Genomic DNA, 121,896 nt, shown 5'->3' with positions numbered 1-121,896 from the left:
ACAGCACTAATCATCATTCCATTTTACACTCCCCTCACAGAATAATGTCTCTGAATTTGCATTTTCCTGTTCTTCAGCCATTTATATTTGCCAAACATATTTCTATTACACTGTCCAGTGTAATTGAGAAAAAGAATGCATCTTTTTTTTAGCTCAATACACAGCAACTCACTGAGGGAGTCAGAGTAATATCAAAGCATGTATACCCTAACCCAAAGTGGCACCATGAGTAGTTCCATTCCATACCAGAGGGCGGTGTTGCAGTCATAGGAAAGTGCAGTGATCTGCTAGTAAACAGGGGAAACATGTTTGTATAACGCAAAACTCGTGTTGGCTTATACGCAGTTTCATCCCCGACATGTGTACGTTTAGCGTCACGAAGTAACGCAACTGAACACGATGGTCCGTGAATATACATGATGCTCAGTTGTAGATAGATAGATACTTTATTGATCCTGTGAGGGAAATTGCAGTGCAACAGCAGCTTTACACAGACAACACAGCCACAGTGTAACGAATGATACAATAATAATAATAGTACAATATATACAATACAATCAGTACAGTGATGGGTGCACTAAAAGAGTTACTCACAGTCCGGACACACAAAGAACAAACTAGAACAGTACGCAGAAAAATCATAGCACACATATGAATATAAATATAGATATAGATCTAAATATAAATGTATTGCACGGGTCCCTGGCATATATTGCACACACAAAAAAACGGTTGTAAACAGGAAAGAAAAGAAAGAGAACAGATGTAGCAGTAGATGTGTAGATGCGTTCAGTCCAGAAACAGGTCACTGTCAGTGTTGCCTCTGCTGTTGTACAGTCTTATGGCAGAAGGCAAGAATGACCTCCTGTAGCATCTTACTACATACATTGAAGGACCTGAGCCTCCTCAAGAAGTAAAGTCGGCTCTGTCCGTTCTTATAGATGGCCTAGATGTTCTTAGACCATTCCAGTCTATCGTTGATGTGCACTCCCAGGTACTTGTATGAGTCCACCATCTCCACCCAACTCCTATGGATGTAGACAGGAGTAGGTTTGACCTTTTTCCTCCTGAAATCTACCACCAGTTCCTTTGTCTTTGTTACAAAAAGCCAGCAGCCATATCACGCTGCAACTCACAACTGGCAACCCACTGAAGCTAAGCAGGTGTGAGCCTGGTCAGTACCTGCATGGGAGACCTCCTGGGAAAAACTAAGGTTGCTGCTGGAAGAGGTGTTAGTGGGGCCAGCAGGTGGCGCTCACCCTGTGGTCCATATGGGTCCTAATGCCCCAGTATAGGGATGGGGACACTATACTGTAAACAGGCGCTGTCCTTCGGATGAGACGTAAAACCGAGGTCCTGACTCTCTGTGGTCATTAAAAATCCCAGGGCGCTTCTCGAAAAGAGAAGGGGTGTAACCCCGGTGTCCTGGCCAAATTTCCAATTTCCAATCTGGTCCTGTGGCCTTACCCTGGTGCACCCTCTTCAGCTCCTTCTTCACCTGGTCAGCTGTGATGGTCAGCCTGGCCCGGGGGATGATGCTCATAGCGCTTTCAGTGCTGCAGGTGTTAATGGCAGAGGTGTTGGAGAGTGGCAGCTGTGGGGGATGGGTGAGTGAGTAGCTGTTGGGGGTTGTAGCTGTAGGCGGCCATGTTTGTGGGGGGATGGAGGAGGTGTTGGGCAGTCGCAGCTGTGAAGGGTTAGGGAGCGTGTGGCTGTGGGGGGATGGGTGTTGAGCCACAGAGGACCCAGAATCAAACCTGTTAAAGAACTGGTTCAACTCGTTGGCCATCTCCAGGTTCCCCTCTGTTGCACCCCCAGCCTGTTTGTCCCACGTGCTTTGTTTTGGAAGTGCTAATTGGGAGGTGCTCCTCAATTTTTGTGCTATTTTCACTAAATCTTCTGCATTGCTGTAAATATGGGTGGAGAGGGTGACAAGAATGTGTCTAAGAAGCATGCTTGTGATAAAATTTCAGGTGGTGAACTAAATTTACTGTAGTATTACTCTCTTTATTATAAATTTAACATTAATTGTAAATGTGCTAAGATTTTTATTAGGATAATTATTAAATTTGGTAAAGCTATGGTTAGGCATTTGGTTAGGTTTTGAGTGGCCTGTCCCTAACCTTATTTTTCCCTATAATCCCCGTTATTTTATTGCATGATTTTGGATAACATGAGGTTTTTCAGGAACAAACCTATTGCGTTACAGCAGAAACACCTGTATAATAAAAAAATCACAATTCAGTCCACAATCTTAATTCTGATGAAAGGAGCTTTATGGAAAATGACTCATGAATGGCAAGATTGTCCTACTGGCAAGACTCAAGCCACGCCTATCCCAGAAGCAAAGTGTCACGAACAGTTCTTTCCGGGCCCTATGCAGATGACACGATCTGGTTGGTGAGGACACAGTAGTGAGAAAATCATGCAGGAGAAGGGTATGGAGACAGGGGGGCGTGTCCAAGGTGAGCAGGTGTCCGGGGCGAACAATCAAAGACGAAATCCAAACGGGTAATTCCAAGACAGAAGGTAGAGTCCAAGGCCAGGGGATCCATCCAGAGAATAAAACCATGAACCGGGTCGGAACCGGCAGGGCGGGGAATCAGGAACAGAAAGTTAAAACCATAATGGAGCCAGACGTGGCAGGACCCCAGTTTCTCACGAAACGGGATTCAATGAGGAACTTTGGGTGATGTCTGCCTCCGGCTTTTAAGGAGGAACAGAAATCAGAAACAGGTGCAGGTAATGGGGCAGAGCGCCCTTAAGAGGAGAAGTAGCGAGTCACTTACATTGTGCAAAGGTTGCACAATGTAAGTGAGAACACATGAGCACTCTTTTCTTGAACAGTACACCTGTTCTGCGAGTCCCATGGTACCTGGTGAAAGGAACGATTAAAAAAAAAACTAATCAGACCCAGTCAGCACATCTTTGAGACATGGGAAGAGACCGGAGCACCAGGAAAAATGCTGCAGGAAAAACAGCCAAACTGCCATGCCAAAGTTTTAGTGATTTTAAGTGGTTTAAGTTCCAAATCAAATCAAAGTTTATTTATCAAATGCACAACAATACAGCGTGCAGCAGTAGTTGCTGGCAATGAAATGTCTTTTCTGCAAGCTCACAAAAATCACAAGAATCACAGAAATCACAAAAATCACAAAAACACAAAAATCACAAAATTGAGGTTATGAAAATAAGGTTACATAATAATAGATTTAATAGAAACGGAATAAAATCTTACTCAATATGAGTAGAGCTGCTATGTGTCCATGGTGTATGCAATATACAGTATACAGTACAAGTAGTGCAGTATGCTGAATACAATGAAACCTGTGTGTCCATGTAGCCATTACAGGTGATTTGCTGAAGGAGCTGCAGGTTGGCTATTTAGCAGTCTTATTGCCTGGAGGTAGAAGATGTTCCGTAGTCTTTTGGACTTGGACTGAATGCTTTTGTACCCTTTACCGGACGGTAGGAGGGAAAACAGTTTGTGACTGGGACGACTGGGGTCCTTGAGAATGGGCCTGGCCTTCTTCAGACATCTAGCTGAGTAGATCTCCTGGATGTTTGGTAGCTCACAGCCGGTAATGAGCTGCGCTGACTTCACCACCCTCTGCAGTACTTTGCGATCCCGGGCGGAGCAGTTCCCGTACCAGGCAGTCAGGATGCTCTCAATAGTGCACCTGTAGAAGTTGGCCTGGATATGTGATGGCATGCCAAACCTCTTTAGCCTCTTTTCCAGTTAACACATTTAAAACGTGGAAAAATTCAAAATTCTGTTGGGACACATTTTTAACAAAGATAAACTGGAGAAACAAAGAAAAAACATTTTACCACTCCTAACATTGGTCACCAAATGAATCCCCTAACTGATTTGAAATTATTTTGTCATTGTTCTTGCAGTGGTTTTGTATTTACTGTACACTTTCTGGAGTATCTTATGTGTCTGTCTAAACACAGTAAGGACCTACAGACTTCATGTTGCTTCTGAAAAGCGTTTTACTACATTATTTCTGAAGTACAATCAATGAAATGGATTTTTCTCCTGGCATACTGCAGATATTACATATAGACGCACAATGAAAACACATATAATACACATATAATGGTCAATAAGATTGTTCAATGTACATAATGTTATTTCATCAGTGACTACAGGGTAACAACATACTGAACTGTAATGTGATTTCATAAATACATTCATGTATCTGTGAGCCAGTAGTTTTCTGGTACTGAAAGCCATTGTTTCAAATGAGGAGGAGCCAGGAACCCTTTGATAAGGGAAGTAACTTTTAAGCTTTAAGAAAAAAAAAGCAGTTTTGTCAATCTGCGTACCACCACAGGTAAATACAGAAGTGCAGATTTTCCACTAAGACACTGCTAGACCGCATAGTCCTGCAATTATAATGGGATTACTTTAAGAAAACAATGTCAAGATCTTGGTCAGCTTTTTTCTCCTAAACTGATTCCAGGAGAAAATCTGTGGGTCAGACTCACAAATACCATAAACAAGAGACAAATGCAGCCAGCCAAACATCCCCAACTAGCTACCAATGCCCAGGATGTTTTGTAGAACATCCCATAGCAGTCTGTCCAGAGGCTGATCATGTCCATGCATCATATCCTGCCAGGATCTATTAATGTTCAGGCTGGTCATAACTAGTAATCAATTTACATTTTCATTTCAACAGTGTGTCACATTTCATAAAGAAAACACATGATTCTACGATCTCTGTCTTTACTTAAATTATCTGTAATCTTCATGTTTGAAATTTCTTTACATTAAAAGAAACTTTTTAAATTTGTAAATACTTTTGGTATCAGTTTTATTAATTCATCATTCGTGACTTATCATGATACACTCGAGTGATTTTTACTGTGGCATTAAATAAAAGCACTAAAGTGTTAAATTGCCTTGATAGAATTGATTGGGCACAGATGATGAGAAGATTTCATCTGCCGAATTTCAAGTCTGGAGAAAATCAAGAAAAACACAGAAAGGAGCTAATGTAATATCAGGAGAATAACAGTTTTGTGTCTTTGATGTGTTATTGCAACACCTGGTATCTCTTCTGATTCCTTGCAAATTCTGCATGAAGAATATCAACTCATGCTTCAAATTTACATTTTGGGGTCCTCAATGCAGACTAAGCATAAGGAGGAATCATTTGAATACACAGTCAAATCACTCAATCAATAAATTAGTTCACATTAAAGGGGTAATGGTCTATTGGAAAAAGTATGATATGTAAAAGTGAAGGGGTGATGTGTAACTATATGGTCTTAGTGTAATTGTGGAGGAAGTAAATTTACAGGGTTCTAGAATAGCTGTGTCGATTCTTGTATGAGTGATGTAAATTAAATATTGGTATAAACAGTATCTGTTATGTAGTGTTTAGTTGTACTGTTTGTGTGTTTTGTAAGTCTCTTTATGTGTAAAACATGCATGCTTTGATGCAAGACAGGTTTCTGAGTAAACAGACCAATTAATGCTGGGATCCAAGTGTGGAGAGACGAGGAGAGACTGATGGAGACCTGACTGCACAGCGCTACAGTGGTCAGGTGCTGATAGCTCACCTCCTGACTTCTTATCTCATCCTATAACGACATTCCAGCAAGGCGCTACAAATCCTCCTGCAATTTGTGTACAGTACCTGTCTTTCTTGGGTTACAATGTCAGAGTTATGCCATGGATACCTTACTCCCAACACTAAAGCAGGGATGAGGGATGAGCTGGAATGGCATGTGGCATCTAGCTCTCTGAGTCCACCGAACAGACACACGCGTGTCCAGGATACATGAGAGGAAAGGGACAAGGTCTCTAAAGCCGAGCTCTTCAAGGAAGTGTATTCACATCTTTGTTGTATTCTTGTTAAGAGTGCTCTTGTCCTTCTTTTTGGGGTGCTGGTGGCTGCAGGAACTCAGCTTTGCTCTGCTACATAGCAGAACACATCCAGTCCCAGGCATGCTCTGCTATTTAAAGGTACATGCTTAAAACGTTCATTTAATCCTACCAACTCTGAAAACCTGTATTTAAACTCATATGAGAATTTCATTGGACTGACAGATCATGACAGGGAATGATAGACGTGGAAGCTTTCATAGAAGGTTCCTAATTACAAGGGAAACAGAATATAGGTGGATCTTTTTTAAACAAGGTTGCTACCCTGTGAATGAACAGGGCATTTATTTTTGACTTAGAGAATCCTGATGGTGATAAAAATCTACTATAAAATTCACCTATGGAACAGTACCTTCTAGACGGCCCCCATGGGCTCTTGAGCTGTCTGGAATAGAAGAAAAAGTCAGCATTATAATTTTCTGCACCGGGAAAACACTGTTACAGTCAATACTACCCCCTAGTGTTTCCACAAGGTTACAGTTGGTCATTAGAAAAGTATTCATCTCACAATAATAATAGTAATACTTATAATTAAAATCCAGTGATTTTAAGATGTAGCTTTCTTTCAGCTACAGTCTCCAAATGAAAGACATTTTATGCTATTCATTTATTAAACATATATTATATTGTATGAAGTCTTTCCACAGATGCAAATGTTCATAAAGAGCTACATCTTTCTTCAGTCATTCCACAGAATATAGCAGCCACCAGTATCCATCATATCCACAGCGTGAAACCCTTCTCTTTTCAAAACCACACCTCTCTGATTCTCAGTCTTGTCAAACCCATAGACAACAGTAGCTCTTTTGTGCCTCTGCAATATTCCAGGCTCTTAAATGTAAGCCTTATTAGAGGGCATGTGGAGGTTGCTTAGTTTATTGACTGTCACAGATATCCAGTCAGAAGCCACCAAAATTAGAAGAGCCTCATGATGGATGTAAGATTGACCCAATAGAAGGCTGGCAGGTGGGCAGTGAGGCTCGCTAGGGAACGCTCACCACACACCAGCTATAGTATCAGTGGGGAGGAGAGCAGAGTAATGTAGCCAATTCATAGATGGGGATTATTAGGAGGCCATGATTGGTAATGGCCAATGGAAAATTTGGCCAGGACGCCAGGGTTACACCCCTACTCTTTTCGAGAGATGCACTGGGATTTTTAATGACCACAGAGAGTCAGGACCTCGGTTTTATGTCTCATCTGAAGGACAACGCCTTTTTACAGTATACTGTAGTGTCCCCATCACTATACTGGGGCATTAGGACCCACATGGACTGCAAGGTGAGCGCCCCCTGCTGGCCCCACTAACACCTCTTCCAGCAGTAACCTTAGTTTTTCCCAGGAGGTCTCCCATCCAGGTACTGACCAGGCTCACACCTGCTGAGCTTCAGTGGGTTGCCAGTTGTGAGTTGCAGGGTGATATGGCTGCTGGCTATCTGTCTCCACGTCTCTTGTTAGGATATAAGTAGCACATAAAGCCTCCCCCTAGGAAGATCAGTGCAGAGGAGCCCAAGCAGATGAATGTGGTCATGCCTAGTTCTACTAGGGAATTATAGAAGTCCCAGATAACACTATTAGCCCATTCAGCAGGCCAGTACAAAGCAGGGCAGGCCAGTAATATTAAACAAAACCCTTGCTGCCATGGAGACCCATGCTAGAGTTGAAGACCCCTCCCACCAGACTGGCTAGCAGTGCCACAGTAGCCAGTAGGAAGCCAATAACCATGAGTTCCTGAGGAGCCTGTACTTCCTGAGTCAACAGGGAGTCATAGGTTTTGCAATGCATCCCCCAGTGCTCTGGCCACACAGCTCATCCACAGCCCCTCTCTCATGAGCTGCTCCACCAATAAAGGCCCAGGGGCTGGGCACAGGGCACTAGCAGCTCTGCCCACCACATCTCGAATCACACCCACAAAATAAGTAGTCATGCAAATCACAAGACAGCACCAGAGTCCAGTCCTGAGCTTAAATTTAGGAACCAGGTAGCAAACTAGTTAATGGCACCCTGTAGGGGGAAAAAATCCACAATGAATAACTTCTATCAACAAAGGTTCCTGCACCACACTGCCAAACTATGTTATAGGAGAAAAATAGACTTAATCGGAGGAACTACACAATATCCAAAACCAAAAAGCACAGTAAATTCCATGTCGAATCAAATCAAATCTTGACAAACATCAAACAACTGAAATGCCATGCTGCAATCAAATAAGCTATTGTCCACTGTCAAAACCCCACTTGCATTTCATAGCTTGATGCTGGAAACATAAGACTTCTTCTATTTGTATAGAATATTTTAGGAACTGTGAAAAACATCCATGGTTAAGAATGTCCAAACCCATTCCTCTATGACTCGACACACCGAATTTCTTTCAAACTGGGAAAAATGGAAGTTTGACTAGAGTTCTTCATTAGTACTTCCTTGGTTGAGTTAAAGAAAATGTTTTCCTCCAAGAACTATAATGTTCAAATTCATATTAAAAATGCTTTAATTGCATGAGCGTGTGATGTCTAAGAAGATGCAATTTAAACAACATTTACAAACACAGTACAAACATATCATTGGGCATTTAATAATAATACAATTTATTTTATATAGCACCTTAAAAAGTTGTTGCTCAAAGAACAGGCTTCTGTATACAGGAGATAACACAGTTAGAGCAAATATAAACAAGGGTTTAGAATACAGTAAAAGCTGTAAAGGGGTAGACACAAGCATCAGTCAAGCAAAAGTCTTACTTCAGAAGAAGGTTTTGAGTCTGAATTTGAAAATGCTCGGGGAAGGTGACTCTCTGACATCCTTGGGGATAGAATTTCAGAGCTCTGGGATACAGCAGAAGAAGGCCTTGTCACCCAAATGTATATTAATGAGCTTGTGGGACAAACAGGAGACCTGAATGAGACGACTGAAGATTTCAAAGTTGGGAGTAGGAAGATAATGTCAGATATGTCCTGTGGTTCCAAACCATGTAGAGACTTTTAGGTCAACATGAGAATTTTGAAGTCAGCACGAATCTGATAGGAAGCCATTATAAGGACAGAAGGGATCACTTGTACATGACCAGGTCAGGATTCGGGCTGCTGAATTCTGGACAAATTTGAAGTTTGTTCAGTGTGGACTTAGATACACCAGCAGCAATCAATTCCAAAGAAAACAAATCTATTGACCCGCTTTTCAGCTACAGTTAGAGACAACCGTGGATATAGACAAGATATTTCTGAAATGGAAGATTGATGTTTTTACCGTATTTTGCACATGTTGGTCAAGCGTCACTGTCATTATCTGTCATTGATTTTACATAGTTGACAGAAGTATGAATTCAGTCTTGTCACAGTTTAAATGAAGGAAATGCTCAGTCATCCAGCTTTTTAGGTTGGAGATGCAATTAGAAAGTGTAGAGACAGCCACTTCAGTGTTGGGTATAATATGGATATAGATTTGAATATCATCAGTAAAGAAATGATCATTCAGACCATGTGATCTTAACAGCTGACCAAGTAGGAACATGTAAATGCTGAAGAATAGGTGGCTGAGTATTGAGCCCTGAGGAACATCAGTGTTTACAAACCCAACTTCAGAACTGAAACCCTCGAGAGAAACAAAGTGGCGGCAAACGGCAAGGCAAGAGTTGAACCATTAAAGAGCAGTGTCAGAAACTCCCAACATAGTCTCAAGACGGGATAGTAAGATGTCATGGCTAACAGTGTCAAAATCAGCAATAAAGCCAAGGAGAATAAGGACAGATATAGAACCGGAATTGGAAGCCATAAGAAGATTGTTAGCGAATTTAACCAGAGCAGTTTCTGTGCTGTGTGATTGTGTGAAACCAGACTGGAAGGTTTTGCAGGGCATATTTGCAATAAGTTGGTTGTTTATTGGAATTGAAACAGCATGTTCTAGATTTTTAGGAAGAAAATGTAGGGTGGATATAGAGCAAAAATTGCTTTGGGTTGTCTGGGACCGTATTTGTTTTTATTTTTAGCACAGGGGTAACAGCAGCTATTTTGAAAGCCATCAGTACCATACCAGTGCTCAGTGACTTGTTTAGGATGTTGAGGACAACAGGACAGAGGGCAGAACAAATTAACTGAAATGAAACAGTAAGGAATGGGGATCTAATAAACAGGCTGTGGCCTTCGTATGTGATCCCAATTTACTAAGACGTTCACGTTGAGAGAAACTAAAAGGAAGGGAACCAGCAATCTAGGCAAGCAGGAAGGAGGTGTAGGAAAAACGTGTGTGGAGGAGAGAATGTGAAGTTGGATGATATCTTAAGAAAGTGTTGCAAGGTTGAGAAGAAGCAGGTAATATGATAGAGTGGTTTGGCTTAAGCTGTCTATTGATGGAGGAGAACAGGTCACTGGGATTGCTATGGTTGCTCTCGATTTCAGAGAAGCAGCTGGAACTAGCAGACTGTGCTTCCTTGTACTCAGTCAAGCTCTCCTTCCAAGACTGAAGACATACATTCCAATCCCGTACATTCTATTTACTGAGAGGCTACCTTCACTGAGTGCAGTTGTTCAGTATACCATGGGGCAGAGGGAGTAAAGAAGATTGTTAAGAGGCGCTAAGGTGTGAAGAGGAGTTAAAAAAGAGCTATTAAACACTTGTACCTTGTCTTCCAGAGTGTCAGAGCTAGAAAAGCAAGACAATGAGGACAGAGCAAAATCAGCAAACCTAGTTTGGTTGGCGGATGAAAACTTGAGCTTGAGAGTAGAGAGTGTGAGACAATTCTATATCGAAGAGAACAGCTACTGGAGGTGATCATAAAGGCCTAGTTCAAGATAAGCCAAATGGAAAAGAGTCATTTGCAATGACTAAGTCCAAGGTGCAACTGAAACACAAAACATTGTTGTGAGACAGACTCACAATGCGAATGCAATGCAATGTTTCAATGTCTTAATGTTTCACATATATGATTAAGGTGTTACGAAATATTTGCTTAATTAAGATAACATAATTTTACACCACTAGAGGGCGCCAGTTTGTATGCCATTAGAGGGCGCCCAAAGATCACAATTCACTCTCAATAACTAACACAAAAATGCGTTATTTTGGAATTTATCACGTGACATTGAACAACTTAAAATAACAGAAAAAATGACCACTGTCAAAGATATTTTAAAATAACAGAACAAAAGCTAAAGGCGTGCTGTTTAGTTTAGTTGAGTGCACAGGACAAGCTGTTAAACCTCATCAGCTAAAATCTGTCGCCACTGGGCTGGACACAACCAACACAATACGTAAGACAAAAGACATAGACATAGATATATAAACATATCAAAACATATTGTATGATAAATAGATATTACAAAAGGTAAAGTGTACATTAAAAAGGAAAAATCTAAATAAATAATGACAGATTATAAATCTGTCTGTCGTGTTAGTCATTAAGATATCAGAAAATGATGATTGCATAATTGATTTGTTTTAGCCATGAATTAAATGGATTTTTAAATGTTATAAAATTAGACGAATAGTTCTTTTCCATCAGATAATCCTACATCAAACTAACACAAAACGCAAATACTAAAACTGTCATTCGTTTATCTTTATTCTGAATGTTTATACAAAGAAGGTAGGAGAAATTATTCCTCAGCCAAACAAGGAAAACAGCTGAAACACGGAATTTCATGTGCAGGAAATTGCAGTTTTTGAATAAAAAAGAGTTTGTCTGGATATGTATATTAATCAATAATTAGTTTCCTTCAATTAATGGAAACTATTTTATTACCGTATTTAAAGTATTTCAATGTGAAAACAAGCATGGCCTGACTTACAACACATAAAACTAACTCTTCTGAAAGACAAATATCTACAGGACTCGAAGGAGTCCTTGGCTTCAAGGGTCACACATTCACGCCTATTTACACCGTGTTTTTTAAGACAACTATAGATTTTAATGTTCGGTAGTTCGACTTTGCTGCTTTGACTACTTTCATTGGGAAGATTGATCCAATTAACTCTATAGTTTAAATTCTCAGCAGTTAAAAGGTATATAATTTCAAAGAAAAAAATCATAAAATAAAAAACAGAATTTCATAAGGTGGTAAAAACGTAAGGACACTGACAAACCAAAGAAGGTCTCGGAGTATTTGGGAGTTAATAGTACGTCATCTAGACGTTTTCTGAATAAACCAGGTTAAACCGACTTTTAAATGGGAAGATTCTGCAATACATAATCTTATTCAAATACAAGAACGGTAAATTGGATGATCAAGAGCATAGCATCTACTTCTGAATTGCAGACGTCAGCACTCAAGGTCAGTTTTAAAAGGTACAAAAATATTGGCTCCACGTGCTTATTGACAGGTGGAGTTCTCATTTCCCACTGCATTATGGTACTTGTAGTCCAACATAACCAACAGGCACATTAGCGTTGAGTTAACCAGAGATGTACCAATTAGTGTAATATCATGAACAAAAATGTTAGCAGTAGCCATGTCCATGAACTAAGCATTAGAAATCCTAAACTGCATTAAAGTTATTGCTACAATAATAAGCTAACGCCTTTTTTTGTGTACAGTATGTGGTGGGGTCTACTCCAATTAGTTCAAGAAATGTATGCAAGATGATGAAAACTCTTCGATGAAATATCAACTGACATTGTAATAAAACTAAAAAGTGATGTTGTCAATCGATTAATATGATTTTCAAGATATGCATTTAGCTTTTTTACGTGTGTCTTACGCTGAAAGATGAATGCTATTAGGTAGCAGAAGAATGCCTCGCATTTACACACGTCAAAACAGTCCTTGGCCCAAAGTACATTTGGAGCATGGAAATCAACGTCATAGCAGATAACGTTTCTTTCGTTTCAGGAAAACGAATCTGTTTTTTTTTTACTGAGCACGCACACTAAATACAAGAGAATACAGTGTACATGCTTATCAACAGATGAAATGCAATTAATCTCCCCCATCTGACTCTTCCAAAACACGAACAAATCAAGGTGGTGCGCTCTTAAAAAGGGGAATTGGGTTTTAGTGTGATTGATTATGACCTTTGTCCAATCAGAGGACCCGTACTCGAAGAAGGGGCGTGTGGGGGTTACAAGCTGATTGACTGTCACAAGTAACCAATCAGAACTCAACACAAGTGGAAGAGACTCGTGATGGATGTGAGTGAGACCCAATAGAGAGCCGGCAGGTGGGCGGAGCAGGAAGCGAGCTTCGCTAGGGCTCTGTGGTTGTTGTACGCGCAGGGTAAGACGAGCAGCATGGCGGAAGAGGAGAGCGATTTGGATTCAGAGAGACTCAAAGAAGAGCTGGAGAGTTTGTTGGACAATGGCGGGAAGGGCGGGAACGGTCTCCAGAGCAAGCTGTACTGTACCAGGTTTTGTCAGGTAAGTCGAGTCTCTGCGGTTAGCGCCTGGTGGGACTGTAGAGTAATTTACCAAAAGCGTTCCCCTCCCCCAGTATGATCACTCCTGTTAATGTTTACTTTTTTATTATTCCATTTGTAGTGAAGATATGTGTTTTTCATCTTTCATAAACGCTCGTTCGCCCACACGCAAAGCGAAGCAAATCTTCCCTGGTCTTTTGCAGCACTTCAATGAGTGACATTTTGTAAAACAACAGCCCCCTACACATACACACCAACACACAAGATACCCCCGACACAATAACAGTGCTACTTCCACTGTAGAAAAGCATTTTATGGGGTGTGAGCCCTCATTTAAAAACCCCAGACTTGCCATGCCCGTCTCTGGTCTATTTTCCTTGCGTCAGGATGATGGTCGGTCGTTGCCAAATGTGTGTTAGAATTTGCTGTTGCATTTTTGTAAGGTGTTACCGTGAGGACATATTTAATCTGGATGCGGTGGGGATGCCCAGGCAAAACCACCTTACTGTGCATTTGAGGGCGATTTTTAGGATACAACGTCCGCTGCAGCAGACGGCAGACCTGTAGATGATATACTTCCTATATTTGTAGGAAGGCGGCACAGGCTGAAACTTTTTTTTTTTGCGCGTCGGAGGGGGTCGTTAGTTTTCCTCCTGTTTGTATCCGAGAGGTGTAACAACGCCCAGGGACGTGCAGCCAGTGAGGGTTAGTCTTATCAAGATTTAGACGAACTCAGCAGGTGTGCGGGGGGGTCCGGCGATGGGGTTGACGTTTTATGTAAACTGGAATGTGTGATCTCTGGCTGACAGAGTGCAATAGTAAAACCTGTCGTGGGCTGACATCTTGGCAGCCGTTGAAGTCCCTTTTTTTCTTGAACGGCTTGTTAGCAGGTCTTTGAAAAGGTGGTCCTGTGCCCGCTCGGTTTTTGAAATCCCTTTGTAATGCGATTTGGATTATTGCCTGTACAGCCCGTACGATGACATTGTCTTGATTCGTTAATTCCAGGGGAATTCGAATTGGTTAGAGGGCTACGTTTTCGTGAACTGGGAAAGGATCTGGCTTTCAGTGTCATGACCACCTGTTTAATGTGGATTTGTTTGTTTTTTTTCTGGACTGGTCTAGGCGTGTTCATGGAAAAGTCTTGCATTATATGAAACTCGCAACTGGAAAAAAAATACAATTAACACTGAAGAGAAGTTGCTTTGTCCTAGGATGACTGATAAAAAAAAAAACATTGATGTGAACATTGATTCACTGTACTGTTTAAAGTACATCAGGTAGTGTTCATATATCGCGATCTTACCACTGATAGTTATTCGTTCAATTTTGAAAGTGCAGGTTGGTTTGGTTGTGGTCTTCTGTCACGCATCTGTCGCTTATGTTAAATCTTTGATCTGTACAGATGACTTTTATCGATGCAACGTGCTTTAGTGGTAGTTGGATGCTAGTTTTCTTAAAGGTAACTGTTGCGATTGGTAGTTTAATACCTTGATGTTTCAATTATATCCAAATGATGAAAAGCAGTAGTGGCTGTTTATCGACAGCTTTCGTATAGATACCCAAGTGTATGTAAAGAGTAATGAAAGTAGTGGTTCCGTTCTCCGAAATGAATTATAATTATGCCTGTGAAGGCAGTCCGGCATAAGTATGTCATTGCATTTAGAACAGCCCTCTCAGGTTTTTATCCTGTATCCAAGGCTGCAGTAGGCACAGTATGAGTTCTAGATATATTGCTGTGAAGTTAGCATGCAATGGATGTGTCACTCCCACCTCGCTGTCCATTTTTACTGATTTTATTACGATCAAGATAAATTCACAGAAGATCGCTGTCAAAAATACGTTTCGCAGATACTTGTACAGGGGTGTGACTGCAGGAGGCTGTTTGGTTTTGGTGCATCAGTTACATTGATAAAGAGCAGTTATGAGGAGGAATAGAAAGTATAGAGGTACAGAAGTATTGCACAAGCGTTCAAGTGAAATAATGGTTTGCCTTTGCACAACAAGTTTCATCCCAAAGGATCCTAAAGCACCATATAGAAACTAAAGGGACCACAACAGTGGGATAAATGAGAAACTGCTTCACTAGTTCAGTTAAAGGGGCATTGTAGTAATCCCCCTACTCATAACCCCTTGGTTTAATGTAGTGTTCCTCAACCTTTTCCATCTCTCACGGCACACTTGCATGAATGTGGATTTAGTGGCCTATTCATCCCACATGCAGACTATTAGAAACAAACCATATATCAGTATTTAATCCAAGCTTGCTTCAGGTGGTAGTGGTAAAAGACCTCAGATCTTCTCCATTTGTGTTTATGTCCATCAAACTTGAAAAACTGAACTTGCACTACACTTGATTCCCATATGAACTGTCTTCAGTTTAGTATGTATGCTGAATGAGCAACACTACACTTTTCGTTGTTTGCGTCTCTTATATTTTACTTTTCCAAAATTCTATGCCACATTCCCGTTAGTCTAAAGGCACGCCACTAGGCCACAGTGCTCTGGTTTAAGGTCTCACCTGAAGGATGTGGATATGTCTCAGTTTGATACCTGTAGTTGTTTTTCTTCTATTCTTCTGTCCTTCATGTGAAGAAAGCAGCTTACTTCCAGTAATGCTCCTTTCAAAATTAACTTCAGCTACAAGTGTCACAATGGAAAGCCATCAAAGGCCGTTATGCCAGGCTTATCAACACCTCTGATGTATCCACTGCTGTTCTGTAAACAACATGGCTCAGTGCAGCATTCTTTGGAGTAACTGGAAGAACCATTCATGTTTCTTCCTAATCACCGTATGCAGCATGACAGGTGACAAGACTAGAGAAATGATTAAAGGTGGTGTCTTGCAAACAGGCTTTGCAACTCAGCTGCACACACTCAAATGCCATGAGCAATACCTTCCTCACAGGTTTTTTGTCTGACATTGCAAATAATGCTACACTGTTATACTGATCATGTAACACAACGGAATTTAACGACCAAGCTAAATGAAAATGCTGAAGGTGCTTTTCTTCATTTTCCAGTAACCAGTTGGTAATTCCATGTGTGAGCCGTACTGTCTTTGTCTTTTTGAAGGTGGTTGAAGAACACACTGGACGATGCCAGGTGCCGCTGCCTCAGTTGCAGGTGCTCCGAACGGCACTGTGCTGCTTCACCCAAGGCATTGCCACCTTCCCTGCTGACTGTGAGCACGTTCAGTATACCTTGAGCAGCCTTGCCTTGTGAGTACATATGGATGCACAGTTAACGCAACAGCAGTCAACCCCAGATGCTTGAAAGCCGTAATACTATTGTATTATACTACTATTGTTTGGTCTTAGTAGCTTGATGTCGGGAGAGTATTTTTATTTTATTCAAGTAATAGGGCTCAACATAGTAACTTCAACTGTTGGCTAAAAAACCTAATGGCTGACCGAGACTGAAACTATAATCCCTTGGTTTAGTGTTCGCTGAAGTTTACTTTACCACCAGTGTTAGCAAGGAAAGAAATGACAACAGCTTGTTTTTTTTTTAGTAATCGCTTACTGGGTCACAGACTTTGTCAGGTTTCTTGAAATATCCCAGTATGCACGGGATATGCTGCAAACCGATCTTGCATGCAAGTGGAAGATTTCGTAATTCTCCCAGAAGACAGAAACTCTTCCTTTGCATCTTCTTTATAATAATATAATAATCATAATAATTGCTTACACTTATATAGCGCTTTTACGGACACTCACTCAAAGCACTTTACAGGTAATGGGGACTCCCCTCCACCACCACCAATATGCAACATCCACCTGGATGATTATGGATCCACCCACTGTGTTCTAAATATTTCTGATGTTGAAAAGTTTTATGAGGATGTTTAAGAAGTGTATTCATTAGTTTAGCTAATCTGTTTCTTTTGGCACATGGACATGTTTGTCGTCAACTAATTTTTTTGTCATCACAGGAGCTTTTTTGAACTACTGCTATTTTTTGGTAAGGATGAATTCCTGGAGGATCCATTGAAAGACATTCTTGACTCATTTCAGGTGAGCCAGAATCACTGCACACATTGTCACCCATAGCTGGCTTTCTTTGATCAAATCATTCAAAATAGTTCAAGAAATTGAAGATGAGGAAAATTTGTTACAGTTCAGGAAAAGTGTTACAGTTCAGACTATAATAAACTTTTGGCAATATCAGCATTTCGAAGCATCTGTTTTTAAAAATAGATGCCTAATTTATAGTGCTAGTTTATTATGAGCATAGGCCTCTTGTGTCTTGTATTCCGGTTATTGATTCTGTACTTCTTGTCATAAAGGAATGCCACTCATGCCTATTGGGCCATGGAAATATGTACCTCATGCTGGTGAAACAGATTGTTAAAGAAGGTGGCCCATGGGAGAATCCAGTTTTGCAGGCTATCCTGAAGGAGATGCCGCAACATCAGGAAGAAGGTACTGGGCATGACTGAGTGTTGAACAGTTGAATTAAGTGTTTTACTTGGATTGACATTAGGTTTGGGGTCAATTCCAGATTCTCCTTTCAATCCCATTCTGATTAATTTGTTTTTTAACATTTGCAGCATTGGAATTGTTTGGACACGTAGCACTGGAAAAACTGATCTTGGCCTCCCCCCCAGCCCTAATAGACATTGTTTAAGATGTATCAATCAAGTTAACAGTTTGTTTTATTTAAAACTGGGGCTGGCATGGGGCTGAGCTCTGGGGCCATGGGTTAAATTCTGAATCACTCAGTGCTCAATACAGTGCTATCTGTGTGAAGTTTATATGTTCTCTCATGTTATCATGGAGTTTCTCTGGGTGCTCCAGTTTCCTCCCACATTCCAAATACATACTGATAGGTTAGTTTGCGTCTGGGAAAACTGACCTGATGTGAGTGCATGTGTCTCTATTGTGCCTTGTGATGGCAGGGTATTTCCTGCCTTGCATCAGTTCTTGCTGGGATGGGGTCTGGTTCATCCACAAACATGAAGTGGTTAGAAAATGGATGGATGGAATTATTTCAAATTCTCTTTGTGTATTTTGTAAAACCATAGAAAAAATTCTAGATTACTCTGCAAGTGAAATGGTGTCCGCCATGTTACAGTACTCGTGGATTATATATTTTCATCACATCTTTTCAGTGTGTTCTCAATGTTCACAATTCCACAATGCCTGCTGAATATGGAGCAAGAAGTTAGGGCACTGCTTCATCCTCTAACAAGCCATTTCTGTTTAACAGGTACTGTATGAAAAGAGGAATCTTGTTGGGAAGCAGTCCTATCGGTTTAACCTAAGAAGTGTTTTTTTTGTTTGTTTGTTAACAGTGGACAGATACTTAAGCTCAGAAGTTCCAGCTTTCTTTGAGTTCCGGGTTCGTTACTTACTAGCCTGTGAACGTATCCAGGAGGCTGTGGCACTGTCCAAGTGCTGTATACAGCATTCAGAAGTGGGAAGACATCTGTATTTCCATCAGGCTTATTTAACCTGCCTTTTAAAAGCATCTTTATATGATCATCTTCAAAAGGAGGTAAGGAGACGTATAGATTTAGTCTTAATTTTAAGAGAAACATGAAAGTTTGCTCTGGCCTAGTTGAGAATAAGGGTATTTACCCTAGTGTTCAGGTTAAATTCCTTTCAGGGCCTTCAGGATCTGGCCTCAATACACTTTCTTGACTATTTCAACAGGTAATGAAGGTTCTCACTAATCTGCAGTGTAGCAGAGATGCTGATGTCAGGGTACCCTCTTATGTGGAAGGAGCTTTGACATCCTTTAGGGAAAAAAAAACCTAATTGAAGGAATACAATAATTGTCCTGTAGTACCTGTAACATTGGTCTTGGGTTTAAGATGGAATACATTTAACCTGATTTTATTAAATTAACAAACGTGACCATTATGTGTATATATTAATGTGTCCCAGTTGAATTCCACCCATGTGTGGATTTCACACCTTTCCTCTTTTCCTATATTCTCTTTCAAGTTATTACTACTGGCTTTTCTGTGGTGTGCTGGCGTGTCGTGTTAAGCCTCTAATCTTGTGGCAACTGCTCTTCAGTTCACATATATTGGAGCTGCAAGTGTTTTCATTGTGAAGTCCCGAGTCCATTTTCATAAGAGATACAGCACTTAAGTAGCTGTTGTGACCTGGTTTTTCCAATTCCCTGGCTCGCACTGCAGACCCAGAGGTGGCTGTCAGGGATCACTGTCATGTGATGTGCTCACTCCACCTTGGCTTTAGCAGTGAACTTGCTGTCCCTCAACAGATGGCAATGATTGATGGGAAGGATGCTGTGGAGATCATCTGCAACACTGAGAATGAGGAAAAGGATGACTTGCTGTTGGTGCTGTGCAAAGCATTTCTAACCCAGCAGCTGCAGAATGGTGATATGTATTACATCTGGTAAGTTTCTGTTTGCTGTCTTCAGTAATGTAGAGCTTGAGTTGAAAGTCAAAGGTGGAATGATTTTATGTTGTAGTTTGAGAATACCATAATGTTTTCTCTTTAATAAAATTTGCTTGTTGTCTCTCCATTTATCGGTAGAAGAATGTTGCTGTTTGTATATTGTATATTCTCACCTTTTTATTTATTGCCTAGGGATCTTATCTTCATATGGAGCAAACTTCAGCTGCGGGCTAACCCTTCCAAACAGGACTTCTTAGAAGAATGCCATCAACTGATGTCAACTGCGACAAATGTTAAAATGATTTTTCCCTTCATGAAGATAATTAAGGCTGAAGTGAGTGTTTTTTCCTATTTAAAGGCTTAATAATACTAACAATAATAATTGCTTACACTTATATAGCGCTTTTCTGGACACTCCACTCGAAGTGCTTTACAGGTAATGGGGACTCCCCTCCACCACCACCAATGTGCAGCATCCACCTGGATGATGCGACAGCAGCCACAGTGTGCCAGAACGCTCACCACACATCAGTTATCAGTGGGGAGGAGAGCAGATTAATGTAGCCAGTTCATAGATGGGGATTATTAGGAGGCCATGATTGGTAAAGGCCAATGGGAAATTTGGCCAGGACGCCGGGGTTACACCCCTACACTTTTCGAGAAACGCCCTGGGATTTTTAATGACCACAGAGAGTCAGGACCTCTGTTTCACGTCTCATCCGAAGGACGGCGCCTGTTTACAGTATAGTGTCCCCGTCACTATACTGGGACATTAGGACCCACGTGGACCGAAGGGTGAGCGCTCCCTGCTGGCCCCACTAACACCTCTTCCAGAAGCAACCTTAGTTTTTCCCAGGAGGTCTCCCATCCAGGTTCACACCTGGCTCACACCTGCTTAGCTTCATCTTCCCCAAGGGAGGGGGGTATAGGTTCTCTGGTACTGGTGTTCAGCAGGTGACCAAGATAAGACCTTCATAAAGAGGAGAAAAGTAAAATAGAACACAGGCTACACTGCATGGGGATTGTTTGTTTTTTGTGCTCTGTAGAGCTGTAAAACATTAACAGCATTAAGCAGAACCAAGGATGCCTGTCCTGAATGTAGTCTAAGGGTTTAATAGCACCTGGAGGGACAATCGGTGCAACTGTTTTTTCTTTTAATAATTTGATACTGCAGGTTGTTTCTCTGCCTCCTGCTTATGGACTCTCCAGAGTGAGGCCCATGAGTGCCTCTCAGGAGCTTTAGTGCTAATTTGGCGATGCTATCTTCTTTGGTCTCCAACGGGTTATTGAGCAAAGGATCTCTTATGCCCGTTTTTTGAAAGAAATCAATATCGGCTTTGGCAGCATGGGTGGTTATAGACCTGCCTCCACTTTTAAATAAAAGTATCATGTGTTCTTGGTTTAAGTGCCTTATCCACATTTTCTTCACTTGTGTTGTGATTCAGAAACAAACAACAAGTTGTTCCACTTGATTCTGGAGTATCCAATGAGTTGACCATGTCAGAGCCCCTGAGGATTTTGATTACTAGGTCACCTGATCCCTTGAGGCTTTTGTGTTGAAGACTAAAAATATTCAGTTCTTTTAGAGATGTCCTGTCAGAGCAGGACATTCCTTTAAGCACAGGGATATATATCTGCCAGTTCTTCTCTGGACCAATTCCAGGGCAGCAATTCATTTTTTTGTAAGGTGCCAACAAAAATGAAAATTTACGTTTGTTTTCATTGAAGACCCTGGCTAATTAATGATTAGCCTACTCCAGTATCTCTAGCCCTGCAGTTTTAACTAACAAGTGCAAACCATGTCCTGAAAATACCAGGGTGCTATTTACCTATTGATGTTCTTCTGGATTTGAGATTAAAAACAAAATGGTATTAACATACTGCCATCGTTGATATGCTTTGGTTTGTCTTCTTTCCAGCTGGGAGACGAAGGCTTGCAGTTTTGCGTCGAGCTATGTGCATGTGCTCTTCAGATGGATCTCCGTCATGACCCAGTCACCAAGTCCCTTGTGTACAAGATGATTGCTTATCTTCTTCCAAATGACTTGGAGGTTTGCAGAGCCTGTGCCCTTCTTGTTTTCTTCATGGAGCGCACAGTGGACTCTTACAAGATTGTTTATCTTCTTTACACCTACCCTGACCAGGAGTATCACATGGATTCCAGCGTGATTAAAAACCACATACGTTTCGAATTGCTCCAGATCTTGAAGAGGGGATTGTTTTTTGATCCAGAGTTTTGGAACTTGATCACGCTAAAGACGAACTGCCTGTCTTTGATGAGTGAGAAAGTGATGAAAGCAGCCTTGAATGAGACTGTGGAGGATGATAAATGGATTCAAAATGATAGTATTAAAGAGACATATAAAATGCATTCAGAAATTCCAGACAAGCACACTAGCCGATTGATGAACTACTCTGATAAAGACCGGCGTAAGCCTGCTCCTAAACGTTGCATCAGGCAGTCGGAGGCAGCCTCAGAGAGCGCCATCAGGAGGCGAGGAAGAAAACCTGGAAAACGTGTTAAAGTTATAGATACGTCGGCATTAAGGCGATCCCTAAGACAGCTCGATATGATTCAGGAAAACTCCATGAAACAGCTCTCCAAAAGACAACAAAGACACCTCGGCCGACAGGCAGAAAAAAAAACCCTGAAACGTCGCGGTAGAAAACCCAGTTGGTTTCTACCGGAGACCAACAGACAGGCAGAGAACAGTGCTCCGAGGCATGTTGGGCGGCCTAGGAAGAAACCTCCACAATCCCCTCTGGAAGTTGCGCTTCCGAAACTCGCCGCATCCGAGACGGGGCAAGGTGAGTCGCAGCAGGTCTCCCAGGAGCAGCCAGCAGCTGATGAGGTGACCCCTCTTTCACCATTACCCGAGACCGTGCCCATAGAGGAAACCCCTCAGTCTCCAGAAAGGGCTTCACCGATGCAAGTTTCCTACCAATCCCTAGACTCCCTAGGAACACCCCTTCTGGATACAATGCTGGAAGTGTCCTTCCCCGATAACGAGGCGATGGAAATACCTGTTGAAAAACTAGAGGTGGTTGAACAGCCGCAAGAACTAATTGAGCAAACAGATGTGGCTCCAGAAGACTCGATCAACCACCTGGACACCTGTGCAGAAGAGCCCTCTGGAGGTCTGAGTGAGAGGGAACCAGAACCTCCTGTCAAGCAAGAAGACAACACGACAGTGGAGGAACCTGTTCTGCCACAAGAACCCATAGCTGAAGCTTGTGAATTCCAGCAGTCCAGTAACATAGAAGTAGATGATGCCACCTTGCAACAGCAGGATAACGGGACTGATGGCCAGATGGACATTAAGGATGAGGAGGAGAATACAATTCAGTCCCCTGTCAAAGCGCCAGAAGAGAATGCGGAACTGCCCACTGTAATGCAGGACAACATACCTGAGTGCACTGTGCTGGAGCAAGGGCTTCCAGATGTACTTCCAGAAGGTCCTGTGGTAGCTCGGGATAAGTCCCCTCAAGGTCTTGTCATAGAACTGGATACTGTGCTTGAGGCTCATGTGGCAGAGCTGGTCTGTACACCTGAGGCTTTAGTTGCAGAACCAGAGGTTTTAACTCACGGTCTAGATTCATTTGTTGAAGAAACCAATAGAGCTCCCGTAGAGGCTAGCGAACCAGATGACACTGTGAAACAGGCTGCTTCCCCTCCAAAACTTGAGCAAGAGCAGCATACTGTGTCACCACCAGGAAATGATCCTGATTTCAAAAACTCTCCAAAAACAGTTTTGGGTAATACTTTGAGCAGAAATGAAAACTGTGTGCCCAGGCATCGTTGTATGTTGTGCAACAAAGACTTCATGGGTGGACATATAAAACGCCATGCATTGGTTCATCTACAAAAAGGAAACCTGCGTTGTGTGTTGTGTGGTAAAACATACAAGCAAAGGAATTTCATGCTTAATCACCTGAAGGAACACCTTCAGAAAATGAAAAGCAAAAAGCGTCTGCCAGATACCCAAAGCAATGAAAATTGCACTCCAGTTGAAAATGGAACTTCTGAAACTTGCGAGCGTGACGTCATATCTTTACCCCCAGATCTTAAACATTCAGCAGCGGAAGTAGAAAATCATGTAGAAAACCATAACAGAATTAATGTAAATCTAGAACATGTAAGTAGTGAGTCACAAGGTTTGCTGAAGAGTGACAAAAATGAAATTGCATGTGCTGCAAAAGATCAGTCAATGGTGCAGAGAGCTAACGGATCTATTTCAAAGCAAAAGTCAGAGTGCCAGAAAGAACAATTCAGATGCCCTGCAGAGGGGTGTGCGAGGTCTTTTGTTAGACAGTGGGTTCTCGTTAAGCATGTAAAGAAAGCTCACCCGAATGATATGAAAGTCCAGGAGTGTACATTTCTCTGGACAAAGGGAAAGTGCCAGTATTGCCAAAGAAAATTTCTGTGTCTGCAGCATTACTCGGACCACCTCAAGAGGCATGACGGTGCTCACAGGTATTTTTGTCAGCACTACAGCTGCAACGAAAGATTCAAAACGCAAGCAGAACTTGGGCAGCACCTAAAAACCCACTCGCAGTTTCAGGCACAGTGTAGTTTTCCAGAATGCTTTGAACTTTTTTCTGATCTCTCCCTGCTGCATGAGCATGAATGTTGGCATTACTCCCTAATGACAAACCTAGATGGTACTCCTTCAGCAGCAGCTTCCGGGCACAACTCCACGGAGGCCAGTGGCATCCTGGTAAAAAGAAAAAGAAAAAAAGACGCACAAGAGGCTCCCATCCAAGATCTGAAAGTCCGAAAAGAATCCGCACAGCCAAAGACCTACATACCTAGTGGAGGAGGCAAATCCATCTTAAATTCAGTGGAAGTCAAGGTTGCCACACCAGAGGCCAAATCCTTGGAGCAGCCAGAAGATGGTGCGAGGGAGGATTCCGCGGGCGGCAGGGTTTCCGATGGACAGCTGTTAAATGGGCATGCCGACGGAGATAAACCGGCTTCTGCTCAGCTGCCGGAAGGAGCAGCTCAGGCACTGGATCTGCAGGACCACGCGCCGGAGGCGGGGAAGAAAGACACCGGTCCAACGGAAATTAAATTGGAGGGGGTTGCCGGAAAGGATCCGGAAAAGGCCCCCCCGCCCCAGGACGTTTCCACGGCAGCCCTTAAAAAGCCCCGACGGTACGACGATGAAGTTTACTCCTACGGGGGCACTTCCAAAAAGCCGTTCATCCGGCCTCCCCCTTCGGCGTACCTCGCTGAGCAGTACATCAGCATGCCCAAGCGCAGGAAATCGCCCACCAAGGCAGAGTCTCCCAGCTCCGCGCCGCAGTCGGAGCAGGCTGGCGGTGTTCAGAGACACAGGTGCACTAAGTGTTTTGCACTCTTTGACAAAGCAGAAGAACTGCAGAGCCATCTCGCCCAGAAGAAGTGTCAGGCTTTCTTTGGCTTTGATTCAGATGAAGAAAGTAAGTGGTGGTATCTTTTTTTTTTCCTTGTTGTTAAAGCATTGGATTCTGTTCTTCTTTTCAGCACATTACATTCATGTTGTCATACCCGAATACCTTTTAAGGTGAAAATGCAAATGATAAAGTCATCGATTCTCCTTTGCTAAACAAAATGCAAGAGTGAAATTATATCAGATTGAGGTGTAACACGTTTTCTCTCGGTGCACTACCTGTTACTTCTCAAAAAAGCAGGGGACCTTAAAGCTGAATAAAATTCGGACATACCTGGCTTGGTTTAGAAGTATTTTGTTCATTTTCAAGTACATTCAAAACCTGCAGTGTGTGGTTAGCATTTTGATTTCCTGACCTGGCCAGCGATGCAACGTTAAGTGGCATTTGTCTATAGTGACCTGTTTGAAAAAGCAGCAGGAGGACTAAAAAATAAATGTAACATGTACGCTTTTTTCCAACACATAGGATTTCCAGTTGTGAATAGCTAGTTGTCTCTATGACTTAGCTGACAACTACAACCTCCGTACCTCCACAAGGAGAAGGAAGGTCAAGCACAGAGTCTAGTTTCATGTATTTGCTTGAGAATGGAGACACTGCAATAGGGTTCTCACCCCTCTGTGAAAGGCCTTCCGCTAACACGTGAATATAAAATATTCGAGGGGAGAGCTGTCGGCATGCAAGTTACAAAAGAGCAAGTCGAGTTTAATACCATGCCGACTAAGGTTTCAGGCAAGAAAAGCATGTGAAGGTTTTCTACCGATTTTTCTTTTGGTGTCAGTTGTTTTGGTGAAGGTGCTTAATGCTGAAAATGTCTAGGATATCTGTTGTGGGGTTATACGATAACTTCTACACTTCCCTTTAAAACTTTAAGGTGGCAGATCCAGTTGCCTTCAGCGATGGATCCCTTGTAGCAGCTTATTTCAGAAATGTAGGAGCACTTGATCTTCTTCCCATCATGCATTAACACCATGGTGGTCTTAAGAGGAATGGGATGAGCAGACTTGAGCTGGCCAGCTTCAGTCCTCCAGCTTCAGCACTGCTTCTTCTCATGCGTGCAGGTTGCGTAGATGCTCGGGAATATTGGATGCGTCCAGGGAAGTGTTCCCAGCAAGCAAACTGCAAGGATATACTGAGAATGAAAAGTTACTCCGGTAGAAAGCAGAATATTCCGAAAAGGTGCACTAAAAAGAAAGCAATCTAACTTCCTTTAACTGCAGAGAACCTGGATAGTGCAGCACTGTCTTCTATTTCCTGTTTTGAGCCACACATAGTTAACCTAGAAATAGTATTAGCTAAGGTTGTGCTGAGGTCTCAGCTGCATAAATATTAGTTCTTGCATTAAGACAGCAATGCTGAATAAGAAAATGTAGCCATGCTAAAGTAGAAAGTATTATTGTCATGGAAATTATAATGGTTCAAGCTGTTTGCACATTAAAAATAATCTCAACTTGTTTTTTTTTAAAGAAATGATTTCAAAGAATTACAAAGTACTTCCATTTACCTTCCATTTCCATTTAAAAAGTTGCAGTCTCCCCTCGCCCATGTCAGCCTTGATCTCTTTGGTTAAAAGACCTCCTGGTTATTGAATATATGCCTGCACCAATGAACGCATCCAGTCACATGAGGAAAAAGACACTGCAGTCTAGGTAGTAAATGAAACATCTGGGAAACTTTTACCTACTTCTAGGTTTGGAAGATGAGCTGATCTCACCAATTCTGATTTGTTGTTCTCTAGAAGCTAAGCATGTTTTGTTTTTAATTTAGCATGATGAAAATGGAAAGATTTCAGTGATCTTGGTCTGTAGTTCTACGTAAATTGAAACTTAAAAACTTTATTTTGTACATGTGTTTCATTAGAATCTTAATGAATGCCAAATGAAGGCAGTAAGACACTAAGAACTGTTGATAAGACCAGGAATGTATTTTAGTATCTGTATAGCGAGTCAGTATTATAGAAGCCTGTTAGCGCCACGGAGGAAAAGTGTTTTCATGTTTAAACGAGATAACGCTGTGTTATGATGAGATACTGCTAGCACAACACCAGCAACAGGACTCTCTTCATAAATGTATATTTCTGTAGGCTATGGCAGCAATTTGCGTGCTGTCCTGGAATTGTTCTTGTTTTGCATTCCTGTATGTCTGTACAAACCGACACACACATAGTGTTTCTTCTCTCTTCTAATGACAGTTTCCTTCCATTTGCTACGTAATTCTGAATTCAAACGTATTTGACAAGCATGGGCTGAAAGCCTTTGGGTTTTTGTGCTTAAATGGTCAATGATTGGTCAACAGTAACAGTAAACCAACACATATACAGTAAGTCTAACTGTTAAAGTCATTGTAAATATTCTACTCAGTTTTAAGTAGGCAACAGCCTACAGTATCTTCATATTACTGCAGTTTCACGCAAAGTATACAATACTTTTGCAAAGTTGCATTCTGCTTTTCACAAAAATAGTGAAAATGACATGCGTTTAACCCAGGAATGCTCCGTCATAGGGGATTTTACTGCATGTACACTGAAGACTTTACATATGCTCCTTTAGACTAATTTGCACAACGAGGAGTATGCTGATATTTCCAGTGGTTAATGTCCGCACACAGTTGCATGGGACAATATTGCATACATATTGAAATCAAACAAGTAATAGGTTTATTCCATGCTGAAAAAAAGAAGAAAGAGAACACAACGTTTCGGCCGTGGAGCCTTCTTCAGGTGTGAGAGAGACAGGGCAGTAGGCAAAGGTAAAGTAGCGGGAGAACAAAGGTTGGGAGGGAGGAGGAGTGAGAGGCGGGAGCAGGGGACAGAAAGAGAGGCCAATCAAGAGGTGTGAAGTCAGAATGGGTGCAGAGAGGTGTGAAATGAAACTTCCAATGAATGGAGAAAATTTAAAAGAACAGTAATCTGTCGTTAAGGGAAGGGAGAATGTGTGATCCTAACTGCAGAATAATTTTAGTTTCGGTGGTCTTTCTGATGTATGAGTTCGGAAAACCGTCTTTGAGAACACAGACGGAGAGATTAGTGTGGTCGTGGCCGTCAGAGGTGAAATGAGAAACAATGGGCTTGGAGAGATCTTTAATCTTCACAGCCCTGACGTGTTCTCTGAAGCGGTCTCCGAGTCTCCTTCCTGTTTCTCCAATGTAGATGGCTGGGCATTTACTGCAAGAGATACAGTAAATAAGGTTGCTGGAGGTACAAGATGCTGGAAGGAGACTCGGAGACCGCTTCAGAGAACACGTCAGGGCTGTGAAGATTAAAGATCTCTCCAAGCCCATTGTTTCTCATTTCACCTCTGACGGCCACGACCACACTAATCTCTCCGTCTGTGTTCTCAAAGACGGTTTTCCGAACTCATACATCAGAAAGACCACCGAAACTAAAATTATTCTGCAGTTAGGATCACACATTCTCCCTTCCCTTAACGACAGATTACTGTTCTTTTAAATTTTCTCCATTCATTGGAAGTTTCATTTCACACCTCTCTGCACCCATTCTGACTTCACACCTCTTGATTGGCCTCTCTTTCTGTCCCCTGCTCCCGCCTCTCACTCCTCCTCCCTCCCAACCTTTGTTCTCCCGCTACTTTACCTTTGTCTACTGCCCTGTCTCTCTCACACCTGAAGAAGGCTCCACGGCCGAAACGTTGTGTTCTCTTTCTTCTTCTTTTTTTCAGCATGGAATAAACCTATTACTTGTTCCTTTGCAGCCTACGCATGCTGACGCAGCTACCCACCTGAACTACATATTGAAATCTATCAATATATTAGGTAGTATTGTTTAACACATCGTTTAAATGCAATGCTATCTAATTTAATGCAATAACTTTTTTTTTTCGTGGTGCTAATATGCTTCTATGCAGTAGGTACGAAAGAATGTTTTCCCTATTGGTTATAGTTTGACATAATTAATAGCGGCCCCTAGAGGTATAAAGGAGGCACTTCTTCTCAAATCTTTCACCGCTCTGCCCCTGAGCCAAACAGAATGCCTGCCTTATTGTTTGTTTAGAGCGCCAAACCAGTTTCTACACTTTTTTTAATGTAATCTTACAGCTAAGGTAGTAAACTTTATTTGGGCTGTTTTCTTTCTCATGGGAAGTCTGTGGTGCCAAGGGCTGGATTTTGACGTTGTTGAATTAGGAAACGGTGACTGCTGTCCAAAATTTGACTTTATTCTAAAGATGAACGTTTGTTTTTTTGTTGAGCTAGGCATACTACCTCTTCAGTTATTCTTGCTTTTTGTTTGTAGTTGAGTGAGATTCTTCAAGAAAGTAAAGAGCCTTATAGAAGGAAGAGAAAGTATCAGGTGTTGAACCAAGATCATTTAGAAGTGAATAAGTAAAAAAAGTAATTATTTTTAGTTGCTAAGCACTTGACTTGCTACATAAGTTGTATAAATCTTAAGTAAGCTTATATGATGACTGTTATATTCTCTAATAAATCTGTAAATTTGGCCTTCTTTTGCAGCTGTAAGTGCTCAGCTGTTTTGGGGTTTAGGTTCTATACTGGATTCAGAGGACAAATTGCAGCTGTTTTGTTTGTACTTCCTGTTTAAAAGCTCACATATATGCGCTTGAAGAAAGGTTCACATCTTAACTTGCTGTTCAACTGTCGCTGAAACATTCAGAATGGCCTTCTGCCTTGTTGAGCTCTGTGGGATGCACTGTAATGCTTAAACATACAGACACGGGATGATAGGCCTTTCCAGCCAGAGGGATCATGTGGAAATTCGATTTGAACTTTTCAGCTGATCAAAGTACAGGTGCTCAGGGTCAAAACTTTGAATGTGTTATGTATTGCAGGTAGACAAATAGTGATTTTTGTGTGCCATAATTGACTTTATTGCTCACTGTTTCACATAGAATGAACATAATGTGATCCACACAAATGTCTCCTTGCTGTCAGATTTCTGTTCTGCAGCATCTCAATGAGTTTCCTCTTACTATCACAACCCAGACATGCAGACCTAGATTCAATGTGGCATCACAACACTTTCTTTCAACAGCAGCAAGGTGAACAAAAAATGGACCAACACAAAGTTCAGCTAAGGAATGGTCTTTTTCTAATAAAATGCAACTAATTAAAAAATGCATTGACATATTTGGTCCTTTAAGAATGGTGCTATTTGTTACGTGTTTTACTTTGATTCCCTGCACTGTGCTTGTACATTTCTGCAGCTGATGTTCCCCTGTTTCTTGCCCTGCACGTGTGACTCCTGAAATTAGACAGAGGAAGGGCAGAACAGACTACTGTTCGATCGTTTGTTGCCATTTTAGGCTCAGTAGGTTGAGAGCACAGTATAGTGTCCCAGAACAGTTATTAAAGCTTTTCAGCAGGTAAAGGGATAGTCCAATTTCACATAGTTTTCCATTGCCATTTTAGGGTTATAAAAGTGCTGTAAGAAATGCATCTTACCTTGAAGGGATTGGTTAAGGAGCTTTAATACAGAGGTAGATTTTGCAGCTGGCCACTGGGTTTTGACTGTTCTAACAAGCCCCCCCAGGAGCTTCATCATGGAAATGAAATCCCACATTAGTGATTGTGGGAATTAATAGACAGGGGAGCTGTATAACTTGAGGCCTTGATTGTGGGAATAGTCTGGAATAGTTAACTGTAAAACCAGGAACACACCTCTCCAGTCCTGGCTTATGTTGTGAGCTAATAATTACCCAGTTCAGCTCATTGTTTAACAAGCTAAAGCCTTTACTTGCTCTCTAGGAGCTAGAGATTTAAAAGGACCCCAAAAGAACTTTCTGGGCTCTGGCCCTTAAGGACTAGTGTTGGATGTAGGTTGGCTATGTTTTTTTTGCTGCTCTGTTAACCCAATTCCATCTGACTTATTGTAAACCTAATCTTTTCATTCCGATAATTGTGATGCTCAAGTGCTACTTTGGCATTATAACCACCGTTTATGAAACTCACAAACGTAACACATCCTCTTTAGATTGGAAGGCAAATATCTCATGCTCCAAATAGCTCAAAAACCAGGGACTACAAATGCAAATTAGCTTTTTCTCTAACTCTGGTTCACCTAAAGAGTTGTACACTGTCCCTTTTCAATAAACTACGCTAATGTAAAGAATCTATCAACCTGTAACAATTATGTCTATAGAACACTGTGTCTTCTGATGATACCAAGTTAGCTCTTGAGTTGCTTTGCAATTGTATTAGTGATCCGATGTTTAAATAACAGATTCTCATGCCTTTCTGTCCTCTCTCTCTCTCCTCAGGTGCCTGATAAAATAAGTATGAAAAGACTGTTTCCATGTGAAGCCAGGACTGAAGATGCTCCTGTGTTTGTCAAGTCAATGTTTGACTGTTTTAACTGGCCTTGAGCACAGGGCTACCTCAGAGCACTTTTGAAACTGAACGCCACAGCAACGAGAGCAAGAGGAGTTCAAAAGACTTGTGTTCAGAAATCTTATCTGATAAACACACTGGGGAAGGGGAGGGATTGAAAATGCGGGGAAAAAAATAAAAACACAACCTCTAAGAGGTACCCAAGTTCTCTGTATACAGAGCTGTGTAACAAGATGCCCAAAAGACGATTGGAAAAAGAGCTTGTTGCGGTAGTGGAAGAGCGGGGGTCAAATTCAGTCTGTGAGACTGGAACGGAAGCCTTTAGTTGACCACATTCTGCGATGATTCAACTCTAGCAAATTCTGGACCCTTTCCCAAACTCCAAAGTGCCTGGAACTATTCGGTCGGCTTCTTTCTGCTGTTGGTGCATGGAGATTGGGGATGCAGTAGGAATGATGATCGCCTGGCACCTGATCTGAATGTTCGGAGCTTGCTAGGGATGAAGTGGAGAAAGACGTACTCGTTTTCTTAAATTATTTTATCAGCAACAGCCGAATCAACTGCCCCAGTATTTATTGCACACTAGTAGTTTATTCACCTCATAATTCGCATTGCTGCTGCAGAATACAGGAATCACTAACACAATAGGTATTTGTTTCATCCAGCCCACTAATGTTTTTTTTTTTTTTCCCCCTGTGTACTCTCCATTCTAGCTGCACTGTGTATATTAATGAATTGTATTCAGTATTGTAAGGGTTTCAGTCTTTGTGGTGAGAAGCTGCACAGGTAGAGATGGCCGGCACATTGGGTTTGCCATCCTTTAACACCAAGGATAGATAAATCCTTGTCCAGGTGTCAGGAGAGGGGGAACAAGCACCAAGCACCTAAAGATAACAACCAAATTGATTTGCCTTTTCTGAACGGGCTGTTTCCAAGCTGCAGTTGCGGGTAAAACCAGTCCTACAGCACCACAGGTTTGCTAGATTTCATTCTGCTGCAAGTATCAGCTGAACCTGTGAACTAATTGGAACCAGTTAAGCACAGTCTCCAGGTGTGAATCAAATGGTCCTGTAAACACCCTGGAAGAGCAAGACTTTGGCCCTGCAAGACTATGGCTACCAGCCACTGTTCCTCTGGAACTGCATTGATGTTGATCACATGTCACAGTGCTCTTCCCCGTAAGCACCAGTGTACTGCTAACAGTGCCTTGTGTGGTCCTCGCCTTTCGAGACATCCAGTGGTTTGTTTCTGACCCAAAGCTATGATACAGATAGTGCAGTCTTCACCTGCTGTTCTGGTAGCAACGCCCTGCAGCAGGCCCCAGAATTGAGTCAAGATTAAAAGATGTGAGCCACCACTGCTATCAAGACACACACAGATTATAATAGGATTACATGGGGTTTAAATTCTTCAGCTTCTTTTATCAGAAGGTGATTTTTTTTGTCTTTACTTTTTTTTTTGGTTCTAAATGAGTGTCTTTGAGATTATAGTATAGTGTCCTCAATGTGGCACATGTAAATTGTAACTGTTTCCCTTGGAACAGTAGAAGTCTTTTTATAAGTTATATAAGGTTTTAACAAGGATATGTCAATTTTGGGGGGGGATGTTTTGAAATCTGCTTTCTGCTAAATTAAAAAAAACACTAATTAGAAACGAGGAGATTTGTGTTTTTATACAAAAGTGCTGGACACCAGTATATTCAATGATTTGTAGGAAATTGGAACCTCTATGTAGAAATGCAGAAATAATCTTGTAGGAACACTAAAGCTGAAAACCGACGCAGTAGACTAAACACGTTGCCTCCATCTGACAAGTGTACTGACAAGGACCCAGAAGGATTGCCAACAAAAAATGCAGCAGCACAAAACATAAGCTTGTCTTGGATTTGCAGCCATCGAGGTGCTCCTATTCATTGAATGTTTTACTTTCCTCTGAGAGGAGGAAAGCACACTTATTAATTACTGTTAATCAAGGACAGGGGGTCAAAACTGGAAATTGAAGCTATATTCTTTCTGAGAGCAGTATAGGAAGCTTTTCTTTACACAAAGAGGTGTGGGTGTCTGGCCTTATCCGAGCACAACTGGGAGAAATATTGGAATTAGCCACTGAACCACCTAACCAGCCTGAGGGGTGAATGGCTGTTATATTGTTTGCAGCTTGTCTTTTGTTCTGTAATCCAAAATTCATCTTAAGTTTAATTTCTCTTGTTTTACCGGGAGAATACAGCTTTCCTGATTGTATAAGGACAAAAAAAACAATGAGTGTCCTATTTTAACTGAAGAGGTTACACAAGGTAATTGGTATAAGCTTCAAAGACTTCCTTTCTAAACTTGTTTTGGTTTCAGTGTTATCCAAGATAACCTATTTCATACTTTTGTTCAATTGGTCTCAGATCAGGATTTGTTGTAGATGACTGAGAAGTTAAATGGTTATTTTCATAAAACAGTTACCATACACTTTTGTCCTATAGTACTAAAGTCTGGGGCAAAAGAAATGAAATAAGAGCTTTCCAGATTCTCTATGGTATGTCATGGGATGGCCCAACAGACCACTTTATTCAGCCCATTTATTAGGTTATGCAGGGAATTATAATTCAAATTCATGTTGGCTGCATACTGAAAATATTAACCTCTTAATAAGGATTCCGTGCCTTTAATCTAATTCTTCTATTGAATTGTTTGAGAGAAATGCCCAATTAAGATTTAGTACTCCGGAAAAGAAATATGAGTTAAATGTTTGATTACATTTAGGAGCCTGTCAAACAAGGAAGATGAACTGAATGGATTTTTTGTAATCTTTCTTTTCTTAGATTGATAAACCGTTCAAGATTGCTCATCAATTTACATTTCAGGATTTGTAGTGGAATCTAACAATTTCTGGTCGGAACTTGTTGAAACAGTAAAAAGTTATTTAAAAAAAATTGGAACGTGGAGCCTGTTCAATAAACAAATCTGTCACTGGGTTATTTTGCCACCCAATTTGGCACTTATGTTTGCCAGTTTGGATTGGCGCTACATGCAGTGTACTGGACACGCCCACTCACGCGCGGGGAAGTGTCTCTGGACACACCCACTCACACACAGGGAAGTGCCTCTGGACACGCCCCTGTTTGGAGTGCTTTGACATGCTGCACACCTTTCAGGAAAGTGCTTACTCCATCGGCAAACCCCTCCTGACAGTTGTTGCTGTGTTAACAATTTAAGGAAACCCTGCAGGCTGCTGGGAAATCTCCAATCACAGTTCACTAATGGCCCGGGTTGGTAAATCATTTAATGAATTATGGGTGACTTAAGCTTCAGAGAAAGCACGTCACATGTTAGAACCTGAAAATCACGGAAATAATTATTTTGCAACAACCGAAACTTCAGTTTCTTAAAGAGGAAGTGTAATGCTATTTTTATATTTTTCGGGGTGAGAGAATCAGCATTGAGTGCATTCCAAGCCTCAATAAAAGTAAGATGTACACAGGGACTTGTAAGACCTCCAAATTACATCACAAAATTTGCTGACAAATACTCCTTGTTAACTCTGCATGCAGATCACATTTTTTCTGTGAAATGTCTGCTGCACAACATGTACTTATTTGTTCATACATCGCATTACATTAGTCATTACAGTGACTAGTGAACAGGAAGGGTCTCATCATGTTCAAGTTTGCAACAACATGGCGACTGTTTTCACAAAGTTCACAATTTTGTGCTTAATTCAAAATTGATTGTTTTTTTTCTATAACGTAAATTAATTGATTTTGTTACTGAGATTTAATAACTGGTCTATGAAATTGGTACTGCAGTACCCCTTTAAGAAACCGCTAAGCTTTTTTGGGGAAAAAAAGAAATCCAAAATCGAGCTGTAAAGGTGATAGCCTGTTTGGGATTTCCAGTCATCTCGCCTGTGTCTACAATTCATTAATTTTACTTAGTAGGGTGTAGTTTGTTGATTTGAAAGGTGATGTTTCCATATATTTGGAAGAACTGTGTTGCCTGTTAACAGGTAAAAGGATTGGAGAATGCCAATGTGATTTTCTTTTTTAAAAGTATTGATTCTTGTGAACAGTCAGCTCCGTGAGGCAAAGTTTCAAACTTATTTTGTGAGGACAAAAAGCCAGATTTAACCTCTATGATATTAGTGAACCTCTCAACACTATCCAAACCCCCTTTCCCCCTGAGAGTGAGGAGATATCTTCTGATGGCAGATGATTCTACTGCTGGCATGAAGAGTTCAAGGGAGTCTCCATTGATAACACCAAGAAATGGTATGAATCCTTATGTGGGCTATTATGTAAAATTCTCACTCTGTGGTTTTTTGTGGAGTAACATCCTGCAGGTGGGCATATATATATATTATTGTCATGATAGACCTCTGCTGTATTTTAGGAAGGAATGCCTTGAATATTGGAAAATGTAAGTTTTCAAGACCTTTATTTTTATAGATCAAATGGATTTTCTGATTGACTCTAAAATGACTTTAAATTGCGTGGCACAAAAAATAATCTTACTTGTTTATTGATGTTTTGTCATTGCCAGTAAAAAATCTCAGATATCTAAGGGTCCTCTTAAGGTTTGTGTTGTTGGTTGGGTAGTGTTTGCAAGCTTATGATTTTGTTTCCCGTTCTGATTAAATTATAAACTTTTCTGCTGTTATTTTTTTCTGAATATAGATTTTTTACAGGAGAATGAAAGTATGGGCTTCCTTTTTGAATGTTTTAGAATAAGACTACACTTTTTTTTCTAACAGATTACTAAATTGGGACTGAGCCATTGAACTGCAATAAAATTATGAAAGAGGACATAAACGCCCATGGTAATTTTGTGCAGTTGAGTCTCCAAATAAGAAAAATTGACAGTTTTGTACTATCTGGATTTGTTTAATAAACTGTCTTTTTTTTGTTGCTGAAACAGGGTGTGTTAATGTACTGTATTTAAACATACTTCTTATATGAAAATACTGCAGTATATCTAGTATTTAACAAATATTTAAATGACAACACTTTATATAGGCTCTCAAGAGTCAGACTGGTAATTTGTTCTTCTTTAGAGACATTAAGGATATTGGTCATGTAGCTTCTTTATCTAAAAAAACAACAACAAAAAACTTTAAGCCTAAAACGAATGGGTTTTGAGTGTCCTTTGACCTGACAAGGCTTCTGAATTGATAGTTGAAGTGAAGTGCTCATTCCTAGAGAGTTCCTTTTCTTCTGTTAAAATAAAACTTTGATTTATGCACATGCTCTTTTGTAAGAAATCCCTTTGAGATTTGTTTTTATCCATTCCTGAACAAGAACAGCCTTAAACTTTTCATCTGCTGGTGTCAGCCATGTCAGAAGTTTAATCCATGCTTCTAGTCATTGGGGTAAAGGCAGACCAGAGGAAAGGATTGGATTTTCTGATGCTGCAGGTAAGTTTGAATCCCAAAGCATGAGAAGAATCACGCGATAATATGCAAAATCTGTAACCAATTCCAGCACAGAGGCCAACAACTCCGGCCACAGGGCTGCTGTTCAGTAGTTGTTATGGGTCTCTTTAAATCCCCTGTTCCTTAAGAACAAGGAAAAGCTTAGACTTTTCCAGTTTAGCCAATAATCAGTTCAATCGGGTGGTAAAAAAAACTAGATATCTGGCTGTTCAAGACTGGAGTTGTGCCCTCCTGCATTAGAGGCTGGGTTTCTGTTAGTCTATGTAAAATTGTGGGCAAGGGTTAATACCTGCTTTGCATTATAATGATTGAGCTATATAGCTCATTGCTGATCAACAAAGTTTTTGCTCAGGTGAAAAAACCATAAACCTTCTGGCCTTTTAGGAATGTGCCGCCCCTTTTCATCTCTGATCTTGGCTGTCCACAGTAAAAAGCTCCCTGGTGCTGCCTGTGTAGGCGAACTCCTCCATTATGTCAATGGGTATCATCTGAATCGTCTTTCAAAGTGAAAAGAACAACATGGCTTCTTTTTGTGTACTTTGCCCCCTTCATCTGCATACAGAAAATGCACCTGATCTGCACTGGCACAATGGTTTGCCACTTCCCCTGTACCAATGTGTAACCCACATTAGAGTTCCTCTTCGTTAATTAAGCCAAGTTAATTAACCAAGCTTCGAAAAGTTATGGGTAGAAGAGCAAAGGAATTGTCTTCCTGGGTTTTGAAATCACCGGATCTGTGCAGGTTTCAACCGCTACTCGATCATGCAAGAGAAAAAAAACATTAGTGGATTATACAACAATGATCAAGGCACATGTTCTGTATGGAAGTACCAGACAAGAGCAGAACGTGACCTGAACTGGATGTTGCTCTGTCCAACAGGTGGCATGTCTTTGTCGCCCATAACATCTTCTATTTAATGTCTCTGGATTGAGAATGGTGTGCCAGTGTTTTGGACAATTATTGTTACTGTGAAGGGGTTATTCCTGAGATTGTGGGGTTACTTTACAGTATTAAATAGGACCACTCAGCAGCATAGTTCTGAAATTACTTTTTTTTCTTCCCCTGACATTTTGTCAAAGGCAGTTCATCCATTTTTTCCCCTTTGGATATCTAAATGTCAATGATTTAACTTCTTGCTTGTACAGGTACCCTACTGTGCAAAAGTCTTAGATATTTAGTGCTGGTCTTTTTTCATCCAATGGGATTCATTGGAATTCTATAGCTTCCCATACTGAAGTATAAATGGGTTTCATTGCAATTCTATGGCTGTCCTACTGAAGTATAGTTGTTTAGCTTCCAGCAGATACAGGCTGTGGTGGATTGCACCTGTTGCTGGTGACAAATGGGTTTGCCACCAGAGGCCGCCACTATGTTCTGAGAAACGTGGAGATAATTGTGTAATTTAATTATTTATGAATTGTAATAGCTTGCTGTAGGTTCATGTGGCTTTGTATAAAGGCTATGCGTGTCCATCATTATCTTCTGATAGAGCGTGGGTGTGCTGTGGTTTGAGTCGACTTGCATGGTTGTGTTGTAGGCTCGGGAACCAGCAAATTTAGTTACCTAGCTTGTAGACAGGGTACTATTACAGGTTAAGCAAGAGCTTGGTTGGGCTAAGTTTTGTTTTTAGTTCTATTCATTTGACTACATGCATTTTCCACCTATAGTAACAGCCAGAAGAAACACCTTGTATTCTTGGGTTTCTCCCTGTGGTGAAGTGATTAATGTGCAAAGGTCTCCCAACTGCCCATCCTAATGCAATGACATTCTGCAAAGCAGAGAGAGGGTCAAATGATCATCAATTATGAGTTGATTGACATGATAGATTTGCTATGACACTTTATATTGACTGGCCAGAATAAGCTGTATTAATAAATCAATCAATGTTCTTATAATGGTAGAAGATAGTATTGGAGTCTTTGAGGAATCGTTGATGCTCAGAACATTTATACACTGTGTGTATATATATTTAAGACGTTTTTTCTCTTATGCTGATCTTATAATAGGAATGTTAAGTGTGGCATGCGAGTTTAGCACTGATGAATTAGAATTAGAATGGGATTTGAATGAAAATAAAAAAACAACTGGGAAGATGGTTATCCGGTGATTATTAAAGTCATACCAGCATATTAAGAGCTGATCTGCAGCAGTAAGGCACTGAGTGATTCAGTGGAGAACAGGGTGTTTGTTAATTGACCTGTTACTAGGTCTAGAGGATGGTTTTTAACCATTCCTGGCTCCCATGGAAGATAGTCAGTGGTTGTTTGCAGTTCAGCTACTTTACCATTATGAGATTTGACAATGTCTACATGTGCATGTTGAAATTCTGTCACTTTTAATTTGATTCCCACCAAAATCATTTTGGCCCCTGCTAATGATCTGCTAATATGATTTTTGACACCTGGAGTGTGATGAAGGAATACTGTTTATGCACACAGTCATCAGAACAGGATGCCAGCTCACACCACTTCTTTAAAACAGTTGAATTGATTTGCAATTTTAAAAGGACATGCATTTGACACCAGCAGTGTAACACTGCATGTACACTCACAATAACAAGACTATACTTCTGTTGAAAACAGCATTTATTTTAGATAACCACTGCATACATTTTTGCATTTGTATACAACCATAAATGTATTGCTTAAGAGTTAAGAGATGTGCAACAGGGGAATTCCATGCAGAGCATGTTTATAGTAATCATTTTAATTTACACAGTTTGCATCACAGCAGGTTTCTTCCTGATAATATACTTCAATAGAAAGTAAACATTACAGTAAAGTAGGAATTACTTGCCTCATCTGTGCAAGACTTTTGCATTGCATCTTAATTGGCCATTAACTGAGTTTGCAGTATTTGTGCACAAAATGTGTTATTAAACTGTAGTTTATGGTACAGTGTAATCTCAAATATTAGCATCGGTAGCAGTATTTGTTTTTAGATTTTTAACACAAAAAGGAGATGTCTGGGAATATGGATTTGGTATTAGGCACCTGGATAATTAAAAAAATGGTTTGGTTTAGTAGATACAGGAGGCAAAAATACTCATTAAGGGTAAGTACACAGTTAGAAACAAAATAGATAAAATCAAAAAATTCCCCATACACTTTTAGCAGCACCGAGCAAACGAAGGGGGGTTGTTGATGTTAATTGAGGTATTCACTGTCATGCAGGGTTGTTAAAAAGGCACTATCTGGAAACAGGCTGATTAACGTCCTAAAAGGGTTTGGATTAGAGCCCTCATTTCATATCACATGCAACAAGTACAGACGATGCTAATGAACTAAACACATGCAACGGGCAAGTACAATGTCTCTTGCACTAAAAGACAGATTCCTTCCTTACCTGTCACTGAGTATTGCTTCTATCGAGGCCACAAGACAAGCTGTGTCTGTAGCTGGGTACAGAAGTCAAACCCTTCTGCCATATGGCACATATTTCTCCTACCCCTGTCCTTAGAATTGATCAAACCAGACTAAAAAAAAGTAGCCAAAAGGTTTCAAATAGGTTACCTTCAGACTTGAGGACAGTAAGGACTGTTCTCACTTTAGTGTAATCCAAATACGACCACATCAAAGCCTTGACTTTTAAATTTGTCTTAGCAGGGGATAAATGTTAACCTTACCCAGTGGGCAGGGGTTCAGGCTGAATGTTAAAGGGGTGACAATCGTAGGACTAGGTGTGCTCTCACTCTCCCAATGCAAACTAGCAGAGCAAATAAACCTCTTTAGTCGTTTGTTTGTGATATTTTTGATCGGCATTGTGTACTCTGAACGGTGAGCCTTAACACAGTTACCCAGCTGACCTGTTCAACCCCAGCACAACCAACTTCCCTTGTGAGAGTGACGTATGAGCTCACCCTCCACAGGCTGCTGTCCGCTGAAGAGAGCTCATGCCTTAACAGGCTCCAGAGCAGCTTGAGAGCTACATCACAAACATTTGTATCAATCAAAAATTTTATGATCAACCACAACTGATTGTATTAATTGATAAAGCTCCAAATATGTTTGTTTATACAATGTATACCCTTGGCAAAAGACAAAATCAGTCATATCAATATTTTGCTTCACAAGGAAGAGAAACTGCTGGGCACCTATATTTACCTCTGCGTGCTTTACATTAGATTGTATTTACCTTTATTAAACACTAACAAGAAATTATATCTATCAAATATCCTGCATAGCTCCATGTATTGGAAGGTTTGTTTTGTTAATGTGCAATTTCTTTCAAAAGATTTCAAAAGATGTAGGAGTTCATTTCTACAGTGACTTGAGGAGTCTTTGGAGACTTGTTTCTTACATACCTTCAGTCTTTGGTTACCTTTCTTACTCATCTGACACGATTACGGGTGACACTGTAATCAGATTTCAAACAAATGTAAGAGCAGCATTCCAAATTGTGAAGAAATGCTGGATCACATAGCTTCCTATGTCATTTCAGCTTTCTCAGCCAAGATCTTGAAGTTGAAGATGTTCTCTAAAGATTGGTGCATAATATGTATAAGGTGTCACAGGGTATAAAGGTTCAGATCACATCCATTCACATCTCAAAACAGGATCAAATTAAGGAAATGTGTTTTTTGCATTAATCACAATGAATGGGAACATGCTGGGTTTGGACTTACAGAACGATCAATACATGACAATGATGATGGAGTTAAAAGTTATTTAAAAACTAAATTTTTAAAACTTATTATTTGCAGCTGCCAAGCTCAGTGTTAATATCCTGTAGCATGCCCTTGTATCTTTGAAAATCTCATGAACAATAAACCTAGCACTCTTTTGAAACTCCTCTCTTTCTTGACACAGGAAATACGTGTTTATGCTCCCTGCCTCCAAGGTTTGACCTATTTCATCTTCTTCATCTGAACCCTTTCTCAACTAGGTTGTGCTCAGTGTTGTAGCAGAACTATTCCAGACAAAGGGAGTTAATTAAATAAATGTTACAAATGAGAAGAGGCCCATCTGGTATTTGATAGTTAATTGATCCAAACATCTCAACTACAGTAGCTGGTTTCTTGAAATACACCATCATCAATCAACTCCCACAACCCTTTGGGTAAACAAGTGCCCCCTTGTTCTTGGTTGTCAACGCGTTGTAAGCTTTAAATTTTAAATCTGAATTTAAATTTCCTAACAGAAACATCAGTTTTACTCAACCAATCACCCTAACAGCTTGTTTTTGGGAGGTAGTAAACCAGAGCATTTGGAAAAATAGGGCAATATCAATATTTACAGTATGTTTTTAAAAGCTTTTAATTTCTAAAGCAATTTGGTTTTCTCAAAAGGACTTTATAGATGTACAGAAATATATGTATTTACTGCAATCATGTTGAGAAAACCTGGATGAATTTGTATTTGATCAAAGACTATCCTAACTTATTTATACGCATTGCCCAAGATCCATAGGGCAGTATGTGTGTTCAACAGTAACGCATTCTGTTTTACTGCAACAAAAGACCTTTGAACCTTATACCTTGATCTGCAGGACTTAAATGTACAACGTAATAGTCACCTGACAACAGTTTAGTTTTCTTATATGCTTCAAATCATGAGATATTAGTATTCCTAAATCATGACTGGATTTTTCAACACCTTAATGAGAATGAGAATGTTGTCTCAATCCTAATTTTCCAATGCAGTGCAGAAATAGAAAAAACACATCTCTGTTTTTCCTTCACTCTGAATCATCATTCCACTGAAGGAGAAATGGTGGAAGAAAAAAAAATACAATTTACCTTCAAAAACAAGACAAACAGATCCTGACAGCAGGTGTTCTATCTTATTACTGTGCAGGTGAGAAGAGTCTCTATGGCTTGCTTGGACAGTAGCTGGTAATCAAAGTTAGGGGAGAGCTTTCTCTTCTCTGCCCATTTCTGTGCTTTTCTGGGAGGCCCGGGCCCAGCTAGCTCCTTTCTAATAGCGTTTTTGTGCATGCTTACTCCTGCTGTTCACAGCCAGCATGCACTGCTGAAGAGAGACACTTCAGCCCATGCCATTGGTGGACCAGTTGTAGGGCATGTAGATGACTTTATAGCAAGGTGCTTTCAGAAGAGCCTCCAGGCTGGACTTCTTGGGAGAGTCACCCATGTGGTTTAAAACCCATTTCAGTAGCTGTTGACAGAATACAGAGCGAGATACAAGGTCACAGGGATTCATATCTTCGGAGGTTTGATAATCACCTTTTATCCACAATATGCAAATCTATTCAAAACTGGTGAACGGAATATTAAAACCATTCCCAAAACAAAAGCCACCAATCCCTGCTAGTGTGAAGAGACGTTTGGTAAAACTCCAACTAGTATTTACAACTTTCGTGCTTTTTATTTAATATTATTCATATTTTTCTGATTGTTTAACCAAGCAATTGAATTGATTTAAACAATTCTGTAGGACATAAAACAAATACACTAACAGGGCAGATAAAAAGAAGCAACATGGTGGAAAGCAAACATTTTGTGCTCATCTCTTGGAAGGTGTTTAGAAATGATTTTTTTTTTATCCAGTTATTTTACATTTTCAACAAATGTTGGTCATTTTTCTCTTATAATCCTACACATGGAAGCTGGTTTGGTTCCAGCTGGTTCCTGACCCAGAGCCTATCCCAGCAAGCAAAGAGCGCAAGACAGGATACACCCTGGACTAGATGCCAGTCCATCACAGGGCACACCAGGGCAACTTTCCAGAAGCCAATTAACCTACCAGTACTGTATATCTTTGAATTGCAGGAGGAAACCGGAGCACCCAGAGGAAACCCATGTGTACAGCAAATTAACAGCATTCCAGAAATTGAACCCAGGACCCAGCACTGCAAGGCAGTAATGCTAACCATTGCACCAGTGTGGTGCTATCCTTTTAAATAATCCCATTAAAAAAACTGCCACACTGAAGTAAAGTAGTATTGTATCATAAAGGTGTGGGAGTACCTTCTCATCAGTATCTCCAAAGTCCACCTTGTACCACTTGAAAATCTGGCTGAGATGTACCTCTCCCCTCAGAGGGTCAACTTTACAGCCCTCGTCATTCTCCAGAAAGGCCTCTGCTGCCGTTCGGAGCTGGCTGGCGATATCCTGCAGGCATGTCAGAAACATCCAGGATTACTTTTTAATTTGCTCAAAGCGAGCCCCCGCTGATGTGAAAAAGTCAATCAACTGCAGAAAAAAACTACAGTACAAGAAATACTGTCTATTACTGACATCTCATGGATGAAAGGAAGAAATAACTAAAACACCTAGGATCTCAGTGAAGTTATTACTGTATATATTAATACTGTTACAGCTTTAGGTGACTTAAAAGTGTCTCTTAGATTTTAGATAGTTTGTGACACTGGGAAGAGTAAATACTTCTAACTTCAAAGGAGAGATGTTTTTTTTGCTGAGGTCTGGGGTTTCCCTTGAGCCAAAACAATGGTAAAGTTACCTTAGTATACTGTACCTAGGGAAGTTGTGGACTAATGATTGGCAAGGAGCACCATGGAAAGAGATGATAAAAGATGACATGAGGAGCAGGGAGAAGAGAGCGGAGGCAAGAGGAATTGGGACTTGAAGCTTTTGCCAGGCGAGAGACCCTACTTCATGATCTTACTGGAGCTCAGTATTTGAACCTTATTGGAGAGATCGTGCTGTTCTGTGTTTTTAGGGAACTTGGGTTTCCTGGGTAAAAGATACCTCAGTTAGAAACGTCTTTCCTGATTAGAGTGCATCCTAATGGATAAGGATATACAGTAGGCTCCCATTTATTTTGTGGGATCCAGGGTGCAGAGAGAGAGATTTAACTACAGGTTGCTTTGTATTTAGTTAGAAGGCAGCTCATCTCTTGTGTGGCCCCCATAAGCATATTAAGAGTTTAGTGCTTAGTAGCATTCTGGGGTTTTCTGGGTGACCAGAATGTAAGGCCTCTGAAACACCTTGTCTGTAAATAGTGTATTTAATGTAACTTCATGTGTTGTATGTAATGTAGTTTGTTGTAATAAATATTTGTTTTAATCAAGTGTGCCTGGACTATTACTCCTCTCAACAAAGCTGTGCCAGAGAATAAAGAATTCACATGCCTTTAGTTATACCAGCCACTTGGGTATATAGTTAGTAATCACATACAAGTTGGGGATTATGAATTATTTCACTGATTGACTAAACCACTCAGTCAATTCCTGATTTTCACCCATTGCATAACCCCCCATTTGTAACAATACATTCCAAGAATATCTGTTGCTGGATGTCAAATAGCAATTTACCAGTGCTTCCCACTTTTATAATCACCAGAGCCTAGACAACCCAAAAAGGACATATTTTTTTACATGAAGGGTTTAGATGTAGACAAAACCACATGATTAGAATTAAAAAACAAAACAATTTTAAGTTTTATTTCTATTGGGAATTCAGCCGCACACATAAATGAGTGATGAAAAGGGTTTCCCGACAGTCACTGCGACTCGGATACCTTGGCTGTGTAGGTCTTAATGGGGGGGCAGCCCTTCGCTCCGCAGTTCAAGGCAAAGTGGACGAGAGGCTCTGGGTCAGGGAGAGCGACCTGGGGAATCATCAGAAACACGTGTCAGGACTCCTCGCCCCTCGGAAAGACACAGGGTAGCTGAATTCCCCATCCAGGTGCTCCTGTAGCTGTGCACGCGGACCAGGACACACGGGTTCATAATGTGCACAAGATGGTGCTGATTTAAGCAAATCAAAAGGGACAAAGCCAGTCAGATCAGATGCAAGTATTCAAAATCCTGAAAGGCACTGCTAAAATCAACCCCGTGTATTTCTTCTGCGTGACACATGAATAAAAACACAAGAGCAAACTATGTGGAAGTGTATTTAGAACTGAGAACAGGAGGCACTTTTTTACCCTAATGAGTTGTGGGAGTGTGGAACAAGCTGAGAAACCCATGTCCAGTTTTCTTTCAAGAAACAGCTTGATGAGATCCCTGAAACAATTACCTCCTAACTACAAAAATGGGCTAGATGGGAGTAAATGTACCCTTACATATTTTCTTAAATAAACGTTAACTTTTTGCCAAACTTAGCATTGAGAGGTGAGGAATGTCGTGCGACTGTGCCAGTAAATCAGTGGTAGAAACTGACCTGGAGCCGTGGGTCGCTCAGGGAGAAGGGCTTCATTAACTGGGCCACACCCTTCCTGTTTCCCCTCAGCACCCCGTTCTCAATGTCCTGCAGGGTGAATACTGCCCCGCCAATCAGGTAACTCACGTAGTTAAAAAACTGCAGGGCAAAACACAGACAAGGGACAGCTCGTGGATCTGGTAACGCAAGCTTTATCCACATTGGTCACTGTTACGTTGATTCCATTATTTAAATAATGAGACTGCAGAAAAATATTGTGATGCCACAGAGAAACACAAGCAGCTTGTTTCACTCCGTGACCAAGCGCTTTGACACAGATGGACTGAATGGCCTCCTCTCCTTTGTAACCTTCCTTATGTTCTTCTGACATCAGCTGCAAAAAAATGAATCTTTCATTTACACCAAAGAACAACCAATGAGAAGTCACAAACTGTTCGGGAATGTCAGCATTACAGGCCTGTGTGAAGAATTCAAGGCTAAATTCACACATCCATGTTTTGGATGTGAATCATGGCTGAATTATTAACTGTTAAAGACCCTGTGCGGCTCTTCCCTACCCTGTACCGCTGCCACATGTTCTGGGGGGAGCCCATGCGGATGTGACCGTGGATGACCAGGGCATTGTAGACGTTGATGAAGAAGGCCAGCTTCTCTTCACGGCTCAGAGACTGCAGCTCCACACGCTGGAGCTGGATGGTCAGCTCACAGTACTTCTCAAAGATCGGACTCCTAGACATGGCCTTGTAATCTACAAACTACAAGCAGATAAGAAAAAAAAACACATCAGCCGATTCCTACACCCTCTTCCGATGGCAATGTGGCATTTTATAGACCAACTCATTAATACGGATGTGTTTCTTCCCACTGGCCTTTCATTATTTCAATCTCATGAACCAAGAAGGTTCATGACAGGATAAAACTCTATGATTAATAACTCCTAACTGCCAAGCTTGCCAGAGGAGCTCAACGTTTCATGTTTGTAAGTTTTTTGATGTTCTTATGGTAGAGGAAAAATGGAAGGCCATTCTGTTTGGCCTCTTCTGATTTGCAAGGCAATTAATCAGTCCCAAAATAAAAAAAAATTGAATTCAACAGGAAAGTATTTATCATTGAGCTACATTTTAATCTCTCAAAATAGCCTTTCTTATATTGATTCCTATGTAATTATACATGATAGCTTTAATTCATTAATAGTATAATTAGACAATTGTTCTGTCAAAAAATACAGCAACACAAAAGATTGTGATGTTTCATTTTCCTTTTTTGTTTCTAGCCCTTTTTCTTTCTTTTTCTTCCTTTTTTCTTTGTCTTCTGATTAAAACTGTGGAACGTGTATCTGTGGAAGATGTGTATGAGGTCTCTGTTGATTCTGTGTTTCCTCCCCTGTGGATTGGGGTTTAAATATATAAGAATGAAAAAAATGTTTAACGAAAATAAAGCAATTTCCAAAACATCAAAGAAAACAATGCAGTCTTTACCTTTCCATCTGCAGAGATGTGATCAGCATAGAGTTTCAGGATTGTGCGGCGCAGTTCCTCGGACAGTTCAGCAGCTGGATGTGACACAAGGAAATGTACTCAGTTTGAAATTAAACTTTTCAGACAGAAAATCACTACACCTTGGGGAACAATGTCCAGAACTTCTTCTGAGAGGAAATCACTTCAGTATTGCTTAAACAGCCAGAAGATGTACTTTTGAAAAAATAAAGAGTCTCCTGGGGAGAAACACATACAGTACTTCAAATTGGAGTGACAGACCCAAAACGACACATCAGCACCACTAAAAAAGGTTAAATTCATCAACAAATCCTGATTTTACAACACATATATAGCACCCTGAGACAAAAGCTGAATCTTCAATTTTGACAGAATTATCTAAATAAGTTTCACATCTGGAATAAAATATTTATGCTTTAAACAGAGCTTTCTTTCACCTATTGAATATTTACACCACTATTATACAGTATACCCCCACATGACTAACACTACACCTGAAAAGAAACAACAGTCATTCATGTACCATAAAAACTGGTTTATAAATTCTGCCTGTGCTCTCCTGTGAGTCAAATGGTACATTCAGATTAATATATTTATCACATGCCCTGTGACCCACCAGGGGGCACACACCAGAATGCACTTTAAAAATACAAATTAAACAGAGGATCATCACCTGTGACCATATTCATACCTGGATTGAATCAGAGATCATTATTACAGTACCTGGGGAGGAGTGTTCTTATACAGTTGGTGGCCACCATACAAGTTACCTATAAAATACTTACCTACAGAACAAAATCAGTTTAATTTATACTCTTCAGGAGCAGAGTTAAAAACTCAAACTACCTATATTAGGAGGGAGTATTGAGCAGATCATGTTAGCCTCCAGTGAATCAAACTGTCTGGCCTAGGAGCTACAAATTCTGCTTTGTTTATGTGTATTGCAGTTTATGCGATTGCAGACACAACTAAAATGTAGATGAAACATCAACATTTACATACATGAAATACAGTGCAGTGTACCAATATTTCACACAGAGCTAATCCTGCTTTTACTTATCTACATTAGCGAGGTATGAATGGTTTTGTTGATGTACACGTTTTAACATATTAACCAAACTTGCATTTTTCCTAAAAGCTACAGTTCTGTAGTCCTTAACAGGAGTCACTGAAGCACCATAGCTGGAGCAGAAACTTAAGGCACTGATAAAGTCAACACAGCAGATTTGTTCAGAGTGAACTGTGAAACACAAACCAGAGGACACCCAGTGGACACCCACGGGCAAGTGCACTCAAAATTAAGAACAGGAGGCACTCAATGGGTGCCACAAAGGGTTACAGGGTTACAAAAGGAAGTAATGACCAAGGCACATATGTTGTTTTAGCCAATACCCTTGTGTCTGTCAAAAGACAGCTGGATGAGACCAAGTACTGATGACCATTTACTACTGTAACTACTAAGCGGACCAGGACATGCCAAATAGCCTCCTCTAGTTTGGAACTTTTCTTGTGTTTCTTTTGTCTGATCGAAGAAGGTGACCCCAGAGCTGGCACAAAGGAAACCTGGAAACCCAAGAATGTGATGTGGACATACATAAATCTACACCTGTACTGTTGATAGATCATAATGGATTTAGTATGACTGAAAGCTCATGTGCTCCACTGCATCTCTAGGGATTACTGGTGATTTCATGAGAAATACAGTACAGACATACTGTACCAGTTTAATTTATGGGGCTGTTGTATGTGGCCTTGGCCCAGATAGCCAACGGTTCTTGGGACATAGGGTAGCTTCTTGTGTCTGTAATTTGATTTAGCATCAGTAATTTACTCACCATCAGAGCTGTTTGTCACATACCTCTGCAAAACTGCATTCAGAGCGGTGCTCTACTAATCTGTACAAAGTGCTGCTATCTTCAAATTCCCCTTTCCCCCTCACTGCTTCAAAAAAATCCTATCAAAATCTTTCTACTCTCAAACACCTTGTTTCTCACTAAAATGTATGAACAAGATCTGTTAGCATTTTCACAAGTAATTAGGTAACACACAAGAAGACTTGAATTCCAAACCACAGGGGATCAAATACCCAAAAAGGTATCACAGTACTTCCATTACAAGTAGACTTTTTACCGGTTTTCAGTTTACTTATTGACAACTATCATCCCTGTAGGTATGAATGTCTTTGAGTACAAAACTGATCTATAGGAATGTCAATCACAGCCATGCTGTAATCAAATGAACACATGACCAGCTGCCTTTTTAACATGATACTATTACATTTCAATTTTAATCATTTTAAAGGCAACCTCCTTGCGGACAAAACATATCATGTCCCAGACAAGGCTAACAGGATTTTTTTAAACTTATGTAGGATGATAAAAATGATTTCCAAAAAGTAAACAGCAAACCAGTTTACTTACATGGATATCTACTAATATGTTTTCTGAAATCATGACAGGCATATGACATCTTCCTAAACTTGTGTCACTAAGACATCTTGTTATGTTGTCTGGTTCAATGAAGCCATTTAACATGAGTTTACTCGATACGATTAAGCCTTTGCTTGAAATGTATCCTCCTTCAGCAGAAATCATGAACAGTTCTGACATTTAATATTATCATGATTTTTTTTTGCTGACACCTTTTCCCAAGAAGAGAGAGAGACAAAATAATTACAGCTCGCACAAGGTGCAGGGTGCAACATTCAATTTTATCATGGTTATTTTTTGCTGACACATTTTCCTAAGAAGAGAGAGGCAAACAATTACAAAAGGTGTATACAGTATGTTTAGAAGTAAAAGCTGGAACAAAATATTTTCTGACCACCTTCCAGAGACAGGGTGAATAGGTTAATTGATACCCATAGATTGAGAAAATTAGCTATGACATGCTGATTGAAACATCTGTCTGTGGCTGCTAAATTCCTTTCTGCCCAAATCATACAATAATAGGCACCATACCAAGACCAGGATTCTTTAACACCTCGCATTGACGAGAAATATTCTCTTTCTTCTACAAGTTCTTACCACATTCCCTGCCATCTTGTACAGAGCACAGTGCTTATCCAGTCCCTTCTCTCTAGCCAACCCATCCATCAGCTGTCTCCCAGAAAAGGAGTCTCTGCACACTTTCAGTCCCCTTCTATGGTGTCCAATCCCACAGCTCCGCTTTAACTCCAAAGCCAGTCCGCAAAAGCATACCTTTCAAATGTAAACTGTGTCGAAGCAGATAAGGTGATGCTTCAGGAAAAAAAGGCAACACCCCCTCCCCCCTCCAACAGCTGCTATCCCTTGCAGGAAATACAGGAGTTTCCAAACCAAATTTGGATCCTTTTCCCCCCTCGTGGCTATTCTCCCGGTCAAATGAAAAACAGAAACATCTGTCTCTTTGAACCTGCCTGCTGATTTCCAATAAAAACTCCTTGGCTTTACAGATATTAAATTGAAATGAGATTATCACCTCACTAGCTGATGCATTTCAGCATATCAGATGCTTTTCAGTAATGAAAAAAAAAATATTGGCTAAATAAAATCAAATATACTTGAGAGTTTATGGCCACAAGCACTCCACAATAGAGAGAATGCTTTTCACGGACTGATTGATTACTGGATGTTTGATTGACTTGCATACAAAGAGGCATCCATACAGACGTGATCTGTAAAAAGCGATCAATCTTGTTGTGTCACATGGATTTGTAGATAGACGGATCAGCCCTGAAACATAATATAGAGCACCATCAATTACAGCCAGGTCTGGTCAGATATCATGCGATCTCCTATTCACTATAGGGTTTCAGCGTTTCACTTGTCACAGCTGTGGTGTCACCTTCCTAAAAGCATTGTCAAGTAGTTCACGTTGAGACCTGCTTGCAGTTTATATATTTCCTGTGAGTCAGACAAGAACATTTCAGAATTGTTCCGCTGTTGCAACTGGAAGAACCTGTCCTTGCAGCTGGGCAGCTGTTTCTCTGCTTCACCATCCAGACAAAAGGGTTCATCATCAAAAACTGCCACCATTGTGCTGCAGCTTTGAATACAGCATGCATTTTGCTCACCCAGAAAGGGGCTTTAGCTGTTAAAGCTTCAGGACAATAAATGAATGAATGAATGAAGCAGATGTCTGAACCTTCACTGCTATGTTATTTATATTAATACTTTAATGGTGAGTCAGTCTCTAATCAGAGATGTGGTCTGGTTGCTCACCGACTGCCTTCTTTTAAAAATAAATAGCGCAATCCGAACAGCATTAGAGCAGGAAGTGCAGTGACAAGGGAGAAACTGGCTCCAGGGGGTTCTCTTCCCTGTGAGAATCAGCACCACTGGGCTCCCTGTGACATCACAACGTGCTTTTGTTGCCATAGATACAGACCTCCATCACTGAGAATCCCTCTCTTTCGTTGGTTTTCCTCTCTGGGAATCGGAGGGGCATCCAGAGGCACTGGCTCCTCTCTCACCATGCGCACCAGCCTCTGCAGTTCCTCTGGAGCCTGAAGACACAAGATGGGTATTTGTTTTTCAACCCCTTGAAAACCACTGGTATTTGCACAGAGCCACAAAATTGGATTGATTGTAAAATTGTGATCTGCAGACTGATAACTGTCGTCGCTGTTGCTCTGGGAGCAATGCAGAGCGATTTTCAAAGCTCTTCTCTCCATACCAGAACAAATCTAGCTAGAGATATATTTTCTCTGTTGGAGCCTCCGTAGTTAAGACAGATATGACTTGAGGATGAAATGTTCTAAATGGTCAATTCTTCATGAGGTCAGTGCCTGTGCATTGGGGTTAAAGGTCAGTCTGGCCACAGTCCTGCGCTCACCAGTTTCTGCAGGTCGTCACTGCTGCCAACGTGGACGCTGTTGAAAAAGATCTGAGGCGCTGTCCTGCCACCCGTCAGCTTCCGGATCCTCTGCGCCAGCGCGGCGTGCCTGCTCAGGTCCACCTCACAGAAGGGCAGGCCCAGCCCCCTCAGCCGAGACTTGGCTCGCTGGCAGTGTGGGCACCCCAGCGTGGTGTACACTGTCACTCGCCCTGCCAGCCCCCCAGCGCACTCCCCTGCCGCATCCATTTCCCCCGCTGCAAGCACAGACAGCCCTGCTCTGAAGTGAACAGCCTGGGGAGCCCTGAATGGCGGAGCGGTGGCTCTGTGGCTAAGGATCTGTGTCTGTGGCTGGGAGGTTGCTGGTTCAAATCCCGTGGCCGGCAGAGGAATCCTACCTGAGCAAGGCTCTTAACCCCAGCTGCTCCAGGGGTGCCGTATAAATGGCTGACCCTGCACTCAAACCCCAGACTTCTCCCCAACTTCTCTAACCCCTTCTTCTCTCATGGAGAGCAAGCTGGGGTATGTGAAAAGACAAATTCCTAATGCAAGAAATTGTATATGGCCAATAAAGTGGTCTTATCTAATGACTGCTGAGCGGGAGGATTTGACCTCTAACTCAACTACGAAATCAAAACATCATGGAAGGTACTATATCTCACAGTGCTGTACTCACTTTGTACTCTATCTTTTAATTGAGATTAATTTAATGTGTATATCTGTGTCTTTTGTATGCTCTCCCTGTGTTTGTGTGGATCTTTCCCAGGTGTTCCGGTTTCCTCCCACAGTTCAAAGATACAGTTAACAGGCTTTGAGGAAAACTGGCCCTGCTAGTGTGTGTGTCTATGTCTATGCATGCCCTGTGATGGACTGGTGTCTCATCCAGAGTGTATCCTGCTTTACGCCCACTGCTTGCCAGGTTAAGCTTCAGGTCCCCTATAACCCTGTTTTGGATAAAGCAGATAGGAAATGGATGGATGCATCTGTCTCTTCTGTTTGACGCTTTTATTGCACAGTGCCTTCAGATGATGTACCATGAAAGACGCTATATACCATAAAGCTCAGAATCAACACTGAAACACAAACCAGAGCACAGAGGTGAAAACTAAAGGGAAGTTCATTTAAAACTGACAGCAGGAGGCACTTCTTTAAACAAGACGGTGTGGGAGTATGTAACATGCTACTGAACCATGCTGTTGAAATTCATAACCTGGTATCTTTCAATAAATGGCTGGAAGAGATCCTCCAATAAGCTAGCTGCTAACTTGTTAATGGGCTACATAAGCCCAATGGCTTCTTCTTGGTCGTAATGTTTCTTTTGTTCTTGTATCAGGACACTAAGAGAAGCGAATATATTGTAGTATCAGAGCTACAAGACTTGAATTCAGACAAGCACGTGATCATTTTTTTTCGCCCAGTCGATCCTAATCTTTCCGACCCTGGTCTCACAGGATCACAACGATCACAAACGAAGTCAAACACCTTCTGTTGCCTTCCGAGAACACGACTCGGGAGGGCTGTCCGGGCCATCTGCCCCCCTTAATGGGAAATTACCTCGTCAGCTACAGGATACTTTAGCCCTGCCCTGGCCACAGTCAGATGCTCTGGCATCGAGCTTCCTACTCACATTTGGAAATGTTCCTCACACTAACCAGCCTGCCAGTGAAACTCTCAGTACCTTGCCTGAATCAGTTGATGCCTTGATGCCAATTTCAAGACAGAACCTGACAGCCAGCCAGATCCTGTCTCTCTTCTACCTGAAACATGTCCGGTAGTGCTGTCTTCACAACCAACCTGACCTGCCTGGCTACAGTACATGGTTTCTCTGTTTTGATCTGCTCAGTTGTATCGTGCATTCCCTGACCTGTCCATCACCCCCTGCTCTGCAAGTCTCTTGCTCTTGCCTGCCAGCATCCTTCACTATACACAGCAAGAGGATTCCTTAGCCTGTCCAACCAACGTGGTGTTCTCCAGGTCAGCACTGCGCCCTTACAATGTTGCCTTCAGTATTACTTCTTTCTTAAGAAGTAAACAGAATTGTTAAAAGTTGAGACAGCTCTATCCATCATTTCCTACAGTTTTATCCAGTACAGGGCTGCGGGTGACCAAGGAAGGATACACCCTGGATGCAACGCAGATTAAGTCAGTTGAATAATATACTGTATAGAAGACATTAATATAACTAACAGGCCATAATGCAGATGCTTTACAGATTTGTCCCTTTTTGATTAGCCTCTGTGTTAATAATTTCCACATTTCCAGATTTAAAAAAATAAAGAACCACTCAGGACTCCTAAGAACAAGGTATTGCAATCAATGTTCAGCTGTGAACAACTTTCTTGTTGTTTGAGTTGGGAAAAATGCTTTGTCATTTATAATACTAGCTTTAGAGTTCATATAACACTAACATTTCAAATGAATGCAACATACACCTAGATCAGGTCGGTAGTTTCTCATTTGTGTGGTTTTAATCGATGATAACATCAACAATAAGATAATTAGATAAAAACCTGTTCCCTGCCATCCCCAGCACTTAGTGGAACACAAGAGCTGAGTCAGCTGATAATCAATGCCAAGATGAGCCACATCTTTTAAACAAAACCACCATCTGTTTCAGGTGTTTTACTTTACCGATTACTCCCAACGGTGTAACTAACTGTAAACTTAAATAACTTGTTACAAAGGGGAGGTCAATTAAAAGCGAAACATTCGTCTTGAAGTAATTTAAGCCGCTTTGTAGTATAAGCCGGGCTTCTGTTACCCGCATTGTGTGCCAGTACGCACACATATACTTTTCATATGCACTTGACCTTGTATTACCATACATAGAACAAATGACGACCTAGCCAAGGCACAGCTTCATCAGCAATTCATTTATTAACAACGTGTATGTACGATTTCAACGGGGGTATAAATTCGCATCTACATCTATGTCCATATTTTGGATTAGCGCATCGTTATCTGCGGACAGCACAGTCTAAATTCACCAAGCGTGAACAGCGACCAGGGCAGATTCCGTTAACTACCAGAATAGTTGCGTTTCCCGTCAGCTGTTGGCGCACTGGAATCGACAGTTTCTCTACGAGAACATAGTGACATTTATGGTCGTTTCTGCACGTTTAATAAAGCTTCTGTACTTACCTGTCCCAAGGCTGCGCTCCGCATCGATGTACGTACATCAGATACTTCTTCATACATTGCAGTTCCTGCAGAAGACTGCGTGGCTTGGGAGTCTTGTGAGGTCCTAGCGCCTTTCATCATGACATTTTCACACACTTAATCTGAAGAATGCTTGTTACTAGAGTCCGACTTTTAGACACTCCAAAACTGACGCTTCTTTCAATAATTCTGGGCAGAGGTGGAAAAATGAATTAAAAAAATCAAACATATTGCTCTGCGTTTTGGCACAGTACGAAAGTATGTGTATCTATAATATTAAAGCCGTATTTTATTTAAATGAATAAATTTCCTTAATTTGTTCCAAAATATTAAAATGGAAGTTACCGAAATCTCGATCACCGTTTCCAAACACATGGCTTTCTTCAGTCTTTCTTTTTTTAAAAAAATAAGGTCAGGGCAGTACAAATCTTAATGAATAAATCGCAGTTAAGTTACATCTATATTTAATGATTTAACAAATGGTTGGGGAAAAATAGATATAGGGGTTATTGTTTATAGCTAGAATCAAGTGGTATAGATTAAAAACCTATTACTAATAATTTATTTTTTTGTGCTGCAAAACCTTAAAAGAATAGTTAGTCCATAAATCTCCATAAAAGTCGTGAATAAAATATTATGAAACACTGATATAGAAAATTATTTGATAATCTAACTTAAAGGTGGTGGTTTGTTTAATTTCCGAGCCTGGGAAGTTTGTCGCTGTGACGCACATGAGGAACTTTAGGTTCGGCGCTTTGTTGCTGGACGGAACAGAGAAGTCGGTGGAGTCGAGTTTGCAAAGGAAAGGAAGGAGGTGTGTTTTCGTTTTCGATGTGTTTATTAGGATTGGAAGGAGATGTCGGGGTTGTCTGAAAAAGAAAAGGAAGGTTGTTCGAAAATACTGAAGTCTCTGTCGGAAGCAGATTTATTAGCTCTGAATGATACCGTTACCAACAGAAGGATTGCAGTGGAGAATATAGAAGGTGAGGAATTTCCATTTTCAATGGGTTATTAGCGTATCCTGTGATCTCACAGCTTCGCGTCACTTTGCAGCTTTGTAGTATTTGGTGAACATTTAAGTCCACTTAGTGTTTTTCACCCCGAATGTGATCCTTGGACGTTACTGCAATGCCACGCCATTTCGCGAGAATGGCGCGCCCGCTAGGTCTGTCGGTCCCGAGTTCTAGGGACGTGAAAAAATGTCTCCTGCTGATTTTTCAGAAGCTCAGCAGGCCATCCTGATCTACAGCCAAAATGCCGAGGAGCTGCTGAAACGAAAAAAGGTGCAAAGGGACGTCATCTTCTCCTACCTAGTGAAGGAAGGTGTCGTCGTGTCACCGGCGGCGGAGAAGCACCTGCTGATTAAGAGGACCTTGGAGTATTGGCGCTCCGACGACGCGACTGCTGAGGTGCTTCACAGTTAGCAGTTGTTAGCACAGTATTTTACGAGAGTTGGATGTGTACTATCCAGTTTATATCCTGGATCAAAGGTCATTGTGTCATACGGAATGGCGTGATACTTGGGGACCATTTTTCGGTTGCGTTTCAGACTTAACAGACAATTGGTTAAATTGAATAATTTAAACCATTTGGATATTTCCTTACAAGTTCTACAGTTGCTAATCATAAAGCCCTTTTTACCATTGCTCTATCATGGTTATTGATGTCTTGTTGAAACCGGGCTGGGATAATTGCTATATAAAGTAACATACGCCTGCCCTGACCTTGTCAGTACCTGGGCATGGCCTGACCTTCACGTTATAGTGAGAAGGCACCAATACAAACCCACTTCAAAGCCCCATATGATAGAAGAAAGAAGGGGCATTTATAGGGGCTGTTAATGAAGTCTGTAGGTACCCTGGCAGGGGCCTCACTATAAGCTATAGCTATAAGCTGGTCTCTATGGTGATAGATGTGGTGCATTTTTCAATAAATAAACATCCGACCCAGAAAAAACAATGAACATGTTTTTCCAACCATTTAACATGGCTGATGATAAAATAACCACAGCCTTAGAAAATGCAAGAATGCATTGCTCACTGTTATCCTAGATGTTAGATGTTAGATGTCAGAGTAAATGTGGCCTAGTGTGCAGCATTAAGAACACTTTGGTCAATGAAACAAAAGAAAAGAACTGTTTGGCAAATGGAGTCAGAAATCTAGAATTCTGCCCTTCTTGGTACTGCTGTTTTCCCTGTTCTTCTGTCTCAGAGCAATTTGAGAAACCAAAACACATTTTCTGTTTTCCTTGGCCAACTCACGAGGAACATCCTAGTGTAGTTGTCTGTGTTTTCAGTTACACTGACCTTTGCACAGCAGGCTTCACAAGTGGCCCTATAGAGGTGAACTATGGGAAAGAAAATTGAATTATGGGATAATCTGGCCTTTAATGTAATTATAAATCACATTAAAAAAAATCTCTCCTCTTATAGATTTCTTGCCTGTACTAGTTTGGAACACTTCTGAAAGCATAAAAATGTTACAAATAAGAGGCCATATTTGTCCATCATGTTTATACTCATGTGTATCTAAACACATGACTGTAAAGCCCAGTTTAAGAAGCTGGTACCATCACAAAGTGTTAATAGTAGGCATTATCAAGAGATGTAGCTGGGAGCTACATTGAATTACCCAACAACAGTGTAATTTGTTTGTGGCATAAAATGGAAATCCTGAGCCTGTGCTGTTTTTGTAAGTTATTTTATTATATTATTTTTCATCCATACATTTTTTGACCACTTCTTCCAGTTTAGGGTTGCAGGGGAGCCAGAGCCTATCCTGGCAAGCAATGGGCACAAGGCATGGTACAACCTGGCTGAGATGCTTGTTCATCACAGAGCAGACACTGACACACATGCACAGATTGGCTAATTTTCTCAGGAGACAATTAAAATACCAGTATGTTTCTGGACTGTCAGAGGAAACCCACATGAACATGGGGAGAGTATACAGGCTGCACACAGATAGCACACCACATCTGTGGTTGAACCCAGTTGTGTAAGGCTGCAATGCTAACCATTGTGCCAATGTGCTGTCCCAAGATTATTTCCAATTATTTCCATTGTGTATCATTCTATTTTTTCCCCTTCTTTGCCACCTAGTGGTGAGTACTGGTGCAACGTCCTTTTAAAGAAAACTCAATGTAAGAGGAGTAGTTTAGGATCAAGTACAAAACAACTAGCAATTTGGGCTGTGCCAAGTTTATACTTGTTTACTTTTGTATATTAATGCTTTCACGAACTGGAGCTCTGGATTGTGCTGTGATTTTGTGGTTCTGTTTTGCACTAGGCCTCCAGGGTCCGTGTGGAAGATGAGGCCACATCCTCGAAGGCAGAGCAGATGACGGCCGGCGATTACCAGGTGCTGGCCAAGCAGTTCTGCCAGTGGTTCTTCCAGCTCCTGAACTCCCAGAATCCCACGCTGGGGCAAACTTCGTCAGACTGGGGCCCACAGCACTTCTGGGAGGACGCCAGGCTGAAGTTCTGCTACAGCACAGGCGAACAGCAGGAGGAGGAGTACCAGGGGGCACAGCTGACCAGCCTGCGCCTACTGGCGCTGGCCAGGGAGGAACAGCTGTTGTTCAGCCCGAACCTAGAGCCCCAAGGCCTCAAGTGGGTCGCTTCGCCTCACGGACTGGTGGTAGTCGCGGTGGCCGGGACCATCCACCGGCATCGCTCCTGCCTGGGAATTTTTGAGCAGGTTTTCGGCCTTATCCGAGCTCCCATGGACAACAGCTGGAAAATTAAATTTGTGAACTTGAAAATTCTAGGGAAGGACGGGCTCGAAGGCGGAGGGCAAGCTATGTTACCAACGGTGACCTATGAGCACAGTGATCTGCAGCTCCTCTGTGGGTGAACCTTTTTTTTTTCTCCCTTTCATCCCTGTAGGATGGCTGACACTGTGGACACTTCAGCGAGGCTACAGATTAGAGAAACGCATTTTATATCAATATCTTTTGGAGAAGAGATTTAAAAGGAAACCAAAGGGAGGAAGAAAAATTTGGTTTTCGATTTTGTTCTCCCTAGTTCTAGTTTAATATCACTGTTCTGAAACTGATTGTTTTTTGCAGTTCAAAGAAGTCCTGAATATGCCACATAAAGTGGCAAATTTAATTTTAAGAATATGTTAAAAATATATGCAGGATGCTACATTCTATGCTGGTTTGCTGCCTTGCACTGGTTTTGGTACATACACACATATACTGTATATTGGCTACCTGTTTGTCATGCGTTACGCCAATATATAACATTTCAGTTAGAAAATATTTAATGTTAAACAGAGTCATTTCCATGTTTTCTTTAGCAAAAGGGCCGTGCGGTTTTTGTGGCATTGTAATTGCCTTTACTTGATCAGCTCCGGTCAGAGAATCAGCTGGAAATGAGGTAATGGAGTCTATGTGTCATTATATATTGCATAATATCCAGGGTTTGTAATAATATACAGGGTTTATTGGGGTCCATTTGACAGATGTGATGAATGTCCATGAAGTAATTCTTACAAGTGGAAACAATAAAAGATTTCTGAAAGAGAAAAGAGTATTCATATACTCTGACAATCTCAAATTTGTGTCAGTAATGAGTATTTTTGATCATGCACCGTTGTTTTCTCCTTAGGTAAAAATCCATCAGATGAATGTTGTACATTGCTATTCGGCAAATATTAGCAACTTATGGGTCATATAATCTTGACTGTATATTTGGAGCAAATAGCAATACTTACCACTTGTTTATTGCCACTTTTATACAGAATAGCATACTTTTGCACTAATGTAAACAGCTGGATGTTTTACTGTATCAATTCAGGTGAAGCACAAGGGAGTGTAGAATCTGACCTGACCAGGGTTCATTCCTGACAATGGCCTGAGCGCATTTTAAGTAACTGACATGTATGTTGTATGTGAGATATCATAAACAACTGAAAGGCAAGGTTAGCATTATCAAATATAGCCATTGAGCCATGTGCAGAAGTATTTAATATAATTATAATCCATATGCAATGTCACTTCTAGACACCCATTCATGGTAACAAAGGGTGACCAAAGTTATTCTCAGATTCTAAAGCTTCCTGCAGAAATACTTGGATTTAGAGCATTATGACTCATAGCATGAGAAATACACCCTGTGTCTCTCCTTTGGGTTTCTATAGAAATGACCTTTTTCATCGCAAATTAAAAATCATTTCAAGCCTTTGCTTAACTGCACAGTGAATTCTTGAATGAACAGGTGCAAAAGCAGTTTCCCACCTGGGATTTGAGCCCCTAATCTTTTAGTTATGAATCCAGAACCCTGTCCAGTGCTCCACACTGCTGCCCTGTACTTTCAGCTCATCCTCGCTCTTTGTGCTTCTGGGACAGCCAAAGAGTAGCTCATCTGTCATTGGTTCCTGCTCCTCTGACTCCATGGGATGTTACAATTTGATGTTCCTCTCCGTCTTGGCAGGTAGGACAGATGAGATTGAGATTTTGGTTTTTACTTCTATTGCCCTGAAATGGACTACGATACGATAATACTTTGTCTGATTCCTCAGAAAGTTGTTTTGGCATTCAAACCACGGTGTTTTACAAGCAGTAACAAATAAACATCACATGAAAAATAAATATAGCATTTCATAAAAGACATCAACACGTACTGGACATAGTCATGCTGCACCACTCCTTCAGGAATCCACACAGCTTACCAAACCTACGAGTTTATTGCCCCGCAATGACCCTAAAATTGCTCTATTCCCCTTCACTTTGCACATAACCAGTAATTACACTTGCCCATAAACCAATACTCCTTTATAGTGAACACATGTATTGAGCAGTTTGTTTGAATGTGGGATAAAGGAATTCCTCATTTTGTTCAGTCTGCATTGAGGGACCCTGAAACGTCTGTTTGAAGGCATCAGTTGGTGCTCCTCATGCAGAACATGTGAGGCCAGGATATCTGAGAGGGATTTGCAAACTACTCGAGGAAATGGCATGTGGTGGGGAAATATGGTGTTGTAATCCTCTACAGGCTTTCTTCGCTTCCAGAACACCTGTCGTGTCAGAAGACATGCTGGGGGCAAGCTGACATTTTGAACGGGTTGTCCTGAGTCACAGGGACGACCTGAACAATCGCAATTCGTTTCTAAGCCGTTGAAAAATGAAAACTGCACGCTGTGGAACAAACCACTGGGGAAGAATTTGCATTAGCACAATGAGTGAGGGAAACATTAGGTTACAGTGTAGTAAGATTTGCTGACCCCGAAATACCTTACAGTGATGAACTGAACTGAAAAGAAGGCTCGTTCTGCGGTGTGATGACTTGGCAGTCTAGTGTTGGGAAGAGTTAATGAAAGATTAGCCTTGAGGGGTTGTGGGAGCTTTATGCTAAATTGCTATAACACCCCTGTCAGTGATTTACTTTTCATTTTTACATTCGGTCATAATCAGTATTGATCTATACAGGATAAAATTACCCTTCATTCAACTCATCACAGGTCTTAAAGATGAAAATAAAGACCAAATGAGGGATTAAGAGAGTCTCTGTTAGAGATTTACTCCCAGTTTGCCTCACTAATAAAGTTCAGTGAAATTAAGTTCCAAAGATGAAAACAGCAGTAAGAACCCTCCCAGTACTGTCAATCTTTAATCATTGTAGAGAAGTTCTTATGGTCTTGGACTTGTAACTGGAACGCTGTGGGTTCAAATTCCTGCTGAGATACTGTTCTTGTACCCTCAAGCAAGATATTTCACCTGAATTATTCCACTGAATTATCTTGTTGTATAAATGGGTACGAATGTACGTTGCTTTAGATAAAGGCATCATCATGTTTGCAGGTTAAACCCAGATGTTTCATTTGTAATATTCCATCATTAATAACAAGACGTTTGTTCTTTAGAGAAATTTGAACAATGTTCCCAAAACCCTTACCGCACATTTTCCAACTTAATTTTACCCAGCCACTGGAAGAATTTTTTTTTTCAAATTGTTTCTTTTTTATGGCTAATAAAACTCATTTACTAAGGCTTAATAAACTGCTTTGCCACTCTGTATAAAGGCACACAAGGGCAGGTCCCCATGACTGTGTGCAGTATCTATATCTCAGCAGCCAGCCTGCGGTTTTGGTGCGACATGTTACATGTGGGAAATTATTCTTGGCTTTTTCTTCAAAAGGCCCTGGAGTCTTTCATATCTTTTCTCCAGGCTGGTCTCCCAGCCCTCGCTCTGCCATCTCTGTGGCAAAATTAACTACCACAGCCATTGATCTTTTCCTGTTCATCTCAAGAAAGAAAAATAACAAGCTGCTCCAATCCCATCTTTATGGCACTTGGCTTCCCTTAGTTTAATAAGTGGTTTGGCTTGGTTTTCAAGTATGACGCACAGGTTCAAAAATACTGCTCATTGGCGTCTGCGGATCTTTGTGACTTTTTTTTTAATGGAGCAGTATGGTTTTCATAAAGAATTCCTCTCTAATTTTAACCCTCTCATTACCGGATTCCAATCTCTATCCCATTCAGTACCAGCAAAATCTCTTAGCTACAGCTTCTTTTTAAAGATTTGAAAGGCAATAATAGATTTTTTTGTTGAGTTGTTTATATTCCTGTGACCTGTGTGTGCGTTTCTATGAATTTATGCATGTGAAGTATTAACTCAGGCACTTCGCTGGTTATCTCCATTAGGTCTGCCAGAGCACTTTGACCCAGGCCAGGGCTTTGTGGTGCTGGCTCTAAGCTTGGATTACCCGAATGTGTTATTTAATATTGTACTTTCAAACACAAAGCATCCAAGATAAGATCACTTTATTGGCCATATACAATTTCTTGCATTAGGAATTTGTCTTTTCACATACCCCAGCTTGCTCTCCATTAGACACACACGTGGGGAGAGAGAAGCTTGGGGTCAGATCGCAGGGTCAGCCATTTATATGGTGCCCCTGGAGCAGCTGGGGTTAAGGGCCTTGCTCAGGGGCCCAACGGAGTAGGATTCCTCTGCCGGCCACGGGATTTGAACCGGCAACCTTCCAGCCACAGGCGCAGATCCTTAATTTTTCCTGTGGTTTGGTCAAATCGCTATAAAATCAAGGGTAAGGTGCAAAATTCCTACAGTAAATTTACCACACTGAGTTGTCAAAAAGCGGCTTTATTGTTTAGTATGTGTGTAATTTGGAATGATAGCAAATACATGTACATTTGGGTATCCAAGAGAATTCCAATTTTTTTACAATAACAAAACAATTTTAGTTTTCCTTATTATTCTACCAGCTGGGTTACACAGTGGCACAGTGGTTAGCCTTGCTGCCTCCCAGCTCTGGGGTTCTGGGTTTGTTGGGGTGCTGTCTGAGTGGGGTTTGTATGTTCTCCCTGTGTTCGCGTGTGTTCCCCCTGGGTGCTCCAGTTTCCTCCCACGGTCCAACGACATACTGATAGGTTAAATGGTGTGTCTGTGTGTGGCCTGCACTGGTGTCCCATCCGGGGGTACCCTGCCTTGTGCCCGTTGCTTGCTGGAATTGGCTCCAGGTCCCCTGTGACCCTGTATTGGAAAACAGTTAGAAAATGGATGGATGGATTTTCCCAGCTTTTTATTTTAATTAAAAGCCGCAGTATGAAAGAAGGGGGAAAAGAAGCTTGGAACAAATCTGAGGCACCAACATACCACTTGGTGGCGCAAGAGCAATATATGACCATTGCTGCTTTAGGTACCCTTGTACAGATTCTGTAGGAATCTCTATCCATTCACCAATCCAACTTATCAATCATATCAGAAATCCACTTATTTCTGGCAAGCATTGCGGCAACATGGAGCTTACCTTGGGAGTTCAGAGCCTAAGGCAGGATTTCAGCCTGGGCAGGATACCAGTATGTAGGAAATCCATCAGTTTCAAAGTACCTGTCATGTTGGGCTGTCAGTAATTATGAAGCAGCCTGCAGTGGTAGCTGTTGTAGACTGTGGTCAATCTATAGTAAGGGACTTTTTCTAGGAAACCCAAATTGTCTGTTATTTACCATCTTCCACATAAAACAGTGAATATGAAAAATGGTGGAAAGTTTTGTGGAATGGGAGAAGTGCGGTGGTGTGTGCAGGCAGAATAAAAAGGGACTTGGATTAAATTTGAGCAAAATGAGAGAGATTTTGATCTGTTTGTAGTATATGAAGCCGGAGTCTTTCTGACACAAAGTAATTTACAGGCTAGAATAAATCACTCTGACTGACATAATGACCTAATCAGTGAAAATACTGATTGGAATCTTGGATACAGGATGGTTAATAATAAAATGCATATAGAATCAGCAATATATTGCCTTGCATTTCTATCTACTGATTTGGAATAGCATCATTTCTGATGGGATATATCTGGTGGATTAATTGGAAAGAATCTCAGTGTTTTAAAATAATAATTCCAGTTGCATTTCAGTGCAAATCGCCCTGTATTGACAAACACATGTGAGAAGTGAAAATAAACCCCTAAATGAAATCTGAATCTGAAGAAGAATGCATCAGATTTTATGATGAAGAATGAAATGCTTAAGAGAGGTTCAAAGGGGAACTGTGTCATGGTACGATTTGTTAACAGCTTTGTGAAAATTAGGAACAGGTAAAGGTTAATTCCGTGATAAAAAGTAGAAGAATTTCTGATTTTTCACTAAGCATTAGTTTCCATTTAAAATAAGGAGAAGAAAATTGCCATCAGCTGCAGTTACTGTTTATGCCTCTTGAGGGCACACAGAACACAGCTATCCTGAACTTCCTTTCATCCATCGAAGGTGATCTTCTTTCTGAGGGGAACTCCATACTCCTGTCATTGAAGTAATACATTTGAGGCCCAGCACACACATCTTAAAAATAATAAGGTGTACGACTGCAAGTGGTAAAGACATTTAATTATTTTACATTGCATTTATATTATTTTTGAGAGATGTGGTACATTTTCTAGCATTTCCTGCTCTTCATTTTCTCCTTCTCCAGTTCTACTTTGTTTCAAATGACAGCATAACAGGGTTGAAAACATCTTCATGGATTTAAAATGTTGTTTTTGCAGACCAGATATTTCTACAACACACTTTATTACATTTAACATTTGCGGTAGTTATAATTATATGTCTTGGAATGAAAGCTCGAGAGAGAGATTTAATGTTACAAGACCCCAGCCCTCATGTGTAGACCTCAATTAACTATTTAACTAAGGGATTCCCACATTTCCACTGATTCCACTAGTGTTTTGACTTTTCCAATCTGTGTCATGAAATGCTCTATGCTAGTTATCTAATATTCTTCAGGGAGACACATTTTAATAAGAATCTTATTATTAAGGAAAGAAAAATGAAAATATTATTTTGCTCTCTTATCATTTTAATATATTTTGATTAAAATTAAAAAAACTATTGTATTACCCTCTAAGAAATAAACTTGCCTATCTGTTCCGGTGAGGCCATTTCACTTCTTTAGCCATATGAACAAAGCAAGAAAGCGAATCAAGTGCTTTAGTAGTCATTGATAATGTATTAAAGGTGAAATGTCACTTTTAATACATTATCACTTACAATGTCTTTAAAACACTTGAATACGTTGATTCTGTGTGTTTTCAGAGTTCATAATATGTCTCCCCTTAAATCACCAAACTAAAAGATAAAATTGTATCGAAAGCAGGAGAACTGCAAAGCTTTTTGAAATGATTTGAGGATTGGACCGCACAATAGATGAGCAGTTAGAGCTGCCTCGTCTCAGTCCTGGGTTCGATTCTGGCCTGGGGCTCCATCTGTGCGGAGTTTGCACGTGATTCATTCAAGCTTCCTCCAGCTGTTCCAGTTTCCTTCTGCCTCCCAAAGACATGCCGGCTGGGTTAGTCAGTGTCCGAATTCCATCTGCTGCCTTACACATCTGGGATCGGCTCCGGGTTCCTGTGATCTTTATCAGAAATAAGCAATTTTCTAATAACAGATGGATCTTCAGGATTAACAAATCAAATCAAAGTCAAATCAAATCAAAGTTTATTTATCAAATGCACAACTATACACTGTGCAGCAGTAGTTGCTGGCAATGAAATGTCTTTAACAAAAGCATCTGTTATTTTCAGATAAAAATTGATATGCTGCTAAGTATTTTTTAGCATCCTCCCAGCTTCTCACTGGTTTCTCCCAACTGCCATCATTAGTAGCCAAAGAGCTCGGACACTTCACCCCACGCACCCTGTGAGCTCTTCTGCACCTATACTGGCTAAGCACACAGAACCAGAGGTGATTTGAGATTCCCCTTGACAGCACCAAAGGCTCTCCAGAGCCTAAAACCTATGTACACTTGCACAGCACTTAGCGAACTGTGTGGTGCCAAAAAAGAAGAAAGAGAACACAACGTTTCGGCCGTGGAACCTTCTTAAGGTGTGTCACCTTGTCAAACTTGTCACCTGAAGAAGGCTCCACGGCCGAAACGTTGTGTTCTCTTTCTTCTTTTTTTCAGCATGGAATAAACCTATTACTTGCATCTTTGCTCTGTGTTGAGAGGCAATTATTTTTTACCCAAAGGGTGGTGGGAGTACAGAACAAGCTGCCCAGCCATGCTGTTAAAGTTGATATCCTGGTTGCTTTCAAGAAATGGCTGGATGAGATCCTGTTATTAAATGTTAACTACTGTACCAAACAGGCTAGATGGGTCTCGTGGCCTCCTCTCATTTATAACTTTTTTCTTACATGTTCACATCTAATCTTAAGATGTAAAATTCTAAGAAGTTCAATGTGACCCTTTTTTTTGCGAGGGGGTGATTTCAACCTTTCTTATAAGATTTATTTGCTATTCTTTTGTAAAAGTCCCATTTCCTTAGTTTTAAAAGCTTGCTTTACTTTTTATATTCAATCCTCCCCTTTTCGTGGTGTTCAGTTCTGTTTTCCACTCCATTAGCCTTGATCAAATCTCTTCCTTTAAGAAATGTATTAAACGTAATTAGAAGAGGTTTAACTTAATCTTTAATCCTTTTGAAATTTCTTTTCAGATCATTATTTAACTCATAATCAAGCGAGTCAAAAAGCGAACTGCACACCACCTTTTTAAAAGGCAACATTCATTCTCATTTCATTGAAATGCCTCATTAGCGTAATTTAATTTAGATTAATTTGAACTCTACTGTACAGTATGTATCCATTGTTAATATGTTAACAATTATATTCAGTCCATCAGAGTATTGGGAGATGCGCAATGGATATTTTGGAAAATCGGAGTTCAATGAGTATATAAATTCAAGAACAGAGGCTAAATAAATTATCATATTTATTTAACAATTTATTTTTGCTGTTTTAACCCACAAAACCAAGTATATATATACAGTATACACCAAAAAGCACTGGTTTAATTGCTCAGGTTGTATTTTAGTGCCCTAGTATGAATGTATGCTTATTCATTTTCAGCATATTCACCAACAGGAACAGGGATACTCTCACTTTCATATTATAATATTTACTGAGACACCAATCAATTCCTGTTTAAAGTCATTTACTTTATATCACATTTATATCCCATTTTAAATTATTACTTTGTTCCAAATCACAATTATGTTTTGATGTCTATAAAAACACATGAAGCTTGCATTGAGTGTATAACCAATATATTGCTGTAGGATTAACAACACATGTTCTGAGAGAAAAACAGTTTAGTTCAAGATGGCTGAATCCTGCTAAAGCTCTTGTCGGTCACTCCAACTGATGTTGAACTCTCTGTGTGCTTAGTTAAACTGTAATAGTGAACAGCATGGAGACTGCTTTTGAAAAAACATACACCCAAACTGAGAGGAAAAATGTACGTTAATTTAACAAATATGTCTTAATGGCTTTGCATCTCCCTGTAAGAATAACGTTTTTTTGTGTGTATGGTACTCAGACTGCAAATATCAACAAGAGAAAAAAAAAAGATGCAAATCTAGCAAAACAATCAAATGACTTGCTCACCAGAGAAAAGTGAGCAAATTCAAAAGAGAACTCCATGACTGATTTAACATTTTAGACCCAGAACCTACGTTCGGCATTCCTGTGACTTTAAAAAAAAAATCTCTCACTAAATCACCCCCTTTGGGTTTTGAATATTTCCTGGTGCCCTGCCTCTTTCAGTGGCTGTGGAATTCCGCATGGTGAAGGTTTTAGAATTTACCAGCCAGTTGAAATGACACCTCATCAGAACTATAAAATGGAAAATCATCTTGCCATCAAAGCCTGCCAAAAATCTGTCAGTCTGCATTTGGCACGATGTCTTTGCTGTTATATGCCTTCTCATTCTTCTGATGTGCCGAACCCCCCCTGTCGTCCTAGAGGGCATCTGCTGTTGACTACAGCTGAGCTGCATCTCAACAGAAATTTGCCGTCGACTGGTAGCCTGTTTATATTAATTGGCCGTGGCTCTTTCCCTGTTTGCCTCTGATTACCCTCATTAATTTAAACTCCCCAAGAACCCTCCCCCATCTCCGAATTTCTCCATGACATCACTGCTTGGACATTTGGATACCATTAGCAGCTGCTAATGGCAACACCATGCACAACCTTGTGTTCCTTCGCTCTTATTATTGCATTTGTATCTCCTTGTCTGAGGTGCCTGGGTACCATACATCTTGTGTGAACATCTGAAGTATCAGCATTTTTAAGTGTATACCATATCCCAGTTATGTTTGTCATATTGTTACACTATATGCAGTTGGTTATGGGCAAAGCTGATCCACCCTTGGATAACTAATGAGGTGGGGAGCCCAATCACCTTCTTCATGGGATCTGAGGATCAAACTTTGGTGGACGCAATTTGCAAAAACCTAATGAAAGCCAGCCAGTATGTCTCTGGGAGGTGGGTGGGAGACAGAGAACTTGACTGTTTTTAAATGAACACGGAAGAAACATTCAGACTCCACCACAGGCCAGAACTGAGCCCTGATCCTCCTGGCAAGGTTTGAACAGTAACGCAAAGCAGCGACCACGCGTAATAGACCACACTGCCTCAAAGGGGGATAAAAAGTGCACGGCGATATCGGACAAGAAGTAGAATTACTGTAGGAAAGGAAGTGAACAGACGGCAGAGGAAACATTGGTTCCGTATAGATGGTGCCGTTCTATCACCTGATACTGCTGTTGTCTCTGCAAAACCAAACAAAAAATCAGACTGATTCTTGTGATGAAGTCGAACAGGAATAGATGGGGGGGGGGATACACCATCTTTCTGTTCAACCATAATGACTATTACTCTGATAACAGAAAAATAAAAAAGTCGACAAGGTTTGTGCATCTTGTGAGTAGAACTGTAAGGGAGCTTTTGTCATGCTTAAACGAAGCATTTTCCCTGTAGGGGAGTCATTAATAACGCATATACAGATTAACTGGGAACAATCAACTTGAAAACTATGTTTTTTTCTTTCTTCTTTTTACTTATTTGATCATTCCAGTCATACTGCCGCTGAGGCCTCCGTATGCCACCTAAAAGTCTGACACATTTGCGGAAAATTAGGTTGAAGGAATGATTAATTTCACAGCCTTACCTTTACGGGCTCCTCGAGTGTGACACTTTTAAGGTTCAGCTGGTTTTGCTCTTGACTGAGAACAAGGTATGAGCCCCCTACAGCTTCGCTTCCCACTGAAGCCATAGTAAAACCATGTGCATTTACACACATACTGTGTTTTTTTTCTGTACTGTATATGAATGTATATGTATATTTTATACACGCGAAGGAGTGGTTAAAATTGAATGTACGTTTTTTTTAAAATTAAAGTTACTTATTAAAATAGCAGGAAGAAAATAACTTTATAAGGCTATTGAAGATTTAAAAGGACCCCAAAGGAGCCAGAGATCTCTCCCGGCTGTCTGCAGGTCATGTCTCTGAGGGGTTTCTGCGCTCACAGTCCCCGAGTCCTGCCGTCTCCTGACTCCGCAGAGCGGCCTGTCACTGCTGTTGCATTGGCGTTTTCCTGCCGGATTTGTCTCTCTGCAGACACCCCGTCAATCCTGAGCGCTCCCCCTGAGTCAACAGTTCAGTCGCCATCGAAGATAAACTGCTGTTCGCCGTGACTGTAAGGTTTGATAATATCCTAGAATCTTTTTTTTTTTGGTTCTGACATAGTGTGCCTTATTTTGTTTTTGTTTTTAAAGATTGCCTTTAGAATCAGCTCAGGCTGTGAAATTAATCACAGCGACTTGCAAAAAAATGTAATGTCCTATATAACTTGGCTTTTATTGTATTTGAGAGACAGAGAAAGAAGACGGAATGAGAAAGAAAGATATTAGCAATAAAACTACAGCACCTCCCATATCTTTGTTCTGCAAATTTTTACGGGGGCACAGAGAGCACTGCAACACATCAGAGGTTAGCCAGTAATTCAGCAGTGCCATTAATATAGGCTATGTGGGGAGTTTCTTGATGTGACATTAATAGAGATGACGAGAAAGATGAAAGAAAGCAAAAGGCATGTGATAAAAATGAAACTTCAGAGGAAATTACAAATAATAAAACCTTATACAGGAATTTTCCTTGGAGTGTAAAAAGGTTTCAAATGAGGGACTATTCATCTTATTTGACTGCTATTAGTTTATTGATCTGTGAATCTCATGCAGCTGTTTCTCCTGAACATAGGAGTTGTCACCCACGACATCGCTTCCCAATGTGTTCCAGGATCCCACCACTCTTTGTGTAAGGAAATACCTCCTGTTCTCTGTTCAAGATGCGCTTCCTTGTAACAACCAACTGTGATCTCTATTTTGCTGCTAAGCATAAGGAAATCCATCAGACATTGTCAGTACCTTTCAAGGTTTTTAATATATGTATTAAATTCCCTTCTAATCTTCTCTCTTCAAGACAAGAGTGCACTCTTTTTATGGCAGTGACACACTTTTTGTAGCATTTGTTTGTAACAGAGAAATCATTAGAGTGCACTGTTTAATTAAACTGTTAATTGTGATAATTATTCTATCCATTCACCCAGTTTCTAACCTCTTTATCCAATTGGGGTCACGGCAGAGCAGGAGACTCTCCTAGCAAGCAGTGGGTACCAGGCAGGATTCACCCTGGACAGGATGCCAGTCCATCATAGGGCACACACAGGCTCAAACATACCAGTTTGTCTTTGGACTGTTGGAGTAGACAAGGTCACCCAGAGGAAAACCATGTGAACATACAAACTCCACACAGACAGTACCCCAGGAATTGAACCGAGGGCTCCAGCACTGTGAGGCAGCAATGCTAACTACTGAGCCACTCCATCATTTTCCTATCTTAATTTAACTAAAACAAAGATACAGTATATGTTGCTCTTGCTCTGACTTTTCACAATAGAGCTGAGGTATTGTTTCATGTAACATAAATAACATTGTCAGTAACTATAATATTTTTTGGCACTGATGTCCCATTTATGAAGTTTGATATTGAAATCTAAGCTTCCAGAGGCAAGTGAAAAATACTTTTGTTGTCAAACGAAGTGCAAAAAATTAGAACATACTGTACAATAATCTTTCAGTTAAAATGGCAGTTGCTTTTGACAAATCAGATACTTTTAACTCTTTATGGAAAAATTCAGCAAACTCTGTTCATGGTGGAAAGATGTTTGATTTAAAGCTCCACGGGTGTTTTTGTTCAATACTGCTGACTCCAACAACAGGTTTTATTTCAAGAGGTGGAAGATTATGAGTCAATGATCTCTCAGTGGGGCAAACTTTAATAAAAGTCAGCTTTTGCAGTAAGTATCGATATTGTATCTGTTTCCAACATGATCTCAGAATTTCCTGTTGTCCAACGAGGATTGAACGAATGCCTATAGGATCTTTTCTATTGAATTCCTATAGATGAGTGAATGTGGTATCATTGTCTTACCTTTCAATGGAATTCTGCATTGCCCTGGGGTGAAGATTGATTAGGACATCTGAGAGTGTATAATCTGCATGCATTCCATCTGCAAAATCGTTTTTTTCTTTGCCATAATCGGTATCTGTAATTATGTATTAAAAAGCACTTTTTCACCAAGTTTCAAAGCTGCCAGACATCTGGTCTATATATAGTTGGTTGAGTGGTTAATTGTTGTTAATTACACACTTCCATCACTGTTTACTTCATGATCAAGCAGATTTTACCGATTTCAGGAGCATTTAAGTACAATTTGAAGGTCGAATTTAATGTTGGAGTGTGACAAATTTATATGCGTCTTTAAAAGAAATATTTTGTGGTACCACATTGTAATTGAAAGGAGTGCTGAATTAAAATGTAAAATGTGTTTTATATCATTAGAATGCATTCTGAGACAACTGCATACATTTACACATTATAACTCCATAAGGAACATCTTGTCTTTTTTCCAGGACAAAACCGGGAAATTTTGTCCTTGTGTGGTGTGTACAGAGGCGGTACAGTCTGACTGTGTAGTCACAGTGTTAGGTTCCCTGTTTAGTTAAACCCTAGAGTTTTGTTTTTGAGTTTGTCAAGTTGTTTGGGGTGGGTTGGACATATTGTGACTCTATGAAGGCATGTATAAAGAACCGTAAAGGTGGCAGAGAAAGCACAATGGGGAGAGATCTGGTGGACTTTTAGATACTTTTCAGATACTTTTAACTCTTTATGGAAAAATTCAGCAAACTCTGTTTGCTGCATCACGAGCACCAAAGTGGCATTTTTACTTTCTTTTCAGTGGCCGGGCAGAGCTACCTCACTTTTCTTTTCAGTGAATCCCACACTGAGGAGTGTACTTTAAAGCTGCATGAAAATTCAAATGGTCTCTGTCCTGTTTCTGTAGGAGGGCACCTCAATGTACACTTCTAACACACACACACTCATTCCCCTCCTCCTTGGATTTGGGTTTTTGGAGATAAAAAAGGACACAACTTAATTCAGCACTCCATAAAATCTCCTTTAATTTCCACAGCGTACTTGAGAAGCAATTTTCACCTCCTTTCAGCAGCGTGGTGCTGTAGTTCTGTAGCTCAGCCCAGACTCCTCAGGGCTTTTACTCCCTGTGACATGCCCTTGTTCTGCCTCCTGAGTGAAGGTCCTTTTTGGCTTTTAGGCCGAAGCAGAAGAAATTAACTGCGTTCAATACAGCTACCCAATACCTGTAATATGAAGCACAAAAAAGGAGATGTACTCTTTAGCAGGTACAGTAAGTGATATAAGCAAATCCAGCAAATCTAGGCCTTGTGGCAAATTAACATAGCTGGAAAATTAGGGTTAAATGTCCCCTTAAGGCTAAAGGAACAACTCAAGGTTAATTCCATGCAGAAAAATAAAAAGGAGAAACAGTTTCTTCAGGTGTGTACAAAGGAGATTTTATAGCAACAGATATTTTTTCCTTCTGGGAAACCAACAGGGCCAAGAAGGCAAAATAAAACTGTGGACGAAATGAACAACACAGAGTAAACTGGAGTAAATAGCTCAGGAGGAACAAGAACAAGACTTCCAGGAGCTAAAGTGAGAAAATCAAGCACGACATGTCTCAAGTGTCAGTTAGATATAAAGCTGGCCCAGCTGTGAAACACAGACCCTCTGGAGAAATTTTAATTGTGTCCAGATGCTGAAGCTGTGCCCATTTTGGTTACAAGCAAACATCTGGCACAGAAACAAAAACACAACTTACATTATCTCTATGTAGGTTTTCTTTTTTATTCACATGTTACATTACAAGAATTAAGAATTAATACAATATTTAAATACCAATAAAACTGATAAGAACAATATGATATGTCAAATACACATCAAATAAAGTACAGCAAATTTGTAAATAACATTAAATGTCTATCGCATACTAACATAAATTAGATTAAAGTCATCTGTTGAATATTTTAGATAACATAGAGGTCAATCCTCCACCTGTACCCAGTTTATATTATTTATATTTTTAAAATTATTTAATAGCTTGTTGATATGAAAAGCAAATGCTATCGTGGTGTCATTTTATTTTATAAAAACGTCTGATACAAATGTGGAGTCTGTTTGCTGAACAGAAGGCCACTAGCACTTATTTCCAATTAAATGTGACAGGAATGATTTCAGCTGTCATTGTCAACAACAGAGGAGGTTTCTGATGTGTTTGTGTGATCATAAAGTTTTCTCGACTCTTTAATATGGAGTGTTGCGGGGGAACAGAGTTCATTTTTCCTCGTGCCCTGCTGGAGTTATTGAAACATTCAGAGGTGAGAATTGCAGATTTCACAACAGCTGCTCTGCAAAAAACAAAAATGTCTCTGATTTCCAAGTGTGTGCAAAACCACTGTTTTTTCCCCCTCATTCCTCTGCAGACACTGGCAGCTCGAGGGAGCAGCTCTTGAATTCAGCAAGTGAGCAGACGCTAGAGGAAGGTCACATTGATTGATAAAACGTCTCCCAGGTGCACAGACTGCCAGGAAGGTCCTGTGATATTTTGATTCCCTCTCACTGGTAGAGCGCTGTTTGTATGTTTGTAAAGATCAGCCTGCTGTTCGCAGCCTTTGATAATATCACTGCGCACAAGGAAAATCAATAGCTCTTTGGTTTTGTTTGTGTACTGCTGGCTGTTTAGCTGGATGCCAACTCAGCAGGTGGTACCCCTTGTACTGACAGTTAGAGATGTCTAAATTTATCATAATCATCCCCTCTGTACATAGAAATTCCAGAATATTGTGTAACAAAGGAGATGTGTGCTTTTATAATTCCATTACATTGTTCAAGCAGGTCATTGCCACTGATCTAGAACAAAAAAGGTTCTGATACCGTGCTACACTGTTGGGTACAGTATTATGTATTTTGCTAATTTATCTTAATTAAGTCTAGATGGTGCGACATGGCCTGTTTTATTTGCATGGTCTTGGATATGCAGTTGAATAAGATATTGATTCTTGAATTTGTGTTCTCACATATTTTTGAATATATGATGTGATCTAAAATATAAGGGAGCATACAAAAGTTTATGGTTATTAACCCAAATTCCAGAAAACTCACAATCATGCTGTGTAAGTTGTTAATGATTTAGATGAAAATGTTTCTATAAGTAGCTACAAAATACTAAATATCCAGAAAGCACACACACATTCTTACAAACCAAATGTTTAAATATAAATGTAATTTTAGAATCTGTTCATATAACAGGGTAAAGAAGGTCTGCATTTAGTCACAGGTGACCACATTTAAGGTCTGTAGAAGCTCTGCTATGACATTGTTTTAAAATGTATTTCTAAGTTTTTGTTTTGCTTCCATTGTTTGTTTGACTGAACCCTTACACCCCACTTTGATCTCGCCATGTAGACTTCAAGATCTGGTATACACTGGGGTACCTATTTAATTTTGTTTTGGCCAAGACTGCGTTTTGATGATTACACAATTATTTGAGACCAGGCATTCAGCAATGATTCACAAATGTGAATCACAAAACCACAGAGGAAATAAAATGCTCTTTCCCCTTATTTTTATACTTGGAAAGTCCTTACAGGCAATTTTAATGTCTCATTTGGAGTGACGAAGGAATATGCACACAATTACACAGTTTAATGAGGATGATTTCTACAGTTCCAAGATTTGCAACCTCGATATGACTTACTTTGCTGTTCTTTCTTTCTGTTTTCTACAGAGGTAGTCTATACATCCAAATAAATAATACCAGTAGTAATACAAAGATATTGGTTTCTTCAACTTATTCTATTTCAGGGTTCATACAAACCAGTAGCAGCAGTAACAATTTTGAGGGACTTAAATTATTCAGAAGAGGTGTTTTCCTGCTAGGATGATATTTAGCATAAAACACATTTGCCTCCAAAAACCTTGATCCACTTAAATCTCCATCTCCAAAATCACAGTGTGTTTTTGACCTACCGTACAGTAGGTGGCATTTAATGGAGATAGCTTCTAGTCTACCGTATGTATCTGTGCAGGATTATTCCAGGTGACATATGGGGGCACATTTTTATGCACATTTTGGGAGGGTTCAGAAGTTGTTAAATTCTGGAAATTGGTCTCACATCATTTGAAACTGGAATATTCCCTGTTGACATCTAGTAGTCTTGCTGGCTGGTCTATGTACGGCTGAAAGGTTGCTGGCACTGCCCTGGGAGTCTTCATCTTCCCTATCTTCACATCACTGGATTCTGGTCTGTTTTGATGTTATTTATTTGGGACTTTAAACTAGGATCCACATGGCTGGCAGGGGACAGTGACAGCTTGGAATACTGCTGCTGACGCAATAAAAACCTTGTTGCTTTGAAACTTGAAGAGGTCGGCCACTAAGTGGGATGAGTAAGAATGATTTGTGTGAGGTAAAAACATTTTTTTCTTCATTGGACATTGAATATTCTGTAGGACTGCACTCTGTTTGGGAGCATACATGAAGTATTCAAAAAAGCGAATGACCATCTTTGCTGAAAGTTCTCTTTCATGTGACTCAGACTCTGCATGTACTTATCACCTTAGTCAGAATCCATATGTGCGTTTGGCCGTTTTCATTTTTAAATGATATTTTCCTATTTATCCTTTGGTAATGTTTTGCTCAGCTTGTGGAGAAACTTGTAGTTGCAGCACAGGACACATGTAAAGGAACAGCGACAGATAGTATCAGACTGCGTGTATTTTAACTGGGAAGATCAGAGCAGGAACAATCACAGTTATAGGGGTGTGAAGTGCCCAGGTGTCAAGTAACGCTGGGAACGTTTGAGTGCTTACCACATTAAAGAAGTTAAACCACAAATCTTAATTTGGACTCTTAATGTGCTCCCATTTAAACAAGTTTTCAATCCATTGTTTAGAGAGAACAGAAATGTTTTGTCTAATATGGGCTAATATGATCATGCAATCTCATCCATTGTCTATTAAACACAAGGTATACAGCCGTAAGAGTCAATGAATTTAATTAATCAATTAGTCTTGTGTGGTGACCTCCAGCATCAGTGACACCTTGTTATCTTCTTCTAAAACTTTTGATTAAATGTTGGAGTCAATATTCAGGAAGAACATCATCAGTCTGCTCCTAGTGTAAAGTAGTTGGACTAAACAAACAGGCAATGTGTAACTTATGCAGTCATGTGTGCTGTTCAATCTAGTGCTTTGTGTTAGTGTTTGGCATAATTGCTGTGTCAGGTGCTGAACATCTACAACATGGCCATTGCAGTTTGGCTCGAAGTCAGAATCCAACAGAGGAATGGTTCCGTGAATTCTCACTGACCACAATGTTCCCCAAAGCATGCCTATTTCCTTCTAAAATTACAGGAAATTGCAACATTGCTGCCGTGCTCCACTTTATTGAAATAGCCACTGTTTTTATAAAGGAAATGAACATGAACAAATGTATGCTGTTTAACCTTAGTGCAACTGAAGGGAGGATTAATTGAGAAATTGTGATACAATTTCTGTATGAAACAGTTTATGTATTATTTTCCACATATATCTTAAGAGCTTACCAATTATTGATAATTTCACTGGCAATTTATATTCTAATTTACAAATTGGTTGCAAAGAATGACCAGAATGAGCAGATCTCTGAAACATTTTCTCTTCGGTTATAAAAAAGCTATTGTGCTAGCCTCCCACTAAAAAAGGAAAGGAAAAAAAATGTGATTAACCAAATTAATTCTTGAGGATTGTGGCAAGAGAAAGCCGCTAGTTTTTTTAACTTGAAATTTCAAACCATGATTGGCTGTACGCTCCACCACAACAACCTCTGAGAGCCATTGAAGTTTTACTTTTTATTTTCCCAAGCGTACACTGGTCTCCTGTCTTTCTACATTGGTTATATCCATAAACTGGTTAAATTTTTAAAACCAAAAGGCTCTACGTGTAGAATTAATTTCACCATCACCTAAACAAAAACAAATGCTGACCAGACTAACCCTTCTAATATTGGTGTTATTGATTCAGTTGAGACTGAGAGCTCAGAAAAATGGGGATTAAGGCAAACAAAGCCCTTCATGATTGTGTTACCATGAGTACAAGTACTCATGGTGAAAACGTATTCATCTAGTATAATTAATGTGATGTGAAAGGTCAAATACAACTCACTTTAAAAAGCAAACCTGAAGCTAGTAGGCTATGCTGGAACATGAATAAATAATAAATAATTAAATAAATGTAATGTCAAAACTTTCTAATTATAATACTTATTACTACAACAAAATCTTCTGTAAATTGTAAAAAGCAATGGATGTTCCAAATCAGTGTTATGCAAACTTGAAAGACCCAATTTCACCTATTGAATGCAATACACTTTCATCTGTTAGAAGGAGGCCATGAGACCACATGACCTGCTGTTCACTAATTTTTTGTTCCTGGTCCCTTATGAAATATAGGACACGAGCTGCTTTGTCAAAGTCACCCTGCTTGTATTTTATAAGAAAGGGTCCTTTTCTATATTTACAGCAGTGCTGTACTTGTAACCTCAACTATATAAGGGCTCTGCCAAGGCTCTGCAAGTAGAATTAATTTCACCATAACCTTAACTGACACTCAAAGCTAAATATAATTAGCCCCTTGGACGCGAAATCATTTTTTTTCTCAGAGAACTGAAGGTTATTCTTGTTCTTCTTCCTTTATTCCCATCTTGCTGTAATGTTAATTCAAATAGCTCGGGGTATTTAGTTAACTTAGTGAACTTTTATAATTGCAACAAACTGTCTAAAATGATGTCCATCAATCAAAGGGCTTTCAGTTAAGGTGTAAAGTTTCAGTGCTTTACTCAAACTCAATGGGTACAGTTCGCCTCAGGAATGCCCAAGGCTAACCTAATCATCTCACTACCCTGCCAGAAAATGGCCAAAGAATTTGAATTTGAAATCAGAGGGTTTTTTTTAAAAAAAAAAATCATATTAAAAAGACAGGTGTCAAGAACTGGATTTGTCTAAAAAAAATTTGGATTTTGACATTAAACCTCTTGGCAGTGAACATAATAATTTGGTATTTTTTTGCATGCTAAGGTTTCCTGAAAACACAGGGCAGTATTCTTTAACAAAAATGTTAGCAGGATTTGTCAGAGGTGGTGAACGTTACTGGCTGGATATGAGTGACACTATGAGGTATCCTTCTTAGTGTTCTCCTGGATATGCTTTAACTCTCCATTCAAGAAAGCTCTTCTGCTAATTCAGCCGCTGTGCCCATTTGTGATTAGCGTATTTTTTTGTGAAAACCAGGTGACGCCTATTAGAGCTTGTTCTTGTGGAGCTTTTGCAATATGATTTTCACTACACACTGGTTAGCTTTGCTGCCTTGAGCACTGGGGCCCTGGTTCAATTCCAGACCTACGGTGCTATCTGCGTGGAGTTTGTGCTGTATGTTGTACTGTTGCGTTTGTGTGTGTTTCTTCCGACAGTTAAAAGTGTTCCAGTTTCCTCCCACAGTTCAAAGACATACTGGCAGGTTAAGTGGCTTCTGGGAAAACTGGCCCAGGTGTGAGTGTCTGTGTGCGGCCTTTGTCCCATCCAGGGTGCACCCTGTCTTGCGCCTCTTGCCTGTTGGAATGATTTGCAGCTCCCCTGCGAGCTTGTATTGGATAAAGCAGTTTGAAAACGGGTGGATGGTAGGACGTAAGAGGAGTGAGGGGTTGTCACAGGTTTTCCTGAGATGGACGCATGCTGTAGAGATTGTAGCCAGCAACCAGCGGGGACCAAACCAGCTTCCAGTTTGTGTCTGTCTGCCCTGCTTCCAGGGAGTATTTCGCTTGCACTTGTGCTCACCGAGATCCTGAATTGGAAGAATAATTATTGAATGGGTGGATTTTCATGATTGTGTAGGTGGTGAAATGTCTACAGAAACTGCTTTTGATCTCCCAGAAAGTCCAAAACCTGAGAGGTTCGCATTTAAACACTAGGTAAGTCTAGTAAGTGACCTGACTTTGTTGATACAACTCTGGACTGTTGTTGAGGTAATGACTGACTTTCTGCTTTGATTGTCTCTTCCTATTTAGTGTGGTAACGAAGATAAACATTCCCAATATGATATGAACCTATTGTATGCACCGTTCCTCTTGCCTTAAACCGATAATGAAGGACCCCAGTGCGGAAATGCTGGGGTTTTTTGTAGGGAAGGAGGAAAAAAATTAATCATAAAAAAAGAATACAGAGAAAGAACTGGGTGGGATACTAGAACGGATTAGGGAAAAAAAAGGGTTTGAAGTCAAAGAAACAGGAAAAGGGCTATGCCGTGGAGGTTAGCAAAATGATCAATTTAAGAGGAGGAGATTTGAAACACAGCCCCAGCTGGATTACATGAAGGGTACAGAAGGAACAAATAGGCACCGGTTTTCTCCTATCCTTTGCTTGAGACCGTATAGCGCACTTCTTCGTGCTGGGGAGAAGGCGAGGAGATGACACTGCTGGAACATGTGAACCAGATGTGCGGCGTGCCCTCTTGTGGGAGGGACAAGGCGCCAATCCGCCCTGTGATTGGGTGAGACAGACCCACGGTGCCGTTAATTCTAGTAGACTAACTGGGAGGTAGAAGGAAGCTGGATCAGAAGGGTTTATTTCAGTTTTTCCGGAATTTCAATGAGATAATCCTAAAGATTTAATTCAAGGCTTCTTGTTTAAGATGTGTGGAGGCAATGTTTTGAATTCATGAAAAGGTCACAGAGGTTTGTTCCCATTATACTCTGCTGAGCAAGAACATTTTTCATTGTTCTACGTTTTCGCTCAATGGTTTTCATTCTTTATGCAGAAACACTGTTCTATGGTGCTCTTCTACTGAGATTTATCAATTTTGTGTTAGAAAGGCCTGTTAATCCCAATTAATCTGCATTTTGTAGTACCAAAAGTAGCTTTTAAGCATTATGGATCTGTAAAAACAAATAATGTGTAACATCTGACAATTCTTCACTTAGATTTTATCAGTCAATATGACGGATTAGCTACAATGACACTTCATGTCCGCTGCTCATGGACGTTGTTGTGATAGGATCTGTGAGATATAAAGATTGCTAAATTATCTTAGCTTCTCTTCACTCAAAAAAAAGCTGCATTAGTAACAGTTAAAGTTGTTACAACAGAATAGAATAGAAAATCTTATTGGCGCAAATTGCTGATTCTCATAACATAATAAACACCAGCAGCCACATCACCCTACAACTCACAACTGGCAACCAGCTGAAGCTAAACAGGTGTGAGCCTGGTCAGTACCTGGATGTGAGACCTCCTGGGGAAGCTGGAAGAGGTGTTAGTGGGGCCAACAGGGGGCGTTCACCCTACGGTCTGTGTGGGTCCTAATGCCCCAGTATATTGATGGGGACACTATACTGTAAAAAGATGCTGTCCTTTGGATGAGGTGTAAAACTGGGGTTCTGACTTTCTTGGTCATTAAAAATCCCAAGGCCTATCTCGAAAAGAGTAGGTGTGAAACCCCAGCGTCCTGGCCAAATTTCCCCATTGGCCTTTACCAATCATGGCCTCCTAATAATCCCCATCTATGAATTGGCTACATTACTCTGCTCTCCTCCCCACTGATAGCTGATGTGTGGTGAGTGTTCTGGCGCACTATGGCTGCTGTCGTATCATCCAGGTGGGGCTGCACATTGGTGGTTGTGGAGAGGATCCCCATTACCTGTAAAGCACTTTGAGTGGAGTGTCCAGAAAAGCGCTCTGTAAGTGTAAGCAATTATTATTATTATAATACTATAGAGTGTGTCTAAAATGTATAAGACGTTTGGATAGCAGTTCATAGCACTTTGGAGGATGGACAACACTGCATGGCTTGACTTCTACTCCTTGTGCTGGTTTTATACATAAGAAAGTACTGCTAAACTGAGGTCCATAGAACTATGTATATTTCCATTAAACCATTTAAATTACGTTCAAAGAATAATGACACGTAGGAATAATATTGACATATTTTCTTTACTCAAAGAGTTGTGAGTGTCCCAGACTCTAACACCTTTAAGAATGTCTTTCTCTTGTTTGCATATGTTCTTAGGGAGATTTCTGAATATCAGACTTTGAGGCATATGTTATGTCAATTTTAATCAGTTAGAAATGTAATTTGAAGTTATCCTAAAGGGGTACACTTTCACAAGTCTAACACAGTCAGCTTTTCTATACCCAGAATATTGGTTCCAGCTCTGTTGGGAAATACTTATGAAACCTATGTAAATTCCTGAATAATAGTCTTTCAAAAAGAATGTAAACTGAATGCATCAGTATACCACACATCCCAGTAAAACGTATTTGTTATGTGTGCACAGCAATAATATCAGTGTCATTCCTATGTTGATCCTGTGGGTAATACACCAGCTTTGTACTACAGAGAGTTTTAATGGGGATTGAAACCTGGAGCCCTGGAACCCTAGAGTCAAAATCTAACACACAAAAGATTATAAAGGATTTAAACAATTTCAAAAAGGAGTTGTTTTGAACCCAATATTTTACCATAGGTAGGCGCAAAGGTTAGTATTACTGCTTTGCAGTGCTGGAGCCCTGGGGTCAATACCTGTCTTGTTATTATAGTGGAAAATAACCCCGTACTGGAGAATTGCACAACTCTGGATACTAAAATAATACTAAAGATTAAAGAAATGCTACACTGAAGAAAGAAACAGTGGTTAACTTTTAGTTTTATCTGCATTCTGGAGCCACTAAGTCTCACTAAACAAAAGAAAGAAACTTTCAGACTTGACTTAGACACTCCAACTATGGAGAGGGAACAGTAACTACGTAGTAAGGATAAAGCTGGTGTCTGACAAACACTTAATGCAAGGGCAGTTGTAAGAGCTTCAAGCTCCTCTCTATGACCTTCTTTATCAATGCCAGCATTAACAGCTTGCGTTAGTAGTTCTCCTTCAGTGGACTAAACAAAACTGACCACAAGGAATATCCTAGTAAGAAGAAAGTGCTGGGGCTAAGATGTTACACATACGCCACAGCCATTCAAAGAGTATTGATTTCTTCTGACACAGAGGGCACAACAGCATTGAGCAGTGTCATCTTTCACTCCACAATAGGAGTTTGCACAACCACTGACCAATGTACTGGTACCTGGTTAATTTATTGTATTTCCCCTCACCTTGAGCTAGAGAAGCATAAGCGGTCGATTGTGTGATATTAAAAGGAACAGCAGCCATGTTATCAATCTACAAGTGCACTAGAGAAATGAAAGGGCAAACCTAGCAGCTTTCATTACAGTTGTCCTGATCAGTGACTGTTGTACCAGTAAAGTATCTGTTTGTACGATGCTGCAGTGCGCATGCATTCACGTTGTTTATTTGTTCAATACGCCACCAGCCAGGATATTTGGACTGGAAAGCATGTTTTCTTCTAAACGTGAATGAGAACAATCTTCAAAAGGTAGCAGGTTTTAGCTTTAAAAAAAGGAGATACGTGTAAGATACATGTTGGGTACATCTGAATTATACACTAGCGCACCACAGGAGCTGATCAGCACTTGTACAAAGACCTGCCAGGTACAGTACACCCATCCATTTTCTAACCACTTCCTCCAATTCAGGGACACGAGCCCGAGCCTATCCCAGCAAACAACGGGCGCAAGGTGGGATACCGCCCTGGATGGGATGCCACAGGATGGGATGGGATGCCTGTCTATAACAGGGCACACAGAGACACAGAGACAGACATGGTCACTGTCATACTAGGGTCGGTCTTTCCAAGAAGCCAATTAATCTCGTAGTATGTTTTCGGACTGTGGGAGGAAACCAGAGTGCACGGAAGAAACCCATGTGAACATGGTGAGAGCATACAAACTTGCAGAGAACACCCTGGGAAATAGCAGTGCTAACCACTGCACCGCCGTGCCGCCTGGGAAAGTACACATTACCCTGTATTAGTAATAAATAACTGACATACCCTTCCTGCTTCATTAAAAAATCAAACATTGGGCATTTACTAGCATTCAAGATGTGCCTAGAATTCTGTAAGGCAGAATTCATGCCTTGCAGGTGTCTCCTACTCTGAAGTGCTACCAAAAATAGTGTCTCAAAAGTAGCATTTACAAAAGGCTTGTTTCAAATGAGACATAGAGAGCATTTCTTCCCCGGGCCTCTCACTATAGAATTGATTCTTTCCTTAAGTAAACAACTTCCTATCTGCATATAGATCAGTTAGACAGACAGGTAAATGTATCAAGGGAATTCTTTCATTTAAGCTTAATTTATTCTCCTCTGAAGGACAGCATGTAATAGTACTGTGGCCCAGATCTATAATGGGTATATAAAAAAGGCTATTCTAAAACTAACAACAAGAATTATCTGGAGATACACTGAATATTGACAAGCATATTACTGGAAGCCTTTAATTCTTCCACAACAAAAAGCTAAGAGGAATCTTTTCATTTTTTTCTATGGCGCTAATTGGAACAAGCCTTTAAAAGCTGTTTTCTTTCTCTGTTTTCTTTTTAAACAGATCAGCTACAGGATCAAATTATTATTTAGCACTGGACAGTCAATTCCTGTTCAGTGCATGCTTATTGAGCAAAAAGCCAGAGACTCCTAGCAAAAGTTAACTGACCTCCTTAGTAATGATTTAACATTTCAGGCAAAGTATAACTGCCTCAATTTGCAGTGGTCAACCTCGAAGGAAATCCAGCACAGATAAAAAAATGTATATTGAGCCACAGTTCAAGGATTTTTGCCAATGAGCAAAGTTCCTCCAATGGAAAATATTGCTACAACTGCAAGAGCCAAATGAATAGTGATCCTTAAGTGTTCTTTTTAAAACCAGATTGTTCTACGTAATTCTTACTCTAAAGTTGAAACTCTGATGGCAAATTGTGAATGGGGTACTAGTAAAAAACTAGTCAGTTAGCTTTCCACTATTTTTTCTGCATCATTTGTAGGGGTGGGAGTGGAGATATTGAAGATAAATTATTGTTCACTGACGTTCAGTTCACTGATGACACTTTTTTATCCTAAACACTCAACAGGCATTTAAGGAAAAGCAGTTTTTGAAAAGAATAACCTTTTAAAATCACCAGCCGTATTTTGCTTGCTTTCTGAAATAAGCCGCAAATATTGAACTGGATGATGAAGTACTGGAGGTTTTTCCATTCTCTCAGATGGTTGAATGACCATTTATTTTGTTTATAGAAACCTCAGATGGCACATTCCAGAATTCAATGAAGTTAATGGTTTCTTGGTATGAAATTGTTGGCGGAAACGCTTTGACTCTCTTGACCAAGAAATAAAAATCTGGCCCTAAGGCCTAGGTAGCCATAGTTCTCAAGGGAACACCAAGACTCTGTGCATTCAGGCACATAATTTAACTATTGAAAATCATTCATTTGTGAGGGTAAGAGGGCTTGTGACATTCCAGGGGGGTTTACAGCCAGACTCCAATCTGTTGGCAGTGATACTGCTCCATTTGTAGTTCTCAATGCAGCTACTGTACATTTGCTTGTATGTAAACCGTTTCAAATACACTCAAGAATGCAGAGTTTTCCAAATACAACCCACACTTCATGAAACAGCAGGAAAAAACATTGGTTTTTTGAAAACAGGCAAACACGCAACAGTTCACGCTAGGGGATTCCTTGGTACCCAGTTAACGTCTTATATGCCCTGCATCATCATTCCACATGGAAAAGTAGCATTCCTTCAATAAAAAAATACACAAAGACAGTCAACCAACAGCAGAAAGAGATATTTGAAAGGTTGAATTAAAATGCAAAAAATAAAAACACAGCTTCTAGCATCTTTGTTACACGCCTGATGGCCGGACTGAGAGCTGTGAATGAACAAGGACCACCAGCGCTCTGTCAATTTACTGAGCTCTTCTTTGTACTGCTAACAGCGCACTTTGCATTCAAACAGCCCCATTTGAAATGAAGACTTACATATCATGCAAGAGGCTTTTTTGAGTAGAACTCCAGAAAAGCACGGGCTAAATAAAGCTGATTCTTTGTACGTGTAATACAGGACATGGTAAAGTCCATTTTCTACTGTTAGTTTACCGCTCACAGTTGCAGCTCTCTGTGAGACCCAATGTTCATTTGGCATGGGAAAAGCGTAGCAAATGCTGACACTTCCCAGCTGGTACCATCTCAAGTGTCACATGAGCAGGCTATTGCTCTTCATGGAGTTTTAAACAAAGACTGAGGAGGAGATCAAACCCTAACCTCACCCACTTCTGCTCTCCAGTATCCTAGTATCATATCTACTAGGAACAAGTAAAGGGTTATTCCATGCTGAAAAGAGAAGAAAGAAAACACAACGTTTCAGCTGTGGAGCGTTCTTCAGTTGTGAGCATAGTATCACGCGTCTAGAGCGCATACAGTACTTGCATAATGATATTGAAACAAAATTATATATTTTTGTCAATGTGGTTAGCCATGTGTATTACACAGTATAATCTAGTGGGAGATCATACAGTTGGATTCTCTAAACCCTACAGATGAGATGACAGGTCATTTAGCATGCAAATGATTCAAAAATACAGTAGGCCTTAGAATGCATGAGTGTGGTTTTTGAAATAACTATTCTGACTACAAGAGGCAGCTGAGTTTCAGCAAGTTTAACAACATTTGCACTTTTTTCAGACTGATTGCTTTATTTAGAAGGTTTCAAACAATGGCTATTATAAGACTGTATTCACCCAGCTGTCTTTGGCCGATGAGGAAAGTAAACATTGAGGATGATGAAGATGATCAAACTGTGTTCCTAATAATTTACTCAGGTTATTCACTTATCATTATGACTGGCATATTAAGAATGAACATTCAACAATGACTGGACCATTCCTAATAAGGTCACAGGAATGAACTACGGTATAAACACATAAATAAGGCCAGAATGATAACGCACTGGTTGGCATTGATGCCTCCCAGCTCTGGGGCCCTGACCTGGGGTGTCATCTGTGTGGAGTTTGTATTTTTTCCCCGTGTTCATGTGACTTTTCTCCAGGTGTTCTGGTTTCCTCCTACATTCCATAGACAAAGGTTAATTGGCCTCTGGGAAAACTGTCCCTGATGTGAGTGCGTGTGTGTTTTTCCGTGTCTGCACTGTGATGGACTGGCGTCCCATCCATGGTGTATCCTGCCCTTCGCCTGTTGCTTGCTGGGATAAGCTCCAGCTCCCCAGTGACACCTTCCTGGATAATGGATGGATGGATAAACAAATAAATGACAAATCTCCTCCTGAGAAGACTCATTTGGGTTCCATCTACAACCAATTCACAATTCCCTCTGCTCATGTTGCTGGATACTCAAACTAAATTGCAGACTGGTTCTCTCATTTTCAAAGTACTGATCTGGCCTTTGTTTTGCCAAAAGCTAAAAAAAAATAATTTCTGCTTCATCTTTTAACATCCAAATGCATGTTTTTTTTCTACTGCTCCATTCTTATTGATGTCCTTGTGGCCCTATTTCTACTTGCTGACTTTGAACTTCTCAGACACAAAAGAATCTGTAGCCTTAGACAACTGCTTCTACATCCATGCAAATTAAAGTCAGCAATCGGTCCTTCTTCACCTGCCTGTTCCTATTTCTAATGCTTTATTTCAGTCAGGTGTCCAACCCCAACACTCCATTCATCAACAAGAATTCACAGAGAGCTACCCATTCTTTCACCATCTCACCGATGATTTGTTACCAAAAACTTCTGTGGCAATTCCTTCCGATTCTGCAGTTTCATCCACTATTCATCGAGGACTCACAGTCACAGCGTACTACGCGTACTATAGAACAGATGTAAACCACCTAAAACCTTCATGGTTTGCATCCCTTTGGCATTGGCAGAATATCTCAAATTCCCCTTTGTGATAACTCATCTGAATTTTCCAATCTGTGCTCTGTCATTGTCACTGATTTTTGTGGTTTCCATTTGGAGACAAAATCAGAATCTTAACTCGTGAAACAATATAGCACCGATGCCTTCTCCTCCCCATTTAGAACATATATTTCAAAAACCTCTTTATCACTTTAGCTGAAAACAATATTCTTCAAACCATTGAACTATGAACCACATTCTTGTGAGTACTCCACTTCCATTGGATTATTCACGTCCCCTTGTCTTTGTTCTGTCTTCTAGCCAGATCTTCATTCATGTACTACTTTGAACTCTGTAACTGAAGAATTATGCAAGCTTAGGGTCAGGCTGTCATTCTCTCTGCCAGAATAGTTAAACCAATGACTCAACCCAATTCAAATTACAACTTGACTCTATCTTAATTAGGGTTTTTACCAATTTACTGAAATTAGGATCTGTGCCAAACTGCTTAACTATTTTCTGCGGCCATAATGACACTCAAGAATCACTTGCGAAAACAATTAATTAGATACATCTTTCTCGACCACTTCTATTATTGTTGGTATGAACTGAGTGAGTTAGACAATACTGGCCATTTCTGGGTAAACCCAGTGCTGAATTACTGCCAGACATAGACTATTTATTCAGGGAACAGAAACGCACAGCACATGTGCTGATAAATTTAGCCATCAGTTCATTTGCATGTGAACACTATAGCTGCTTCTAGACAAGGGCTTGTAGAGACGATCTTGACTCTCAGAGGGATTGTATATTTTCAGCTCTCTGAATTCCTTTCAAATTCTAATCACAATTTGAAATTAAAAAAATGTGTGAAAACACTTCTTGCTACCTAATAGAATTGCATGTTTGCTTTTCAGGCATTAAATGAAATAAAAAGGGAGCACTAACATCTCTGTTTGCAACATGTGGGTTGTAGTACAAGGGATCCTTAGAAGGTTTTTCTAAAACAGATTTAAGGATATCTTTCCTCGTTATTTGCAATGGCAGTAATTCTGTACTGTGACAGCTACAGTACTTGACAGGATAAGGCTTTCACTTTAGCTTGTGCACATGTAATGTATAAGCAAGAGAAGCCCTTCATAGCTTTTAGGTAGACTTAGGAATAACGCGTCATAGACTATGAATAGTGTTTAAAATAATTCTTTAACTACAGAATTTATTATACTGCAGATTTATTTATGAATGTCGTTAGGAGGGCGTTAGTTCATCGGTGGAAATTTAAGATTTGCTGTTAACATTTAATATGTAGTGCTATGCTGAAGTGAATTTTGAGATTGAAATGGTTTATTTCTCTGTTCTCAGTGTTCCAGTCTTTGTGCACAAATAGGGATATTGAAATGATGTATTAAGTATTTAAATTGTATTGTACTGATGGAGGAATCAAAGGCCGCTGTGAAACTTGCACTTGGATCTGGGACAGTGTCACATTAAGCCCCTTTCGCGGATGAGACTTTTGATGTCTTTATCAAGCCGGCAGCACAGTGTGAGCTCCCACCTCAGAGGAGCTGCCTCCTTTTGTTGCCACACATCAGTGAGGCAGGGAAGAGCTGAGCCTGCTACTGCCCGCTGAAGCCTTTTATACAGATTGTCAAAATACCCCGCTGATGATAAGCTTTCATCTCTCACTGCCCGAATCCCGGGGAGTAGCTGCAGTTCAGCCTTTACAGAAAAAACAGAGGGAAGAAAAAAAGAAAAGTGCCGTATAGTACAGTACAGCGTGGCTGCAGCTCCCTTCCATAGTGACAGCTGAACGTGCTTCATCTCCCCAATCTGTTGACCCAGAAACCAGTGTCTTTTAATTCTTCACAATTACTTGCACTGAGCACGCTTTTGTTCGGCAGTAGTACTGTTATCGAGATCATAGTGCTCCAAACTGCGTGTCAAAGAGGAGATTCTAAGATGATTTAGAACATCCTTTGAGGTCCGTCCTTTCAGGTGGAACCTAAGAAATAAACGGCACTTTTTCTTTTGAGGAAGGCTCAGTGTTAAACCTTGGAGAATCCTTGTTGATATCCACAGCACTCAGACCTTGCAGAAAGAGGGATTTGTCAAATGCTGATTCTGTGATAATTTTACCATACGTAAAAGTACTGAAAACCTGAACATACAGTACTATATAAATATGTTAAAAAATATATACATACTATAATAACATATTTAATCTTAAGCTTTTTGTTAAACAACATAAAGTAATGAGGTGCTAATCAAAAAGGCATTGATTTTTATTAGTGAAAACGTTATTGGATTATACAGTAATTCTCAAAACATATCTGACTTTAATTTAATTATTATATTTTTCCTTAAGCTTTAGAAATGCTATGGACTGATTCACTCAGCTAGAAAGCCCCAGACCTCTTTATCGCTTCTTACAGTAATAGTCTCCTACAGAGACAGTAATGATTTTTGGCTATGTATTTTATATGAGCTGACAATCGACAAAGACATAACTAATCCTCCCTGTTAGGTGACACTCTCCTAATGTGCCCTACTCTTGGTTTTTTACCGTACTAAGGTGCTCATAGTAAACAGGGTAAATTATGTTCTGGGGTAACACTAGCAAAATTAACGAATTACATTCTGGCATTTGCATTAGGAAACCTGTCAAAAACTAAACATTACCTTAATGCTTTTATTTAGTGTGCGCACAACGATACCCACAGCTGCTCCTGAGTTAATTAATTTCTTATTGTACAGACAAACATTTCAGAGATGCTGTTAAGAGAAGCAGCGATTCCCCAGGAGATACATTAAATCTCAGAATTGAATTATGTAAATATATTTGTTAGCAAAAAGTAAAATACAGATTGATTCCAGCTGATTTCTTCGTTTGATCCTCTGTCGTTGCACTTGTACCAGTGACCTAGATTTTTGCACCTGCAGTTCACTTTTTTAATAACACGGAGCGTACATTACTTTACTCTGTTATTTACAAAGAAATGAATCGCAGGAAAAAGAAAAATAGTGCATTATGAACCCTGTGCTCTTTCATAAACCATCTGTTCTCAAGAAAAATAACATTTAAATAGGGAAGTTCATATAGTGTGTCTTGACTTGAACCAGTTTTCGTATAAATTCTGCTTAAAAACAGCAACAATAATATTCCTGTACTGTAATTTCTACTGCTGTTTGGAAGGATATGCGCGTGTATTGTGTGACGTGGAAACCAGTGAATGATACAGTAAGTACAGTATGTCTTATTAGAAACTAATTATTTGTTGGTGCCTGATTAAAGAGGGAAATGAAAACGTGAAGCGACGGAGGTTAACCAGTCTATTATATGGAAAGCGCATTGAGTGGTCTGTGGAGGCCTGGTGAACGCAATGTGCTGCTAATCAGCAACGAGCATGTTGTATCTCAACCATGTGTCTCGGCACCCTTGACTCTCAGCTTCTTTAAAGCAGCTGGCTGTTTCTCCCTGTGCTGGGCTCAGTCGGAGCGCCTTGTCAAGAAGAGAATTAGATTCTGACAGTTTTTTTTTCCTCTCGCCGGTTAATTGAGGTGATAGATACTCTTGACATTTATCTAAGCAGCACAGAGAAGATTAAGACATTTTTCCTCACGCATTTGCTATATTATAGGAGGTCACTTACTGGGGTCCTTTTAATATGCCTGCTCAATTAATAACTCTTTAATTCTGTTTCCTATCTCAGTGTATTTAAAGTTTCCTTTCAGACAAGAGATAAAACCTTTTCCTCTCAGTGCTGTTTGCTTGAAATTAGACTAATCTCTTTCAAGTTCACCCTCTGGGGATACACTCCACTTTTTTAAAAATCCCTCCCCCTAAAATTAATACTGACTGACACAAATATAGAGGTGAACAATCTACAGTAGCTCCAGAAGTTCTCCCTTCTACATATATTTAATCATGCACACTACATTTACCCGATTGCACTTTAGGATAGCAAATTTAACTTACCTGCCGAACAAGTTTCAATTAGAATAACTTGCTGCAAGCCTTCTAGTGATCTTCTAGTATCTTGTTCTTGTCTGTTCTGAACCTTCTCTTTTTTTCACGGTAGCGGTGCGCTAAAATTCATCCCCCTAGTCCCCGCTCTGGTCTGCCCGCTTAGGGATTCTGTGCGATTCTCTACTTTTTATTTCGTCGCGAAAGCTCGGCGTTATACACTTTCCAAGAAGTTTGTCCTTTGCGCTGTTAGTGTGGTCAGCGGAGGTGGTGGTCAGCGCACAGGAATTTCTTATTTAATTCTAAATTCATTCATGCCCGTTTGCAAGTACGGGGGAAGAAGAAAAGCAATATTCCGAACAATTAAATCCAGCAGACGCCCTCCAGTCAAACAATGTTCCTTGACTTGTGTCTATAATTGAGAGGGCCAAAACAAACATGCACCAGTGTTTGGAATCTATCAAAATACATTATGTTGTTTGTTTCATGTGTTTGAACCACGAGATGATGGAATTGACGTGTCCTGGAGTCGGCAGACAACACTGCAGGCCCATTTACATTTGGCAAGATGTGAAACTGAAAGATTGTCAGGTACCGAGACCATCTGCTGAGGCTTTTCTTACATAGATTCACAATCTGTGAAAAACTCACTGAACAAATTTAATTCCAAAATGTTTCTTTTAATTGCTGGATGACAGCACCGGTGTAATTAATTCTAAGGAAGATGATGCATCTGTTTATAAAACCTGTGAAGAATAACTGTTATTTTCATAATTATGAGTACAGTCTATTCCATACATTTTTCTGCCACCCAGGGGGGAAGTATTTTGCCCTGAAATGTATTCCCATTTCCAAGCAAAATCAACTATGTTAATACCAAGCAGTGCCTGTCATTTACAAATATCCTGTGGGGTAAGGTAAATATTCATAGCCTTAAAATCTGCCACAAGGCTTGAGCTGCATAAACCCTCCTACTTTACTAAACGTCACCCCACTTAAAAAAAAACATCCATCATGGCACATATTGTAAAGCTCTCTCTCTCTCCTCCCCCTCCCAAGAAAGCAAAAAAAGCCTCAAAGTGCCCCTCCTCCAGAAACAGAAAAAAAGTGGGAGCCCCCCCCCTTTCTAAAAAGAAACAAATCTGCGAAAGGGACTCCTTGGAAAGCAAAACTATTCCTCTTGCTGTAGCCAATGCAAAAGAAAAATCGACTCAAGTTTAGTACATAATGCATTCGAAATGTCTTTGCCAATATACCTCTCTGTGCAACATCGAGATTAACTTTCTCTTTACAGAAAGTTTGAATTATTATGAATCAGAGATGTAATAGAAGTTTTTTTTTAACAAAGCAAACACTGTGTTTAAAAAGAATGATTAGGTGGATGCTTTTGCTGGTTTTGTTTTATGAAGCAGGCTGAGAATAATGGTTAATCCATGAAATCATTAGTACCTTTACTTGGTTTGGAGAAACCACATACAGTACCTCGCTCAGAAAAACTGGTCACTTGAAACCATAATCCAACACACAGGAGCTCAAAACAGGGCTCACCTCTCTATACTGTCCTTTTTGTATGGGAGCTAAAGAAAGGAAGATAAAAATAATGAAAATGTATTCAACCGTACATATTCCTACTGATAGACCATTTCAGAAAATTCCAATCAATTATGTAACACAAAACATTCCATTGAATCGGTTTTTGAGCAAGGTACAGCTGTCATATACATATAATGCACAATTAAAACTGCAAAACCGTGTGTAATTTCACTTTGTAATAATTCATTTGTCTGGCACAGGTTTGATTACAGAAAATTTCAGAAGGAAGCTGGCATTCTGATTAAATGAAGTTGTGTTTACTCTACAAGCAGCAATGTTGTTTGTGGAAAAGACGTCTGCAAGGCATTATCCAGTAGATTGTTGACAAGGTTATTTAGATGACGGTAAATCAACCAGAGTTATTTGTTCCAAGGGTGCATTTCACAGATGCAGTCAAGGATGTGTGCAGTATTCCCTAGCATGAGATCTGACATGCCTGCAGTTTTCAATTTACCTAATCATTTAAAAAGCTCCACCCTGCTCTTCTGAGCAAGGAAGATAACGATCTTTGCAACAGCGTCAACCCTTTCAGCATGGACTGTATGAAACCATATGAAGTTCAGGAGCTGGAGGTGAAAATAATAAAAAAAGCTTTATTTTGGTCAGCTTCATAAAATATAATTGTGTAAGTGAAATTCATAAGTATACTTCCGATGATTCAATGTGTTGAAGGCTATACCTAATGGTAAATATTACTGTATTTGAGAAATCCTTCAAAACGATAAATACTGAAATAAGCACCTAATTTCTCATTTCTTGCAGCAACGCAAGAATGGATTCATGATAGTTCATTAGGCAAAAAATAAATAAAACCAAAAAAAAGCAGAAGACAGGAAAGTGGTGTTGCTTTTCTATTTTTCTAACTGTCCACACTGAGGTGATGGTGTTATTGCAGCTCCGCAGGCTTGAAAATCATTTTGTTTGATTCTCTCTCCTCTCCATATTATTTATTCATCCCAGCACCTGAAGTGCCAATCACTTGGGTGTCTTACACCTCCAGAATGATTAATAGACTTCTTAGAAGTTCCATATTATTGTAATTAACATACAGCACTTTTTTTTCCAGCACCCAAAAATAAAAATCAGCCCTTGGAAACAAAACTCTTCTGCCATTCATGCATGTCAAGTCATTAATTAAGCTGTCAGGCTCTGCAATCGGGGCTTTTTCATAGTTTCCTAAATTACAGGCCTGCAAATATGTGCAATTTATAGCAGGTGACCCTTGCTACAGAGTACGCATGGATAAGAAAAGCAAAAATATCTATTTTTTTCAGTTGAATATTGTAAGCCTTGCTTATATTTACCACTAAGCTTCAGTTAAAGTACATAAAGAAACTCTCCATGAGCAGCTTTAAATATTCCTGATAGAACAAGGTTTACACATTAATACAGTATGTAGTAAGAATCCTGATATTTTTCTATTAGCCATCACTTCTGTGGGATTTTAAAATTGACTCCCCCCCTACATACAGTATATTGCACAAATCATTTTCATATCACGCAAGGCTACAATCTGCATTTTAATAAGTAACACCTCTGTTTGTTTATTTAGCATGAAGTTTTCCTTTAATCATATTTGCTTGTGTGTACGGATCTCATTTGGGATATGATGTGACACTCCTGCAAATCATTATATCCTATTTTAGGTCCTGTTTAGTTTTTGTTCTGTGGGGTTGTTTTGCTTTTGTTTCTCAAGGGAAAAAAAAACCAACAAAACAAAATAAAAGCAGCCTGTTTGCTGGAAACCCTTTGTTCACTTCTGTTCCATTTTGGTATTAATTTGTGTTCTCGGCTCGCTCGCAGTGCTCTGCTTCTCCATTGGGGGGCGCTGTGTCCATCGCTGTTCACGACGTTCTAAGGAGTGGCATGGGCAAAAGTAGCTGTGGGATTAGAAAGCTCAAGTAACTGAGCAGCAGAGGAAATAAAAAAATTGTGTGCGCGCATTCGCTTGCTCTTGGGTACTTGTATTTACTCTACTTACGAGAACAGTACTAAATAGACCCACATTGCAAACACAGTCTGCATCAGGAAAAGGAGAAGACCTTTTGCATTGCAGGAACACATACCACCCATACATGATGTCCTTTTTATTGCATGTATTCAACTTCATCATTGCCCCCACCTCTGGGTTGTCAAATTCTAGCTGCATGGTCTTAATTACTGTGTTTTTTAGCAAGACTGGATGGTGCCCTTGATTGAGCAATCACTGATCGATTGGTCCTAGCTTGGTCGAGAAATGAAAAAGAGCAAGGGGGCTGTTCGTGTGTTGTGTTGTGTTTGTGTGTGTGTGTGGAGCTTTGCTGTCTCGAGAGATCAAAGCAGCACATTTCTAGAGACCCAGAGGATGAGTGCCTGTCTCGTTGATGGGAGAACTGGGGGTCCAGTGAGCAGACAAGGAGAGAAGGATCAGCCTCTTTCCAGGCACTGTAGAAGGAATGGCTCTGGGGCTGCAGGCACGAAACAAGGCAAAGCTCTGCCTTTCCCAGCCACTAAGCTCAGCTACGCCATGTGCTCTGCTCTGGGATTTCAGCAGGCTGCATGTTAACAGACTCACTCCCTTCTGTTTTGATGTTTTGGTGGTTTCGTGATTGGTACCAGTTTCCCGCAGCCAAAACATAAATTTGTCATAACGTTAGCCCTGTGAAAACTAATTGAAATAAATCAGCCGTGACCACTTAGGACCAATTGTGACAGTTGAAAAGGGGGCAATGGAACATCATAATTAGTTGCTGTTGCACTGGTACTCACCTGAATTTTTTTTTGCACGGATTTGGGCACACTGGGTTTCTTAAGTAAGTATTTGCACGCAAACTAGTGATATTTGATCCACCTCAGTGTCAAGTGCTTCCATAACTTTAAAAATTAAAGAGGAGGAAACTCTCAAGTGGCTTTCAGCCGGCAGTTTGATTCAGATTTTATTATCCGCAATGGTTCTATAATAAGCAGGAACTGTCCTTTCAGATTAGCCATGCTTGAAGGGCCGCATGTCCCCCCTGCTTCGCTGGAGGAAATGGAAGCTCCCACTGCCAGACTTTCCCTGGATGAGAGGGGGGAGGTGGTGGTGGTGGGGGGGCAGGACAACAGTCTTAACCCTTTCAGTCCGCACTGCTGCCACTCACCACATCCCACTGTCCCACCCTGCCAAATGTAATATTAGACAGACACTTTCATGCATCAGATTAATGCTGCTGTCCCTAAAGCTGACTGGGTAGGAGGTCATATAATTATCTACCCAAAGGCATGATCAGGTGATGATGGCCAAGGACTGTCACCCTATATCTCTTTGTTACATAGGCCCCAGTCCCAGGTAATTCACTGTTTAAATATGGTTATGTGACTGATTAAAACTGTTCAAATTAATTTAAAAACTCATAGCACTCTTTTTGGCCAGGAAACAAGGACTTTCAATGTCTTGTCATATGGAATCGTGGCTGTTGCATGTTCACTGGCTGTTCTGTGCTGGAGGCTGAAGACAAGGAGACCTACAGTACACTCACAGTCCCTAGAGACAGCATCACTGCTCCTGACGAGGGCAACTTACACAGACTTCTTTAACTCTTTAGAACAGTGTACTGTTTAGAACGTGTTTTACTTTCCTGAAAGTAATACCAAAGAATGAAACTGGGTTGCAGTTCAGCACTAGGAAATAAAAATAAAGAAACAGGGCAAATATGTGTTTACTGTGGAACAAAAAACATTTTAATGCTACCCTGTTCTTGAACAGCTTCTTCACGTCTTCCACATAGCTTTAATAAGAATGGCTATAAATGCATTCATTAGAAGCTAATTAATTGATTATGGCATATGATCCTAAACCTTTGTTAAATTGCACATTTGTGCATAGCTTCTTTGGTGTAAAAATACGCAAAAGGTAAGACATAATCTTTAAATTTGTACAGGCACAATTTACTGTAATGTATTGCAATGATACATTTGTATGTTTTACGTGACCCCTCATAAACAATTATTAAAATTATATGACAAAAGCTGCACATGTGTATAATTCAACAACAGATGAACAATCATGTAACATTAGCCAGAACTGGTAGGTTTCAGGATACAAAATCAAAATCAGCATTTCTGCAGAGCATTTGTATCAATCTGAGCCAATAAAAAACAGTTTTTCTTTCGTCCTAAAAAAGGGGTGAAAAGTATTTTAATTTAATTCTGATTGTGTACTTTATGTATTCGGATATGAACATATTTGGAAAGGGTATTACACCTATAAACATTAATATTTCAATATGAATGAAAAAAAGGTCTAAATCAATTTCTGGGTGAAAAATAGTAAAAAAAAGCTATTAATGAGGTTCAGACTCACTGTAGGGGGATTTTATGCCCAGATTTAATGAAAACATATATTAAAGGAGCTTGAATCTAGTTTTTTTTTCGATCATTACTGCCTTCAGTGTTACAGCCCACATGAGTTCAAGGAACTGAGTGTGTTTGTTTTAAATGTATCTCATGTGTTTCGATGTGTGTTCACCTGACTGACTCTGAATTTCAGTTCGTCACTCAGGTGTCAGGCCTGGCCCATTTAACCTCACAGCGTGTGGTGCTCCTGTGCACTGCATGGCTACTTCCTGTGAACATTGCAGATTTTAGATCCATGCTGGTCGTGTTCTAAATGTGCCCGAACCTGTTTTAATTATTTCTTTTCCTGCTGCACATGGACGGAACTGCTTATTTTCAAGGCGCTGGGCTTAAATTCTAGTTTATTCAGGTATCTTGTGTTTTGACACACATGTAGGTAGACTGACTTAATATGAAACTGTACATAGATCCACCACATTATAATGTGACCTTCAGGGAATATGTACTTGAGAATAAAACAGAGAAAGTATATTCATAGCCTGGTGATGCTTGATCTATTATTTCTGATCCCAAGTTTGTTTCTGAGGTGGACAACAGGAGTTCTATGTATTCCATGGTCTTAATGTATATTCTGCATACTTCACTGACAGCATCATTTGCTGAAGCTAACATTTATGGTTCTGAAACGCATACATAAACTTAAGGTGATGCAATGAAAAAAATGTGTCAGCATCTTAGAATACACTAACAGTGTGTTAATGCAGTCAGTCAGGTTAGATACACCAGGACAGGCTCAGTCAGCCTGATATTGCTAAAGATGAAGACATGGTCATGCTTTTCCACTATTTACTTGACATGTTAGCAGGGCTCCGAAAAAAAGGAAATTTGAAAGTTTGTTTCGTTGCTCATTCAGAAACAAAGAAACATAGGTATGAATGACAATAGTTAGAGCTGTTTTGCAGTCAGGCTTTTGAAATCTTTGTATATTCTGCACTTTGTCCCTGTTCCAAGTAGTAATTTATTGAGAAGTTGGGAAAAAGTTGCAAATAAAACTTTATTTATCTTTGTCAGAAATAATAATTGCTTACGTGCTTTTCTGGACACTCCACTCAAAGCGCTTTACAGGTAATGGGGACTCCCATCCACCACCACCAATGTGCAGCATCCACCTGGATGATGCGACGGCAGCCATAGTGCGCCAGAACACTCACCACACATCAGCTATTAGTGGGGAGGTAACGAAGCCAATTCATAGATGGGGATTATTAGGAGGCCATGACTGGTAAGGGCCAATGGGAAATTTGGCCAGGACGCTGGGGTACACCCCTACTCTTTCCGAGAAACACCCGGGGATTTGTAATGACCAGAGAGAGTCAGGACCTTGGTTTTACCAAAATGTCTGAACAGGTGTGTCTTGCCTGAAAAACAAGGAATCGCCTGCAATGGAAAAATGTATACCTGGTGGAAAATAATGATTTTCCCTGGCTGCGAAGCAGGAAGCCTCACACTTTGCAAGTGATGTGTTGCACTAAGCAATGAATAAAAAAAAGATCTGTTCCTCTCAGTGCAAAGTAGGCGAACCCTTATTTTAGCACAACTTAAACTAAGAGACTCCTTCTGACTTTCACAGGCTTTGGCAGCAGCCTAACACCAGATACAGATTTTAAAAACTCTGTTTAAGGTGCAAATTACAGAGAAGTTTCATGATGAAGCTTGTTTTCACAAAACGCTTATGACTAGTGCAATCTGTAGTTTCCGCTGAATTGAAAATAGTATCCCTTTATAGGTCTAGAAACTATAGCATACTTTACCATACTAAAGATAAAACTATTCAAATTTATTTTTTCTCTTTTATCAGTGGTTTGCCCAACCCTGGTCCTGGAAGAACACTGTTCCCTCTGCATTTTGTTCCAGGCTAATTGATTTCAGTTTTCTATTTGGGGCATATTTATAAATTGTTTTTCACCTCTTATAATGTCAGATGGGATTTGTAATTGGTATCACCCCATATCAATTTCTGAGTTTCATTACGTCCCTCATTCAGGTGTTACCTGAAATGTAATCAATTGAACTTTTGCTAAAGGAACAAAATTCTGGTAATCCTAAACTAATCAACAAATAAGAGCAGAAATACTACCAATCAAGCTGAGGAGAGGCGTGTAAAGTTCTGTGTGCTCACGTTCATGGAATCTTGAAATTGGGTTCTTTCAAACTCAGCATTTACTGAAGAAACAAATGATCAATTAGCACTCAAGATGGAATGAAAACCATCTTTGGATTCTCTCGGACTTATCCGGTTAATTGTTGATGTTCTCAGTCAGGACCACAGTCACAGTCAGGACCTCAGTCACCACAGATCACAGTCAGGACCTCGGTTTTACGTCTCATCCAAAGTCCTGACTGTGGTAATTAAAAATCCCAGGGCGTTTCTCAAAAAGAGTAGGGGTGTAACCCCGGCGTCCTGGCCAAATTTCCCATTGGCCTTTACCAATCATGGTCTCCTAATAATCCCTATCTATGAACTGGCTACATTAATCTGCTCTCCTCCCCACTGATAGCTGATGTGTGGTGAGTGTTCTGGTGCACTATGGCTGCTGTTGCATCATCCAGGTGGATGCTGCACATTGGTGGTGGTGGAGGGGAGTCCCCATTACCTGTAAAGCACTTTGAGTGGAGTGTCCAGAAAAGCACTATATAAGTGTAAGCAATTATTAATTAATTATAATTACTGTATAAATTAAGAAGGGTGTTTGTTATGCTTTCACCTATTGCCATAGTATCAGGGAATTTTTAAAAAAAATACAATAGCCAGTCTGTTATTGAAGATATTGCAATGACACAGAATCCCTTTGTTAAATAAATAGTCAAACTAAAAGACAAAAGTAATTTCTGTACACATCGGTACCCCCAGTACCTGCTGGACAGAGGATAAACAGTGCACTAGAAATAAGACAGTTGCTCTGTGAAGGAAATTTAACTGGATCATTTGATGGTTAGGGTTTTTGAAGGTTTTGTCCCAAATGTTGTCTGAGGAAATAGTGCAGATACTGTATTCTCATAGGAGGGTATAAATAACACCACTAGTATGGAAGTCTTGGAGCAGAACTGGACTCTTCTATGACATTTGGTGGTACACATTTTAATATGACAGGGATAGGGCTATAGATTTAGACACGTACCTTGTGTGTTTACAGATTATTCATCTTGGTGCAATGCCACATGCCTCCTACTGAAACTTGTGGGCAGTGCTATATCATTTCTTGAATTCTTTATATTTAGTGTCCTTTCATTTCTTTTTGTTCTTGTGACAATCTAGGCTGTTTTGCACAGATAGGAGAATGTGTCAACAGCACATCAAAATAATGGCTGGATTAATTTAAATAAATTGGCTTTGCCGTTTAAGGCTTGCTATGCTTATAAGCAGAAATTACACAGTTCCCCAGGCTAAGGATTCAGATGTTACCAGCAACTTCTGTTTTCCTTGTTTCTTGCGTTGTGACAGAGAGAGATGCAGAGAGAGACAGAGAGAGGACCGAACGGAAGAATTATATAAGATTTGCCTGTCCACCTCTGTTTCCCTCCCCCTCCAAAAAGCAACATGAGCTCATCCAGCTTTTCACCTGTCTGGAGAGAAAAAAGAAGATTGTTTGAAAGGAAGGGGGAGAAAAAAATAGATAAAAACCTTTGTTTGGTTGATAAACCAGGCAGGCATCATTTTGAACAGCGGTCTCGGGAAGCTGAACCCTCCCAAGTTTACTGCATTATTAACTAATGCATAAATAATTCAGCGACTTTGTATCAAACAAATATTTTGCAACTTGCACCAACAGAGAACAAAAAAAAAACTGTCAGGAACCTCCAGATGCAGTGGGAACCTCCTCTGTGTCTCTGTGAAAGCTTAGTTTTGAAGCTCGGTTTTGGCCCATTTTGTTGCATTTCATGATTCGAATACATGAAGCTTGCTCAGCTGACACAGTGACGCAGGAAGTGTGTGATTTACTTGTTCTCCCACAGGAGCAAAGCACTTTGTGACAGCCATGAGAATGTGTCTTCACTAACACGTGGATCTGACACAACACTACAGGTTTTCATTCTTATTGGATTCTAGTCCCCCCATCCAGTCTCCACTTACACAGCTTTTTAATCGACCCTCTCTTTCCCCAAGCTTGGAATAATAAAAAAAAAACAGTTCTGTGTTGCCTTCATTGCTCTCCTTCTCTGCGTCTTCTACTTCTGAGTGGTTCCTAATATCGTGCTATTACTCGCGTGGTCACATTAGGCATGCTGTTTTGCACAGTTTAAGGAGGTCTTGTGGCAAAGCTGCCATAGAAGTGCAGTTCACTTCCCATGGCTGCAGAGAGGTCTGTTTAACATCCTGATCATTTGACATGCTTCACCGTCTTCCTAGTAGGGGGGAGGTTAAGTCCTCAGTAATGCACAACGGGCAGGAAAATAGTATTTGTCTATCTAAGATTGAGCTCATATCTTCTGTATAAAAGTAGTCTGTGAATATTTTACGAAGGATGGTGGGGGTGTGGAGCAAGCTGCCCAGCGATGTTGTTGAAGCCGATAGCCTGGCTTCTTTTGAAAAACGGCTGGATGAGATTCTTCAGTCAGGACAGGAGCTAGCTCATTACACAAAGGGTTGTGGAGGTGTGGAACAAGCGGCCCAGAGATGTTGAAACCGTTGGAGGATTTAATGAACGAGATAGGCTGAGTGGTCTCCTCTAGCTTGTAACATTTTATATGTCGTTATGACACTATTATGTTCATGAATATTAGGCACATATCTCCCATTGTGATACTATAAGTTTACTGCACAAGTAAATACAAATGACCTAAGTCTAAAAAAACCAATGATACTAACATTTCCATTTTTAAAAGTTTTAGTATCAGTCATAAACACTGTGAAATGTGTAGTTTATTGTTAAATAACAGACTATTAGTGTGGATATTATTCCTTTATCCATGCATAAAGTATATATTTTCTTTTTTCATGTAGAGCATTTTTTTCCTTTTTGGTTTCCTTTAAATATCTTAAATTTAAGGAAGCATTCAGAACACTTTATTAAAAAAAACATTCTGCACTGTTCATCTCTATTCTAACAGCTGAAAAGAGGATGATTATTTTTCCATAAAATAAGATAATTCCATGACAACCAAACCCCAATTTGTAAAATGCAACAGACTTACAGAACTGTCTCCACAACTGTCAAAAAGGTTCTGATTATGACAAATCTAATAGAAGCCTTTTCTGTTTACTTGTTTAAACTTAATTGGTTTATCTTAATTTTAAGCAGCACAAAATGATATTTTTTATATGTGAATCTCAGAATATTATATACTCTGTATTAACAAAGGTTATATATATATATTTATAGCATGCACACAAATTATGTGAAGTGAACATCGTTGTAAGGAAAGTTGAGGATGGTGTTAGAATATTATGTCTTTCTTGCAATAAAGTTTAATGCCTAATATGGGTGATGTCTGCTATCTTGTGGATCTGAACCTTTTTTTATATAATTTATACATTTACCTTACTTGCATCTGCGTGCGTAACGCTCCTGCATATTTAAAGCTTGGGTATTCAGGGATTTTCTGTCGTGTTCTCTCTCCTTACTCAGATCACGCAAGGAGATATTGTTATCCCACATACGGGAACATTTGCCGAAGAAAGGCCCCACTAGTGCTTCCTGTGTGGCACAAACAGCACCAGGATCTGCACCCTGTGAGTGGGTCAGTCTCCTCACTCACTTGGGGTTTGGATGGCTATCCTAATCAGAAGACATCAGAAAATATTTTGTTCCAGTCCTGTTTCAGTCGGCATACTGGGAAAAGGCAGCATAATAAATATCTGACCTGCTATAAACGTATTATTGTGGTCACAACAGCAGTAATAAGACTTTATCCATGTCATATGAGAATCAAATTAAATACAAGGTAAATATGCCAAAACAAATTGGCTCACAGACTACATCTGAGGCTACGAAAATGGTATATTTTCTAAATGTAATGCCACAAATGCCCAAACTAAAGAGATAAAAGTGTGGCATTGGACATACTGTACCTGAAATTAGCAGCTCAATAAAGGCTTTAGAACTAAATTGCACATACAGTATTCGTTTCGCATTCTATGTTTTATCAAACACAGATAAGATTTACTTACAGTAATTACACAATTTGACTTAAATTAACTTTAAACTGTTTAATACTTAAGGAAATGGTTAGAAAATAATCTAGATTTATTCACTTTCTTATTATATAAAAGAAAACACAATAAACTGGACACAAAAAATGAAATTACTATAGATGAAAACTTTCCTTTACTTGGCAAAGGTGCACTGTATATCAAGTTTATAAATTGACATAGTTTGTTTTGTGTTGATGTGGAAACTTGTAAAAGCTATGCTATAACGTACATTTCAGTCCATCTCAAATAAATCTTGTAGCTTTCACCATATTTTCCATCCATACAGGGCTGTGCTTTAAAAAAAATAAAATAAGACTGCTCCTGTTTCTTCTGGAGGGTGCATTTATAGTGGCATGTGTGAGAGTTCACAGCTATTCCTGTCTTAATTTAAAACGTGCTAATTTAACACTTGCAGCGTTGAAAGAGAAGCACACACTTAAAAAATGAATTCAGTAGCATACAGTAGCATCAAAGGGTTGTGACAACAGCCCCATCTCTAAGCTGTTACTTTGTCAGTCCATTGGTTTTTACTGGCCAGTTAATGAGCTACAAATTACCCAACTTATTATTTTTTTCCACAAGTTCTTTCATGTATTGAAATAAACACCCACACAAGCTGGGTTTGTAGCAAAATGAGTTGCAAGTAGGAAACAAACCGATTCTGACAACCGTTATCACAGATTTTTTTTTTATGCCGCCCATTTCTTATAGGCTGCTGAGTGTGGAAATCGGTGACACGCCACAGTACCACAGCAAGCGACAGCTGGGCTGACTTAATGCATTTTAGTCAGAATTCGTGGCATATGTGCTCCGGTTTCTTCCCCTGCATGTTGCACGGACAAACACAGCAAACAAAGTAAGGCACAAGAATATTTGTTATTAGGAAAAATACATACCTAGTTCCAAACCCAGGACATTCTCATTAGATTTGTCCTAATTCTAATTAAATTTGCTGATCTGCGGTAAGCATCATGATTTATATAACATATATGTTAAAGAGAAGGCACCCTTAAAACCATACCTTTTGGCCACAGACGTTCCTTCTCGGGTGAAGAATTTTTCTGGGGTTAATTCTTGCCTGGAAAAGTTTCAGGGGTAGGTGTTCTGTGCAAAGGATTATTTCTGACTCTGTAAATATATGAAGAGATTAACAGACTCCATAATAGCCAGTTAAAAATAAGCCCAGAACTCAGTGGCATTTTATATTTGAAATTCACCTCAATATTTTCACTCTGAGGTAAAAAGCAAACACAGGCTTTGTGTCAATAAGTACAATCTTTGTGTGTATTTCTGTTTTTTAAATGTGTATTAGTCACTCAAGAATTTGTTTTCATTTAATTTTACAACAGTGCTGTAATTTCCTGTATGAATTTATGTGTAAGAATAAATGTAATAAATTCAAGGCCAAAGAGTGAGGCAAAAGCCTCTTTCAAACTCAGTTTGAATTGTGTGGTGCGAATACTGTAGGTGACACAAATACACCTCAAAGAAGTAAAGAAAAAACAAAGATATTTGCAGATACATAGCAATACACCTTTAAGTGAAAAAGACAGTATTTTCAAGGAAAACATATAAACAAACACAAATCTTAAATGAACTCAAATCCAGTTTTATCATCTTAATAATTACTTAATTTTATTACCTTCTACAGTTCTTCAGTTGATTGATTACTGTTATTTTAACTTACATGGCAATTTTCAAAATCATGTCTGAGTATTTTATATTCAAATATAATATTTAAACAAAAATATGTTTAGTATTATTTCAGAAGCAGTAACATTAACTTAAATACAGTAGATTAAAAATACAGAGTAGTTTCCATAGGCTTAGTTTCCTTGTTTAACAGTAAACTTGATTAATGTTTTTTTTTTATATGTGAGGGTTAGGTTAAGTATATTTTTGTTTAATATTATCTTGTAGAAATATAGTTTTTATATTGTGCTTTGAAATATTGTCAAAATACTTTAAAAGTAATTTAGCATTAAGTCATTTATACATGTGGGTAAGATTAATATACTTTATATTAAAAAAAACAACTAAAATAACCATATATCTGTAAATATTATAAAAAGTATTATTGTTCATAGGAGAATAATGATGAGTGTTTTTGTTGTCAATTAGAATGTCTAGTTTAATCAAAGCTGTTCTAGTTAAAAACGGCACAGGCTCAGAAATATTAAATGCATTTTATTCTATTTTAAATTTAAGTTATTTCTATTTTAATTTATTTTTCTATTATTTTCTAAAAATATAATTTTTAATATACTGTAGAGAATGGCAATTATATAACATTATATTTTTATAGGAAAAACTTGAAACATTTCTACAAAATATAGATTTCTGTGTAAAAAATCTGTATATTTGTGCTTTGCAGTAATTCAGATTCTGACCATTTATATTAATTCGGTGCTTCTAAAAAGCTAATAGTCATTTTTTCACATTAAATAGGTGTTGACATGTCCTGTCTTATTGTGGAGTTTTCATGTCGTTTGTCCGTAAAAAAGGAAATTTGACCAATTAAGCATGATTATTTTCATAGTACACGGTGCAGGTTTAAAAAAGAAAAAAATGAAACAGAAGAGAGTGTTAAGTTCCTGGTAAAGGTCTGACATTAATTGCTATGAAAAATAAAATCACACTCAGGTTGGGAGCAGGAGAACAGTCCAGCCTGCATTTGTGTGTTGGAAAGCTGTAACAATCACAGTGGAGAATTTTTGAGGCACGAACAGTACAGTACAGGACTGATGATACCTGTTCCTGGAAATAAAATGAGCTCCTTCTCATTGTATTTCCCCTTGAGCATTTAAGTACCTCATTCATTTAACTTATTGTGTTAATTTATCAACAATCGCTGTTAATTCCAGGTCTTCAAACGTTTAGGAATTTATACTAACAGTAAAAGTCTGTGTTTCAGGTCAGAACAGCACTTCATGACATTCAAAACGATTTCTAATTCTTATTGCAATTAAACTGTAGTTGTGGCATTTGATTAGAAATACATTTTTATTTACATTAAAATAGTTTTCTGCATATTTTGCTTGAGTGTTCTTTTGTCCATGCATGTGATTTCACAACACATCTGTTTTGGATGACATGTAATTCAAATATATCCATTCCCCAAAAAAATCAGTTAGAAATATTAATTGCTGTATGCCGATGATAATCACATACACATTTAAAAATACCAATTTAATTTGAAAACTGTGATATGTGAATAACTTTCCTTTTTGCTATATGAAAAATGCATCTCTACTAGTCTCAGCCATCTGCAGTCAGCTATATCCTCTTTTCTTTTTTGTACATAACTGAGACTCAGCACTATACACTGCCATTTAAATTCACACGCAACACATGAATTTAGGTCAGACCACAATTTTCTTCCAGATTGACTTCGACCACTTATGGGATTGATAAAAAAATAAACAAACGTTTCAAAGGATTAACCTCATCGGGACAGGGAAAAAAAATAATTTAAAACATTCAAGGATCCTTGTTTTCAAGGTCTATAAGATTTGTGAGGAACACAGGGCTTCTGGCTTGCCTGGAAATGTCTTTCATGTCTGCAGACGATCTCAGCCTCGCTTGCACAGTGTACTACTGAACGGGGTTTCCACAAGGCACAGACAAGCAATTAGAATTATTAAGCTGTAGGAGCTGAAATTCAGGGGCTTAGGGTTGGGTTGATGATATTCTGTATATAGAACGGAAGCAACGTGTTGGGAAGAATGAGTCACTTTATGCATACAAACCTAATCATTGCTGTTCGGGTTCTGTTTTCTCTTATCCTTTTATCCCCTTCACTGGTTTAAAGGCTTGAAAGCTGTCATGTACAGTAGGAGTGGTATTTCAAATTTAACTCTTTCTTTTCCCTTTCTGTGATCTTATGTGACTATCCAGGATACAGTGCAGATTCAATACCGCACAGTCTGTGCAGCCAAACTGCTTAATGTTTACTGTACTAACAGAGCAGAGAACCACACTTCAGCTAACGCATAGGCAGGGTCCAGAAAAGAAATGACCATGACCTTCTGTAATAGATGCATAGAAAATAACCCTGGGAAATAATATTGTCAGAACAGGTAAATCCATATGTAAATCTAGTGGTACAGAAAAGCATCTGGTAAGTGTTGTATCAGAAGAAGGCCAAATGCAATACATGGAACTTCACTAAACATGTAAGGCAAAATATACGTAAGTATATATATATTTCCTATATGGATGTGATTAAATATTTCTAAAATATGTAAAATTACATATAGGTTCATTTTAGTGCCCATCTTTCTCTCTCTTACAATCAAACTGTAAGCATAGACTGTAAACTCCATTCCAGCCCCCAGAACAATTGTGGTTAAGGCTACTGTGAGGTGCTTGTCTGTATGAGGGGGAGCACAGTAAGTCTCAGAAAGTCTGGGTTAGTAATTGATACCTGAGAGCCCTCAAAACATTATTTCACCAGTTTGACAGACAGTGAAGCTATCAAGACTTTTAAGTGAGAAACTAAGGTCAGTATGTATCACATGACTGTGCAGGCATAAGATTCAGAGTGTAAATGCTGTTAAGAAAAAAATTGCATGGCAAGTTCAGGAGGGCAGTATAATTTGTGGAGGCTAGCCCTGCTGTCTCACAGTTCTTAGGTGAAAGATTCGGTTCTCTGTGGAGTTTGCATGTTATTGCTTTGTCCATGTGAGGTTTTCTGGTGTGCTCCAGTTGTTTCCTCCCATCTCCCACAGACATAGTGGCTAGGCTAATTGGTGTGTACATTGTCACTGTGCATGTGTGTGTTTGTGTGCACCCATTCAGGACGTCCTGTATTCTCACCTTCTGCCCTATGTGTCTACGCTCTGGCACAGTGCAATCCTCCTTATCCCAGAGTGGCTGTGAATGATGGAAACAATTATTTATAAATATTATATGTCTTTTTTTAACTGGAGAAAGGAACTGAGAAAATAACGATGGTAAAATAGTTCATATTTAAAATGTTTTCTTTTTCCTTTACCAAGGAATAATTTGAAATAAAAAATCCCCTGTTAAATGGATATTAGCATATTTTTTCTCGAGAGAAAGTATGCATAATTGGCTAGCATTAAGTTTGAAAAATCTTTGAAATCTTCTTGTGTGAGGTTCCGTTTTGAAAAGCAATACAACGCAGGAAAGAGCAGATTAATGCTATATTTTGAGCCCTGCAGAGAAAGGGCAGATTGAAAGCAATGAATATTCAGCACCACCAAGTTACTGCTTGTCACACAGCGGGGCCAGTGGACTAACGCCGCAGGAGCAGTTCAGACAAACACCATTAGCCTTTGAATTGCTAAAGACCAGGCTTTTACAAGGATATAACCTTATGTTATTTTAATAGTTAATTAACCAGTATTTAACGATTGCATTGCACAACACCTTGTCCAGCATATATTTGTGAAATACCATGTTAATTTTAATTGAAAGAAAGACAGCCTTTACCTTGTTCTGATGTGTAGGTGTACAGAAACATTGTTAATTTATCACTGGACTGGGAGGCAGTGTTCGGAATGCCTTGCAGTATATTATATAAATCAATATCCCAGTTTTTCCCTAGGATCATATAAAAGAAAGAATTACACTTACTGGCATTTACAGGTGAACGGTATATTGCCAATAACTGAAGGGGTTTAGAATTATTATGCTCGTATTTCTATAAAGTTACAACCCTCAGCAGGAGACACAGGCTGAAAATGGATGGACGGATATTTTGATAACTGGAAATGAGGTACTATAGAAACAACTCAAACGACCGGCATTGACATGGAATGGCTAAACTAGCACTGGGATGGTGCAAATGCCCATTAATAAAAGCTTCTTTTAAGAGCACTGTTTCCAGATTTGCAGCTAGCATGAATTGCGGAACAAGGAAAAAAAAACAAGCAAGGTGAAGGGCTGTTCAATTTTGTCTTTCTGTCTTGTCATTGGAAAAATAGCATATTAAGCAAAGGCGAATTAATTACTTGTATTGGAGGCTGACACCTGAACCCAAAACAACAAGAAACCATGTTCTGTTCATTCCGAGCTTAATGAGAATTATGCCATTATTTTAAGGCAACTGCAGTTATATGAGCAGAGCAGTGGCCTGAGGGACCTGTGCACCACTATAAAGGCATTAGTGTCAAGTCCTGAGGAACTATGAGTCCTGACATCACACTCCTGAGACCTAACAGGGAATAATGGGCGTCATTAGGCACACGGGGGCACCTGAGGTGGGAGATGCTATTCAGCACCCTTTATTCATTTAGGCAAAACAATCTGGCATTGTCAGTCAATAAATTCCCTGACCCCTGCCCTTGCATGAGTAAATTACAACTTCATCATAATGGGAGACCATTCTGTGACATCACCGTGAGCTTGCTGGATCCCGAAGATGGATTTTTTTCCTATAGATGTTGTGTGCATGAGGAATTGTTATGACAAAGCAGGAGTGCAATCAGCTCCTTCTTAACTGCTGTTGATTTAATATGAGGATCTGCAATTAGATCAAATAATGGAATATTGCTGTGAATAATAATTATAAATTAAATATTTTCTATATAATATGAATATTATTGGTAATTAGTTGCTCATTACTCATTTCTTTCATCTGTTTCAGAATTATTTTGATCGGCATCATCACAGACTGCTAATTACAACGTCCTTCTATTTTGCTGAGTCATGTTGTCTGTGTCGTTGAATTGCTGGATACTCGAAACTTATTTTATTTCATGCTTATTAAAAATGCAGACAAAGCAATAATGTCTTCATCCTATTTTAAAAACTGCATAAAACATTCAATAGTGCTCTTTTTTATTGGGGGGTGGTTAGAGCTAAAATACTTCAAAACAGAAATGTGACCACTGTAGCTTTTTTCTAGTTTGCACAATACAGCACTGGATTGTTTAGAGTCAAAAATAATTCTAGCTATCAAATGAATAACTCACTCAAAAGTCTATTTCTAATCTTATTTTATTTGGAGGCAGGGTTAGTGAAATTTTCACATAGAATGCTGAATTCCCAGTGGCCCAGGTCAGAAGAAAAGAATGTTATTGGCCTTGTAAAACGGGAGGTCATATTGAGTTCAGAGGATCCCCTGACCCCTCCCCACTGCCCCCAGCCCTCCCTGCATGCTCACAGCATACCCTGCGTCCCTCTGATTCCAGAAGTTTAAAGGGAAGTATTATCACACACAGGGTCTCTGTCCCCACTCCCAGACAGGCTGAGTGACTGCCCTTTTGAGAAATAATGAAATGACTGTTCCAGGATAAACAGCTTCCATAAAGAGGCAGAGCTGGGAGATGGGCCTTACTGAGTGGTGTGCTCCCTTTATTTCACTGTCACATTTCTGATGTGAAGATGGGATTGTTTGGCAGGCGAAGAGAAGAGGATTTGTTTCAGATTAAAAAATGATATTAAAGACTGCTTTACCACTTAAATGAAGTAAAACACGGAAGCAGGGTGGTGTTTCAGTATAAACAGTGTCTGGCATGCTTCCATTCAGTGATGGGACCCTGAATTCAATTCCCAGACTGCTATCTCTGTGGAGGTTGTAAGTTCTCCCTCAGGTGTTCATATGGTTTTTCACCAGGTGCTCTGGTTTCCTCCCACAGTCCAAAGACACACCGGTTGGTTTATTGCCTCCTGGGAAAATCGGCCCTGGTGTGAATGTGTACGTGTCTGTGTGTGCCCTGCAGTGGACCGATGTCCCGTCCAGACTTTATTCTACTTTGCGCCCAATGCTTGCTGGAACAGGCTGCCCTGCAACCCTGATTTAGAAGTGATTAGAAAATGGATGGATGAAGCAAATCATTTATCAGCCCCTTTTACAGGAACTGGGCCACCTGTATATAGAAATGGTGTAGGATTTGGGGAGGAGAGAGAGGTGAAGGAGTAGCAGGTGTGAATTGCAGTTTAATCAGGAGAAAACGCACTGTCCACTGGCCCAAGGGAGACACTAAATGCAGCTGGAGAATTAGTGTAGGAGGGTCAACTGGTCTTGCTGTTTTATTGCCCAACAAGAATGAACCCAAGTGACCTGGAGAGTAAACTCTGACCCCAACGTCAGACCTGATAAAATGCAGTGATAAGACACCTTACTTCATGTCAGTTGCAATTAACAAGGCTGTTCTGGATGACAGATGTCAGAATTGACAGTTTGTAAAACAATGTAATTGGTTTTACGGTAAATGGATGGGGGGGAATATTTACATGGTATTTGGGCGCTGTGATGCTGGGATGGCGCAGCGGCTGCCTTGGAATGTTTCCTTCACTTTCTTTCACTTTTCTGCCATATTTCGCAACAATCTGTCACAGGCCAGTGATCAGGTTAATAGTCTGAAGAAAAAGCTATCTTGTCAGGGTCAGCTAAACTTTCATCTTGACTAGATCCCTTCCCTGGTGCGATGTCAAATAGGGAAATTGGAAGAAACCTCTTTAATGATCCGTTCAATTTATCTCGCAGAGCAGCTGCTGCCAGGAACACTCGCCAGGCTGACTGACAGCCGGCACTTTCCACGGGAAGGAAATGCCTATTTATAATTCCCCCTCCGGTGTCTAAAAGGCTGAGATACCGGTGAAGCGGGGCTCAGCCCAACGCTGCCATTATCAGACCTCTGCCTCTCCAAGCAGTGCCTCCAGTGACAATGAGTGACCGGTGAGACTCGGGAAATCGGCCGGAGAGCTCCTGCAAGCTTGGCCCAGACAACTGTAACAGGTTGCGCACTTAATTGATATGTCAAGACAGACAGCTTCTTTCCACGCATTTATTTTAAATCCTAACGTCAAATGTACCTTCTACCGAGCAGTATCGTTGTCGTGTTAATTTCACGGCAGAAAAAAAAGTTCCGGTTACGGAGCATGAAAATGGAAAAAAAAATCCCTTGACACGTAATCTCTTAAAAATGAGCCATTTGCAAATTAATACATCAAGGAGGGCTTGATGAGAACGAGAAGTATAACCTCATTAACTGATTCTAAATGTATACACAACCGAAACAATGAAGAAAGCCAATTTGTAATTAGACACTTCATCTTCAGTCATTTTTTGCCTTCGCTGCAACGCATCCATTTTTATTTAACTACTTTAATAAGCCCAGGAGAAAAAAAGGTCACTTTTTCAATTTCAAGTGTTTTTTTTTCTAAAAATTTAAATTGTGAAACCACATTGCCCTTTAATTAGGAATAAATCAAGTGGGGTTATTTTTGAAGCAAGAATACATTATTAGATGAAACAAAACATTTATTTTAATGCGTAAAACCAGGCCGTGAAGAATGATGTTTTGTCTTGCACATTTCTTAGTCCCGATTTTATATTTTTGTTTTTTCGTTTACAAATGTTTGCACTTATACGGAATCAACATGTAAGAATATAACTTACATTATCGAAAAAGTTACATGTTAATTCCATATCATCTACTGCAGCCCTTTAAAATGTGGGGAATCACAGTGTTTCCCATTTAAGAAGCAAACCTTTAATTCAGAAGTAGTGAAAAATGGAAATTAATAAGTATTAAACCAGTCCCTGAGTTACGTTTTAATATGAAGCTGCCCAAAGCGATAGTTTGAATTGGCAATGGTTAAATTTGAAGTTGAATATTTTTTTTAAAACAGTAGTGATTTTGATAATAGTACTAATGACTTTTCTTTGAATTAGGCTTTATGTTGCCATCCTGCTACATTCAGAATACGAGTTTAGCGTCTGCAAAAGATATTATAGCAACACTCGTAATTTATGACTATTGTTCAGAGAGACAATGCAGCTATAATATGTGCATGTAATAGTGCATGTAATAGTGTGTTTTAGTTTTAGGTTAGGACTAGGGCTGGGATTAAGTTAAGTACAGAATTAGGTTTTGGGTTATTAAGAAAGCATCAAAGACCCCCCTGGGATATGAATACATTTTTCTCATGAAATGATGAAATGAATACGAACAATAAGTACAATATATGTTTAATTGTTTTGGGGATAATTGCATGCATATATTTTGCATTATTAGAATAACAACCTAACTTGGAGTTCAACTCAGTGATTGCAAGTGATCATAAATATTGCGATACATTGACTTTAGGTCAATTTCAGAGTGAAAAAAAAATCAGTATGTGGCAACATATGCCTTTGAGGCAATAACTGCATAAAACTCTGCAACCCATTGAACTGACTAAACTCTTGCAGCCGTACTGAGTTCTAGCCTATTCTTGTGTTTGTTCTGACTTCAGTTGTTTACTTTGCATGTAAATTGCATGCTCAGTTGGACCATGTGGAAAAGTATTATTTTTATATTATTAGCAGGAGTTCTAGTATAATACTATTAGTATTATTTAGGTAATGGTCTTTAATTGTTTTTCTGTTTGCGTAGTTCCGAATCTACAACTGGATAAAGAGCAGAGAGGAACCCAAGGCACTCAGTCTGGAGGTAATATTAATTTCTGTAACAATTCTATATTAATAATTTATTTGTGACATATTTATAGAAAAAAAAAACAATGTACATTTGTGTTAAATTCACCCATAATTAGTAAATAGGAAGCCTTTAGCTCAGATGATGGATCAGTTTTGCTTGATATAATGTCAGCTGGAAAGCTAAGCCTAGAAGAAAAGCCATCAGGCGCGCAAAGATCTGAGCAAATTTGTTAAGCAAAGACCCAAAAACAAAAACAATGTGCTACAATAGTAGTAATAAAGATATTTATTTTATTAATGGTAAGGTTAATAATTAATATGCAAGTACAATATGCTACCATATGTTTTTATGGTCGATAAATACTTTTTCAAGTGTTTTTTTTATTTTTGCAATTTGATTTAAATAATATTAAGGAGAAGCTGTTCCATTTTAAGATGACACTGTCTTTAAGATTTTTTTAGTTCTTTTCAAATTTTAAGTACTTCAGAAAATACAGAAATATTATCCTGTAACTGTAGGTTGGTTATTGTAGTTGAATTTGTAGCTCCTGTCCAGTTCTTAATACAATGACCTGGTTGAATGTACTGTATTTATACTTGAGGCACCGATTTACAGTTCTGAACAAAAATGAATTTCAGGAATGGCTCTGTTTGGTTTAGAAATCAATCTTTCTTAACCCCAGCCTCTCTGCAGTTCTGAGCTAGGCTCTGTCTGGAAATATAAATGGGGAAAATATCCTGGATAAGACAGCAGCACAGACTGCGTTGCGACAGAGAGGGAAGATTCTTCTGAAGTACTGCTTTGTGATCTTCTTTAGAATGATCCAGTGCTTGTCTGGGAGGATTAGAAATTAATCTAATCCAATACAACATGAGGAAGTAGAAAGGAAAAAGACCAATAAAGATAATACTTGTATGAAATACAGGTTGGAAGATGCACACACATTTTTACACAAAAAAGAAATGGCTAACAAAACAAAAAAGCATGATTAAAATGAAAGTACAGCTTTCTGAAATACAGTCCACCTGGATAAGTCCTAGTTTTCTGAAAAGCACAGCTTTGTGGTTGCAGGTTGGGAAAGTCTGCACAGTATTGTATTTCTCAAATGGTAAAGTCAACCTTAGTAGTAGTTTGCAGGATGTCATCAGATTTGTACAGTCTCTCCAGGGTGGTACTGATCTCTTCACCAGAATTTGGGATCAAGAGTAGTATGCAAGTGTGTATTAACTAATTAAAAGCATTAAAATGTTTAGTGTCTATTCACTTTCTCTTCTTGTTTTTTTTTTTCAATTTTGTTTGGAAGCTGGTATGGACTGCAGGAATTTTGTTTTAAAAAGCCTTTGATTTTCTCCACTGGCTTTTTTTGCTTACTTGATTTCATTTTTTTCTCTACTTTTAAAGAAGACCAAGAACAAAAAAAAACAAAACAACAACAAACGTTATCTTTCCCAGATTCCTAGATTTTCTACAGTAGATTCACTGTCAAAGAGGCGCTAGGTCAGTGTCACTTCTTGCTACCTGTGACCTGAGCAAGCTGAACTCCCACTCCCGGTGGTTTAGGACTCTCACGATCCTGTGCCATGATCCCTGCATCCATCACTCAGCTGCTTATATCCCCTGCTTGATTTATACTTGGCTATGAGCTGGGAAGAGCCGGGTGAGGGTCATGGTGCCCATTTAGTCATTTCAAACTGTCTAGTCTAACAGGCTGTAAAATCGGCCACACGTTCTCCATCTGACAAGGTGAGCTCATTTTTCAGCTCCACTCTGTTTAACATGGAGGGTCACCCACTCCTGTAGATAAAAGGTTTTTGTCTGCTCCTCCAAGTGGCTTTGGACTCAAGTGTATAAATCCTTCGCGTGTTTTTAGAAGAATTCTAAGGAGATGGTGTTTACCAAGAAAAAAAAAGAAACGTGGGTAAGAGATGTCATGTCTTCCTTTCCTACTTCCAAACAGAGCTTTAGGGATGAATCCTCCTGCAAACCCTCTTATCCTCACATGACTGATCAGTGCTTCCTCCCACAGAGCTTGTGGAATTACGGTTCCACAGGAGAGATTGCCAGGGTGTCTATTATTAGGAAAGAGATCTACTCGTGCAGAAAGGAAACAAAAACGATGTGCAACATCTTTGCCCTCAGCCAGAGATAAGTATATACTTCCTGGAAATTGTTTTCTTCTGTCCAAGCTCTTCCCTTGCATGAAATATATTAATATTTAACATTAATTTTGTTTCCATTTCCCAGTCTGTACTGAAGCGAGGAGTAATCAAGTGCCTGCTTTACAACTATGTGTGCAAGCAATTATCACAAATAGAAATTATGTGTCGATATTATTAATCAATTAATTCATTGATTAGACAGTTGATTTGATGTGACAGTAGTCTGTTTGTGTAGCCATGTAACTGCAACTGGATGTAGAGGATGGCACCAAAGTCACTTAGCTTGTAGGTGTGCATTTGGTGTTGTGTAACAATAATTTATGAATCAATTATTGGTGATTAATGTATGAGAATTTAAACATGGAAATCACAATTCAAGTCTCCGTGGGGAACAAAAGGAATGAAATGAATCATGCCTGGTACTTCAAATCCTATATTGTATTCTACAATTTTTTGTAGAGGTAAGAGGGAAAATGGTTGCAATGGTGCATAGAGTTCAATGGGAAAATAACTGCATTCAGCTGAAAGCTCAGTTTCTAAGACACCTACAGTACACTACAGCCTGAAGCCAAAGTTAAACACAGCTGACTGTTACAACAGGAGCAAGTGAATGAGAACCGTGAGATGTTAACATCCCTGTAGTCGTGCAGCAACTTCCTGCCTATTGAATATTGTGCTTCTACTTAAATGGGCATGGAAACAGTTCTATGAAACTGCATTTTAACACTAGAGACAGTGAAATAAGGAGTCAAGTACTTCATGTAAACTCTGCAGTAGGGTGGCATCTTTTACTGTGTTTCTTCAGAGGGAAAGGGTGCTCTCTCCTTAAATTTCCAGATACTGACGGGCAAAATATAAACTGCGCCTTTGACAGCAAACTTCAGTGCAGTGTTTATTGCAACTGGCAGCTGGAATTCTAGTTCCCGATTCTGGCAGGATGGTATTTCTGCCATTTTAACATCTCATTTGATGAAGAACAGCTCCCTTGGAAACACTGAGATAAGGAAGATAAGGAGGAAATTGGAGACCATGTTCACTTTCAGTCTGGGGTAGTGCTTGATTACACTAAAAGCAGGCTGGTAACAGTTGAAAAGCCACAGGTTTTTACATCTTGGAGATTCAGAGACAGGGTCTATAATGAGGCTTCTAACATGGATTTTGATTTCTGCATTAACATTTGGAAAATGTGGCTTTCGTAACAATAACAGAGGATACAGAGTAATCAGAAAATATATTGTTTCCTTATGCAAATATGGTTCTGACTGAACTTATTCAGCAGAACTTTTATAGCGTTCTAATGTTGTAAATCAATATTTTTTGCTTTGCACAGTGACGTTTTGTATTACCCATCCAGCTCTTCTGTGTGGAATAAAGAGAAAAATTGTGCCCCTTTGTTTGGCTAAGTCAGCATTATTTTTCTTCCTTTTCTTTAATTTCAGGAAATTCCTAAATCCGATCATCTCTCTTTTAAGAGTGTAGAAATCCACTTCTTATAACATTATTTAACAGTCATTTTATAGTGGGTTGCTTTTTCCATTCCTGTAAGGGAAAATCTGCCAAAGACCTTTATAAGTTTGCACCAAAATCTACCACACTGTAGCACAATCCACCAGCGCAGTGCTTTAGGAGGAAGGAGCACGGCGAAAAGCCTAACTTATGATGAAATGATCTAGAAATTGGTGCATATTGAAGGAAGTAAACAGTGTAATATCTGTAGCACAGGTGCTGTGCTTCTTCAAGAGCTTGTGTTCACTGGCTCTCGAACTGCAGCCATGTGAGCTGACTGCCAAAGGCCTCAAGTGCGCTTTACAGCACTCCACTTCAAGCATGTGCTGCACATCAAAGACCAGGCATCTCTTCATGAACACAGCTTTCATGCGCCTCGCAATTAATAATGCCGTTTATTTACATTTTCCTGGTTGCCGTTTTTTTTTCACTTAGGAGGTCTGATGTTCTGAAACCGTCCTTCCATTAACGATGTTTGACAACAGTATAAGGCAGCTGCTTCAGTTTTCAGTGGTGTCAATATCAGCATTATTAAATAGAGGATAATTGAGTTAGACAGGTGGCTCAGCAGGCATCACAGTGGGCCAGTTCAGGCAGGCTGACCAGTGCACAAATGGAAAAATACACAGCAGTTTTATTTCAGTTATATTTGTTTCAGCACTGGAAACCTGGAAGACTGACAATGTTCTTAGCCAGCCTTTATTGCAGAAGATTTCTTCGGTGCCTGAGCTCTGGGCCTAACTGTGCCTTAACTATAAGCACTTTCCCTCTGTTTCTGGATTTATCTGTCAAAGGTTCTTCCCAAAAAGAGCAATTAAGGGGAGTCCTGGAGCTAGCTCAGGAAGCAGACTGTAGAATTTTCAGACTCGTGCTCCATCAGCATTAAAACTGCCAACATTCCTCCTTGGTCAGATCAATATCTCTGCATTTTTTTTCCCCGCCTATTGGCATTCCCATTATGTTTTGACAGACTGAGTTACATCCTACTTGTGGATAAACTAAAATGCAGAAGAAGGGAAAGCTGTAAGAGTGATAAAAACATTTGTTAATGCAATAATATCCTGCACCTCACTACCGAGATAAATCGAGGGGCCACACAAGCCTTTTCGGCACATTTTAGGGTGTGATGCCGATGAGAATGATTGAGTTTTGCCCACTCTTTTTTTGTCACTGATTAAATTGAAAAGATAAGTTCCTTCATATGTTTGATTTATAGGCTGATCTTCATTCATGAATTATAGAGCAATACAGAAACAGCAGGAATATTTATAGCTAATTTTAGAAGGAGAAAAGCAGTCATGTACTTTAGGGTGAAGAATTATGATTACATCTGCAAATCACAGAAGTTCTTATGACGCTCCTGGTCTCAGGAATGTGAATCTGGCAGGGGAGTCTAGAGCTTTTTTTTCCTTGAATGTCACTCTGGGTTTCAAGCAGGTGATATTAGTAAAAAAATGCCATGTTGTTGTCAGACTCTTCATTCACGAGATGAAGGAATTGTGGTGCTTCACAAAGTTTCATTGTCTTCATACTTCTCTATATCTTCCTGCTTTCCCTTCAGTGTGAAAAAGTGTATCTAGATCAGCCCAATTAAATACTCACCCTCAACATAATCTTTGCAATCTAGGACATTATGCTGCTGTAAAAGAAATGTTGTCCTCCCAAGAGGTTCCAGAACAGACAGTGGTGTGGATTGGTTTATATGGATTATTGTCAACAGCTGTATCACCCTGCAATTCACAGCTGGCAACCCACTGAAGCTAAGCAGGTGTGAGCCTGGCCAGTACCTGGATGGAAGACCTCCTGCAAATGTTGTTAGTGGGACCAGTAGGGGGGCGCTTTCCCTGCAGTCTGTGCGGGTCCTAATGCCCCAGTATAATGACGGGGACATTATATTGTAAAAATGGCTCTGTCCTTCAAATGAGACGTAAAACCGAGGTCTTGATTCTCAGTGGTTATTAGAAATCCAATGGTGTTTCTTGAAAAATGTAAGGGTGTTACCCAGGTGTCCTTCTCCCCCTGGCCTTTACTGTTCATATCCTCTAATAATAAATAATACCTATCTATAAATTGACTTAATTACCCTATTCTCTTCGCCGATGATAGCTGATGTGAAGTGAACCTACTGGTGTAAATTGGCTGCCATCGCATCATCCAGGTGGGGCTGCACACTGGTGGTGGTGGAGGGGATTCCCCATTACCTGTAAAGTGCTTTGAGTGGAGTGCACAGAAAGCACTATTTAAGTGTAAGGAGTTATTTATTATTATTAGATTTTTTAGTAGGTATTCTACCTCTCATTTACAAGGAATACAATAGGATAGACTTTTGAGGCCATTTAACCTCAGAGATTGCAGCTCATAAGTCCTAGAGGACAGTTAAACTATTTCTTGAAGAATCTCAGAGAGTAAGCTCCAATGACTCGATTTTGTAATTTGTCTGAGATCCCTACGTCTATTCATGTCTATTCATGTCCTAAATTCACCTACTCTGGCATCTCATTACATTTCAGGTGGGTCTCTTTAGCTGACTGTCAACATATTTCAGGATGTTGAATCTTTGAGAAAGAGTACTCCTGATTTCCCCTGGGGTGTCCTAGTATGCACTAGTTAGCATTGTTGCCTTGCAACACTGGGGTCCTGGGTTAAATTCACTTTGTATGTTCTCTCAGGGTTTGCTTGGGTTTTCTCCTACAGCCCACAGGCATATTGGTAGTCTAAATGGCTTGCGGAACAATTGTGCTAGGTGTGAGTAAGTGTGTGTCTTTATTTGTGTGTGCCCTGAGGTGGACTGGTGAACTGTTCAGGGTGAACCCTCTCTTGAGCCCATTGCAGACCCCTCTGCGATCCTGCATTAGATGAAATGGTTAGAAAATAGATGGACATAGTGTACTGTTTGAATGAATTCCCATGTTCAGGATAAAAGAGATATACAGTATTTCCTTTAATTTGTCTGTGTAGGACACTTCAATAGGTGCTAGTAATTATACTGTCTGTTCTGCTTTCAAAGGCGGTCATGTTCTTTTTATAGCGTGGTGACCACAACTGAGCTGAACATTCTGAATGAGGTTTTATTTCATGTGTAATATATTAACATTACTTTCCTTGATGTGTACCTCTATCTTCTCCCGTGCAGTATTAAAAAAAATAGTACAGAATCACTGCTGAATGAAAATATGGCTGTTGTCATGTGAAGGCTGGACATCAAGACAATAGTTAATTTTTCAAGACATGCCAGAGAGGGGAGCTCAGTGATAAAGTAACTTTCACTTTACAGTCAGCCATTTTGTTTAACCCATTGCTCGTCACAGTGTCAGTCCTGGTTCTTATTTCCACTCTCAATTATGGGAAATGTTTTTTTCCTGCACTACTTTAAAAATATCACAGTGATATACTGCTGTGATGATTAAAAAAAGAGCTTTAGCAATTTGTAATGTGTGGAGCTGGCTTCTGTATTGGACTGCGAGTTTCATTTTCCCTGTAACTCCCTCACAGCCTAAGTGGATCTGAAAAGAATATTGACATCTGGTGCTTAATAACACAGAACCAGAGACAGAAAGTGAGAGTAAGTGTGAAGAGAAAGTATTACAGTACAGCCCAAGGTATGGAGTTTCGTAGTATAGCAGTTAAAAGATAAATAGAATATTTATGTGTTTGGATGTTTGTTTGCTTATTTGAATACAAGGGGCTTTTTGCCCCTATGTATGGAATGACTGTATGCATTTGATTCCAGTATTCCAAACTCCTCAAAGATGCTGAGAAAGTCAACCTAATGGACTTCTTCCACAATGAATGACACTGAAACACAGGCCAGAAAACACAAGTGGAAACTAATTTGGAAGTGCTTTTAAAACTTAGAACAGGACTCATTTCTTTATGCAGAAAGTTTGGGGAGTATGGAACAAACTACCCA

The 121,896-nt window shown here is 39.8% G+C and overlaps 3 protein-coding genes across 3 annotated transcripts; 2 read left to right on the top strand and 1 right to left on the bottom strand.

The window, feature by feature from the left end:
* The first annotated feature begins 13,075 nt into the window (after positions 1-13,075).
* On the top strand, positions 13,076-36,242 carry znf654 (zinc finger protein 654). The gene is made up of 9 exons (XM_015361733.2): positions 13,076-13,244; positions 16,316-16,461; positions 17,175-17,256; positions 17,529-17,664; positions 18,537-18,739; positions 19,475-19,611; positions 19,807-19,948; positions 21,534-25,056; positions 31,275-36,242. Exons 1-9 carry the CDS (start codon positions 13,119-13,121, stop codon positions 31,280-31,282), a joined length of 4,503 nt encoding a protein of 1,500 aa, XP_015217219.2. The 5' UTR covers positions 13,076-13,118; the 3' UTR covers positions 31,283-36,242.
* A 3,085-nt stretch (positions 36,243-39,327) lies between these two features.
* On the bottom strand, positions 39,328-55,988 carry LOC102691156 (uncharacterized). The gene is made up of 9 exons (XM_069197409.1): positions 55,295-55,988; positions 52,154-52,410; positions 51,707-51,824; positions 47,321-47,394; positions 46,400-46,597; positions 45,843-45,980; positions 45,199-45,288; positions 43,686-43,829; positions 39,328-42,873 (listed from the first exon to the last, which is right to left on the bottom strand). The coding sequence occupies exons 2-9, from the start codon at positions 52,400-52,402 to the stop codon at positions 42,745-42,747; spliced, it is 1,140 nt and encodes a 379-aa protein (XP_069053510.1). The 5' UTR covers positions 52,403-52,410; positions 55,295-55,988; the 3' UTR covers positions 39,328-42,744.
* Positions 55,989-56,085: 97 nt separating this feature from the next.
* c13h3orf38 (chromosome 13 C3orf38 homolog) lies at positions 56,086-59,874 on the top strand. Its single transcript, XM_015361746.2, has 3 exons — positions 56,086-56,295; positions 56,534-56,721; positions 58,601-59,874. The coding sequence occupies exons 1-3, from the start codon at positions 56,169-56,171 to the stop codon at positions 59,165-59,167; spliced, it is 882 nt and encodes a 293-aa protein (XP_015217232.2). The 5' UTR covers positions 56,086-56,168; the 3' UTR covers positions 59,168-59,874.
* Positions 59,875-121,896: the final 62,022 nt, after the last annotated feature.

Source organism: Lepisosteus oculatus, chromosome 13 (assembly GCF_040954835.1).
Source record: "Lepisosteus oculatus isolate fLepOcu1 chromosome 13, fLepOcu1.hap2, whole genome shotgun sequence".
NCBI lineage: Eukaryota > Metazoa > Chordata > Actinopteri > Semionotiformes > Lepisosteidae > Lepisosteus > Lepisosteus oculatus.
This window is presented reverse-complemented; position numbering and strand designations above follow the sequence as displayed.

Excerpts from the sequence above, each read along its gene's own strand:
- znf654 (XM_015361733.2), top strand. The coding sequence starts at position 13,119 with ATGGCGGAAGAGGAGAGCGATTTGGATTCAGAGAGACTCAAAGAAGAG. Across the intron at positions 18,740-19,474 it reads ATGATCATCTTCAAAAGGAG|ATGGCAATGATTGATGGGAA; the intron begins GTAAGGAGACGT and ends GTCCCTCAACAG. Across the intron at positions 19,949-21,533 it reads TGAAGATAATTAAGGCTGAA|CTGGGAGACGAAGGCTTGCA; the intron begins GTGAGTGTTTTT and ends TCTTCTTTCCAG.
- LOC102691156 (XM_069197409.1), bottom strand. The coding sequence starts at position 52,402 with ATGGATGCGGCAGGGGAGTGCGCTGGGGGGCTGGCAGGGCGAGTGACA. Across the intron at positions 45,981-46,399 it reads ACATGTGGCAGCGGTACAGG|TTTTTTAACTACGTGAGTTA; the intron begins GTAGGGAAGAGC and ends TTTGCCCTGCAG. Across the intron at positions 45,289-45,842 it reads TGAGCGACCCACGGCTCCAG|GTCGCTCTCCCTGACCCAGA; the intron begins GTCAGTTTCTAC and ends ATGATTCCCCAG.
- c13h3orf38 (XM_015361746.2), top strand. The coding sequence starts at position 56,169 with ATGTCGGGGTTGTCTGAAAAAGAAAAGGAAGGTTGTTCGAAAATACTG. Across the intron at positions 56,296-56,533 it reads TGCAGTGGAGAATATAGAAG|AAGCTCAGCAGGCCATCCTG; the intron begins GTGAGGAATTTC and ends CTGATTTTTCAG. Across the intron at positions 56,722-58,600 it reads CCGACGACGCGACTGCTGAG|GCCTCCAGGGTCCGTGTGGA; the intron begins GTGCTTCACAGT and ends GTTTTGCACTAG.